The 120,342-nt window shown below is 48.7% G+C and overlaps 2 protein-coding genes across 10 annotated transcripts; one reads left to right on the top strand and one right to left on the bottom strand.

The window, feature by feature from the left end:
* Nucleotides 1-1,015: 1,015 nt before the first annotated feature.
* On the bottom strand, nt 1,016-13,418 carry CAV3 (caveolin 3). The gene is made up of 2 exons (XM_043441818.1): nt 13,174-13,418; nt 1,016-1,742 (listed from the first exon to the last, which is right to left on the bottom strand). The coding sequence occupies exons 1-2, from the start codon at nt 13,285-13,287 to the stop codon at nt 1,401-1,403; spliced, it is 456 nt and encodes a 151-aa protein (XP_043297753.1). The 5' UTR covers nt 13,288-13,418; the 3' UTR covers nt 1,016-1,400.
* On the top strand, nt 11,991-82,939 carry SSUH2 (ssu-2 homolog). 9 transcript variants are annotated; one of them, XM_043441807.1, is made up of 14 exons: nt 11,991-12,089; nt 18,695-18,854; nt 48,712-48,807; nt 65,748-65,846; nt 66,200-66,281; nt 67,792-67,924; nt 69,086-69,146; nt 70,251-70,375; nt 72,684-72,746; nt 74,375-74,460; nt 75,801-75,893; nt 76,274-76,379; nt 78,020-78,127; nt 81,237-82,939. In XM_043441807.1, the coding sequence occupies exons 1-14, from the start codon at nt 12,087-12,089 to the stop codon at nt 81,381-81,383; spliced, it is 1,362 nt and encodes a 453-aa protein (XP_043297742.1). In that variant the 5' UTR covers nt 11,991-12,086; the 3' UTR covers nt 81,384-82,939. The 9 variants fall into 9 exon arrangements, with proteins under 9 accessions (XP_043297742.1, XP_043297744.1, XP_043297743.1 ...); XM_043441809.1 differs by having other exon boundaries at nt 11,992-12,089; nt 18,695-18,796; XM_043441806.1 differs by lacking the exon at nt 11,991-12,089 and adding an exon at nt 12,569-12,618.
* Nucleotides 82,940-120,342: the final 37,403 nt, after the last annotated feature.

Below are 120,342 nucleotides of genomic sequence, written 5' to 3'. Positions count from 1 at the left end.
CTCTGTGTTTGAAATGTTCATACTATGATACTCGAAAAAACAAAAGCAGGTAAAAAGAGCTTAAATGGACTTTAGAGATCATTTCATGGATGATAAAGTTGAGGCCAACTAGGAGAGGCAAGGATAGAATGGAGGCTGCTTCTGCCCTGCCTCCTATGCAGGTGTGGTCCCCTCCACCACGTCACCCCCAGGACCCTTGGGCTCATGGCCAGGTGCCAGTGAGGTGATGCCTCTGAAAACATGAAAGTACTTTGGAACCTGAATTTCATCATACTTACAGGTGTTGCATGAAAAAAAAAGTGGGGGGGGGGTGGTTCAAATAGGATTGGAGGCTATTGGCCTAAATAGCTCTATTTACTGCAGGACTTGTCAGAGCCTTTAACATTCTAATGTCTACTGAAAATCTCAGAGAGAAATAGAATACATTTTCCAAACAAATTTAAGTGTAAAAGCTGCCCCCTGCATTTTCCGAGGACTTAGTTCTAGATAACACACTTGGGGAAAGCATCCCTAAAGAATGAAAGATTTCTGGTTTTCTGAGTTTTTTTTTTTTTTTTCTTGCTGAGGCTAGGTGGGCAGGAGGTGGACCATGCCTTTTCAATGCCTTTTATTTGGTCCACATGTGAAAAAATTGGACCACATGCCCTCATCACATCTCCAAGAGGCGATGCCAGGGGCTCAGTGTCTGAGCCAAAAGGGAGGTTTGAACCCAGGCCCTGGTTTCAGTGGTGCCCAGGGAGTGCCATCTGCCCCTTCCAGCCCAGGGGCCATTTCCTTCTGTTAGTAACCCCTGGCTGGCCCAGGGGCAACAGAAGTCATTGGGGAATAATCTCCCCAGCGCAGTGGAGGAGATACCCAGCAAACAGGAATCCCAGGAGAAACCAAACTGGTTCTTGCATTTGGCTGAGAGATGGGTTAGCCAGCTTGACCCTTCTGCTTCTCAGGGCAGTGAAATATATTTTTGGAGCTGATCAGAGCACGTACCCACATTGTGGACAGATGAAAAACAGCGTTCTCCAGATGCAACCGAAACCCTTTATTGGAACCACCCTTCTAATGCCAGCAGTCACTGGTGGTTTCCTGGGGCAGGGGTAGGGTGTCCCGGGTGGAAACTGTGGGCCGGTTTATGCTGTTACAGTACAAGTGAATGCAAAGATTTGCAGTAGCTGCCTCTGAGCACATGATCTTCCCTGGCGCCCAGTCACGGGGGCATCGTGGTTCGGCAGGGGGCAGAGGGAAGGCCACTGTGCTTCCGTGGTGGACTGTCTTTTCTCTCTGGCTTCCCTACTTTCTGTGCTCCCATCTTGGGGGGCAGCAGTGGTCCCCAAGGAGAAAGAGCCCATCAGCAGCCCCACGAGCAGTGGGCTCCCCTGCCCCGCCACCCCATCACCCACCCGGCCTCACACTTCCTTCCGCAGCATCACCTTGATGTTGCTGCAGACCTGGCCCAGGGCAGCGAAGAGTGGGTTGCAGAAGGTGCGGATGCAGAGCGAGTAGATGTGGCTGATACACTGGATCTCGATCAGGTAGCTCTTGATGCAGGGCACCACCGCCCAGATGTGGCAGAAGGAGATGCAGGCGAACAGGAAGCCCCAGAGCAGAGCCAGCGGGACGCCCAGCAGCGTGGACAGCAGGCGGTAGCACCAGTACTTGGAGACAGTGAAGGTGGTGTAGCTCACCTTCCACACACTGTCGAAGCTGTAGGTGCCCACGGGCTCCGCGATCACGTCTTCAAAATCCACCTGCAGGGGCAGGAGGGGGAAGCCTCAAGTCACAGTGTCACCTATTTCTTAAGGGCCAGAGCCGCCTGAGTGGGCTGTTAGAGCTGGTGCCTGGGCCACACCCACCGGGCTTCAGACCCCTGTGAGTCCAGGTGGGGCCTGAGACTCTGCATTTCTGGCCAGCTCCCAGGTGATGGCTGGTGTTGCCCTAGAGTGGTGAGGCATAAGAGCTGGTCTTCTCTCTCTTATGGGGGGGAGAAGAGGCTCCAAGGAGTTGATTGACTTAAACTCTAAGTTATAGGCTGGCCAGGAGACTCTGAAATTCTGTTATTTTTTGATCCTAGGGAATTGGAACGACAGTAATCCTGGAAAGATTTACCGGGTGCCTGCTGATAGGATGGCAAACAGGTAAGGGTTCCTGCCCTCCTGGACTTTATGGCCGCAGAGAGAACAAGGCCAGTTCTCTGGTAAGGGAAGAAGAACAGGGGCCATGTGCACCCACAGGGTGACGTTTGACTCAGCCTGGGGGTAAAGCTTCCTGGAGGAGGCGATATCTGGCGAAGCTGATTCCTGGTGGTAGCCAGGTGGTGGACGGAGGTGTGGCTGGAAAAGTGTTTGGGGCACCAAGTGCTGGGACCTAGTGGGATAGATAGTGTGATTTCTCGGGGAGTTCCAGGCCTTCTGGAAGACCAAGCGCAGGCCCACGACGGCCAGGGGGAGGCTGGAGAGGCCAGAGGGGGCAGGCATTGTGCAGAGAGCCGCCTCCGAGTGAGGGCTTTTGCACAGGGAGAGGCTTGGCTGGATTGTAGCTTTCTTTCAGTTGAGGTGTAATTGACATGTTACATTAGTTTTAGGTGTTCAACATAGTGATCTGATTTTTATATTTCAGGAAATGATCACCACACTGAGTACAGGTAACATCTTTGTGTACGTGTGATGAGAACTTTTATGGCTTACTCTCAGCAGCTTTTAAATATACAGTACAATATTATTCATTGTGGCCACCATGCTGTACCGTACATCCTTAGGACTCATTCATCTTATAACTGGAAGTTGGCACCTTTTGACCCCCTTCACCCATTTCACCTCCTCCCTCACCTTCCTCCCTCCCTTCTGGAAACCACCACTCTGCTCTCTGCATCTCTGGTCTGAGTTTTGAGTAGCTCATCCTGGTTGACATGACTGGGCGGTGGTTGGGATGGGGGTGAGGATGCCTGTGGGGAGAGGCCAGCTGGGAGGTGTCGCTGGATTCAGCCTTGTCCGGGGTGATGGAGGAGGCTAGAGGAGGTGCACTGGTCTGAGCTGTTTCAGGATTGACTGGTGGTGAGGTGAGGACTGTGTTGTCCTGGCTGGTGGAGGCGTCTGGTATCTGAGTGCTTCACCTGGGGAATGTAGCATTGTTCTCTCTGCCCTGGTCCGGCAGCAGCCTCAGGCTTTCCTCTCATGCTGCCTACTTGGTCCTTTCTTTTTCTTTTTTAAAATCTTTTTGGCTGTACCGCATGGCATTTGGGCTCTCACTTCCCTGACCAGGAATCAAACCTGCGCCCCCTGCATTGGAGGTGTGGAGTCTTAACCACTGGCTCACCAGGGAAGTCTCCTCCCTGTCCCTCCCTTGCAGTTGGGAAGAAGGTGGACACTCAAGAGAATCCTACTCACACATCCACTGAAATGGTGACTGAGGCCCCATTTGGGAAGTGGGAAAAAATAAAGATTGCTTTCAGCCAAGTCACTTCACTAACCTTTCGTGAGTCCCTACTATGCCTTAAGCATCATCATGCTGCTTCCTCATGTGTGATGTCATGTAGTAGCACTGAGCGTTAGGTGTCTCATCTGTAAAATGAGAGGCAGTGTGTTCCTGGGCTGCTTTAACAGCAGTTGGTTGAATAAATGCACAAATGAATCAGACTAACTGGAGGGTGGGGAATCGGGCCAGTGAGCTCAAACCTCAGTCTCCCATGCAGACCCTTTTCCCACTTTTGAGGGGGAAGGAGATCCTCTCTATGAATAAAGTTATTATTAAAATTACTTTTCCTTATAACATAGCCACCTTGCAGAAAATTAAGGGAGTAGGAAAAACAAAACACATGCATCTCCAGTTTGCATTTCTCTACTAGTAATAATGAAATTATTATTGCTTTGATGCTTTTCTTTGCAGTGTAAATCTTCTGAGGGGTGGGGAGTGGATATGACCATGTTGTATGTCCATTATTGAGTCCTGTTTTTCTCATGTGGCTGGATTCTGAGCTCCTGGGCCAGGCCTCGGATCCTTGGGTCCCCCTGGAGAGAGCTGAGGATACAGCCCGACACTTGGAGGGATATGTTGATGGGGAGCAAAATTCACAGGATGAGATTTCAGGCTGCAGGAGATGTGCACAAGTTTACTTGGGGAGTCAGAGGGCCTTTTCGAATCCACTTGTGAATCTCAGCCTCCAGCCTTCTCTTCTTGGGGCTTAGTGGAGATCACTTAACCTCTCGTAAAGCCAGTCAGCCCCCTGGATGGAAGGGAAGGGCTGGAAGGAAAACTGTGAATATGGTCCTCATCTCCTCCAAAAGAGAGCACTGATTCCTGGAGGGCTTCTAGGAGGTGGTAGCTGGTGGGAAATTTGGAGTTAGAGATACAGGAGTCTCCAGTCTCTAGATCTAGTGTTGGATCTTTGGAAAAGAAGGCCCAAGTTGGTTGGGGAATGTCCCATGGCTTTGGAGACTGAATGGAAATAACGGGTATCTTACCACATCTGGTTTATATGGGCAGAAATCCAGAGTTGCTGTTTCTTAGGGGAGTTGAGATCCAAGAAGCTAAGGAGTATAGGCCCCAGGGGACCATTCCAGCTTTGCCCTGGGTACACACACTAAAATTGTGGAGTTTCAGCCAAATCCCCAAGGCCTGGATCCTGCCAGCTGAGGGATTCTGACCTCTGCAGCCAGCCTCTTCCCTATTGTGGTCATGCCTGCCTGTGCCCGATGCCTCCTAGCGCCTGGGCTGGGCTCTGGACCCTGCTGCAGTCCTAGGAACATGGCCGCGGAGGCAGGCCTTTGGGCGGAGGTGTGCTCCCTGCCTGGCACCTCTGTCCCGTCCAGTGCCCGGGGCCTCCCCTTCCCTGCTGTGACTCTTCCTTGGGATCCTGTCCCACAACTCAAAGATGACCCCGCCCTGCCTCCTCCCCTTCAAGCTGAGCGCCAGGTGCATCTAGGCATCCTGATTCTGCTCTGAGCTCTTCACGCAGCCCCAGCCAGGGTCAGGCCTGAGGCAGACACTGGCTGCCAGGGAGGGAGACTCTTCCCTCTGAGATCTGGTCCTAGTCTGCCAGAGACACCTGCCCCAGGGCAGGGCCCCCGGCCCCTTCTTCGCAGCCACCCACTCTGCTCCAAGCAGTCAGCAATTCCCCTGCCCCTCTGTAGCCCAGCCTGCTTTGTTCATGTATGCATATTCCTCCATTCAACAACGTTTGATTATCTGTATCTTGGCCTCTAAGGGTGGAAGGGGCCCTGACCAACTCATACTGTTGAGATTTGCATCCAGTTGTGTCTCTTACTGGCTCTGTGACCTTCAGCAAGTGTCTCAGCTTTCCTATGCCTCGCTTTCTTAGATTGATCTCATTAGGTTTATCAGAGCATTGAGTAAGTTAAGACATGTAAATACTCAGCATATTGCCTGGTTCAGGATCCTGATCACGAACTGTTACCTGCTAATGGCTGTTAGAGTGCTTTCTTCAACAGAAGCTAGGGTCCCAAAGGTGGATATGCACAGTTGCTGATCTGATGAGTGACTTTGGCAATAATGTAACCTCTTTGAGCTTCATTTTCTGATCTGTAAAATGGGTTTGCTGTGTTTTACAACCTTGTTATGAAGAATAGACATAATTTCTTTTCTATCCATCTGCCTCCTACCATTTGTTCATCTACCCATGCATCTATCTTATCTGTTCTCCCAACCATCCTGCCATCCATGGATCCATCAGTCCATCCATATGCATCCATCCATTCATATCCATCTACCTGTCATCTATCTGTCCTCCCATTCATCTGTCCATCCTCATCCACCCATTCATACCTATCCATCCATTCAGCCAAACAAATACTTATTCAATACCCACTTTGTGCTAGGCGCAAAATGGGTCTGACCCTGGCTGGGGCTGTGTGAAGAGCTCAGAGTAGAATCAGGATGCCTAGATGTACCTGTCACTCAGCTTCAAGGGGAGGAGGCAGACGGATGGGTTCCTCTTTTCCCTCCTTTTCTGCTTATGGCAATACTCCTACTGCCAAGAACCTCTCTATGATGTCTTTTAATGATCATCCTTTTTTTTTTTTTTTGGCAGAAGGCAGAAGCTGTTGTTGCTGAAATTTGAATTCTTTTTAGTAATCACCTTCTGGCATTGTGCCCAGGGCAAATTCTCTGTTGTCTGTGAACGTGAAATCATGCTCCCAAAGAGAGGGGTCATCCTGGAAGGAGGCAGCCGTTCTCTTAACCAGGACTGAGACCGCTCTGGTCACCATACTACTTTGGGGAGATATTTATAAAGCTCAACTCAGGCAGCTCTAGGCAGACGTGCCAGTGTATCAGAAGCACACAGTGACTTCATTTCTTAATTCGTTTCCGGAAGTGGAGGGGAGATGGCTTTTTCTGGGAGGGTGGAGTGGGGCTAAGTCCATGGGCAGAGCTGGAGGGCTGGGTGTGCGGCTGGAGGAGGGGCTGGGAGGGATAGAAAGTGGCGGCTTATTTAGCTGGTGTCCCCTTCTCTGGCGTATTTATTTTTGAAACAGCAAGAGAGCTAGTTGGTTCATTGGAATCGGCCAGCAGGGCCCCTGCCATCTCCAGGAGGGCAGGGAAGGTGCAGGGGAGCTGGGCTGGGCGCTGCCCAAGGATGCGAGGGAGGCCAGCAGCCACCCCCCACACCCCCCCAATCAAAAATGCCTCCACACCCCCCCCAATCAAAAATGCCTCCCGACATTCCTGAGTGACTCAGTCTTTGCACATGCAGGGCCTTCCCGGATTCAGACAGGCTCTCCGTAGGTGGGGGAAATGGCTCTAGGCAGGGGGATGGACATCTGGGTCAGGTCTCTACTTGGCCACTGAGTTACTGTGTGATTTGGGGTCTGGGGCCTTCCCTCTCTGGGCCCCCTTTTTTTGTTTGATTTTTTGTTTGACACTACCAAGAGGATTGGGCCAACATCCTTAGTGACACAGAATTAGTTTTGAAGTCAAGACCCGAGGAGTGCCTTAGCTTCGTGGGGTCTTGGTTTTGTCACCTGTTATCTAGCTACTCAAAGGGTGGTCCACAATCAGTGTGCTCCTCCCAACAAGGTAAGTACTCAAGTTGAGAGCAGGCATTTTCGAAATAGTTATTTCAGCTAGTAATTTTATGTCTGTTGATTCTAATAATAATAAAAATTGGATTTTACATAGTCAATACCTATTTTTCACTGCATCTCTCTAGTAGTTAATTTTGATTGACTTTTGCAACCTATTGGTGTACAACAGATTGGAATAATAACAATAAAACTGGCCCTTCACCCAGACAGCCTGAGCAGCACTGACCTCTAAAGTAGGAAGCTAAGATGCGGCGATAGCTACAGAATAGCTGGAAAATGGCAAAGCTTTGCGTCCTGTGTTACAACTGATATCAACAGCAGTAGGATTCTGTGCCATCTGGGATGCCCAGAGTAAGGCCCTCAATTTGGCCCCTGTAGGTGTCAGTTTGGGCCATTTGTCTTATATCCAGTATTCCACCCAGCTTATAAGGGACAACCTTGAGCCTCAATTTCTCCTGCCATCTCCCTGACTAGGGTCATTGCAGGACCTGGTTCCTCAGCCAGAGGTGAGGCAAGGATGAAGCACAGGCCGGTTCTGGGAGTGGGAGGAGGGGGCCAAGTACTAGTGGGTGTTTGGGGTCCAGATCATCCTACGGGGAGCGGGGGAGGGCAGGAGGGCTGAGGCACCTGGCCTGAAGCTAAGGACACAGATGAAGGAGCTATGAAGAGACTCAGATAACAGAGGGCATCAGGGAGGAGAGAAGGGTCCCGTCAGAGGAGTCCCCATCAGATCTTAGTGAACCCTGCCCTTGACCATCTCTTCGTGTCCTCTCCGTGGCCCCCTTGGTTTCTGCCTTTGTGAAGGTTGCTGTGGTGGACTGGAGAGTAGCAGGAATTGCCTTGGGTTGACTTCTAGGCTTGGCTGTGCATCAGCTTCTCGAGGGACGTTAGCTAGTCTCCAAAGACGACCCCCAGTTCGTGATGCCTGTCAGGGCTTCTGGCTGAGCACAGCCTCAGTCTGGGCGCGCCTTGTGACTTGCTTCACCACCAGGATGTGGCAGAGGAGGTGCTGCCACTGAGACCTGCAGGGCTGCCCAGTCAAGTCCAGTCAGCCCACAGAACTGAGAGAGCCTCGCAGGGCTGTGGCTTTCAGCCATCAAGTTTTAGGGTGGTTTGTCACACAACTGATACTGTGCACCTTTAAAGAAAACTAGTGACGACTCTGGACTCTAGGTGTATCTTCTGTTGGACCAGGAGGACTTGCTAGCTCTTGAAAGTACAAAACATTGACTAGGTCTGCCACATAAGAATTTCTAGTGGTAGGGCCCAGAAATCTGCATTTTTAACAAGTGCCCCCAAGAGATGGACCACATTTTAAAAAATTCTAGTTCGTAACACAGGAGTCCCCATAACACCAAGTTACAGATACCTCCGTAACTTGTGAGTTAGTCCAGTGTAGCCCTTCTTAGAGGTACTTGCCAGGGGGCAAGCTGAAAAGTTTTCAAATGAAGGAGTTGCCAGTGTGGAATGCCTGGCAGATTATGACCTTTCCTAATTCAGCATCATCCTGCCCCTTCTGCCTTCTCTCCTGTAAATTCAGGTATTTCTAATCCTGTTGTTCTCCTGCAGACAGTGTAGCAAAGAGGTTTCACCTGTGTGCCAGCTTGGCCAAGCCTATGGTCCATGCCTTCCTGGAAATGTGCTGTGATCCATAGTGATGTCTGCCTTGGATATAGGCTGGGGAGTGGCAGGGCCCGGTCCTCCTCTTTGCTGATGCTGCCCAACATTCTGCTCCATGTTGTGACCTTTGCTTATTTCATTCCCTCTTCTTGGAAAGCCTGATGCCCCCTTTCCACATTGTACATTTTTCTCGTTATTTATGCAGCTTGGATAACACCTCCCCATGAAGCTGGCTCTTGATGTTCCAAGTGCCTTCCTCTCTTGACCTCCCATGAGCCTTCAACTGATGCTGAGTTATGGTGTTCACCACCTCCTCCTGTACATTCTCATTAATGTAGCCTCCTCTACTCTGTTGGGTTGGATTCTTCTCAAGAGGAAGCCCCAGGTCAGTCACATCTTCATGCAATAGGGTGTCCAGGTGGGTCCACACTGAGAGCAGAGTTTGGAGGACTGGGGGGAAGAGGGAGCTGTTGGGTTCTCGAGGTACTTATTAGCTTGAGCTCAGCAGCGGAAGGTGGTCTTTGTGCGTTTTCTGGAGGAGGAAGGCGTGTGTGGCAGATATGGGTTGGAGGTAGGTGGGAACTGGTATGATGGGCTGGGATCAGGTCTGTTTGAAGGGTTTTCAGAGAATGGCCGAAAACAGAAACCAAATGACCCGCCTGACACAGGGGTCAAATGTCCTGCTCCAGGGCCCGGCTCCTAAGTGTGAGTTGTCAGTGAGACAGTCCTGAGACCCCTCTCAGATAAGGAGCAGACTGTGGGGGTGGGGCTGGGGTCCTGCAGAAATGCATGGGGGAGGGGCTTTGCAGTTTGGGTCTGAAGGGAACAGTGTCCTAGCTGGCCGGTTAGGGGACCACTGGGGAGCACTGGCCCTCATTTCCTGCCCCAGAGCCTGGCACAGGGCTCAGACAGTGGGTCTGACTTGCTCATCACCATCTCCTCGGCAACAGCCCAGTGCCTGGCACAGAGCAGGCAGTGATTGGCGACACTGATGTTCTGTGAATGGTGGGGGTGGGGGAGGCAAAGGCAATGGGGCGGCCGCCCCTCTGCCCAGGCCCAGACCAGAGCATGGAGACCACAGCGAAGTCTGTTGGGTTGTGCAGGGCTCTCCCTCTGCCCTTGGCACTCATTTTCCATCCTGGGCTCAAGGGCAACACCAGACCTTGCTCAGTGAAGTTCAGTGAAGTTTCAACTCTGGAAATCCAAAGGGAGCACCTCCTTCTCCTGAGGGTCAAATCCATGGACCCAGTGAGTGAATCTCCTGTTCTCCACTGTTGGCTTTTCTTTGTGAAAACTCAGCAGCACCAGTAAGGGAATGGGTCTCCCTTCTTTCTACTCAGGGCTTCCCTGGTGGCTGAGACAGTAAAGAATTTGCCTGTAATGCAGGAGACCCAGGTTCGATCCCTGGGTCAGGAAGTGACCCTTGAGAAGGAAATGGCAACCCACTCCAGTACTGTGGCCTGGAGAATTCCATGGGCAGAGGAGTCTGTTGGGCTATATAGTCCATAGGGTCGCAAAGAGCTGGACTCGACTGAACAACTTTCACATTTTTCCACTTGGCCTCTGTCTACACGAGGGACTGAGGCCCAGAGAGGGAAAGGGATTTACCCAGAGCACATACCAAGTTAGTGTCAGGATGGGACCAGGCGTGGGCCTCTGTAGCCCATTTTACTCCAGTGTCTTACTGTGCCCTCCTTGCCCACGGGTAGCGCCAGCCTTCATCTTGGCTTCATCTTGTTTCTCTTTCTCTCCAAGTCTGTCCCCCTCACCCCTGTCCTTTGCTCGATTGATGAAAGACATCCGGGTGATCCAAAGGCCAGTCTGTCCAGGTAGACTCCTCTCTTCTAGCCACATTCTTCCCCGTTTCTTCCTTTCCTTTATTGTTTCACAGTCCATTACACCAACCTGAAGTCTTCTTCAATCTTTCTGTAGTATTTAGCTGATTCTGGTTTATAATCCCTGTTCTAAATTTCAAAACATTTTTATCTCTTACTCATTAAAAAGGAAAGAAAAAGTCAAATAAGTTTCCAGACCTCAGTATACTTCCCTTGTGGCTCAGCTGGTTAAGAATCCACCCGCAATGCGGGAGACCTGGGTTCAATCCCTGGGTTGGGAAGATAACCTGGAGAAGGGAAAGGCTACCCACTCCAGTATTTATGGCCTGGGGAATTCCGTGGACTGTATAGTCCATGGGGTTACGCAGAGTCGGACAAGACTGAGTGACTTTCATTTCACTCTCAGCAGGAATGTTTGTGGGCCTTTCGCTTCACCTTGGAGGGCTGGTTTTCTGTGGCTCAGTGCCTCTAGTGAGGGTAGCTTCTAGTCCCCAGGAGGTGACATAAGCAGCTGCACCAGTGTGGCCATTCCCATCCCTCCCTTGAGTTACAGTCTGTGCCTGGAGCCCACTCAGTCCTGGCTCACTGGGACCCTTGAGCCTCTCTCCACTTGTCACCTGCTGCAGGAATCCTTCAGAAACCACCTTCTCCCTTGGGATCCTCTTCTCCATCCTAGCAGATGGCAAGGGACCACCAGAGCAGAACCCGGGCATCCGAGCTGCCCCTGGCTTAGTTCTTTTGCACTACAAGCTCCTCTAGGCTCCTATCAGCTCACATTTGCACACCCTTGCTTTGTGCCAGGGACTCTGTTAGGCACTTTCAAATCCCTTATCTCATGTAATCCTCATGGTCTATTTCTATTACACAGTGCTGCTCTGAGATCCATTTACCCCGTAGGGATGGGGGTGGGTAAATTACGAACATTTTATAGAGGGTCTGGTGTCATTGTTTTTAGGTAGAAGAGTCTAGATTTGAAACCAGATCTGTTAGTGTCAAGTCTGGGATCATTCCCTCTAGATCACACTGCCCAAACTGTGACAAATACTACTTAACGTTTTTATAGTGCTTTTAAGTTTGGAAAACTCATTCCCTAATTTTGCCGAACTTTCCAAGCTGTGTTGTGATTGCACTATCTCCACCACAAATGATACTTATAAATACAATAATAGCATAATATGAACTGTTACAGAGAAATGTCCTGAGTGACATTTCTCTCAGGAGAAAAGTGGGGTCACAGAGGAAGGAGCTCCCGATTACCTGGGGGAGTTGGGGAGGGCTTCTTGGAGGAGGTGACGTTTAAATCGGTTCTCAATGGCTGAGTGTGTCCTACACCACATGGAGGAGAGGAAGCAGGCATTCATGCCAAAGACACAGGAGTATGTTCTGGTTCCTGTGACTGGCTCCTGATATGGGGGCGGGAGGTAGAAGAGGAAGGTGGAGGCCAGATTATGCTGGGGTTCAGAAGCCATGGGGAAAAAGTTAGACTCAGCCAGCGTGGGAGGTGTCCCGCTGAAGGTGACCATGCAGGGTGATGCTTAGAACAAGCCTTTAACCATGCTGTCTAACCAGTAGCCTTGAGCTATGTATGAGCATTTGACCTATGGTGAGTACAAATGAAGAATTTACTTAAAATGTAAAAACCTATAGTTAATCCTGTGACTGGGAAACTTGTAAGAATGTTTGGAAAAGTTTGGGCTTGTGAATCAATTTTCAACTATACAGTTTATGAAATCTAGATACATAGAGTTCAATGAAAAATATTGTGAAAATTAACTTCACCTGTTTGTTTTTCCATTTTAAACTCATGACTGTTAGAAAATCTAAAGTGACATAGACTAATTGTATAATGGGTCACATTATATTTTTACTGGATGGGGCTGGTCTGTGTTTCTGATGTATTCAGAGGACCCTAGAGACCCCTTCATGCGCCCTTTTAAAGGCCTTTCCAGTGACTCTGATGCTCGTGGCTGGGCACCCTGCTCCCAGGAATTCTGCTGTAGTAAGATGCCTGTGGCTATTGGGTGGAGGTTGGACTGAGGGGGGGCCTGGAGGCAGCCAGGTTGCTGGTGGCATGTGGGCAAGGAAAGAGGCCTGACTCAGGCACAGCCATGGGGAAACTCCCTGAAGGCAAGGTAACCCTCATCTGAGATCCCCTTTCAAGGCCCCTGGTGCCCTCTGAGGGCCTCTGCCCTGCCCAAGCCACTGGACACTGGCGTTGGGCTGGGAGCAGGCACGAGTGCTGACCACAGCCCCCCAGCCTGGGGCAGTGGGTGTTGGGTGGTGCCCTGGGGAAGCTGGGCCCCCTGTGAGGGGCCAGGAGCCCTGTTGGGAGCTGCCTTCTGGGGATTAATCCCAGGCCCACTGTGGAGACCGCAGAATGCCCCTGGCACACAAAGGGCCCGACTTGGCCACCGTGTCTGTCCCCGGCCGAGGGCCAGGAGCAGATGGGGAGAGCGGCAGGGTTGTAAGGAGCTTCCCCCTGTGGATGGTCCTGCATGTGTGGCTGATTCTTTGCTCTTGTTTACACTAAAGGTTCTTTGGGGGGTACAAGCTGGTTTCAGAGCGGGTATTTGGAGAAGCCAGGGAGGAACAGGGAAGCCGATGGTGCTGGAGCAGAGCCCACTCCCGTCTAGCACCCAAACCCACACCCTCGGGCAGGCAGCACCAGGGCAGGCCCGTAAGCCTACCTTCACTATGTCCTCGTTAATGTTCTTAGGGTCCCGGTTCACCAGATCAATCTCCTTGAAGTGAATGTCCTTGACGATCTGGGCTTCCAGGTCTGTGCGCTCCTCGGCCATCATCGTGGAGCCGGGGGACCCGCGGGAGGAGATGGGAGCCGTGTGGCCGGCGGGGCTGAAGAGACCTGGGGCCCAGACACCAGTGTCCCCAGACTTGTGCCCCTGCTGGCTAAATAGGCCCCACCCAGTGTGCCGGCTGACAGCTGTCCCGCATAACTTCAGCCTGCCGCTGGCTGAAGCCTCCAGTGGCAAGCCTCCAAGCTAAAATTAAGACTGGAGCCCTGCTGGAAGACCCAGCACTCCTTAAAGGGGGCTGCGTGGGAGCTGGGCCTCACGAGTGAGTCAAGGGCCTGGCATCCCCTGATGCCACTGCGGTCGGCGGCTGCTGTGCAGCCCTGGTACTTGTATTTCTGCCCCCAGCTTGGCTTCTTGCTGGCTGCATGAGCTTGGGCACAACTTGTGTCTCTGGGCACCCATCCCCACTTGTAACATGGGGCCATAATAGCACCAATCGGGGCTCTGCTTAACCTTGTGGAGAGGAGATGAGCTGTGGGGGAAGGGCTTTAGAATGAAATTCATCTCTGGTGGGGATTCTTGTTGGAGCAGTGGGCACCTGCCCTATGGTTTGGTGGCCCAAAGCAGGGCTGAGGTTTTCCCACCTCTGGGGTTTCCCCTGGATGGGGGTTGATGGACTGTGGTTTTGGTTGGGGCTGGGGGAGGGTGAGATGGGAAGGAGACCACTCATGGGGTTGTCCACCCTCCTTTGCCTTTTGATACCACGTGGAAGACGTGGAGTCCATATTTACCCTGCCCTTTGCCCTGTCCCCAGGGACAAGCTTCCAGGATATCCATGGACCCCAAGCACAGCACGGGCATCGGGCAAGCACCTCTTTTAGGTGTCTGGTCAGTTTCCCTGCATCCTTCGTCAGTCTGGCCATCACCCAAGGCCCCTGCCGCATGAAGGATGAAGACTCTGAGTCCTCAGGTGGCAGGGTCTGTGCATTCATTTATCACCCACCAACTCATCTCAAAATTTGCCAAGAGCTAGGATAAACAGACCGGTAAGGATCTGTCCCTGCCTTCTGGGGAGCCCACAGCCTAAGGTGATAGACTGGTCAGAAAAATAAGTAATTGTAATAATGTGTGGCAAGTACCTGCAGATTTATTTAGAAAGAACTTGTCTTAGAAGCCCATGGGAGGCAATGGCTTACTCTGTGGACCTCAGGGAAGACTTCCTGAAGTAAGTGGCTTTAGCCACTTAAGGTGTTTACCACACAGAACATTTCAGGTTGAGAAGTTGTAGCAGAGGACTATTATGAGCCAGAATGCTGAGAATTGTGTAGTGGCTTGAGCACATGTTGTCTGAGGGGTGAGGGAGGGGGTAAATCTTGATTCCGGCCTGGGTGTGAAGAATCTCAAATGTCATACTGAAGAGTACAAATTTGTCTAGAAGTGCTGGGAAGCCAGTGAAGACTTCATAGCAGCAGAAAGTCTTTAACAGATTCACATGTAAGGAAGATTTGATTGGAGCTGGGTGAGGTTTGAAGCAGGAAGACTAATCTAAAAGCTGGTGGTGATAAAAGACTCTTATCAATAACTGTACTTGGATACAAATAGTAAAGATACAAAATAATGCATCCAAGATAGGGGCTTTTTTTTTCTCTTTTGCTTAATACAAATAGATACTTTAGAACTACTGTGGTGGCTCCATGGTGTTATCAGGCACCAGCCCTCCATCTTTCTGTTCTATTCTCAAAGCTACCTTGTAGGCACAAGAAGGATGCTACCCTTCCAGTCATCATGTCTGAGTCTAGACAAGAGTGAGGCAAGGGCAGGGTAGGAAAATGCATCTGTCAGCCAAGTCAACTTCATTAGAAAACTTTCCAGGAGGTCCTTCATGACAACCGTTTATTTCTCACTAACCATCTGTCTTGGCAACCACCAGGAAGTGTCGATATTTAGCTGAGTACAGTTTCAGCCTACACAGTATCACTAGCGAAAATTGTTAGCAACTAGAAAATTCTGTCCTGAAATCTCTTAGGAATTCCTTTTTTTTTTCATCCCCCCTACCTGGGACCCAGGTCCTAGGGATATATATACCTCCTCCTGCAAAGAAATGAGGACAAAGGTTATTGCTGCTTGTGTTCGTATGGGCTGTGGCAGGAATCTGAGCCTGAGCTTGAGCTTTGCCCACTGCAGGACCAGATATATCTGGTAAAAAGCTGGGGCAGCTGTATGGTCAGAAGGGATGGAGAAGCCACCTGATGGAGACCCGTCCTAAGGAGAAGTGATGATAAAAGATAATAGTAAGGATTATAGAGATTGTTTTTTTCAAAGGCGGCCGCATCTGTGCTCTTGCAATGGTACTGACACTCCTTCCAGCAAGATTGACTCAGAGTCTAGCAGCACTGATTCTCCGTGACTTTGGGGCCAGGCTGTAAGAAGGATACAGCTTCTAGGGTCTCTCCTCCCCAGACTGTTGCCCTTGGAAGTTAGATGCCACACTGTGAGGAAGCCCAAGCTAGTTCATGGGGAGAGATCACAGGCAAAGGAACCAAGACTCCCAGCCATCAACCAGCATCAACTGTTAGATGTGTGAGTGAGGGAGACTTTGGACAACTCTAGTCCCTAGATTTCAAGTCACCCTTAAACCTTCATGCCTTCCAGCTGGAGCCCAGACTTCATGGAACAGACAGAAGCTGTTCTCTCTGTGCGCTGAATATCTAAAGCACAGAGTCCACGAGCAGACTTTTCCTGCATCACTAAATTTTGGGGTAGCTTGTCTGACAGTCATAGCAACTGGAACACAGTGGTAACAGTAGTAGTGAGAGCCACTGCTGTTTGCAGAGGTTCCCTGTGTGCTGGTGCCAGGCCAAGGCTCCCTAGGTTTGTGGAAGTTGGCTCGTTGGTCATGGAAAGGGGTCACTGCCCTGGGCCAGTGGTCAGTGCTAAGGGCCGAGGTAGTGGGGAGCTGAAGCACATTTCGGATTTCAGAGGAAGCAGGGGCTATGGGCTGAGGTGCCCAGGGAACACTTTCTGCAGGTGGTGGCTCTTCAGCTGGCGCTTCGACAGAGGGTGTTTGGAATCGGAGAGGCAGACTGGAAAGAGGCGGGTGTCAGGGAAGAGATCTGTCCCTCATTTCATGATGGCAATCCCGTTTCCAGGCACACGGTAGTGGAAAGGACACTTAGTCTCTTCTCAGCGCCAGCACCAACCAGCTCCTTGGTCTTGGCTCAGCTCCCTACCTCCTCTGTGCTGAGTTCTCACCTGTCGCATGTGGATGGTGACACCCACTGTGTTTCTTCCGTTGTGACTCTGTGCCTCTCACACCAGGAGAAAAACAGGTGGGACACCAGCGGGCGCATGTACCCAGGGAGAAGATGTCACTAAGGACGTAGTGAAGGATGAAGCTGTCGAGACAGCCCTGGGGCAGTGCTCCTGACGTGAGAACACAGGGCAGGAAGAGTGGCTTTCCGAAATCCATGTTGCACCTGGGGTTTATGGAGGACTCTGTGTTCTTGTTTTAAAGGTATTTTGGGAGAGTATTATTTGGCTTGCTAAGGGAGTGAGAGGAAAAAAAATTTTGAAAATGGGATGTGCAGTAAGACATACTCTTGTGGAATGTGAACAGGGAAGAAATAGAGATGGTGTGGGCTGACTTGCCAAGAATGTTGTAGTGCTGTGATCCAAAGACTCGATTAACTATCAAATTTAGAACTACCATTAACCAACGATGTTCATCACTTAGCCCCAAGTTTCCAAAGTAGGTAAGGCTAGGATGAGGAGTAGAAAAGGAAACTTTTTTTGTTTCTCTTGGGAGTTTTAGATCTAAGCGCAAGGCTTCTATGTTCTGTTCACCCTTTGGCTTTCAGACTCTGCATTTAGAAGACAAGTCAGAGCATGCCAGAGCTGGGAGAAATCCAGTTTCTGCATTTTGCAGATGAAGAAACTGAGAGACCAAAACATCTTGGTTAAAGGCGGAGAGAACTTGAGATTTGGAGGCAGGCGAACCAAGAGTAATTGGACAGATGCTCGTCAGCAGGTCACGCCCCTCCAAGCTTCAATTCACTCCGCTGTAGCACGAGGATTAGGACGTCATCTCTTTTTAGCAGCTTATGGTACCTGATTCCTACCAGAAACCTTGGAGATTTTTGGAATGGATTCCAAAAATGGCACTGTATCTTAGGATGCTTTAAAAGAGATATATCATCTAGAACAATAGAGGTAGCTGATCTACCTAACTCCTCACTGGTCAGACTACACTTGGAACATTGTTTAGGGCCTTAGAAAACTGGATTATATCTGGAGAGGGTGAGTAAGATGGGGCAAGAGCTTGAAACATGTCTTAATGAGAAAGAACAGTTTTGGATTGGAGAAGAGGAGTCTCAGTAGGGAAAAACAGAAGAACTTCACTTAAATCCCTGAAGGCTTAAGGATGAGATTGATTCTGGGTGGTCTCAACGATGGATGAGTAAGTGGCTGATTCTGGCTTCATTCAGCCCAGTGCCTGGATTGTTGTAAGCCCTCTTGCTAATGATAGCTGGTAGGCTCCCTGGTAGCTCAGATGGTAAAGAATCTGCCTGCAATGCAGGAGACCTGGGTTGGATTCCTAGGTCAGGACGATCCCCTGGAGGAGGGAATGGCTACCCACTCTAGTATTCTTGCCTGGAGAATTCCATGAACAGAGGGGCCTGGTGGGCCATAGCCCATTGGGTCGCAGAGTCGGACACGACTAAATGACTAACCCTTTCACTTTCAGTGTTACTCTTAGGGAAGAACTTCGCTGTAAGATTGGGTCTCAGCCTCAAAAGAATCCACTCCGATTCAATTTTCTTTTTATTTATTTATTTATTGTTGGTTGTGCTGGGTCTGCGTTGCTGTGTGCAGGCTTTCTCTGGTTGCAGCAAGCCAGGGCTGTTCTTCTTTGCCGTGTGCAGGCTTCTCATTGTGGTGGCTTCTCTTGCTGCGAAGCTCTAGGTTCGTGAGCTTCAGTAGTTGCTTATGGGCTCTAGAGCATGGGCTTAGTAATTCTGGTGCATGGGACTAGTTGCCCCGCAGCTTGTGAAATCTTCCTGGACCAGGGATCAAACCCATGTCTTCTGCATTGGCAGGCAGATTCTTAACCACTGGACCACCAGGGAAGTCCCAGTTTAATTTTCACTTGAGCTTAGGAGGCCAGCTGCACCCCGAGAGCCCTGATCATTCAGAGAATGCCCCCACCTCACAAACAGTGTTTAAAACCAGGCTAGGGACTTCCCTGGTGGTCCAGTGGTTAAGACTCTGCACTTCCAATACAGAGGGCATAGATTGGATCCCTGGTAGGGGAACTAAGATCCCACATGCTGCATGGTGTGGCCTAAACAAACAAGCCGGAAAACCGGGCAAGCTCAGCGCCTCTGTATGTAGGGAAGCTTCCCTGGGACCATTTCTTCAGTCACCGCAGAGTGACTTGGTGCTGGTGTGTCTGCAGGACTCAGCGGATGGACGGGAACCACAGATAAGGAATGCATCATCTCAGCAAATGCTTACCGGGGTGTGGCTCATCACTGGTGCTGAGGATGCAGCGGAGAAGGTTAGGAGCAGAGCTGGCCAGCTGTATGGTTCCCCTGGGAGGCGGATGAGAAAAACCAGTGACCAATGCAGGGCCTAGCCCCAGGTGACATGAGACAGGCAGCGGGGAGGGACTGGAGGGTGTGGGAAGAGGGGCTACATGGTCCTCACCTGGAGGCATAGGGGATGTGGGGGGACCGCAGCACCCCACGCCTCATGGACTGTGATGAGCTATAGGGAGCTGTGGGTGGACACTGTCCCCGAGCATCTGGTCTTTGCTCCTGGACAGTTTCAATGGGCTCAGCAGCACGGTGAGTATTTAGAGGGCAGATTTTAGGAGTAATATTGTGTATAGGTTGAACTGTGTGCCCCTAAGAGATATAGAAGTCATCACCCTCAGTATCTGGGAATGTGACCTTATTTAGAAATAGAGTCTTTGCAGATGACCGGGTTAAAATAAGCTCAGTAGGGCGGGCCCCCATCCTGAATGACTGTGTCCTTGTCAAAAGGAAATGTGGACCCAAGGACAGATGTGCACACAGGGATGATGTGATGTGAAGACAGGAGTCATGCTACTACAAGGCAGGAACCTACCAGATGCTAGGAGCAGGGCCTGGAGCAGATCTTTCCCTGTGCCCTCGGAGGGATGTGAGCCTGCAGGCATCTCGATCTCAGACTTGTTTCCTCCTGAACTGTAGGACAATACACTTCTGTCGTGTAAGCCAATCTGTTTGTGGTACTTTGTTACTGCAGCCATAGGCAGCTTCTACGGTGGAAGGGCCCAAACCTTAAACTGTCTTAGTTTCCTTTTGCCGCTATAACAGATGAACACAACTTATTTTAATATAACACAGAAATTTCTCTCTTACATTTCTCGAGGTCAGAAGTCGTACAATCAAGTGGTTCAACTGTCCAGTGCTCCTTTTGGAGGATCTAGGGGAGAATTTCCGTTTTTGCCTCTTCTAGCTTCTAGAAGCCACATGTGTTCTTTGATTTGAAACCCCTTCTCCTGTCTTCAAAGTGCACCCCTTCAACTTCAGCTCCAAATCAGAGCCTGTGTTCCAAGCTCTCGTCTCTACTCTGTCCTCTGACTGCCATCTCCAACCCTATATGTCTGGTTCTTGCCTGTTGGCGAATAAGCACCTAGGTTCCTCTTGAGCCCTCAGCATTGACTCTGTGGGCATTCTGGGGCCCCATAACCCAGGGTGGTCTCTCCAGACAGCAGAAACACTGCTGGTCCCTAGCTGAACAGAACCTACTGGTCAGTCAAAATGCATCTGGCCCCCAGGCTCTCCTTCCTTCCCTTGCTTTTTATATGAACATTATATTTGAGATGAAAAGCAATTTGGGACTCCATAGAAGGAGGGACTTTCCAACACACAGAGCTCTCGGAATGGCACAGGGTACCAACACAGCTCCTCTGGAGACGGCAGAATCCTGTAGATCTTAAGAGCCTGGGCTTCTGAGTTAAATTGACCTGAGAGGATCTAACAGTTGTATGACCTTGAGCCTTAGTTTTCTCCTCTATGACAGGAATAATAGTAGGATGAAATGAAGACAATGTCAGGGTCACAGATTTAAATGCTCTCAAGAGAAGTGAGCAAACCAGACCAGGTGGAAGAAACACAGGGCTTTGCTGGTCATCTCTCTTTGGGTAGACCTGGGGACAAGAAACATACCCTTTATTTATTTAATTTTTAGTTATTGGGAAACCGATGGGGAAAACATTAGTGACTAACCAAGGGAAACTCAGCTTCAATATGGGGTTGGATAAAGAGTGGTAGGAACTGTGGAAAACTGACCACAGGCCCTACTGACCCACAGAGGAGAGGGGTGCTCAAGCTTGAGCATGGAGCTAAACAGCTTAACCGAAGTGAAGACGGACTGAGCCAGCTAAGCTGGTCTAGGGCTGGCGTCCTCCTGGACTGTGAAGAGTCAGTGTGCTGGCCACACACAGACCAGTTATGTCGGCATCTCTGGTTTAGAACCTGGCATCAGTCATTTTTAGAGCTCTACTCTCAGTGAGTCCCAGTTTTACTTTCTTTTACATATTTTAATACATATATATTTGTTATTTTAATACAGCTTTAAAGGTTACTTTCCATTTACATTTATTACAAAATGTTTGCTATACTCCCCATGTCATACAGTATACCCTTAAGCTTGATCCTATCTTATACCCAATAGTTTGCACCTCTTAGTCCCCTACCCCCATGTCGCCTGCTCCACTGGTAACCATTAGTTTGTTCTCTGTATCTATGACTCTCTTTCCTTTTTGTTATACCCACTAGTTTGTTATACTTTTTAGGTTCCACAAATAAGTGTTATCATACAGTGTTTATCTTTGACTTCTTTCACTTAGCATAATACCCTCCAAGTCCACCCATGTTGTTGTAAATGGCAAAATTTTATTATTTTTAATGGCTGAGTAGTATTCCATTATGTGTGTGTATAATATATATATATATATATATATTTGTTTTTAATCATGTTTCTTCTTCATCTCTTTATCCATTGTTGGACACTTAGATTGCTTTCATAACTTGGCAGTTGTAAGCAGTGCTGCCGTGAACTTGGGGGTCAGTGGTTCCCAGTTCCAGAACCAGTAGTCTGGCAGTGGGGAGGGAGAAGGCACAGCCATAGGCCCCCTGGTGATTAGGGCTGGGGAGAGAGACCCAGGGAGAAAAGGAGGCCATGATAGGGGTTTGAGGGTGATTGCTATCAGCTGTGTCTTCTCCCTGTGAACCCCCTCACTGTCTTCATAAAGCTTCATATATCCTAACGTGCCTATTGTCATGAGCTTTGGAGGAAAGGGCCAAGTTCAGTGTTAAACTGATGTGGGCTAAAATGGCTCTTGTGAATAAGAAGGGTACTGACTGACTGTGGATGAAAGATCAGAGAGTCCTTGTGAAATTGTTTAGCGGTGGCTGCTCTTTTATGGGAAACAGTATACCTCTTTTCAGAACTCAGACAAAAAGAGTGACAAAATGTAAATTTACAATGAGAAATGATCTTTTAAAAAATATTTATTTACATATTTAGCTGTGCTAGGTCTTAGTCACGGCACACGGGATCTTTGATCTTCATTGAGGCATGCAAGATGTTTAGTTGCGGCATGCCAATGCTTAGTTATGGCATATGGGATCTAATTCCCCAACCGGGGATCAAACCCAGACCCCCTGCTTCGGGAGCATGGAGTCTCAGCCACTGGACCACCAGGGAAGTCCCGAGAAAGGATCTTGACAGATTGGAAAATAGGAAGATGTCCTTTGGGAGTTACAGAGCAAGTGGCTGGTGAGGCTCCAACAGGAAATAAAAATTTCCCAACCAGCCTCCATGAACTTGGTAAACTCCAGCTTAAAATTTAACTTAAACTGGCTCAAGGGACACAAGGACAATAGGCTGTATGGGAAATGACTGTCAAAAGTTAAATGGAGTGTTTAAAGAAAAAGAGTCCTTGATCACCCCTGGGGTGGGGGGAAAAAAACATTTGGGAACATTTAATAAGATCATTAAATTGAGGCAGCCGAGCAGACGGATTCATTAGGTTGCATTTATCTGATGAACTTGGCACTTCTTGCAGGTAAATAAAAGTCATTCTTACTGGAATAGAACTTTTGTAGTTGGGGACTGGCCTGACTTTGTTCAGGTTCAGATAGACAAGGCCTTTGTTTTGCTCAGTCGTGTGAGGTTCGCCGTATAGCATTTGATTTTCATGTGCTGTAGTGCTGGCATGGGCTTGTAAAGAGAAGTTTTAGTCAACGTGCATATTTCCATCCATATTTTGTGTACCGTAGTGTAGGAGGAGTTAATTTTATTGGGTGAAATGAGATGTCCTATTGGCAGACTTTAATTTCTCCCCATTTAGTGGACAAAGCAAAGAGTGGTCCATTTGGTTGGTTCCCAGGAGCCAAGAGAGTTGAGGAAGCAGGCAGTGGCTAGAATGAGGGAAAGGGGCAATGTGATTTAAAGTAATATGTATTTGGTCTTTGTCCCTGTTCCTGTCACACTCCCATACCCCTGACCTCCCTAGAGGGGAGGGGGCTAGATATTGAACTGTCATCCATGGCCAGTGATGATCAGTCATGCCTATGTCATGAAGCCTCTGCAGAAACTCTTGAAAAGGATGCATTTGGGAGAGCATCTGGGTTAGTGAACAAATGGAGGTCCTGGGAGAGAGATGTGCCCAGAGAGGGCCTGGAAGCACTGTGGCCCTCCCCCATACCCTCACCCTATGCATGCCTTCCATCTGGCTGTCCCTGAGTTATATCTCTTTATAATAAACAAAAAAAAAGTGGTCATCTCATCAGTCAAATACTTCTCTGAGTTCTGTGAACCACTCTAGCAAGTTAACTGAACCCAAGGAGGGTGTCATGGGGACCTCTGAACTATAGCCAGTTGGTCCGAACTATAGCCAGAAGCCCAGGTGGCAATCTGGATTTGTGATTTGCATCTGAAATGTGTGTTTTTGGAGGAGTGCGGGGGGAGAGTGTACAGTCTTGTGGAACTGAGCTCTTAAGCTGTGGTATCTCATGCGATCTCCAGATAGTGTCAGAATTGAATTGAGTTGTCCGACACTCAGCTGTTGTCAGAGAATTGCTGTGGTGGTGGGAGGGGCAAAACCCACACTGGAGCAGGGACTGGGCCCCTCACCCTCGAAAGGTGCTGAGGGGAAATGGCTTTGGGCTTGTGGCAAGATGACCCAGGGAGTTGGAGGAAAGCTTGCAAACTGAGAGGGGAGGGTTGCAACAGAGAATGAGAAAGCATGGAGGAGAAGCAGGGGCCTTGTAGGCACCCTGCCCCAGGCTGGCCTGGTAGAAGAAGGTGGATTTATTTAACAGGGTTGGAACAGGACACTCTTTCTTTGAATAAAATCAGGTTACCTGTAGTTATGGAGTCTGCAGGACTTTCAAGCTTTCTGACCTCAATTCTGAGAAATTAACTGAGCAGTTGGTTCATGGAAAATGAGTAGCAACTAGGAACAAGTTCTTTTGAATTTAACTTTTTGGAACACAGTGCCTGGCCCCCAGCAGGAGATCTGTAGATATTTGTTGAGTGAGTGAATGAAAATCATTCCACGTGGATTCTCTCTGAGAAGACAAGAAGAGCAGAAATGCTCAGCTGGCAAATTCTATGAATGAATTTTCACAGGTGATAGAGAAAAACTTTGCTTTTCTGTATAAAACTCTTTTTCTGAGCTATAGAGACGTAGGATTAACGGCATCTCTGGGCCGGCTTCGCACTGACAGAAGGGGAGGATTATGAACGAGCGTCCGGCTCCAGTCATGCTGAATGCCTGCTCCACTAGGCGGGAAGCAGCTGGCTGCCCATCAAGGCTGTGCCTGGTTCTGGAAGCTGCTGGGAGTGGCTCTTGTTATACGCACAGAATGACTCATGTCACAGCTGAGTCAAGAAATCCGAGCAGCTTTCGGCTGAATTCCGCATACTTTTGAATTGACGGTTAATATTAAACACAGAAAATCTTGAGATGTGTGTTTTGAGAAGCTGAGATATAAATTGGCTGTATAAATTCAGATTCACCCTGATTCTAGAGCTACACACCCAGTGTGACTTCAGGCGAGTTACCTGATGGAGGGAGGGGTAACGTGTGTTAGTTCTCATGGGACCGCCCTCATAACTCAGAAGGTGGGAGCTACTGAGGTTCAGAGAGGAGCAGTAATGTGCCTAAGCTCCCACAGCTGCTAAGTGGTGGTGCTGAGATTTGACCTCAGCGATGCCCAAAGCTCTCCCTCGGGTTACAGGGTGCTTCAGAAAGGGAACAAGAGGACCCGTGGTTGGCAACTGAAGATGACCTTTTTGTGGAGAGTGGGGGCCGGCCTGTGCAGAGATGCTGCTGCACATGGATTCTGGGACAATTTTTGTAGGGGGGTTAGAGGGTCCTGACTGGGAGTATAAGGTAGGAGATCCTGGGTCTGATTGTATAAGTTGTTTCTAGACCTTCAGTCTTAATGAATCTGGGGTTCCCTTGGGGTACAGCCAGGAGGAGATGTGCTGGGGAGAGGTCCTGGTGGGTAGAGCTGATACCAACAGGGTCAGCAGCACGGGAAGGTACACATGGGGTCTGAGCCTCATGTGCCTCCAGTCCTGGGGAGGGAACTCTGGCCGGTGAGCCCGGGGCCAGGGAAACATGGCGTGGAGCAGCAGCAGCAGCCAGTGGGTGTCTGGAGTTGAACTTTAGACAACTGAAATGAGAGCCAGCCCTACAGAGCCCAGGAATTGGTTGATGGTAACAATTTTGTGGACACAGGTCAGATTTCCCCTGGGGAGTCCCAGAGATTTGGGGTTGGAGGTACACGGTGCAGCAAGACCAGGCGATAGCAGAGACAGAGGTGTGAGTGTCTCCTTTCAAGAGGGGAGCTCCAGTGGTGCCCATGCCCCGTCCAGTGCTGTCTGTGCCTATCCCTCCGGGCGCACAGGTGGCCGATCCCTAACCTGCTCTCCCTGCGGAATGCCTGGTGGGGGTCTGTCCTGACCTCCCCAGCTGCACCCCGGCCTGCTCTTTGGTCCCGCCCTGGTGCACACCCTGGGGGCTCCTGCACTTTGGGGGTAGTCACAGGACTCCAGAGCCCTGTGGGTGCCTGGGCGCTTGCAGGCATCCTGGGTGCCTTCACTTGGGCTGCCATAACACAGTGCCAGAGACAGAGGGTTTAACACAGACATTTATTTCTCAGAGTTGTGGAGGCTGGAAGTAAGTTCCCAGATCAAGGTGCAGGATGTTTGGGTTTCAGATGGGGGTGCTCTTCATGGCTTGCAGACAGCTGCCTTCTCACGGTGTCCTCACATAGCTCTCTGGTGTCTCCTCTTGAAAGGACACTGGTCCTCTCAGAGCAGGGCCCCACCCTTATGGCCTCATCTAACCTTTATTGCCTCCTTACTCCAGATAATCCCACTGGGGATTAGGACTTCAATAATACGAATTTACGAGTGGGGGACGAAACTCAGGTCAGAGCACCGGGCCCACCAAGCATGCAGGCTGTTCTCCTTGCTATTCTGTTGCAGGCTGCCTCTGCCTCCTTAGGCTTCTCTGTGGGGCCAGCACTAGGCCTGTCCTTGCTAGGACCCCCAGCCTCCTAGGACCTCCTGTCTGGCGCCGCCAGAACTCTTTAATGCTCAGGGTGGCCTTCGAGGTTCTGCAGCTCAGCAGAGATCAGTCAGGAGGGGATGCCTGTGTTGCCTGCGCTCATCCTGCCAGCAGCCCCCAGCCTACCCACATGGTTCTCCGGGGCTCCCCCGACTTGGCTTAGAAAGGACCCCCTGGTACCTGCACCTGCAGCAAATTCCCTTCAGAAATCCCCTCCCTTCCCATCCATAGGTGGTGGCAGGTCATGGGTTTGGCAATTCAATATCTTGTTCAGTCATTTTTGAAATAAACACTTATATACCACAATGAAGTACCGTTACACGCCAGTCAGAATGGCTGCTATCCAAAAGTCTACAAGCAATAAATGCTGGAGAGGGTGTGGAGAAAAGGGAACCCTCTTACACTGTTGGTGGGAATGCAAACTAGTACAGCCGCTGTGGAGAACAGTGTGGAGATTCCTTAAAAAACTGGAAATAGAGCTGCCATATGACCCAGCAATCCTACTGCTGGGCATACACACCGAGGAAACCAGATTTGAAAGAGACATGTGCACCCCAATGTTCATCGCAGCACTGTTTATAATAGCCAGGACATGGAAGCAACCTAGATGCCCATCAGCAGACGAATGGATAAGGAAGCAGTGGTACATATACACCATGGAATATTACTCAGCCATTAAAAAGAATACATTTGAATCAGTTCTAATGAGATGGATGAAACTGGAGCCTATTATACAGAGTGAAGTAAGCCAGAAAGAAAAACACTGATACAGTATACTAACGCATGTATATGAAATTTAGAAAGACGGTAATGATAACCCTGTATGTGAGACAGCAAGAGAGACACAGATGTATTGAAGAGTCTTTTAGACTCTGTGGGAGAGGGCGAGGGCTGGATGAAATGGGAGAATGGCATTGAAACATGCATATTATCATATGTGAGATGAATTGCCAGTCCAGGTTCGATGCAAGATACAGGATGCTTGGGGCTGGTGCACTGGGATGACCCAGAGGGATGGGATGGGGAGAGAGATGGGAGGGGGGTTCAGGATGGGGAACACATGTACACCCATGGCAGATTCAAGTCCAAGTATGGCAAAACCAATAGAATGTTGTAGAGTAAAATTAATAAGTTAATTTAAAAAAACACTTATATAGCATTTTCTAGATGCCAGAAGTTGTTGTAGATGCTTTACGCATATTATCTTCTTTAATTCTTACATGGAATCTTGTGGGAAATGATAATTAGCCTCATTTTACAAATGAATTGATAGAGGCACAGAGAAGTTAGATAACCGGCCTAAAGTCACATGGCTTGTACGTGACAGAGCTAGGATTTGAATCACAGCAGTGGAGCTCTGGAGTCAGGGCCTCTAACCACTGTTCTTGTGGCCTCTGAGAGGCTAGGATTGCATGAGTGAGGAAATTGAGGCTCAAAAGAGGAAGTGACTGAACTGAGTTTTCCCGGCCCATAGATGGACAGCCCAGAGTCTTAAGTTGAGGTTCATGACTCCAAGTCTAGTGCTCTTCCCTCAGTTCCCTCGGCTGGCTTTTGAATACTTTCAAGCACAATGAAACTTACAGGGCTGCTCTCACAGTGACTGCAAACAACTTTTCTCCACAGTGGAGGCCTCTGGGATATTGTGGGTGGGTTTCTAGAAGAACCAACCCCAATTCCCCACCACTCCCCTGGAGTTCATCCTACACGTGTGTCTTTGGAGCTCTTGTCAAACTGAGGTCGGGAGCACCCAGCTACCCGTGTCTCCATCTTTGCTGTACCCCTGCTGCCTGCCCTTCCCACTCCCTACCCTCCACTGTATTCACACCACTGGTTACTCACGCTCCTCCATCATCAGGCTTGACACTTGGCATGAATCAGGAGCTCTGGGCCACGCTGGCTGCTCTGACAGGAGCCACCATCAGAATAATGGCACCAGCCTGCTGACTCCTAGAATGTAAATCCCAAGTCACAGATTGCTCCTCAGCCCTCTACTCCTTCACTCTGCTGACCATTTTACATGAAGATGAGATGGACTGATTGCCGATTAACACCCACTAAAGCATTAGCTCATGACTGTCTGAAGGTTTTATATTGCCTAGCATCTGCCTGATACTTTCGTAAAATTTGTTGAGCTAACGGGTGAGTCAGCCTCCCAGGGACATTTTAACAGAGGATCCTGGAAAATGCCAGAGCCTTCCCTGAAAGCATTAATCTCTGGCAGTGGGATCTTGGACGTCACACCAGCCACTGTGATTCATGGTGTTCAGCTGGGTTCGGCATCCTCACCTCCCTGTGCCCCGATTCCTCCCTGACCTTAGAGGGGGTGCAGCACTGAATGAGGTCGGCTCATTCATGCTGCGTTCATAAGTGTGTGACAGTGATCTCACGCAGCACATGGCAGAGTCTGCCGAAGGCCACTCCCATCTTCGGTTCATCTGATTTGTGTGTCAGCTGACTGCCCACAGGCGCTTTGTCCCCCAAGACCATGGCCTTGGATGTTGATAGCCCCACACGAATCTCCAGGTGGCTGGAATCCAGACAGCCAGCCTGTCCATCTGGCCATCACTGGCCGTGTGTCTCACCCCTATCCCCACACAACACTCAGCCACTTAGGCCCTCAGTTCCCATACTCTCCAGCCCACTGCGCCGCTGACACCAGGCCCGCACAGTCCTAGGGGCTCTAACGGGAGAGCGCACTTTTCTCCTTGGTTCCCTGGAGGTCAGTTCTCCCCTGCTGCCCCTAGTGCACCTCTAAGCGGAAGGCCTTATCAAGACTTGCAGACCAGCAGTTCTCAAAGTGTGGCCTGTGGACGAGCAGCAGGAGCATCACTGGAAAGCTGGTCAGACATGCAGGTTATTTGGCTTCATCCTAGACCAGGGTAGGTCCTGGTGACCCACGTTTAGATCCCCTCCAGGTGATTCTGACACAAGTTCAAGTTCAGAAACCTCTGGACAATCAGTGTTCCTTCCTTTGGAAGATTTCTGGTGAATCCAAATTTCTTCTTGTTATGAAGGTTTCAAGGGCAGTTAAGCTTCTGCCAGTAACCTCCCTGTTGAGCCAACAGAACATGGGCTTTGGAGTCAGCAGGCCTGGGTTCTGCCATCTGTGCTGCCTATGTGCTAGGCAGCCCTGGGGAGGGTGGTTCACCTCTCTGAGCCTCAGTTTCTAACCAAACAGTATTCTCTGATTGTACCCTCTCCTGTGATTCTCATGAGTCTTAAGGGAGATCACATCTTTGGGGCTGCTTTATAAAGTAGAAATTTAGGGAATAGGGGTCACCTTATGACTCCCAGGCTTCTTCCCTGAGCGGGGCTCAGGTGGTTTCTCTTCTCTCTCCTGAACAGACCTCTGGGTGCTGAAAGCCTGAGTCCCTGATTGACCAGTGTGGGGAGAGGGATGCAGGCATGTTGGAAAACTGGGCTTGAAGACAGAAGCACGTGGGGTGTGAGCAGTGCTGGCTAGGAGCACCCTCTGTATTTAACTTCCCATAAGGTGGTTTTCAGGCTTCCCTGGTGGCTCAGATGGTAAAGAATCTGACTTCAATGTGGGAGACCCAGGTTCGATCCCTGTGTTGGGAAGTTCCCCCGGAGAAGGGTATGGCTACCCACTCCAGTATTCTTCCCTGGAAAATCCCATGGACAGAGGAACCTGGCAGGCTACAGTCAATGGGGTCACAAAGAGTTGGACACAACTGTGCAACTAACACTTAAGACAGTTTTCATTCTGAAAAATCAGCTAATCCCAACCACGCTACTGAGTTAACAGCACTTTTCATTATTCTGAACTTCTTTTATTTTTGTACGCCTAGAAATAGAAATTTTCCATAATGGTAACCCAACCTCTATACAGTTTACCCTTGAAAAACACAGGAATCAGGGTGCTGACCCTCCGCATAGTTAAAAATCCGACTATAATTTATAGTTGACCCTCAGTATATGCAAATTTATCTGTGTTAGATTCAACCAACCTCAGACTGTAGAACTGTTCAAACTGTTCAAACCATGTTGTTTCAGGGTCAACTGTACATTTTCATTTTGCACACTAGGTATATTAAAAACATTTTCTAAGTTGTTACATAATTCTCACAATTGTCACCTTAAATGGCTCCAGAATATTCCATTAGGTGCACATGTTATAACTTGCTGAACTGTTTCCATACCATGTATGTTTTTAAATTTTTCTTTGTTGTTCTAGCATCTTTGGACATTGCACTTTTGGATTCTTTTAGAAAAAATTCCATGGAGTGTGACCATTGGGCCATAGGGTACCAATAATTTTATGGCTCAAGAAATGTTTCCAAATTAACTTTCCAAAATATTCTGCTACTAGTAATGTTTGAATTTACCAGTTTTCTTACAGCCTTGCCATCATCAGGCATTATTGTTATTTTTTCTTTTTGATTACTTAATCGATGTCATGTGACACACCATAGTTTCTACTTACATGTCTTTGGTAACTGGTGATGCCAAACAGTTTTTCCTATGGAATTTTATTATTTCTATTCTCTCCTGGGGAAATTTCCTTCCCATCCCCTTTTCACATTCATCTTCACATTTTAATGATTTGTGCCAGCTGTTAATATTGATACTAACTCTCTGATAAGTCTGTCTGCTTATTGATGAGTAATAGTTTCTCCCCACCTTAACCTGTAATCATATAACTCTGTGTACCTCTAACTTAGGATGCTTGGTAAATTCACCGTGTTGCCAGAGACTGAGCATTTGGAATACTGCATGTTTAATTTGCAGTTAAATGAATTGGCGCACTTCAGTCTGCAGTCTAGGCAGGAGCAGGTTTCTCAGCACCTGACGTCACAGGGCTGGTGCCAGCTCTGCGGCTGGACCTTCTCTCTCCCTTGCCCTGCTCTCCCCTTTGCCTCTCAGTTCTTCTAACTCTTTAGCTGAGAAGGAGCCAAACAAGCGTATCCTCAAGTTGACAGTGAGCTTTGCTGCCACCGTCAGTCACAGTGAAAGAAATGAGCGTGGGGACTGGATCCCCTTCCCGACCTGTTGGGACACTCCTGTCCCTCCCCAGAGTGTCCTTCCTGGTTCCCTGGGCCCCAGGCAGGGCTGGTTGTGTCTGCTCACCATTGCCTGTTGGGTCGTGGGACACCGAGAGTCAGGCGGAAGTTCTGACTCCCAGGCCGCAGGGCTGTCTGGTTGGGGTGTCATCTCTCTATCCCACATGCTTTTCCCTCTGGGGCTGCCCCAGGCCATCTGCACCTCCCATGGTATCCTGAGTGTGGGGGGAGGGTCGGGGGCTTAGGGATCCGTCTGTCCTGCTGGTTGTGTGTCCGTTCTCAGGCCACGAGCAGTGAGAGCCTGCTCAGCCCTGTGCTCATTGAAGCTGTGCTCTGCGTCCGTGGCCTCCAGCCCTTTCCACATTCCTTTCTGCCCTGCCCTCCTTGACATGATGCTTCTCATATCACTGGACCCCAGATTGCTGTGGTGTTTGAAGCTTTTGGCTGCATTTAACGACCTCTCCATTTCTTCCCTCACTTTCAACTGCCACTCCTTGTTATTGTCGGCTGCCTCTAATTTCTGCCCCCTCTGAAGTCACTGTTTCTAATCCTCTGTAATCTGGGCTATCGGATAACTAACCTGGTTACAATTCTGTCCCAACTGTGAGTCATGGCTGCGAGCGTGGCTTTGGTGCACACACTTGGTCCTGACAGTAACTTTGACTTTGCCAAAGGACCTTTTGGCTCTCTCTTCTATATTCTGGGTCATGTTCTGAAAGGTGAAAGTCCCAGATTAAGTGACACTTCACCATAGCAGGGTAAGTGTATAAGCGTGGCTCCAAGGGGGAAAGGAACGGCAGCTGAGATAGGCCCTGGCAGGGTTGCCTGTGTCTGCAAAGTGTGGTGAGTGGGGGCGGGTGGCCCGGGAGGCCCACGTTGGCTCCCCGCAGTGCTGGGCCCGGGTGAGTCCTCCTTTCACATCCACAGACAAGTAAATACTCTGACTCCATGAACAATCGCCTCAGGCCCTGAACTGGAGTCCCAGCACTTGGTGATGGGTTATCAAGGAACAGTAGCCAGTCACCAAGGTCATAGGCCACGAATGGCATTGAAAGGGGACCAGCATGATCAATCCCAGGATTGCCGCAGGTGTGCCCTGAGGGCAGCCTAGCCTCACCTGCCGTTTTCTGTAGCCACTGCTTAGCATCTCTGGAAGCTTCGAGATACAGTTCAAACAGTGTCTGCTTGTTTTTCTAGTAAAATTGGATTGGTAAGCACTTTCATATACATGAGCTTGTCAGATTGCCAAAATATCTCTAAATGCCAAATATATATGTATACATCTATTGATCTGTCCATCCATTCACCCATTTAATTTCAATAAGTAGTTTGTGTTGTTTATCCTTTTAAGATGGAGGCTTTTTAAATGCCATGCTCAGGTGTAGGTACTTTACCTACATTAGCTCTTTAACCCTCACAACAACCATGTTGCGTGGATAATAGTATTATCTTTTTACATGTGAGGGCGGTAGGCTCTACAGAGAGGGAAAGTAATTATCCCAGGATCACACAGCAAATAAGTAGAAAGATTGAGATTCAGTGCCAAGACAAGCTGGTGTCAAAGATTAAAATTTTTTTCTGGCGGTTGCTATAATAGAGTATCAAAATCAATTATTTCAATGACATCCTCTCAGGAGTTAGACTCTTCCCTATTTCTACCCCCAAAGAAATCAGAATAAAGATGCAAGGATCTGCTTTTAAATTCCATTAAGTACCTAATGCTGGGAAAGATTGGGGGCAGGAGGAGAATGGGTCAACAGGAGATGAGATTGCTGGATGGCATCACCGACTCAATGGACATGAGTTTGAGTAAACTCCGGGAGTTGGTGATGGACAGGGAGGCCTGAAGTGCTGCGATTCATGGGGTCGCAAGGAGTCAGACACAACTGAGCGACTGAACTGAACTGACCTGAAATAGTGAGATGGGATCAGTCTGCTGCAGCCCTCTATGTATAGGGAGAGTAACAGAAATTGGTCCAAGGATAGCTGGATTTCTGGGACCGCTCTGCCCCCCACAGGTCATCGCTGACACCACTCATCACCCACCAGGTGCAGCCCGCCCTCTTCTCCTCATTGTTATATCCTTCCCTTCTTCTCTTGGGGTGCTGCCTGCTGACTACAACAACAAACACCCCTCCCCCCTAAATTTCTAAGGCTTGTATCAAGTGTGGATCCATGTTTATTGCAAGGGATAGAATATAACTTCTTCAGGATGGATTATATCTAAAAATACTGGGTAATGCTACCATATAGCCCACTTGACTTGAAAAGCGTTTCAGTCAAACATTGTGTGGTGGGAGCCAAGATACTGATAAAGTCACAGCTTCCCTGCCATCTCAAAGGATCCTTTGCTGCTTGCTTTGGAGTCTGGTGATGGAGCTCATGCTACCGAGTGAACTGGGGCATTTGCAGGAGCCAGGAAGTTTAACTTGCTTCCTTTTAAAGGGGAAGTAGCCATGGAAGAGGGGCATAAACAGAGAATTACTGGGCTGAGGCGGTGGGTTGAGGTGAGTAGGCCAGGAAGGAAATCATTGTGCGTCAGAAACTTGGATATAAGGGTGCAGTGAAGAGACAGACAGAAGGTTTGTTTTTGGTTTTGATGTTTAGATTTTATTGAAGTATAGTTGACTTACAGTGTGTTAATTTCTGCTGTACAGTAAAGTGATTCAGTTATATATGTGTACGTGCATGTGTGTGTATATTCTTTTCCATTTTGGTTTATCACAGGGTGTTGAATATAGTTCCCTGTGCTGTACAGTATAATCTTGTTTGTTATTCGGTATGATAGTTTGCATCTGGTAATCCTAGATTCCCGCTCCCCACCACCCCGGCCACCTTTCCTCTCCTTTGGCAAACACAGGTCTGTTTTCTATGCTGGTGAGTCTGTTCCTGTTTCATAGATATGTTCATTTGTGTTGTATTTTAAATTCCACAATGTAAGTGATATCATATGGTATTTGTATTTCTCTTTTTGACTTACTTCACTTAGTATGATCATTTCTAGATCCATACAAGTTGATGCAAATGGCATTATTTCATTCTTTCTGTGCCTGAGTGATAGTTCATCTTCTTTATCCATTCATCTGTCTGTGGATATTTAGGTGGTTTCTATGTCTTGGCTATTATAAACAGTGCTGCTGTAAACATAGGAGCAATGCATCTTTTCAACTTATTGTCTGGGTAGGAGGGAAGATTTCTGAACTGGAACTGTAAGAGCTTCAGAAATAAATCAGGGTGAAGAAGGGTTCCCCCATGTTTTGATGGGCATCATACAACAGAATGTCCCTCTGGAGGTGTTTAAAGAAATTTCTGTAAAGGTTAAATCAGTAAATATTCACCTTTTCACAACAATCCACTATTTTAACACAATCAAATAAAAAACAAAGGGAAGACCTTAATAAATGTATATCTATATCTATATTTATATATATATATTTTATGAGTAAAAGGAACCATAAAGTCTGTACCAAATAGGTTACTTCAAGGGGTGAACTGGGTTTAGGGGACGGGTGAAGTTTTTATTTCAACCTCCTATTTGGTTTGACTTTTTACGATACCATGTTCTACTTTTTTCTTCTAGCTGTAGACTTACAGGAGAGTTGCAAAGAGTTCTCATACACCCACCACTCAGCCTCCTATGATGTTAGCATGGTACATTTATCAAAACTAAGAATTAATCCTGCAGCAAGGCTACTAAGGAGAACACAGGGACTCAGATTTCCCCCGTTTTCCTGCTAGCATCCTTTTTCTGATCCAGGACCCCATCTGGATCATGCACTGCCTCTGGTTCTCAGGCCTCCTTGGTCCCCAGTTCCTGACTGGTCCTCAGCCTCTACTAGTCTCCTGTGACTTGACCATGTTGGAAAGTGCTGGTCAGGTCCCTCAATTCAGGTTTGATGTTTCCTCAGTTAGACAGATGGTGGTGATGGATGTGGGGAGAGAATGCCACAGAGCTGATCTGCCCTGCTGGGGTACATGATACGGGTGTGTCTGTTCCCACTGAAGTTCTCCTTGATACGTGCTATCTGCCACTTCTCCGCTGCAAGGTTGCTGTTTCTCCCTTAATAAATAGTAAATAGTTGGAGGGGGGATTCTCTGAGGTTACTGAATATTCTGTTTCTCCTTCATCTTACCTCACTAGTGTTAATATTTCAGGACCTCTTGTGTCCTCTTGACATGATGTACTATTTTTATAAGTTAAACAGTACAGCAAAGTACAGATAATTAAAATTGCTTTTCAACTGCTTTCTATTATGTTGACCCAGTGTTCTATTTGAATGGGAGAGGATGCTGAGACCAGCCATTAGCAGCTCAGCTTTATTAGGGTTACTCAAGCAAACCTGTAACAGGTCTGGATGGAATTTTTTCTTCCTTTTTTTTTTTTTTTTTAATAGGGCACAGTTCTCTTCTGCTATTGTGCTAGAATATAGAATCAGGAATTTACCTAGTTTATAAATAACTGAAATAGTTTTTTAAAAATGTAAACAGAGAATGACAAGAACTTAATGTTGTTGAAGAGAATCATGAAAACCATGAATCCTGAGTGTTGCCAGAGTGTTTCTTAATTTGGAGAAAAAAATTACAAATAAATTCCAGGGTATTGTTTTGTCTGATTTTAATGGTTAAAGGCTGAAAAGAGGACTTCATAGAGGAAATAGCAGTTCAGGTTAATTCATAACCAGTAAAGGGAAATTGTTCTTGTTGCTTGTTTATGCATGCTGTGCTATGGTCCTTAGCGCTGGAGACACCCCTTACGTTGGCAGTCTCTCTGAAGCATTGCCAGAATTCTTTGAGGTAATGAGCTTAGCTAGAAAAAATAAATAAGATTTGGTGTCTGTTGATGCCATTTCAGCAGTGCTAGTTTCAAGATCAGCATTTGGGACAAAAATCCAAGGGAAGTTTGTATTTTAGGATGTTTAAACACTGCCCAGTATGTGAGTGGAAAATTCTGTGAGGGCAGCTTCAGTCTGGCTGTCCAGGTAGCCAGTTGGTGAAAAAGAGTTTGTTAAAACATCAGGTTATCTCTTACCTTTTTGTGTGAAGATTTGAGCCCTAATCCCAGAACATCAAGATTCATTTTTTGCCAAAGGGATTAAGATTAACCTCGATGAAATTAATGAAAGTCACAGCCAGCCTATTTTTGGAATACCTAGGGAAAGACTTTTTCAAACTTGAATTTCAGTTTATACATTTGTGACTCAATACCTCCAAGGGGCTCATTCCAGGATCCCTGACCGATACCAAAATGCACAGATGCTCAAGTCCCTTATATAAAATGGCATAATATTTGCATATAACATATGCACATCCTCCTGTAAGTCATCTTTTTAATCATCTCTAGCTTAGTTACAGTATCTAATACAATGTCAAAGCTATGAGAAGAGTTGCTAGTGTGTGACAAATTCAAGTTTTTCTTTTTGGAACTTTCTAGAATTGAAAATTTTCTTTCGATCTTTGGTTGGTTGAATCTGTGGATACAAAACTTGCAGATATGAAGGGCCAGCTGAGCACATTTTTTCTGATATTGTGGCTGAAGAGCACATTTGAAGCTCTGTAAGGAACCCCGTTCTCAGCAGCACTCATTCTTTGTCAGGTCTCCCAGAGGCATTGCTGGGACTCAGGCTCGCCTTAGTAGCAAAGACAACATCTATCCACCTCAAATGACTTCGGGTGGTAAGGTAAATATTCTCTCTCATTTTCTGCAAACAAGTCAGCATTTGTTGTGCATTATTTCCCCTTTTTTTGTCAACATAAAAAAGTGGCATGCAACAGCCTTGATGTTGAAATGAATCTTGGTGATGTTTTAGCTGCCACTATTGACCTAAGAGAGGAAAGCTGGGGCAAGAAAGCAGATTGGTAGCATGTGAATAAGATTAAGGTTCAATTTACCTTTTAGGGAAAAATAATTTTGATCTAAACTTGCCATAGCCTTGGTTTATTTTTAGTAATAATATATAGTCTGTTTAGAGATTTTAAGTAAAGAAAGCAGGTGTTTGGGGGTTTTGGGGGGAGGTATTTAATGGAAAGATGTGCATGGGTTGGAATCTGAGATTCCCATAGAGATCTCTGTGGTCTTGCCCTTTTTCTGACATTCTTTGAGAGTAAGATTCTTTTTTTGTTTTTGCTTCTTAGCTAAAATTTATCTCTAAGTCAGAATGGCTTTCCTTTTAATTGGGGGATGTTGTACAAGTTGCATTAAACTTCAATTTCAGGCCAAGTCTTGAGGGATGGAAACTGCAGAGTGAAAAGCCTCCTATTTGAATGGACATTGCTGGACATGGTCATATCTAGCTGTTCTGGATCCTTAGGATGGGAGATTGAGAGATGACTGTGGTCTTTATTAGCAGGACATCCTTTCTCTCCACTCCCTCTTGCTTCTCTTGCTCCTCTTCCTGTGTTGCCCCTCTTCCTTCACCTCCTCCTTTCCTTCATCTTCATCATCTTCCCTCCCCTCCAGTGCCTTTTTCTCATTCATCTTTCTTCCTCTTCCTTTTTTCCTCTTCCTGTTGTAGCAACTGAAATGCACTCAAACTGAAGTGCTTGCAGTTAGTGTCTCACCCTTTTGACAATAAATGGTCCAGGGCATTGACACAGAAGGATTTTCTCAGTTGAATGTGGAGCAGAAAATCTGTCAGAGAAGGAGTGGGGAGAGGAGACGTCTGGGTGGCAGGGATCTGCATGTGTGGGGCGCTTCTTAGGGGAGGCATTTGTAAAGGTGGATCTGCAGGTGCTAGATGCCAGGGAGAATCCAAATTCAGTGTTTTTATGTTTCACATCCAGAAAAGACCTCTAGGAACTGGAAGATGTCTTTCTTGAGAAATGTTGCGGAGTTGGATGGATGCTGATCTTGATAACCTGTCCCGGTTGTCTACTGAGTGCCTTAATTTGCTTTTCTGTGAGGTGGGAGCATTGATCTTGGCTTTTTCCAGCAGGTTAGAGACATTGTGGGTCAGGGGAGGGCAGCCTGGGTCAGAGGCCACAGCATAGGGAGGAGCCAGGGTGCTTGGGCAATAACCAGGCTCTGCTGTTTTCTGGGTGTGTCATTGTCACTGTGCAAATTGCTTCTGAAGATCTCAGTTTCCTTATCTGTGAAATGGGAAAGTTTGGTTTCTCAAAATGGGATGCATTAACTCAATTCAAAATTGTGCCCCCTCTTTCCCCCATGCTCTCACCCCTGACACTTAGCACTTTTGGCTCTATGTTTTTTAAAGCAGGGCCAACCATAGCATCTGACAAAAAGCAGGTTCTCAGAAATACTGTTTAATGAATGAATGTATGGATGAATGAATGCTTATAATCAGGGCCACCAAGTATGGCTGGGCTTTACACAATTCCAGGGCAAAGGGACACCTCAGTTCATGAAGACTGTGATGGGAAATTGTGACCCAGGAGTTGTGTGACATGGTGGCCTGCTCTCAAGGGACAAGCAGTTCATGACCTGAAATTGCCAAGAACAATGTGCAGCTCTTGGAAGATGTGTTTTCGTTCATGCCTCTCTGCCTAGTTTCATTTTCTAGAAGCTGCAGAGCACCCACGTGGGCTCTCCATCCCTCTCACCTTGCAGAGTCGCTGGTCTTGAGTACTTTCTGGCTGGCAGCAGCCATGGGGCTCCGTGACCTGCTAAGAACCTCCAGCTGGACATCCCGATCAGCAGCAGACACTTAGCATTAACAGAAGCAGAAGAACTTATGACATAATCTGATTCTTCACTTTCTTCTTTTAGAAGCTGTATTTTGGAAGCTAAAGAACCTCTCACTTTCTAATCTAAGAAAATATCGATGCTTCAGACAGAAAGCAAATTCTTCCTTTGTCAAGTGTATTTAAGAGAGAGCAAAATTTTCTTAGAAGATGCATAATTATTAAATTTTTTTAACGAGTTCATCTGTGTGCCTTTTATAGTTACCTCATCTGTCCCAGTGGTACTCACAGGGACCCCATCCTTGGGAAACACTTGTTAAGTTGTGGACATCCCTATAACTTTGGAGGGAGGCTCTTATCACTGAACAGGTTCATACCGCCCCCTGGCGGACATCCCTGCTCAGATCGATCGTGAAATTCTTGGACTTGACTGAATTGGAAATCGCCTTTCCAGCCACACTACTGTGGTTCCTGCTCCACCTGACCTTCATTTTCTCTGCCTTTTATGTTGTTTTCTGTTTATTTCTCACAACTTAACCGATGAAGCTATCAGAGGACAAAGAATGAAGGGAGGGTGGTGGACAGAAGCCTGGACCCAGAGTTAAGAGTTTTGGTTGCAGGCACTTCTCCAGCTCAGCAGGTGGCCTTGCCAATCTGCGCGACGTCTGCTGTTCTGTAGGTCAGAAGCGCGGGGAGAGGTGATCCCCAAGGCTCCTTGTAGCAGCATAATGCAGTGTGGTGGTGTCTGGACAGCCTGGCTTCCCATCTGAGCTTAGAACTTGAGTTCAAGTTACTTCACCTCCATGAGCTTTAGCTTTGTGATCTGTCACCTGGGGATAATGATGATTTGGCCGTCCTGGGCATTATGGTGAGTATCAGACAGGAAATGTATGCAAAGCCCCAGCTCTGGGCCCGGTTAGCTTGTTAGTATGCTCAGTTTGTGGCAATGGATGTTTTCCTTCATGCCATTATAATCTTCCAATGATTTGGTCCTGAAAGGTTGGCTGCTGAAGAGAGCAAGTCAATTTCTAAATGAGAATAGTAATAGTAGCACAGTGCTTATTTAGCATTTGAAAAGATTCTAACAGGATTTATTCATTTCTGTTTTCCGGTGGGTAGTAATTTGTTTTAAGAAATGGAGCCGGGGCCATCCACCATCCACCACATTGATGTCATCACATCCCATCTATGAATGAAGATGCGGTCAGAGACCAGGGTCAGTGATGTAAGAAGTTACATTCACCTGAGCCCCGATCAGGGGAAGGAGATTGGTGGATAATAGTGTTCTCTGCCTTTCACGTCACAGCTAAGACTCTGCTTCCTGTTCCAGAGCAGAGCCAGGCAGTCTGGCCCCTGTGCCCAGCCTCCTCCTCCAGCTGCATTTCTGTTGTCTTTTCTGTTTCACTAACACACATAGTACTTACTATTTATGTGTTGGCCTGAGTACTTCATAGGAATAAAGTAATTTCATCCTTCTGACCACCATGTGAACTAGTTCCTGTTATACCCCTTTTACGGACTGGGAAAATGAGGCTCAGGAGAGAATTCTGTGCCTTGCCATAGCCACCAGCTAGTAAGAGGCAGGACTGGATCCAGCCTGCTCTCTTCCTTCTCCTTGATCCTGCCTCCCTTTCTCACGCCCATGCATGGCTAAGGGTCCATGGGCTTGGGGGAACCAATAAGTTTCTTTATTACCCATCAGCTCCTTCACAGTTTCTTTTAGTAATATCACTGTGGGTCCTGCTATCCCCTGGAAGGCATCCTTCAAGGAGGGACCACGTCAGGGCTCTGATGACGCTCAGTCCTGGTGTTTGCCATCAGGAAGGCAGAGTGGCACCAGGGTCGGGCATATCACAGTCAGGGCATGCCTCTTAGGTTCTGTTGGGGGATGGTTCTCCTTGGGCCTCTGGTGTTTCCCTGTGGCCAGCGCTTCCCCATCTGTCTTGTTTTCTGGACTATCTTTACCGGGATGTTTGTAGAGCAGACATCCTCGCTAGAAGAGAGAGTCTTCCTCTGGAACAGAGAGCTTACTGCCCACTATAAAATATTCCGTAGCTCAGTGTTGTTCTCCTGTGATGCAACCCACTGTGTGTACAGGTGTTCACACGGCTGTCTTTATGTGGTCCTGTGGGGACTGGAGCTTCCCTGGGGGCTCAGATGGTAAAGAATCTGCCTGCAATGTGGGAGATTCAGGTTCGATCCCTGGATCAGGAAGATCCCCTGAAGGAAGAAATGGCAACCCACTTGAGTATTCTTGCCTGGAGAATCCTCATGGACAGAGGAGCCTGATGAATTAAAGTCCATGGGGTCACAAAGAGTCAGACACGGTTGAAGTGACTTGGCATGGCATGACACGTGGGGACTGGGGCTTAGGAAACTGGGGCAAAAATGCTACACTGTTGCTGTGAGTGATGAAGTTCTGTGTCTGATGCAGGAGTCTCCTGTCTTCTGGCAGCATCCATGAAATGTCAGGCTCACTAGTGAGTTGGTAAGTAGGCACGTCTCAGACCTTTCACAGGTTTTGAGGTATTCTAGGCTATGACTTAGAGGAGGCAAAAGTTCGGAGTTTTAAAGACAGAATCATCCTCAGCTCTTGCCCTTGACAGGGGTGGAGGGAAAAAGACCCCTGAGAGTATAACACAAGCATTAAAAAGGTGGATGCTTTCTGAATAGGAAAAGAAAAGACTTTCAGAGGATACAGCCTGTGGGTGTGGCTTAAAGGAGGCAGAGGATCTTGATGGGCTCAGAAGCTGGGCAAGGGAGTTCCGGGCAGAGGGAACAGAGTGAGCAAAGGAATCGGGTATGAAAGCCGAGGTGAGTTCAGGGGACCCAGTGTGGCCATCAGGAATGCCTGGATGGCTGGACTGGACAGCTTCCTCTGCCATTCTGGAGTCACCTTTCTCCGTCCTGCTGTCTGCCTGGGAGGCCGGCCGGTTCCCTCACCCTGGCAGAGTTGCTGACGGGAGGTACCAGTGGGAGGTCAGACAGTGAAAGGAGAGTGAGGTCTAGGGTATGGATCTTCCTGGCACGAAGTCACTGTTCCTTCCTGAGGCTTCTACCCAACTCCGTGCTTGTGGTTTCCTCTAAACCCTGTCTGTCCTCACCCTTTCTAACCTCGTGGGTGGTTCCAGCTCCACGGCAACTAGCCAGGTGACCACACTGACCGTGTGGTTCCCCCCCCGCCCCCTGTGAATAGTCATCTCCATGGGCACACACACTTCTTCCTAATCTGATTTGAGTGAGCCAGTCTCCCTCTTGGAACATGACTGATAGAACGGCTAATGGGGCCAAGGATGTTAGGTCCCGTCACGGAGGGAGTGTCATGAGACCTGACCCAGAATGGTCTCCTAGTTTTACCTAATCAACCTCCATTCTTCCTGTAAAGTCCACTCAGGTGACCCCATCCCTGGAAAGACTCCCAGGACCCCTCTACTCCCCCAGTCCATGGCCTTGATCGGCTGCACCTCATCTGCCACCTCCCCTACCACCCCCAGCTGTAGGTGTTTAGTTGATTTCCATTTCTCTCACAGTGCATGCAATGGATGTTTGCTGAGTGAATGAAGAAATGTATAGATAGATGATGTGTGGACAGAAGGGTGAATATGATCCTATGTCATTGAAGGTTTGGGGACAGGGGAGTGATAGGAACAGAAGCACAGATGCAGCCTCTGCCTTCTCCCTGGGAAGACAGCATATGGGCACGTGATATCTCTAACTGTCAAAGACCACCTCTGCAGAGGTGCCTGGCACACACACAGTGGCTCTGACAGGTGTCAGACAGGAGATGCTCACCCTGCTCTGGGCTGGGAGAAATCCAGGAAGGCTGCCTGGAGGAGGTGGAGCTGGAGCTGGGCAGCGTAGGATGGTGTCTTAACTCAGGCTGCTAGGACAGAATGCTGGAGACTGGGTGGCTTAAACAACCAACATTTATTTCTCTCAGTTCTGGAAGCTGGGAAGTCTAAGATCAAGGCACTGGCCCATCTGGTGCCTGGTGAGGCCCTCTTCCTGGCTGTGTCCTCACGAGGAAGCAGAGGTTCTTCGGTGGTCCCTGTTAGGGGACTGACCCCATCAGGGGCTCCGTCTTCATGACCTAACTGCTTTGCAGTCATTATCGCATTGGGGTTTCAGATTTCAACATGTGAATTTGGGGGAAACATGGAGACTGCAAGGTAGGAGGAGTCAGACTTCCTACGGCCTTGAACTAAGGAATTTGGAATTTATCTCAGAGGCACTAGAAAGCCATTGAAAATGTCCCAGTGCAGTTTCTTACTTAAAGAACACCGATGAAAGTCAGGCTGGAGGAAGGAGTATCAATTTCAAAGTCAGGCAGACCTGAATCCAGCCTTGCCGATTATTCACTGCGTGACCTTGCCACAAGTTCCTTCTCCTCTCCAAGCCTCAGTTTCCTTTTCTAGAAAAATGGGGCTTGTAATAGTTACCCCCTAGGGCTGCTGTGAAAGAATGATAGAATGAGAGCAACATGGCCGTCACAGTGCTTTGTCTGTGGAAATTGATGGAAGGTGATGAAGATGATGATTCCTGCTGCAGCCTTCCTTCCTGTGCTTTGCTTTGTTTGGGGAACTAGCTTTGTCATACGCATTGTCTGCAGTAGTTTTGGCTGTTACGATTGTGGATAACAGAAGGAGGAATCATGCAGCCATAGAACTCTTTTTTTTTTTTTTTTTTTCTGGCCCGAAAGAATTAGCTAGTGGACTATTATTACCACTATCTGGGGGCTTGACCCTGGGACCTGGCAGGGGCTTGTTTTTACAGCCTGAAATAGTCTGGCATTTGCCTTTCTAGCGGGCAGGCTGCCAGGCCAAAGAGTGTGTAACCACCCAGCCTAGAAAAACAAAACTATTTTTACCTTGGGGGGCCCAAGAATGCATCACGCAGTTCACAGGCCAGCCCCACCCAGTCCGACGGCTCGAGCCAGTCGCCAGCGCAGGCTGGCTGGTCTCCTGCAGGCGTCAGTGGGCCCCTTGGGGACCAGTTTCCCTGGCAGGGAGGCAGGTGTCCTAGAAAGTCCCAGAGTGGCCCACCCCCACCTTCTCTCAGCCGGGAATTAGGAGACCAGGATTCTCACTTGGAGAGATTCTGAAGACATCAGGCAAAAGGCAATAGAAATAGACTAGATATCACCTAATCTAATATGAATCAGGGCAGTACTACTGCAGATAGTAATGCCTTCCAGTTATCGAAGTTCTGCTGGTCTCAGGCTTTCCAAGCACCATCTCTTATCTTATAATATCATAGGGGTATGCTGTAATATCTCTATGGGCTATAGCCCCCATTTTTCTGATGTGGAAACCAAAGCTCAGGGAGGTTCAATGTCACTTGCCCAGGGTTAACCGGATAGGAAGCGGTGTGACCCCAGGCTGCTGGCTGGGCGGCATGGTGAATGCCCCTCTCAGCTCCCTGGTTGCCAGCCCTTGCTGCCGGGGGTGAGAACAGGGAGGAGCTGGGGAGCTAGTCCTCGTCCTGGTCTGCCCCTAACCCAGACCTCACGTCAGTGGCTCCTTCGTGCCTTGAAGTTTTTATGGAGAAAATAATGCTTGTGCTCCTGGCCGTGTAGGGCTGTGAGAACACGGAAGATGGAAAGCTGTAGCAAGTGATGGCAACATGTTGATAGCAGCCAAGAATGCCCCACACTGAGGGTGTGCAAGTCACCATGGCTGAATCTCCAGTGAACTGGGGTTGGGGGACCTGGGTCAGAAACCGACAGAGCTGAATCTTCAGGTTACCCCAGAAAAGTCTAGAGAAGGCTTGTCTTTCTCCCTCCCTCTTCTCTTATTTACTTCCTCATAACCTTTTTTTCTCTTCCTCTTTCTTTCCTCATTTTCCTTTCCTTCCTCCCCCACCCTTCCCTTCTTTCTGTATCCACTTCCTGGTAGGATGTAGCAGAACATTCTGCCCGCAGACAGACACCTGGAGTAGATGTAGCAGCAAGGTCTTTGGCGTCTGCCTTTGTTCCCCCTTCCCATCCATCTACTTCTTCTCACCCTTCAGTATACAGCTCCAGTCTCCCCTCTTCCAGGCAGCCTTTTCTGACTTCGTTCACATGGGTTCCCTTCCATCCGACCTCCTGTCATATCCACTCTCTGTAACTATGGGCCACATCAGTGGGAGTGACTTCTTAGTGGTAAGAGACATTTCAAGTGTCCATACCGTGTCTCTCCAACTGGATTGAAGTCTCCTTGAGGGTAGGGGCTAAATCTTATGTTTCTTTATGTCACTTTACATTACTCCTCTGCCCTCAAACCTTCAATGACTTCTTACTGTATCAGGGTCAAGTATTCATCTATTTATCCATCCATCTGTCCATCCATCCTTCCATCTACCCGTGCATTGTTCATCCATTCACTCATCTGTCTATCTAACCATCCATCTATCCATTCATCCATCCATCTATATACCTATCCATCCATCCATCTACCCATCCATTCTTCCATCTACCCTCCCATCTGTCTCTCTGCTCATCCATCTGTTCATCTATTCACCAACCTGTCCATCTACTCAGCTACCCACTGTCCACCCACCTATCCATTCATCTATCCATCCATCTACCCACCCAATCATCCATCTACCTATCCATCCATCCACCCATCCTTCTACCCATCTGTCCATCTACCCATCCGTCTACCCACCCATCCATGTACCCATTCATCCATTTACCCACCCATCCAGTCATTGACCCATCTGTCCATGCACCGATTCAATGAATACTTACTGAGTCCAGGGTTAGAGATGTGGAGATCCATTACCCTGTACCAAGGAGTCTTGATAAGGGGGGAAGGAATTACAGTGTTAATTGTATTGGATGTAAGGATGATAAATTTTATGAATAAGGTTATGAGAGTCAGAGAAACCCATACTCTGCCACTTCTCACCTGTAGGACTTGGCCAAGTCAGTTCCTTCCCTGGGCCTCAGTTTCCTCATCTCTACAATGGGGATAGCGGTAGTTCCCACTTCACTAGGTTGCAGCGAGGACTCACTGTGCTCATGCCTGTGAGGTGCCTGGCCCTCGCTCTTTTTTTGCCACATTAGTTCCTCACAGGCAGGGGCATGTGGGGGTGTGATCACTGTGGAGAAGCACTGGCTGCCTGTTGCTGGTCCAGGGGAGCTGAGAATTTGGGAATTCAAATGATCCGTCATCAAGCAGGCTTTGTGCACTGTGGTTCCAGAGATGCTCTGAATCAGACTTCAACTTGATCAGTCTTTTTTATTTCTCTCCTGCCTCTGATCTGTAAAATACATTTTTAGGGAGAGAGAGGGATGTTTCACCTTTCCCTGGACGAGCCCCAAGCCTCACCTCACAAGCAGAGAAACTAAAGCCCATAGCAGGATAGCAGAACCTGCTGGGGTCACGTTTAAAGTTCAGATCCAGATTTTGGTTCATCTATTAATACTTGCTTTTGCTCTTGCGAGGAGGCAGAGGATGGCAAAATCACCAGGGGCCGGCTCTTTGCATCCCCCGATTCCCCTCATTTTCCGAAGGACACTCCTTTACACCTTGGTCTGCATGCACCATTTCACAGCTCCTGGAACTGCTTCATTTTCCTTGGAAGCTTTGGAATTGTGTCTTCCCAGTGAATGGGAGGAAAATTGAGCAGCAGCCCAGCTACCTGAACAGAGGAACCCTGGATTCTGGACAGGAATGGTGGCAATGAGTTCCAAGAGGTTTCCCAGGTGCTGTTGGAATAAACGCTAACATTTGTCCTGGGCCAGACCTTTTGTTCCCTTTCCTGTTAGACTTGTTGATGGGAAATGAGCCTTTGGAGATGAGAAAGGGGGAGGGTGTGTATTGCCAGAGATGTGAGTTTCTCAATTCTGAGCCTGAATATGAAAGCCTTTTGAGTTGTGATCAAGGTTTGATATTTGTACTTATTCAGGCTTTCCCTCTCTTAAAATTTTATTCTTTTTACCATTGCTGAAATGGGGCACAAATTATTATTTAAAAAAAAAAGAAACAAAACCAACAACCCTGTTTTTTGTAATGGCACAGGTTTATGTTTAGTTAGAAAAACAGCCTTTGAAAATTCAATTTCCCGTGTTCCATGATAGTACCAGGGGAAGGAAAAAAGTGGAGAAATCTGAAAAATCCCCCAATGTCCTGAACTTGAAAAAAAACAAGAGTGTACTTTCAGAATCTCTGTCTGTGTCTGTTTGCCTCTCCCACCTCCACCATTAATCAGGGATCCAAGTCTTGTGCTTTAGAAACTCTCAAGCATTAAGTTGAACAAATGCTGGATGGTTATGAGGCTGTATCATCAGGCTGCCCAATTTTCTCTGAACAAAAGAACAGCAGTGTTTTCTGTCTGCACCGTCAGCTCCAAATGTCAATCAGAAAACTGGCCTGAGGCATGATTTGGGATTCCACGAAGTTTGTGTGCATAACCAAGTCCAAGTGAATATTTTCAGTGAAATGAAGTAAAGATAGTGTGGACTCTCGGGGCAGGTATGGGAGGTCAGGGAGGCATACTGTTGGCACTGCCTCTGCCAGGCCCTCCCTGTAACCTTGGGGAAACCACTCACTGTGACCTTGGAGAGGTCACCCACTGAAACACTGAGGTGTTCACATTTCCCCCCTGAGCCCCAGCACCTCATTTCCCTGTCTGAGAAATGGAATAGTTAGAGTAATTCTATTTCTAATCAGTTTACTCTGTGGAAATATGTTCATCCAGGCACATGTACAAGGAGTTTTTAAAAATTACATTTTTTTTTTGTAATTTCAAAAAATAGGAAAGAATTTTAGAGTCCATGAAGAGGAGAATGGTTGAACACATCACAGTACATTCCTACAGTGGAATGCCGGGAAGTGTTAAAGATGGATAAAGTTGAGATGCCAGGGATAATTCTTACAAATGTAATATTAAATAGAAGAAGCCAGACACAAATGAGGTCCAAATCATGAAAGCCCCAGCCATGCTAATGTGATGATATTTGGAGGTGGGACCTTGAGGAGGTGATTAGTATTCAGTGAGGTCATGAGGTTAGAGCTCCTGATGGGGTTACTGTCCTGGCAAGACAAGACCAGAGAGCTTGCTCTCTTTCTCTACCATGTAAATATCTCTCTACCATGTGAATATATAGCAGAAAAGGTGGCCGCCTGCGTGTCATGGAAAGAGTCCTCACCAGAGCCCACCATGCTGGCACCTGCATCTTAGACTCCCAGGCTCTGGAAATGTGGGAAATAGATTTCTATTGTGTGAGCCTCCAGGCTAGTTTTATGGCAGCCTGAGATGACTAATGTACCTCCCTGTTGTATGAATTCAAGTGCGTGAAGTTCAGTAACAGGTACACTGAGCTTTGGTGTTACAAGTCAGGGGAGTGGTTACTGAAAAGAGACACGAGAGGGCTTTGGGATCTGGTCCTGTTCTGTCCTTCATCTGATTGGTGGTCACATGGGTGCCTTTACTTTGTGAAAATTCACTGAGCCTTGTGTTTTAAATTTTTGCATTATTATGGTGTGTGTTATATTTAAATAAAATTCACAAAAAGAAAAAAAACCCGCTGAAATAAAAATGATTATCAATAAGAGCAAAAGGCTCATGAACAATATTTCAGTCATTTCTCCATTACTGGTATTGAGTCCAGAGCCTGGACTTAACCAGGGGGTGTGGGAGGGTCAGGGGAAAGTGAGAGGGGTGCAGCTAGAAAAGCTTTGGGGAGCTAGATTGAAAATTTAGACTCTGTACCATGGGTGACAGGAAGTCACAGATTTGAAATAAGAAGCTTGTGAAGTGTGGCAGAGAGGAGCTTTCAGTCCTTCCCCGTTTTTCCCTTTCTTCTATCTTGCCTCCCGGGAAGAGGGACTCTGATCAGTATGAGTAAAAGGCAGGGCCTTGGTAGACCTTACAAGCAGGAGGTTTTGCTGTGGGGCATGGCCACTATTAGTGACACAAAGGTTTGTTGGCCTTGTGGCTCTTTTATTTGGAGAAGTCTAGAGCCAGTGAAGCCCTTTACATCCCAGATCCAGAAGGTCGCCGAGCCTTTCCCAGAGCACCTGAGACCATGGGGTGTCAGGGAGGTAGCGGTGCAGAGGGCGGGGATCAGGGAGAAGAGGCTGAGGTGGGTGGGGTGGGGAACTCAACTAGAGAAGGGCAGAGTATTTTGCAGCCTTCTCCAGGACCTGAGCTGCTCAGGATCATCTGCTCCCTTGGTTCCCCTTCTAGGATCTGGTGGTGGACCGGTCACCTCACCCCTGGGGTCATCGAAGAGCATGCACTTGGTGTGTAGACCCACGGCCACTGGCAAGTGCTGCAGAGCAGGTGAGAGGGGCCCCGGTCCCAGGATGGAGGGTAGTGGGGGCCGGGACGAGGAAGGTGTCCGGAGATGGGGGGAGGAGAGATGGGCAGGGGGTGTTGGGGGCGAGGAGAGGCAAAGTTGAGGCCAGCTAGAGGTTTCCAGTTTGTGTGGCTGGGGGTGGGTAGGTGTGGGGATGGTGAAGCCATTGGGCCAGAAGAAGCTGAGGAGGAGGGAAGGGCTGGCCTGGGGAGGAAGGTGATTCGATTGGGGTCGTGGCCACACGTCCGTCCTTGCTCAGGGTAGTGTCTCCAGCTGACATAAGATGGGGAGCCTGACATCGAGGTGGAGGAGAAATCATTTCTGCCACTTTTGGCTTTGAGGGAGGCACCTTGGTGTGTCTGCTGTTACTTATGGCTCTGGCACCTGCAGAGGTCTCTGCCAGGGTCAGAGCTTATCACTAATGATGAGTGAAAAGTACCTGATTCCTGTGCCCCACTCTGCTCCCAACTCCCCCAATTCCTATGCCCCATACTACTCCCAGCTCCCTGCCTGGCCCGAAGAAGCCACTTTATGTCTGGGGACCTCAGGGCAAAATGTGAGGGCGTATCTGTCATGGAAGAGATCCTGGGTGCCAGCTTGCCTCTTCCTGCCATGTGACCCTGGGCAAGACCCTTCCCTTCCCTTGGCCTCAATTTCCCCATGTGTATGGTGGGGAGGTAGGACCAGAGGATTTCTGAGATGCCAGCAGGTGTTCACCCCCAGCAATGATGACCCCTACCAGCTGTCCGCCACCCCCACCCCCCACACTGGGGCTGTGGAAGGAGGGACAGATCGGACCCCGGAGCCTTGATGATGGAAGCCCCCTCTGTGGTCACAGGGGCTAGGGCAGGGCTGTCCCTCAGCCTCACAAAGCAAATTGAATTTGTGTTTGAAAATGTAAGTGATTGAATAGAATTTTAAAATCCCAAATTGGTTGTGGAGACAAATGGATGGCATAGGTAGAAGAGAAGAGGAAGGGAGGAAATTGCTGGCGGCAGCAGCCTTAAGCACTAGGAGACTAGCCTCTAGGACTTCTACTGGGAACAGATTGCTCTGTCCTCACTGTGTGCCAGGAACTGGGGAAGAAAACCTCCCCCAGGATTTCACCCAGAGGGGCTGGCAGCCAGGCCACAGAAACCGGTTCTAGCTGCTGGGATGGGAAGCATGCAGACAGCATATCTGCTTGGACCTACCAAAGAGCCCCAGGAGAAATGTGCTTTGCAGCCGTGGGATGGATCTTGAGCTGTCACCGTCAGTGTTACGACGCTGTGGGGACAGGGCTTTCCTTATTCCCAGCTCCTGAGGAAGCATCCTTAGCTGAGCATTTACCCCTTAGGGCACAGTGAATTTCCTCCTGCTGTCCTTGTAAAGAGACATTCTGAGACTGGGTTCCTGCTTTTCAAAGTGTGAAAGTCTACAATCTGATACTTAAAAAATTACTAGTCGTCTCATCTCTTTCTTTTCTTTCTGTTTCTCTTCTCTTTTCTTTCTTTTGTTCCATAGATGAAAAAAATTCATCTGAATAATATCAGAAGTCCAGAACAATGGGCTGATGAAATCATGGCACGATAATGTTGACTGTGCATTCATTCATTCATCACATATTTATGGAGCACCTGCTACTTGCCAGGCCCTGTTCAGGGTGCTCAGCATGCATCAGGGAACGAAACAGACAAAAATATGCCCTGAGGGGTCTTATATCCTGACTATAGGGTGGTGAGATATTCAATAAAACAGTAAGATAGTTAAAGTGTTGGGCTGTGATAAGTGCTGTGAAGAAAGACAAGAGCAGGAAATAGGACTGTATAGCTGGAGAGCTGGTGGAGTTGGTATGGGGGTGTCCAGTTTTAGGGAGTGGGTCAGGGATGGCCTCATTGTGAAGATGACATTTGAGCAAAGGCCTAAAAGAGGGGAGGGAATGAGTTGTGGGGTCTGGAATTCCAGGCAGAGGGCACAGCCAGTGCAAAGGTCCTGAGGTAGGAGTATGCTTGGTGTGGCTTTGGAGTAATGAGGGTACTGGAATGGGGGATAGCGGGGACCAGGGCAGGAGGATAGGAGGAGTGCAGGGTGCTCCTCACAGGCTGTGCAGAGGCTTGACTTTCAGGACCTGTGAGATGGCAGCCAGGGGGTTGTTGAACAGAGGAGGGCCACTGTGGGACGTGCATTTATAGAAGGATCAGTCTGAGGGTTCTGTGGAACACAGGCTCTTGGGGAGTGAGGGGAGCAGCGGGAAGACCAGGGGATGACCCAGGGGAAAGAGGGTGGGGGCTCAGATACAGTGGGAGCAAGGGGTCAGACTGTGACGTGACCCAGACAGTGGATGTGATGTGCTGACCTGCACGCAGATATGGAGACAAGAGGGGAGTCGGAGGTCAGGGGCACAGAAGTCAAGGGATCAGTTTGAGAGTCTGTTAGAGCCGAGTAGAGATCTTGGAGAGGAGCCTGGAGCTCAGAGGAAGGGAGCACTTTTGGAGATGGTTAGTGGTCAGGAAGCGGTGTGAAGTCACCCAGGAGTGAGCACGGATGGACACAAGGTGAGTCCAGGCCTCTAGGTTTAGAGTCGGGAGTGGGGAGGCCCCATTCCCACCCCGGCGCCCCCAGGAAGTGAGAGTGAGGAGAGGGGTGCGGCCTGCCATCTCCAGGGACCGCAGGGGCTGGGGCCCTGATGGGCAGGACGTGGTGTGGAGCCCACTTCGGGCCGGCTTCCCGGGATGAAGACTGAGGAGGAATCTACAGGCGGGAAGGCAATGGGGTGGGGGTGTCTTGGACCCTGTCCTGTGAGGGAGCAGAGGTGCAGGCCCGCAGGGAGGGAACTTGAGCTGCGGGGCGGTCACAGCAAAGGCCTCAGCAGATTCCATGGGGAGCCAGGTGGCCCTTCAGAGTTGACCCAAGTTCAGGCAAGGAGACCTTGCATGGACTGGTTCCTGGACGTGGGCCTCTCTGGAGGGTGAGGCATGCTCTGGGGCTGGGCAGCTCCCTTCTGCCCAGGGCCTTTCCATAAGGGACCCCCTCTGGGCCTTGAGCAGGGCTGCTCCCGGGCCAGGGAGTGAGTCCCGAGGGAGCTGAGGATGCAGCCCAGTGCCTGCCCACTGAAGCCCCCGACTGGGGGATGTGGCCAGGCCCTTGTAAGACAGTGGGAGGCCAGGGTCTATTACAGGAGTTGGTGAGTTTGGGGTTCCCTGGAGAGTCAGGACTGAGGGAACCCAGCAGCTGTGATGTGACCGGTTTCCAGGTTAAGTTTTCCATTGTGTTCCATAGTTTTTGCAGCTGAATTTTGTAAAGTGAGATAGCCTGGTTCTCTTAAAGGAGGGGCCTCGCTGAAGTCAAGGGGACAGGGAGGGATGGGGAGCAGAGACCCAGAGGAGATTAAAGGGAGGAGCCAAGGGCATCCGGCCAGAGTGCCAAGTGGCTGCACACCCTGCGTGGACTAGTGCGATGAGGGTGATCCTTGGGAACTTCCAGGAAGACCTGGGAAGGACATCTGTTGAAGTGTGGCTTTTCTATTGTCAAGGAGACAGAGGTTCAGATTATCATCACTCCGGGAGAATAGGGAAGGTTGAAGAGTGACCTTCCAAAGACCAGGGAATTGCCAGCATCAGAGTTTCACAACTTTGTTCATGATTTTCCTGTTTGGTTGATTGGATAGCCAGGTTTATGAGGATGGAGACATTTTTTAGCCAGGTCAGAAAATCACATCACTCTCTCTTCCCCCAGAGTCTTATAATGACACATAGTAATGCATAGGATTGTTGGTGGTCTACATTAGGACTTTGGTGCCAACCGGTCTTGTTCAAATCCTGCCTCTGCTATATTTGAGCTTGTGTGACTTTGGGTAAGTCACTTACCCTCTCTGAAGCCCCTACTTCTCCGCCTGTAAAGAGAACAATATCTACCTTATGGGGTTGCTGAAGGATTTAGGTGGGAAAGCACCTGTAAAAGCATCTCTCTTCATCCTTGGCATTTAGGAGGCTTTGAAAGACCCCAGTCCCTTTTCTGTCACTGCAGTTAGGAGCCCATGATTTGGGCCTGAAGGGATGTGCCGGTTTCCCTGGCTCCCAGGGAGAGGAAGGTGCTTGGATGCAGTGTTCCAGGAACCTCCCACTTGGGCCAGTTTCTTATTTGTGTCAAGACCGTTCTCTTCCACTCCATCCTCAATTCCTGTCATGGGCACCGCTGGTCTCCATGTACCAGCCTGCTGATAAGCCAGGAACAATGTTATCGCAGCTGCCAGGCCCTGTGGGGTAGAATTCCTTTGTTGGGCAGTCTTGGCTCCTGAGGGGGTTTTGTGGGTGGATCCAGGTTTATTTATATGGGCTGTTGAGGGGGCCTGGGGCAGGACCTGGCTCCTAGTAGATGCTCAGTGAATGTTCACTGAATGGACAAATGAGTTGAGTGGTGAGAGCTCTGTAGATCGGGGGGCAGAACCCCCATCTGGAAAGAGTAAGGTTGAGTTTAGAACCAGTGCTTATGTGCTGCCATGTGGCAAGGGGACAGTATGGCACCAGGAGTTAGGAGGCTCCAGCCTGGCTTCTTGCTGTGTGATCCTGGGCAAGTTATTTCACCTCCCTGAGCCTTTAGAAAACATCTGTCACGTGGAGCTAGTAACAATTTGTAAGCTGTAAAGTACTGTGTAAACGGAAAACAAATGCTGGCAAGAATGTGGAGACATTGGAACGCTGTGCACTGTTGGTGGGAATGTGCAGTTGCCGTGGAAAATCATATGGCAGTTCCTTAAAGCATCAGGCATAGAATTACTGTATGATCCAGCAAGTCCACTGCTGGGTATATACCCTAAAGAATTGAAAGTGGGATCTTGAGGAGGTATTTGTCCACCCATGTTCACCAGAGCATGACTCACTATAGCCAGAAGGTGGAAGCAGCCTGAGTGTCCATGATGTAAACATACAAAGGAATACTGTTCAGCCTTAAAAAGGAAGGTAATTCTATCAGATGCTATAATACAGGTGAGCCTTGAAGACCCTACAATGTAAGTGAAATAAGCCAGTCACAAAATGACAGATACTGTATGATTCTACTTACATGAGATCTCTAGAGCAGTCAGATTCATAGAGACCAAAAGCTGAATGGTGGTTCCCAGGTTCTGTGGGGGACAGGGACTGGGAAGTTATTGCCTAACAGGTACAAAGTTTCTGCTGAGGAAGAAGAAAAAATCCACTATCATCTGTGGATGATAGTCATGGTTATACAGTGTGGAATGTAGTTAATACCACTCAACTGTGCACTTAAAAATGGTTAAGATGGTAAATTTTATGTGCACAATCAAAGCTTTTTAGGTGCTGTATAACCACCACCATCTTCATGAAAACAGTTCACTTTGACCGGAATTGAGCTTTTCTGCTTGGCTTTGTGTAGCAATGGCTGAATCCTGAATCATTAAAATTCTGGGTGAATTCTTTAGTTTTTATTTTAAAAGATTAAAATTTTATTTTTAAAAGTTTTATTTATGTATTTTTGGTTGTGCCGGGTCTTTGTTGCTGCACGTGGATTTTCTGTAGTTGTGGTAAGCAGGGTTACTCTTCCTTGCGGTGTGCAGGCTTCTCACTGCAGTGGCTTCTCTTGTGAAACACAGGCTCTAGGTGTGCGGGCTTCAGTAGTTGTGGCTTAGTTACTCTACGGCATGTGGAACCTTCCCAGAGCAGGGGCTGAACCTGGGTCCCCTGCATTGGCAGGCGGATTCCCATCAACTGTGCCACCAGGGAAGTCCCTTAGGTGAATTCTTGATGCCATCTGCTCATCAGCTGGTTTTAGTGGCTCTTTGGGATCAGAAGAGGGGAGGAGACATGAAAGAGATGACTTCTGTATTTGAATGTCCTAGGATGGCTCAGGCTGGAACTGCCACCAAATGAGATGACTTCTTAGAAAATGCTCTATGAATCTAAAAAGCTTCCTCAGTTCTTACTGTGGAGATTGCTGTTACCCCTATAAGATCTGTGCCCTTGAGGGAGGAAAATGAAAATCTGTGGGTCGATAGAATGATCTTACTAAAGACCTTAATCCAGTATTAATCTTCATCTTGACCTTAGGTAGGGGGTAACCTCATTTTCTGCTGTGGATTTTACCCTGAAATGACTCTTAAAAGAAAGAAGTTAGAATGCTGAGTTGGGCTGATCCTTAAGTCAGTGTTTTGTTTTTAAAAGTGTAGAACACCTGAGTTGAAATCTCCCAGTTGTTTTGTGAAAAGAGACATGATCCATGGTTCCACTAGAGGCATAATTAATCAGGATTTGGGGAGGTGGAAACTGAGGATTTGTAATATTGGTAAGCCCCTTGGTAAGTTGATTGAGAAGCAAGAGCCTGCAACCAGACACATTGGCCTTGTTGAGTGACCACCATTTTGATGGGAGAAAAACCAGCAACAGCCTCCAGGGGTCTGAGGTGTGGTCACAGGGAGGAGGCAAGCAGGGGCTGATGCTCCTCCAGAGCTGCCTTATAAGAACTGAGTAGAAAAAAAAAAAGAAACAAAACAAAACAAAAAAGAACTGAGTAGAAGCTGCCTCCTCTGATACAAAGAGGTCATCAGCCTGGACTGGCTTAGAGGTCTCCCACAAGGAAGTCTGATGTCTAAGGAACCAGGGAGTTCCACAAGTACTCATTCAACAGTTCAGGTGTCACCAGCCAGTGAGTGGTGCATTTTCTGCCACAACCACACCAGTGTGTATATCCCCCGTAGTGCCTGATCCCCGACATTCCAGAACATCTTGTCTGCTCCTCCTCTGCAGCCTCTGGGCCTCTGATTTTTAAGTACTGGGTTATGAACTTGTCTCTCACTTAAGACCGGGAGTTCCTCCAGTGCAGGAATTACCTGGTTTTCTTCTCAGGGCTGGGCACACAGTGGGCACTTTCTGAACCATTGAAGGAAGGAGCATCTGGTGAACTTTGTGGTAGCTTATATATGAGACCTACTTGCCAGAAGTCTCTGTTTCTTGTCCAGCCTGGTCTGATGATTTCTTTCATCTTGGAGGGTGCAGCCTCTGTTCCTTCTTTGCTAGAGCCCAGGAAAGGTAGAAGTGTTGTGAGTAACCAGTGTTTCAGAAGCACAGAGCACTGCCTCTTCCAGATGGAAGCTGTTCAGGGGGTCTTGTTGGTCTCCACACTGGGACCCCTTGTTGGCCTCTGCTCCTGGCAGACCGGGCTGTCAGCAGTAGCCAGACCAGCCATGGTGAACCATTTTCCTGAGCCCATGCACACCCTCCGTCCCTACCACTATGACCCACTAGGAAGTGGCAGAGTAACTGCAGAAAGGGCCTGAAGCCCAGGATGGATCACGCCTCAGCTTTAAAGGATGATTGAAATCTGCTGAAGTCACCTCTGCTGAAGTCACCCTTTGGTGAACATTAACATGAGATGCAAAGGTCTTCGTATTCTTTGCCCATTCAGAGAAATCTATCAATATTCCTCATTTCCAGGCCTCCTTGTCACCAGTATTCCAGTGACGTTCCTTCTAGGGTTCTGACCATCTAGCAGAAGCATTTTGCCCATGAATTGGTAGACTCTTGTTAGTCGTTTGGTCGTGTCTGACTCTTTGCGACCCCATGGACTATAGCCTGCTTCTCTGTCCAAGAAATTCTCCAGGCAAGAATACTGGAGAGTGTATCCAGTTCCTTCTTCAGGGGATCTTCCCGACCAGGGATTGAACTCAGGTCTCCTGCATTGCAGGCAGATTCTTTACCATCTGAGCCACCAGGGAAACCTGGTAGAGACTCGTACCTGTGGCCATTTCTTCTTTCTGGCCACATGCACGACCAGGTGCACTGTTCAGAATTCTCCCCACAGGAGGATTTCCTTTCACTGTCTTCCGGGTATGCACTCAAAGGAGGCTGTAGTGTTGCAGCATCCACTTTTGAATTTTGAACCCAGTTTACACTGACTCTGAAGCCATAAACTGTTAGTTTCTAGTACTGTCCACTTTGTATAGTCATCAAGCTTCTGCTATAATATTCTTTGGAGAGGCCCAACTCAGTGGAAAGATATGTCACTAGACAGATCTTCTGTCTGGTAAGCTGAAATGGTCCCCGCATTCTGGATTGGCTCTCAGCGTGTCTACTTGTAGCATGAGTGTCCTGAGACTCAGTTCCTCATGACAGCCTTTTAGATACCTGCAGTTATTGGCTGAGCCCTCCCTTTAGGCGTTTTGCTCAGCATCATGTTCAGCTGCAGCCATACGCCATGACTTCTGGATTCCCTTCTAAAGCCCTGCGCTGCCTAACACAGTTCCCACGGCCACGACTACTTTAAGTAGTCCCACAGCCACAGCACTCTCACAACTCAGAGAGCAAACTGAGATCAGACAGACTTTCTTTCCAAGAACAAACAAGATTCTCAGCAGTAAATAGATAGAGTTAACTCTTAAACACTTATGGTCATTCAACCAATGTTTCATGAGTACTTACCATGTGCAAGATGTGAAGAGTGTGATGATGGATCATATCCATGGACCACTGTGGACAGGTTCAGGAAGAAGAGCTATAGGCAAGCCTTTTGTTGATAGCAGCAGCAGTGATACAGGATGAATGTAAAATGTCGGGAACTTAGTTGATGCCTCTCTCAGCCCACCCGAAGCCCCCTCTGATACCAGTAAGAGGTGGGAACCAGTATTAACTTCGTACTGGCCTGGATTCTAGAATTAACAATGCTTGTTTCTCCTGACACCTGAATACTACGTGGTGATGGATATCGTTTGGCCTCAGTCACTCAAGCATGCCATTGTAGTTGCAGACAGCATTCCTGTCTTGATGCTTAAGCCAGATTAGAAAGTTCTAGCAGTTGGTTTGTTCATTCCTCCATGTATTTTAAGAGAGATTTATTAATCCACTACTGTGATCTAACCTAGTGTTCAGCAAGGGACTTTCACCGCCTTTGATCAATGCTCCCTGGTTCCTAAGATACAGGTAATGGTTGTCTGCATTTTTGCAGCCTCAAGATTTCTGGAACCCTTAGTACTCAGCTGTATTTAAAATTCTGTTCTTCTGTTTGCCATTTAATAATTTCCTATGATTGTTTCAAATGCTGAGAAGGGTTTTTGGCAAGCATACATTGTTGCTTGAAAAGTACTGAACAACAACAGCAAAATACTCAACCTGTAATGGCGGTTTACATATTATTGTTTTAGTTAAGCCACAAATTGTCTCTCTCTGTCTATCATCTGTCATGTTTAGGTTCAAATACACACACACACATACAGACAAAGACATAGACACACATGCGTATTACATTTAGAGTAAGACACCCACACCAGGCACATACGTCTATGGTAATCCTGTTACCATGGGGACAGATCTACAGTGGCTTAAAATCATTGTTCAATGTACAAAACTATCAAAAAGCTAAATGAATTCTTGAGGGCCTTGGCCTTTCTCATGAATATGCAGTAATGAAATTAACTCTCAAGTTAAAGGAAAGCAGTGCTCCAGTCAACCATAAAAAACCTACTTGTGAGCATTGAGTCATCTGAGCATATTCAAGAAGCATTTGTCAAATTATTGCTACTGCGTTCATGACTGTCGCCAGCATTCTGTTGAGGGTGGGCAGTGGATGACGAGGGTGGATGTGGGGGAGTGAGGCTGAGGGCACTCTGGAAGCATCTCTGTGCCTGGTGTGGCTGTCGAGGCCAGGCCTGTGCGCCTCAGTCAGTGCCTCCCAGGTGGGCACGACAGTCTGTTGTGGGCATCGTGACACGTCCTACAGGCACTGCTGGGCTGGGCAGGCAGGCACAGGGGATGTGCTTTGCCCCACCAAGCCAGGCTGTCCTGGCTAGAGAACCCCAGGTCCAGATGAGAGGGGTCACTGCCAGGGATCCGGGGCAGGTGGTGCCAGCTCCTGAACTCTCTGCTTCCAGCAGCAGCTGACCAGGTCCGGGTGTTCATTGCTCAGACTCCTCCAGAGGAGAGGGGTATCCTTGCAAGGGTTGGGGTTGCAGGCGTTTCCAGTCCTGATGCAGAAGGCTTAGGAAGAGACCTTTAAAAACCCACAGATGTTTCACAGAGAGCTGGGCCCATGCAGCCTGGGTCAGGAGCTGGCTCTGCCCACAATGTTCCGTGTGGTTTTGGAGCATCACCTCATAATCCCAGCCTCAACAATTCCCCTGTGAGCCCAGGAGGTTGACACTGAAGTCTTGAGAGATCCCACGTGCTTCTCCTCTGCCCCGTGGGGAGGTAACCTCCTCATGGTTATTGCAGTTTACATTTTTCGGTGTCTCCTCCTCCCTCATCCTGCCCACACAGCACTCGGGAACCTGCCTCCTTCAGATGAGCCATGTGGCACAGGGGTCAAGAGCTCTGACTTAAGAGTCTAGACAGGTGAATATTTGAATTCTTGCTCAGAAAAATGGGCTCCATAGAAGTGCCTGTCTCACAGGACTGTGTGTGGAGGCAGGAGATTGGTAGCACAAGCCTGGCAAGTAGAGGGTCTTGTGAGGAGGAGCCCCAGGAGCAGCACTTAGACCCGAGCAGCGCTCTGATGGGCTCCGTGCTTCCCCGCAGATGTTTCCCTCTGTTGTATTTAAATCGGGCAACAATGGGCCCGCTGTTCTGGGAGGGGCCAAGGGTGGTCCCTCAGATCCCAGCGGCCTGGGCCCACTGGGAGGGCAGGCACTTCCTTGACTGGACATCTGGACCATGGACAGGGATCTGAGTGACGATGACAGTAAGTACAGCTGGTCAGGGCAAAGGGTGCTGCTTCCAGGGGACGCTGAGTTGAAATCTCTCTGCTGCCCTCAGCACTGTCTTGGTTCTGCGTCTGTGTTGCTAGAGCATCCCTTCCTTCCTCCCTTCCTTCTTCTTGCCTGAAAAGCCCACTTGCGCCCTGTGGGCTGTTCTTCCATTAGGTACCCCTGGGCAGTTGAAAAGGATGGCAGAAACCAAGGTGAGACCTTTCTTCCCTAACTCTGTAACGCTCTCTGAATCTTAAGATTCTTTATCCTTCCTTTTTCTGATTGACAGTCCGTCCCCACCCCCATTCTCCAGAGCCAAATGCTAGCCTGAATATCAGGCTTCCCATTTCAGTCACAATGGCAGCAGTTCTTAGATGAAGTTAATTTTAAAGAAATGTCAGTGAAAGGTTTTTATGTGTGATCTCCCTCTAGCAAGAAGGTGGCTTGTTCATTGCCGCTCATCAAACATAGCCCAGGTAACCCCATCTTGTCATTAGTCATGGTGTTAGTCGCTCAGTCATGTCTGACCCTCTGCGACCCCATGGATCAGAGCCCTCCAGGCTGCTTGTTCCATGGGATTCTCCAGGCAGGAACACTGGAGTGGGTAGCCATTCCTTTCTCCAGGGGATCCTCCTGACCCAGGGATTGAACCTGGGTCCTCCAGCATTGCAGGCAGATTCTTTATCATCTAAACCACCAGGGAAGTCCATCTTGTCCTCCCTGGGACAGAAATACAATGGAATCTGGTAACTATTTAAAGAAATAAAAAAGGAAGTGGTATTTTCAGAAGAGATGTGATGTGTTTTAAGACAGAAATGTTTGATCCTAAATTTGGGACAGGCAACCAAGTAGAGTACCGGATTTAAAGTTGGGAGGCTAGGACTCAAGTGCTGGCCCTGCTGTCAGCTGGCTGTGTGATCTTGGGCAAGTCACTTAACCTCTCTGAGCCTCAGTTTCCCAACTGTAGAAGGAGATTGGTCAGGAGTTGTTAATTTGAGGACCATGAAGTCAAGGGCAAAATATTACGTATACGTGCTCTGTGTGTGTTAGGTGGGGGTAGGGTATGCTCAGGTCTCATTTGGATCCCAGAGATGCCTGTGACATTAGTGCATTTTCAGAGTTACTGAACGTGGTGACTCTGAAGGTCCTCTGCAAGCCCATCACTTTTTACGGCCTTTAATGTTGGTTTCTCAGAGCTTCAAGCCTCAGAACTCCAGTGGGATATAAAATGAATGCATGCTCATCTTAGAGAGCTCAGTTTATGTTTTCTTGGAGTCCTTTTTCATACTGAAGTGAGAGAATGTACATAGATAATTTAGCATGTATTTGAGGAGGACTTACTCTGACCTCTGATGTGTTGGAATTGTGTATCCATAGTATTATTGTAATAACTTTCTGCTAATAGTTGATTGAAATCTTTCATCTTGGAAACACTGCTCATTAGCTTTCCATTTATATTTGGATTTTGTTGTAGTAGATATGGGCTATGTCAGAGTTGAATTCAAATCCAAGTGCTGCCTAATTGCTGGGTGACTTTACTTAAGTCACTAAACCTCTCTGAGCATTATTTCCCCCAAGGAAAAAAATAGAGATGGTGTCATCTTGTATAATTTATAAAAGATTAATTTTAATGTAAAGTGCCCAGAGTAGGCATGGAGTAAATGATCAGAAAATGATCAGATTATGTCCCCTAGAACATTAAACTGCTCTTAACGGAAAATACTGTTATTGTGCTCTTTCTCTTTTGGCATCAGGCTTTTTGGTAAGCAAGGTAAGAGGAAGGTGAACTCTTTTTAGTTCCCTTAAAGTTCTAAAACCCCTTATTCTGCTGTAGGGTCACTCTATATGCTGGTTTCCAACACAATTGAACTTCAAGCTGGCACTTTGGGTCTCCTGACAGGTGTGAGATGGTTCAGAAATTTTTTAGAAACTAAGTTGATGAAATCTGAAACTAGGTAAAATTTTTTCCTCATTTCAGAAAGGAAGGCTGCTGTGGGACTTCCATAATTTAAATGTCCTTTCTTAGGTGAAAGATGGTATCCACTTTAGCCAATTGAGTTACCCTTCCTGGTCACTAAAGTTTTGTCTCCTTAGTTTTTGTGTCTATAATGTGGAGCAACTTCAGAGAAAATACATTCCTCCAGTGATATACTTTGGTACCAAAGGAGGCATGGATAGGGACATTCTGGGATGTGGCATCCACATGGAAGTCACTTTTAGCATCACCTCCATCAAATTTCAGTGCTTTGAGAATGATTAATCAGAAGCAGGAGACATGGACTCCTTTGATCCTCTGACATCAAAGGAATGACGTTTTAAAAACAGAAACTTGAGGGGTTATCCATGAATTGTGCCTGTCTCCACAAGAAAAATTCTTTTCTATACAAAAGAAAAACAGCTGGTGCCTGGTGAATAGAAACACGACCTGGGTAGCCCTTTGTGAAGCTCTCTGGGCAACCACTTGACCTGTGTGCCTGGAGCAGTGGGATGTCCCCCCGAGTGGAAAGGCCGTAGGGCTTGGAGTCAGGCTCTGAGTTCTAAGTAGTGTTTCTGTCTCTGCTGTGAGCTCACTGTCTCAATCACATCTCTGAACCCCATCTTGTCCTTCTAAAAAATGGGGTCCTTCTACAAAAGTGGTTTTCATGAGGTGCAAGAGAGACCATGGCACACCCCCAAACTAGGCCCAGCATTGTTAGGGGACTGTGATCCAGCTAGACGACCGCCTTGGAACACAGCCCAACATCGCGGGAATGGTGACGTGGCTGGTGGCCCCCATCAGAGCTCCCCATACTAGGCGCCACACAATGTCCTGTGATGTCCGCATTCTTGTTGTGCCTGATGCGATCTGCCCAGGAAATGACGCTCAGGCTGTGCTTCAGCCTGGAGGTTTTTATTCTTGTCTACACATAATGGGGAGGTTAATTTAGCTCTGACACATTGCCAGAGGTCAGAGTGACTCCCAGTTGATGGATGGAGCTCTGAGTTTCCCACCTCTTATTCTTCCCCTCTTCCTGCCTCTGTTTGGTTTTTAGCAGGACAGAGCGGCCACGTGGCATTTCCTTGTCTCCTTTGTCTGGGAGAGTATTGATGCCCCATCAGAGTCAAGACTTCCGGATGGGTGGTGACCCTCCCAGGGAATGGGGCTGTGATAACCTTGCCTTTCTTTTCATGTTTGACATTCTCACTCTGGTCCCCTGGCTTAAAGGAGCACAAAGAAAGAAGAAGACCTGCCCTCCTCAGGTCCAAGGCATTGACCAAACATGTTTTACATGCCAGGCTTGGGGCTGAGAGCTGTATACACATTGTCTCTTTAGATGGGCCCTAAGATCACCTGCTCTCTTTCACAGCTGGGGAGGTTGAGTGTTGGGAGGATGGGTGTCTGACAGTGTCATGTATTACCTGGCTCAGATGCTGGCGTATTAGATCCCAGATTCCTAGCCACTGTGCCTAGGGATTCTGAGTCTAGTCACTTTGGGCTGCAGTCCAACCCTGCCCCTCATCTTTAATTCTTTTTTTTTTTTTCATCTTTAATTCTTTTGACTGGATTCATAGATACTGCAATGAGTGAGCATGGACCCCACGCCAAAAAGTTTCAAATTCCAGCCGCCACCTTCCTGATCCCCTTCAAACCCAGCCACACAAGTGTGTGGCAGGTCAGGGTGGGCATAATATGGCTCACAAATCAAAGCTTACCCACTGCCAGTTTTGTAAAGTTTAATTGGAACCAAACCACACTTATTCAATTGTCTATTGTCAATAGCTACTTTCAGGGCACAATGGCTGAGGCAGACTGTACAGCCCATAGTCTGAAATACTTACCACCTGGTTATTTGTAGGACACAGCGACAGGTGTTCAAAGCTTTGGGATGATGTTTTTCTAGTAGTCATGTATGAATGTGAGAGTTGGACCATAAAGAAAGCTGAGCATCAAAGAATTGATGCTTTTGAAATGAGGTGTTGGAGGACTGTTGAGAGTCCCTTGGACTGCAAGGAGATCAAAGCAGTCTGTCCTAAAGGAAATCAGTCCTGAATATTCATTGGAAGGACTGATGCTGAAGTTAAAGCTCCAATACTTTGGCCACCTGATGCGAAGAACTGACTCATTGGAAAAGACCCTGATGCTGGGAAAGATTGAAGGCGGGAGGAGAAGGGGATGACAGAGAATGAGATGGTTGGATGGCATCACCAACTCGATGGACATGAGTTTGAGCAAGCTCCAGGAGTTGGTGATGGACAGGGAAGCCTGGTGTGCTGCAGTCCATGGGGCTGCAAAGAGTTGGACATGTGTGAGTGGCTGAACTGAACTGAACTGATTGGTAGAAAATGTTTGCTGATCCCTGGGTGCCTGGTGGCTCGAGTCGCTGAGAATGCTAATAAACTCATTAGAAGCAAAATAATATTGAGAACCAAGGTTCAACAAATAATTCCAGGTGAATTCTCATCCTGGGATTTCAGGACACAGCAACAGGTGTTCAAAGGTTTAGGATGATGTCACGTTACATCATACCCACATCTGTCCCAGGGCTTTTCCCAGGGTCTCAGCAGAATCATTCACTTACAGATACAGGTTTTCTGGCTAAGAAAGGTACTCTACAACTACAAATGTCCTTCTATTTCTGCTTCCTTTGAAAGTTTCCTCCCAGGAGGCAGAACTTTAATAGATCCATGATTATTTGTTACTGTTAGAGGACAAGTACACCCTAATGAGGGAGGTGGTTGAGCCAGGGTTTTTTGTTTTAATTACACCTCCTCTTTCCCTCACTGTTCTTGACCTGAATTCCAAAATTTCAGGCTTCCTCACTACCTGCCATCTGTCTCTACTTCCAGATAACCTAGGCTGTTCTACTTCTGAACAAGATCTTCTTATTCCTCTTGCCTTTGTTTTTATTACTCTCTAAAGGACAGAACATATTCTTTTTATTTCTATAGTGATTAAGAGCAACAGGCTTTAAAGAACTGCAAAAGAAAAAAGAGAAGGATCCAGGAGATGAGGTGGATCCACTGAAAGCTTGAATTGAGTGGGCTTCAGTGACTTAATGCAGAGAACCCCTTTCCACGAACTGCTTATCAGCTCACCCTTTAAAGTCAACTTCCTGTGGTCAATTGACCACTAGAAAGACAGAGCTGAGGGATCCTTGTCCCCCAGCATGGGGGCTTTGGGGGACGGATTTGATGGATGGCGCAGTGGGCTAGAACTGGATCAAGGAGCCTCTGTCCTTCTCTAACTCCAGCAATGCGCATCCTCAGGATACTGGAATAACTCCTCTGAGCCTCACACTGCTCAGGTCAAGCCGAGATAGAAGTTCTGCCTTCTGCACCTGCAGGAGGGGTGGTGAGGGAGGCACCATGTGTGGGAGGCACTTCATGAGTTGTCCTGAGTTTCCAGTTCGCAGACCCAGCATCTGGCTGGTAGACAGCTGCCTTCTCACCAGTTGCTCGCATAGCAGAGAGCAATCTTCTTAGGACTTTGATCCCATCACAGAACTCCATCCTTAAGAACTTATGCCAACCTTATCACCTCCAAAAGGCCCCAGCTCCATTGAGGGTGTGGGTTTCAACATATGAATTTTGGGAGGATGCAGACATGCAGTCCATTAAAAGGTTAGTGATCTGGCAGGCAGTTGCTCTGGACTACAGGGCCCAAAATAGCTCTGCTCATATTCCTGGTGGCTTGGCAGGGTGCTTGGAGAAGGCGGGATACCACTGGGCCCCTGTCCACGTAGTCTGTGGGTGTTTCCACTTGGCCTCTCCAGTGGAGTGGTCTGATTTCTTACCTGGCAGCTCAGGCATCAAGAGGGATGGCTTCAGGAGGCCAGAAGTAGGAGCTGCAGTTCTATTCTCAGCTCCCTGCGTTCCCTTGGTGAAGCAGTCACAAGCCTGCCCAGGCTCCAGGAGCGAACAGGGACCTGTCTTGTGATGAGAGGAGCATCATAGAAGTGTGCCCGCCTGTTACTCAGTGACTGTCCCCCGGGGCCGTGGAAGAGGCTACTGCTTATGAAGCCCCTGTCCTGATGACTGGCTCAGAGAAGGAGCTAACAGGCAGGAGCTGCCCTTCCTCACGTTCCTCTCCTCGTTACTATTACTGCCGCTACTCTCATCACCCCACCCCATCGCTGCCCGCCCTGCAGATGTGTGTGTGTCCCAAGGGGACCAGAAGGGGCCAGAGTGAGGCTGAGTTAAACCTCAAGGCTCTTCACCATGTACTGGCCCTCACTTGTTCCTCCCCGAGGCTCAGCACTGCCTGCTCTCCCTCAGGTGTGGTAGACCTCAGCTTTGAAGCCGAGAGTCCTCTGGCGCCCCCGGCAGAACTCCTGGAGACGCTGCCCAGCTGTGACTGGGTCCTTCAAGGGGACAGTAAGTGTGTGGTCTGTAGGGTCTTGGGTCTTCCAGCCTCTTCTGGGGTGACGCTGTTGTGGGTGTGTATGTGGAATAGGCTGGCTTGGGAGAACTCCCCTGTCCCCTGGGGACCTTGGGAAGCCCCTTGTCACTGTTGGGAGGGAACTGGAGGACAGGGGCATAGGTCCTGTGTCCGTGGACATTCCATGACCATGTCCATCTCCATCTAAGACCAGGATGATGCTGGTCTTGGAACTCTCCTTCTTCATCTGTTCTTTCTCACATTCGGCTCATTTTTCCTTCTTTCATCCCACAAATGCCTGTGCCTTGAAGCCAGACTGTAGAACCCTGACTCCTCCCCTCTTCTCCAGGACACCAGATATTTTTCCCACCTTCAGAGACTGCAGGGAGACCCCAGGAACAAAGATGCTGGTCCTCATTTCTGGAACACAGGTGAGATCTGGTGGCCCTCGGGGAGCCATCACACGGGGTCATGCATGACGATCCCTCAGTCACCTTTGTCCCCTGAGAGCCCTTCTCAGAAATCTTAGGGGCCACAGATTTCAACCTAGACTGTGCCTCAGAGTTCAGTCCCGCTCGATTAGATTCTCCAGGGATGGAACTTGGGAATGTGTACTTGCCCAAGCTTTCCAAGCTGTCTGGCTACCATGCCAGGCTTGAAAACTCTAGTCTAGATCAGGGGTTGCAAATGACAGCCCCTGGGTCAGATCCAGTCCACTGCCTATTGGTATACGGTCACGCATTTTTTTTCCCCCCTAGTGTCTGTGGCTGCCTTTACACTGTGACAGAGGAGCTGAGTGGTGACACAGAGGCCATATGACCCACAAAGCCTAAAACCTTTGCGCTCTAGGCCTTTAGCAAAAGCCCGCCGCCCTTGCTCTGCTCCCTGGAGCGGGCCCTCCTTGTGTGGAGGACTCGGGGCGGAGCTCCGGCTATCCAGCTAGGTGTGTGTGGACACAAGCAGCCACGCCTGTTCTAAGTCTAGAGTGGCTATGTCCTGCCTTCGAGGGTGTCCTCCTGGTTCCTGGCCCCACTGCTGCCTGGACCACTTCCCTTCTCGTTGTTGGCTACCGCCCTGTGTGCCCACGGACCCACTTCCTCCGTGGACTCATCTCGGCCGCCCCAGTCCCCACATTCTCCATCTGCTCTGCGCCATCTGTGGGCGCACAGACCTCTCTGTGCCCTGGGCCAGGGGTGCTGGGGACACAGCGTGTATGAATGCAGGGCTTGCATTTGGAGTTGGGCGGCCATGGAGAAGAATATGAAGATGAGAGGGGAAGAAGGAGGAAGGAGCCCTGCTTGTGGCGGTGGTAGGGCAGGAGGGCTTTTGCTGAGGAGGGTCAGCTGGGCCTCAGGAGAGTCTTCCAGAGAGGAGGCCGAGGAAGGGTCACCTGTCATCTGCCTTCCAACCCCGTGCTGCTTTCCTGCTGCGGGCTCACAGGAGGTCTCCCTGGACACCACTGTCAGAAGGTTCTCGACTGGGGTCTCCTCCTGAGCACTGCTTACAGCTCCCGAGAGCAGGAGCCTTGTCTGCCTAACTCTGCCTCTGTCTAGCTGTGTGACATCTTCTCTGGACCTCAGTCTTCCATATCTATAAAATGACATCATTCATCTTTTTTGTTTTGATTTTTATGTTATTCAAGTTCTAAGATTCTATTAGCCTTTCTCTCCAGCTCCACACTCCAGCTAAAGTACATTTCTGTCCTCTAGATGGTGCCACTTTCCCACCAGCAATCCGTTCACACAGTTCCTGATGCTGGTGACACCCTGCCCAGGTGGATGCCCGAGGGCTCTACCCCTGCTGGGGACCATGGTGCCCCCCCAACTCCCTGCCCCCCGCAGCGTCCAGTCCTCAGTTAATATCTGCACAGGGAGGGGGCTGGCTGGCCTGGTGAGCCCGCAGGGTGTCCCCAGGCCCACTGCCCCCCTGCTCGGTCCCCAGCAGAGTCCCCGTGGTGACAGAAGAGGCGGCCCGGGAAGCCCTCCTCAGCTTCGTGGACTCCAAGTGCTGTTACGGCAGGGCAGCCGCTGGCGACCTCGTCATCCTGGAGCTGAAGCAGCAGAACCTGTGTCGGGTGAGGGGCGGCCGGCGGGGGCCTGGAGAGGCCGGGGGAAAGGAATCATGGGGGGCCGTGTGTGTGTGACTGGTGGTGACGCTGGTTCTGCCACTTCCCGGGTTTGCAGTGAGTGACAATACAAGGAATCATGAGTATCAGTCACCGTGAAGCAGCTTGAATGCCCTGGGCATTACGGAAAGCACATTCCATATATGTCTTATCAAATCCTCATAGCTGCCTTGCACTGTAGATAACCGTCATCACCAGTTAAGAGGAGGAACTGGATGTTTACAGAAGTGGAGTTACTTACCCCCAAACACGAAACTAGAAGTGACCAAGCTGGGATTCAAACTGGATTTGCTGGCTTCAAAGTCTTGTTTTTTAAGACACAACTCATCTGTTTGCCAGAGGGATAACAGGACCACCTCCTGCCCTGATCCCAGCGCCCTCTGCCTCCCCCAAGTTTCGTCTGTGCCAAGGCTCATTTACTCACCATCCCCGGGCCTGAGGCTCCAGGGGGGCCTGTGTCTGGTCCCAAGACCGCAGACGCACCTGTCGCCCTCTGCCCCGACAGGTCAGGTCTCAGTCCTCACGTCCTGTGTCACTGGAGCAGCTTCCCCAGAGGGCACACAGCCACATGGAAATTGGCCTCGCAGGGATCTGGGGTAAAGGTCTCTGTGTGGCTGTGTGACCTCAGGCAAGTCAGCGACCTCTCTGAGCATCCCTTTCCTCCCATGGGGAAGGAGGAGCTGGGTGATGTCCAAGATCCCTTCCGTTTTGTGATCCTGTGGATGAGGCTCAAGAAGGAAAGAAGGTCTGGACATCAGGCAGATAAATTCCTCCAAGGGGATGCTCAGAGTGGCTGATTCCGGCAGCCTCCATCTGTCAAAAGGCGGTTTTTGCTCTAAAACTTAACTGGTAGGCCATTTCTATGTGTAAAGACATGCGGAGCTGAAGCTGCCCAGTTGTGTGCCGGTCAGGGGACATTTCCCCGGACTGAGTGAGCCCTGCAGGAGCGTCCCGGGCCATCCATGAGAGGTCACTACAGCCCGCCTGTTCTGAGCAGCCCTTGGGTGCTGTGCATGGCGTGATGAGCCCAGGGGCGGGAAACCTCATTTTCTGCATAAGGCTCTGTCTTCCTAAGGGCATGAGTGTGAACACGTTGTTTTTCCTTTGCAGTATCGATTGGAGACCTTCAGTGAATCCAGGATAAGTGAATGGACTTTTCAGCCCTTTACCAGTAAGTGAGTTGTCTGATATCGGTGTAACTGGGAGCAGATATGGACGGGGCTGGTGGTGAATGTCAGGACTTGTCTTAGCTACTAACCCTGAGGAAGATGCTCTGCCGCCCCAAGCCTGATTTCCCATAAAACGAGAGCATAGCCTTTCTTCCCAGAGCCTCCCCAGAGCTGAGCTTAGCAAACGCTTCCTTGTTCAAGAAGCGGTTTGCGGGAGATCCTGAAAAAGTCCAGTGTTCGTCTTCGGCCACAGGCTGGTGCTGCCACCTGGGGCCAGGTGGCAAAGGGAGCAAGTGTGCTCGGGCGTCTGCCGGCCTCCCAGGCCGCCCCCAGCACCTCCCCGAGGCTCTAGACCCCCCTTGTTCACTGTGCCACCCCGCCCGCTGCTGGAGCACCCAGAGGCTTAAGGCTGTCTGTCTGGGAAGCTCGGTGCTCTGCCTGCTGTCCATGCTGGCCACTGTGGCCTGTCCTTCCAGGCTCAGCTCACGGGTCCTCTCTTCTAGGAAGCCTTTGAAGATTTCCTCTCCTGCTGCCTCCTGCCCAGCAGAGGGAGTTCGTCTTCTGAGTTTTCAGAACCCTTCACTCAGCTCTTGTCCAAAGCAGTCACAGTGCCACATTCCATTGTATTGTGGTTGTTGCTGAATCTGTCTCCTTGAACGGAGGAGGATGAGAAAGAATGAGATGGTGGGAGTGGAGAGGGTAGCAATTCTAGTCCTTGTTTATTGATCCCTCAGCATGTACTAGCCCTGGGCTAATAAGCATTGGTGTGCCTTCTGCCACTCAGTTTTACTACCATCTGCCATGGTAGGTGGCACCATCATCCCCAGTTTAGAGAGGGGAGAACTGCAGGGCAGAGAGGTAGAGGGGCTGGTGTGGGCTTCCGCAGCCAGGAAGTTCAAAGAGGCAGGAGTCAGCCAGGTCTGTTCCACTTCAGAGCTTGGGCTCTTAACCACAGACCCTAAGGGGACCTGTATCTACCGGTCCCTTGGCCCCAGCGTTGAGCTTAACATCTGGTACCAGGTGCAGGTCTGGTCTATTTGATGAATAAATGAAAGCTGATACTCCCAGCTGTCTGCTGGGCTTAAAATGACCCCTTTCTCTGTCAGATCACTCCGTGGATGGGCCACAAAGAGGAACCTCCCCCAGGCTCTGGGACATCAAGGTCCAGGTTCCCCCAATGTTTCAGGAAGACACGAGGAGGTTCCAAGTCCCTCACTCATCATTGGTCAAGGTAACTTGTTTATTGGAGACGTCACTCCTCTCTGAGCTGGTTTTCTGGCAGCATGGTTTCTTAAAACTTTATCCTTTTAAAAAGGAAACTCGAAGTTCAGGCTGGTGGTTCATTCCTTGCCCATCAAATGCACAGAATTCTAAGGAAACCCAGTCTATGGGATGTAGACTCATACAAAATTCCACACAGAGTAGGGAGCATTCACATAGCAACAGGATGGTATGAAATTGTCACCAGCTTTAAATAGTGAGTATTCATATTCTTAGGCCATCTGAGTGTTTTTACCCTTTTTATTTTTATTTTTTTCCCATCAGTAAATAGCTGAATGAAACAAATATAAAATAAAATTAAAGCATCATGGGATTTTTTTTTTTTTTTAATGGAAGTCATTAGGGCAGCAGAATTTGATATCCGTGCTGTTTCACAGAAATGTAATCAGGACAGGCAGTGAGGGTAGCCTAGTGTGTTGTAAAAACACAGCCAAGATGTTTTATGTTATGTTCTCATCTAATTACCTACCTTGTTTTCACTTTAGAACTTGATTCAAGCATGTCATTTTACCCTCTGAGTTTTCACAGCGTCATCAGACGAAAACGACTTTGAGAGATCAAGAAAGTGTTTCATTCTGTTCTCCAGGGCGGAAAAGCTATTTTGATTCAGTTATTGAATTCCAGTAGCTAGCTCACTGCCTTTTGCAAAAATACCCTGTTTTTTTTTTTGTTTGTTTGTTTTTGTTTTTTTTTTTTAATTTTTTTATTAGTTGGAGGCTAATTACTTCACAACATTTCAGTGGGTTTTGTCATACATTGATATGAATCAGCCATAGATTTACACTTATTCCCCATCCCGATCCCCCCTCCCATCTCCCTCTCCACCCAATTCCTCTGGGTCTTCCCAGTGCACCAGGCCGGAGCACTTGTCTCATGCATCCCACCTGGGCTGGTGATCTGTTTCACCATAGATAGTATACATGCTGTTCTTTTGAAACATCCCACCCTCACCTTCTCCCACAGAGTTCAAAAGTCTGTTCTGTATTTCTGTGTCTCTTTTTCTGTTTTGCATATAGGGTTATCGTTACCATCTTTCTAAATTCCATATATATGTGTTAGTATGCTGTAATGTTCTTTATCTTTCTGGCTTACTTCACTCTGTATAAGGGGCTCCAGTTTCATCCATCTCATTAGGACTGGTTCAAATGAATTCTTTTTGACGGCTGAGTAAAATTCCATGGTGTATATGTACCACAGCTTCCTTATCCATTCATCTGCTGATGGGCATCTAGGTTGCTTCCATGTCCTGGCTATTATAAACAGTGCTGCGATGAACATTGGGGTGCACGTGTCTCTTTCAGATCTGGTTTCCTCAGTGTGTATGCCCAGAAGTGGTATTGCTGGGTCATATGGCAGTTCTATTTCCAGTTTTTTAAGAAATCTCCACACTGTTTTCCATAGTGGCTGTACTAGTTTGCATTCCCACCAACAGTGTAAGAGGGTTCCCTTTTCTCCACAGCCTCTCCAGCATTTATTGCTTGTAGACTTTTGGATAGCAGCCATCCTGACTGGTGTGTAATGGTACCTCATTGTGGTTTTGATTTGCATTTCTCTAATAATGAGTGATGTTGAGCACCTTTTCATGTGTTTGTTAGCCATCTGTATGTCTTCTTTGGAGAAATGTCTGTTTAGTTCTCTGGCCCATTTTTTGATTGGGTCATTTATTTTTCTGGAATTGAGCTGCAGGAGTTGCTTGTATATTTTTGAGATTAATCCTTTGTCTGTTTCTTCATTTGCTATTATTTTCTCCCAATCTCCTAGAAGGAACATACCTCAACATAATAAAAGCTATATATGACAAACCCACAGCAAGCATCACCCTCAATGGTGAAAAATTGAAAGCATTTCCCCTGAAATCAGGAACAAGACAAGGGTGCCCACTCTCACCACTACTGTTTGTTTTTTTTTTAATGGCTTCTGTTCCCAAAGACTCCTTTAGCCACCTGTTAGGCAAAGGATAATGGCTTTTGTGGTTTAGCCTGGGAGTATGAGTAAAGACATGGGAGTCAGAGACCATGTCTCCCCGTCTTAGCATCCAGGATAGACTCTCTGGAGCTCCAAGGAGATGGTAATGTGACCTCCTTGGCTTGGCGTTCAAGGCTCTTTGGAATCCTAGTCATGAGCGAATGGCCGTCTTCCCACTGTGGCCTGAACTGCTGTACATTTATTTGGGATACTGACATCCTGGGGGTGCGGGTGGTGCAATCAGGAACTGCTGGTTCCTGGGAAACTGGATCAAGGCGAGCATTTACTCTCAGGAATGCCACAAATGCCACGGGCGTGGACGCTACAAGTGCAGTGGCTGCCACGGGGCTGGCACGGTGAGTCACACGCGGCTGTTGGTGAGTAGGTGATGTGTGGGAGCAGGGCCCTGTGGGGGTGGAGTGCTGGGCTGGGGCCTGGGGCTCCCTGCACTAACAGTGCGATCTCACTCAAGTCATCCTCCCTTTCCGGGCCTCCATTTTCCTGCCTGTAAAATGGGGACGTTGGATTGGGTGGTCTCTACTGACTTTATTTCACTTTGATGCTTCATGACTTTTATTCCCCTCTTTTTCCCTCCTCCACCTACAAACATCTGAGTACCTGCTCAGTGTGGCTGCAGGAGGACAGAGACCTGGGGTGCTCCTTGCAGGGCCCCTCTGTCTGTGGGACAGAGTGACAGGTGCCCAGCACTTAGGGGGCAGGCGCAGGTGCCGACGAGTGGCACTCAGGGCCTTGGAGGGACAAGACTCGGGCCTTGGGTTAGTTTTCCGGGGCAGCTGTAATCAAGGACCGCAGGCTGGGTGGCTTAAAGCAACAGATCTATTCTCTCAGAGTTCTGGAGGCTGGAAGTCCAAAATCAAGGTGTCGGCAGGGTTAGTTCTGGGAGGCCCTGAGGGAGGTGCCACCTTATCCTTCCTCTAGACTTCTGGCGGCAGCTGGCAAACCTTGGCTTGGAGCTGCCTCACCCCACCTCTGCCTCCATCGTGCCCTGGCTTCCCCGTGTGTGGGTCTCTGCCTTCCCACAGGGACACGGGTCATTGGATGCAGGGCCCAGCCTTCTGCAGTGTGGCCTCACCGTACTAATTACATCTGCAAAGATGATTGCCAAATAAGGCCACATGCTGAGGTTCTGCTTGATGTGAATCTGGGGGTGAGGGGATAACGTGTACTGTTCAGCCCATCGTGGGCCCTTCAGCACCGTCCAGGCCCTTGTGGCCTCAGTGTTCTTTGCAGAGTCCTGCAGGCCACGGGCTGTCCCAGCGGGAAGTCCATGCCCCTCTGTGTTCTCAGGCCTCCCCACCTCCCCATTTGTGCCCCAACCTTTTGGGTACACACTGACCACCTGCCGCTCTAAGCTGAGCATTCTTCGTTTACCTGCCCGCCTCCCTTGCGCCCGCCTTCCACCTGCTGCACGCTCATCGCTCTTCCAGCCCTGTGCCCCTGCGAGGCCGGCTGTGGCTGCACCAGCTCACTCTCCTGTGGCCTCACTCCTGCCCTCGCCTCCTCCCCAGGGCCCCCTCCCCGCGGCCTTTGCTCTTCCCTCCCCTCTCCCCTCCTCCTGCATTGTCCCTCAGGCTTTCCCTGGAATGGCTCCAGAGCCCACCCGGAGCCTACTATAGGGGTGTAACCTGGCCCATCTCTGGGGGCTTTTCTAAGACTGAACTGTTACCCCCAACACCAGAGGGGCCAGCCTGCCTATCTCTCCGCCTCTTCTGGCCATGGCTGCTTGGTCTGGGATGGTCCCTGGGGGTCGTGGGGATCAGAGAAGAGCAGCAGAGGCGAATGTCTCAGAAAAAATAGGGATGTGAGGATGCAGGGTCTCTTACAGACAAGGGGCGGAGGCCCAGGGAGAGGGAGTGGGGAAGTGGCTTGGGGAAGGTCACAGTCTGGACTGGAGCCGGGTCTCAGGACGCCCTCTGCCTGCTCCCGGGAGGCGGGTAGGGGCTGAGGCTGCGTGTGTCCGCAGGTTCGGTGCTCCTCCTGCAGTGGCGCCAAGCGCAAAGCCAAGTCCGCCCGGCGGTGTCAGATGTGCTCGGGGTCCGGCAGGCGGAGGTAAGACGGGGCTCCCCAGCCAGAGCTGAGGAGCTGAGTGTGCTCTCACGGGTGTTCTTGCTGTCACCGCCTGCCCTCGGGAAGGCAGGTGGGTGCGCGATCCATCTTTCCACCTTCTGTCCCCTGAGCTCTGGGCATTGTAGGTGCCTGGCACATCGAGAATGTTTCTCCAGACCAGATGGAGCCCGTTGGGCAATCTGTGGGTGGGTCGGGGGGAGGCATGAGGCACTTCTGGGAGGAAGGGAGGCAGTGGGTAAAGAGAGGAGACCTCTTCCTGCTCATGTGGTGGGGAAGTGAATATAGAAAAGCACCCAAGGTGATACTCTTAACTCTGAGGATCCAGGCCTGGGCACACCCTGTTCATAACCCACTGCAGGGACTAAATGGAGGAGGAATCAAGGAAGGTCAGCTGACTGGCTAAATCAACAAAGTGCCTGTTTGCAGGACTCTGCAGTCCATGGGCTGTTGCCCATTTTGGAAATGATGGCCTTTCATGTATTTGTAAAATTTTTAAAAGGGAACAAGAAACCCCGAGGAGTGAAACTCTTCAACAGGTACATTGGTTAATGACACTTTGGGCTCACCAAGGCCCAGGCCATCCTTCTAACAAGCCGGATGGTGAGCCTTGGAGGATCTGCCACCTGTGACTGGTAAAGGAGGTCTTAGATTCGGAAGGAAACTGAGGTTTCTTTCACTTCAAAAGTAAAACAACTCCAATTCAAACTGGCTTTAGCAAAATAATAAACTTGTAGGCCCGTGCAGTGGAAAAGTCTAGGAATAGATTTCCAGAATGATTTCAGGTACAGCTGGATCCAGGTGCTAAAGCGATATCACCAGGAATCTGTCTCCGTCCCGCACTCTGCTTTCCTTTGTTTTTGCCTCATCCTCAGGCAGGTTATCTCCTGTGGTGGCAGAGGGGGCCACCAGCAGCTCCAAGCTCGGCCACCTCAGTAGGAAAGCATGACCCTTTCCTGATAGTCCCAGCAAAAGTTCTGGGGTAGATCTCAACACACCCACCTGGCTCATGTGTCAGTCTTTGTATCAGCTCTGTGGCGAGAGAGATAGAATGAACTGGTTGGCCAGGCTGAGGTCCCAGGCTGGTCACAGGAGGGATGGGGCATGCCCTGGAACTGTGTAGGCTCTGGGCAGTGGGGGAGAAGGGTGGTCTCCAGTAGGAGGTTGGAGCACTGCTATGAGGTGCTATGAGGAGGTCTAGATGGTGGGCACGTGGAAGCAGACCTTGCCCACCAGAGCCCACCTCTCAGAGGAAGGATGTTGGGGGAGGGCCCTGGAGCCACTGGGATGCCACGACTGTCTGTTACCATCGGGGCCCCTCTCAGATGCAGCACGTGCTCGGGGAGGGGGAACAAGACCTGTGCCACCTGTAAGGGCGAGAAGAAGCTGCTGCACTTCATCCAGCTGGTCATCGCGTGGTACGTGCGCCTGTCCGAGCCGTGGCCTGGTGGGTGGTGGCTGGGGTGGCGCATGGCCTGCAGCGGTGTCTGCAGAGCAGGTCCGCTTGGTTGGGGCTTTCACAGCGCAGGCGCCTGCTGGGAGAGCGGAATCCCAGGTCCTGCGTTCCCACGTCAGGAAAGCTCGCACACATTCAGGGTTTTCCCCATCAGGCACCTTGCTAGATCAGCACCTGACTGGTTTCCCACCTTACAGGTGAGGCTGCTGGGGCCCAGAGAGGCTAAAGCGTGTTCCCGAGGTCCCACGGGTGACCTGGCAAGCCCTCCTGCCCTGGGCTGCCTGAGCCAAGGCCATGTTCTTCACCCGACCCCCCTCTGTCTCTCATCCTCCTCACTTCCAGGAAGAACAGCCTGTTTGAGTTTGTCTCTGAGCCCCAGCTGGACTGCCCTGGGGAGCTGCTTGCTAAAGCCAGAGGAGAGACCCTCTTTAAGGACGAAAACACAACGGTGAGGAGGCCTTTGCAACTGCCCCAAAGGGAGCTGGGTCCCTCCCCCGCCCCGTGAGCCCGGGTCTCCTGGTTCTGCAGGCATTGCCTTCATCCAGAAAGAGGCTGGGCGGGAGCAGAGCTTCCCAGGCAGATCGCAAGCTGCTGGGACCCTTCAGGGCTGCTTCTGTTTGAGTTTTACATCATCACCTTCCATCCTTCCCCTGTTCCTTATCTCACCCTCTTTTCCTCCTTCCCCTGCACAAATCTTGAGACCTTCCTTATATACCAGGAACTATGCTAGACCTGGGGATACTGGAAAACAGAATCTCTGCCCTTGGATCTCACAGTTGTTGAGGGAGAAGATGATAATGGCATTTTCTTCACAGTGTTGAATGGTAGAGAGACAGGAAGGGGCAGAGGTGTTGGGGTGGGAAGTGGTTTTGGGGGTAAATGCACGGTGTGACAACAGGAGTCAAGGTGTCCAGCAGAGGAAGCAGCAGGACAGAGGCCGTAAGGAGCAGCAGAGAGCAGGGGGACTTGGGGGCAGTGACCTGACCAGAGCAAGGGGCTGAGACCCAGCAGGTGCCAGCAGCCAGATTAGGGAGCGTCTGTACACTGGGGGTTGGCAAACTCTGGCCCTCACCCTGTTTTTTATAAATAGAGTTTTATTGGAGCACAGCTCATTTGTTTGTGTACTGTCTGTGGCTGCTTTTAGACTTCAAGGGGAGAGTTGAGCAGTTGAGATAGAGAGACCCTATGGCCTTCAAAGCCTGAGTGGTTACTCTGACACTTTACAGAAAAGATTTGCTGCCCCCTGCTGTCCACCTGTGGCTTTTATAGGACATCTGTGGAGGTTTATTGGGAGGGTCAGTGTTTCCTTATTTCTCTTTTCTTCTCTTCCTTCCTTTCTCTTTGTACAGTATGTGGCTGTTTCAGATTGGCTGGTAAATATATCTAGTTTGACATCCATCACCATATAGTTAAAAATTTTTTTTCCTTGTGATGAGAACTTTTATGAACTACTCTCAGCAGCTTTCAAATATACAATCCAGTATTATCATCTGTAGTCTGGGCTCTGTAATTTACATCCCCGAGACTTATTTATAGCTGGAAGTTTGTACTAATTTACCCCCTTCACCCACTCCCCCCCCCACCCTTACCATCTCTGGTAACCATCATTATGCTCTCCACGTCTAGAAGTTTGGTTTTTTGTTTTTGTTTTAATTCCACATATAAGTATCATAGGATATTTATCTTTCTCTAACCTAGCTCACCTAACATAATGCTCTTTTCCATCCATGTTGTTAAAAATGGCAGGGGCTCCTTCTTTATGGCTGCACTATAGTTCTTAGCCTGCTTTCTTTGCCCCGATCACCCTGTTTGCTAAAGGCTCACTTCAGGCATCACCGCTCTAGGAAGCCCTGCAGCCATCCTCAATCTGAGCTGGGCAGCAGCAAAGGTGGGTGGGTGGGTGCTGGGTGGGGGAGTACTCTGTCAACAACCCTCCTCTTTGGTTGGATGGAGGGTCCCTGGAGGTTTAAACCTCCCCCCCCCCCACCCCTCTTGCCCCTGGCCCGGGCCCTCCTGTCTCTGGGCTCATCCTCCCATCAGCCCCTAAGGTGCTGAGGCCCCGGGTCAGGCGGTCTGTGTCTCCCCCAGGTGTACCCCATCGTGGACTTCCCCCTGCGGGAGATCTCTCTGGCCTCCAGGCGCGGCATCTCAGAACACAGCGCAGCCCTGGCCTCCCGGGCCCGCGTCCTGCAGCAGGTGAGCTGAGGGGGTCCCGGTTGGTGGGAGGTGAGGGGCCGGCTGGGCTGGGGCTCCAGGGCACTGCCCTGTGGACAAAAAGGAGGGAGTGGGCCCTTCGCTCTGCGAGGGAGGCTCCTTGCCCAGAGTGGCTGGGCGGAAGGATGGGGGCAGGGGGGGAGGGAAGGAGCCCCCGTGGGAGGAGCACGGAGGTACTGGGGACTGACCTGGGGCCAGAGTGGCCGGAGGGCAGAGGGCAGGGCGGGCCAGACCGAAGGCCACAGGGAGAGGTTTGGGTTAATTTATCCAGAGAGCGACAGGAAGCTTGCAGGGTTTCACACAGAAATGTGACTCAGTGTGATTTTGATTCTCACCCCCTGGTATTCAGAGAGGGGACGGGAAAGCTCGAGATCTAGGGTGGAAGGCAGGGTTGGAACCCACCCAGCGTGCGGCCTGACAGGCGGCCAGGGCCCGGGCAGTTGTGCGGCTGTCTCCTCCCGGCCACTAGGTGGCGGTGCTGCCCATCGCGCTGCCAGAAGCAGCGTGGTGTGTGGGAAGGGACGCGGGGCGGGGGTAAAAGAAATGGGGCGGGAAGACGAGGGCTCGAGCCGTGAAGCCCCGCGCCTGAACTTGGCGAGAAGTCTTTCCGGGGTCCGAGTCTTACACTTTGGGAGCAGATCCTGGTTCTCCCGTATCCCAAAGTGGGCCGACGCCAGCTGCGAACTCCTTGCAGTTAAGTTTCTTACCTTGAGAAAGAGATGCTACCGTCACATCAGAGGGTTTTGAAGGGATGAGATCATTTGCTTTAACCGCCCGGAACCGGTACTTAAAATGTCAGTATTCCTTCCTTTCCTTTAAAAAAAAATTTTTTTTTTTTTTTTTTAAATTTGCTTGTGTCAGATCTTAGTTGCATCATGCGGGATCTTTTGTTGTGGCCTGTGGAGAAGGAAATGGCAACCCACTCCAGTATTCTTGCCTGGAGAATTCCATGGACAGGGGAGCCTGGTGGGCTATGGTCCGTGGGATCGCAAAGAGTTGGATACGACTGAGCACACAGCACACACGTGGACTACCTCGTTGTGGCGATGGGCTTAGTTGCTCTGCCTCATGTGGGATCTTAGTTCCTCAAACAGGGCTCATCAAACAGGCACCCCCCGCCCCCACCTCCCCTGCATTGCAAGGTGGATTCTTAACCACAGGACCACCAGGGAAGTGTCCTTCTATTCCCTTTGCAATGGGAATTCCTTCTCTCTGCACAACTACCCTATCTGCAGGAGAGAAAAGGATGCATTTAACTTAATAGTGACCCTCGTGGAGCTGGAATGAACCTCAGCAAGATATGGGGGCATGGCAAACTCAAAGGCCTGCAGAGTGGGTGGTACTGTGAGTGGGAGGACCCCTTACCCAGAAGGCTGGGCATCCCTTCAACTCTGTGGGGCAGAGATTTCAGACCTTCTGAAGTTCACATTTTTATATGAAACCTTCCAGCTTGTCAATATTGAGAACAAAATTCTTAAAAATGCTGAGAACACTGTATGGGCTGCCAGACTGATATACCCCTGGTCTACTTCAAACCATGACTTTTCCAATAAATCAGAGGCGGCCCAGAGAGTGGAAGTAATTTAGGCAAGGACACACAGCTTCTTAGTGAAGAGACTTGGAGTAGAACTCAAAATTTTCAACTCTAAGGAATATGTTATTATCCACCTCATTCAAGGCACACAAGTGACTCTCTGAAAACCAGGGAAGGTTTGCAGGGCTATCCGTTGAGGGATTCAGAGTGCTTTTCACACGGCAACCACTGCAGGGGCAGTTCGCTTCCCAGGTCAGGCTCTGCTTCCTGGTTCTGGCATGTGGTCACGGCTCTTGGACCCTCTCTTCTGTCCAGGGGCCTCCATGTCGTCATCTGTAAATGGGTGTGGCTGGACCTTGCATTAGGTTGGGCTCTGCAGAAGCAGCTCTTGAGACAAGGATCTGTGTGCTCGTCACTTGTTAAGCAAGGGCTCCCAGGGAAAATGGGTGAAGGGGTTGGGGAGCCAGAGCAGGATGGTTAGGTAAGGGGGCGATGCAGGTGGTGGTCCTCTGAGTGTCAGCCCTACCTCAGTGGCTCTTCACCTGGAGGTGATGCCTGGCCTGCAGCCCCATCCAGAGAGGACCCCAGATTGGTACCTAAGGACCCTTGCTCCTGCAGCCCTGGTATATTCTGGGGGCACTACAGTGAAGACCCCCACATATTGAGGTGTCTGTTCTGGGACTGGGCAAGAGCATCAAGGCATGATTTTAGCAGTTTGTGGATACAGACGGTTCTCCTGGGATGTTTTTACTGCTGAGGCTGGCAATTGGAGTCCTTTTGAACCCTTCATTTGGCGAAGGGGCACTGGCTACCCAAGATCACACAGTATGTGGCGGCAGGCCTCCGTCTACACCCCGCATCTCCTGGGCTTTCTATGATGGCATAACCCCATCTCAGGTGACACAGGCCATCTGTGTGGTGGTCCTGGAGCAGGGAGGGTGAACTAGGGCCAGACATGCATTTTTTTTAAAAAAGAGATGTAATGGGGGAACACTTCTGTGAATCTTTGCCCCAGATTGTCGTTTGGGTCGGCATCTATAGACCAAGATTCATGCTGATATTTTGCTCAGGGTTAAGATATTAGCAAGTAGAATCCAGTTAGGGGACAGCTGTCACATGTGGGGCCCTAATGTCTCCTTTCCTAATATCTCCATGGTTGTTTTAATGTAAAAATGTTTACAATAACTTTTCCCTCCAATTTTTTCCACCTCACTCTCTCCCTGCCCCCATCTAAAAATTAATGTCCTGTTAGATGCCCTGTTTTGGGCTGGAGACTTTCCCTACATCCTGAAACTCCCCTGGAGATGCCTGTGCCCTCACTTGATGAAACTTAGAATCAGGTGATGGTTAAAGATGAGAAGTCAGTTTGGGGCAGAGCTTTGGGTGAGTGAAGGAGCCTAGTAGGAGATACATCTAGAAGGCAGGTCTGGGCCAAAATGACAACTCCAGACCATGAACTTCCTCCTGCAGGTAGTAGGGAGCTACTGAGGGTTCCTGAGGAGGTGAGTGACTTGAACAGAACACTGAGATTTGCTTTTTGGCTGATTGTTTCCTCAGCGCCAGACCCTGGAGCTGATCCCCCTCACAGAAGTTCGTTACTGGTACCAAGGAAAGACTGACGTCTACTACATCTATGGCACTGACCAGCAAGTGTACGTGGTAGATTACCCCGAGAGGTACTGCTGTGGCTGCACCATCCTCTGACCCCACACAGCTGCCCCCAGAGCCCGCCACTCACATGTCCTAAGGAAGACAGCCGAGGTCTCTGAGTTCACTCACTATTGGCTCCTCTGGACAATCACAACCCCTGCATATCTTTCCAGAGTATTCAGCTCCTCTATCTAGCCACAAGTCCCTCCGGAGCCCCTTTGGCAGAATCCATCGTTGTATTTAACCCTCAAGAATTCATCTACACACATTCGTTTAGGAGAAGTAACTTAAACCAGGGGCTTTGCCTCTGGCATCTGAACTGAAGTGCTGATCGAGTGTGGGATTGGTTTTGCTCTCTGCTGGGTCAGTCTCAGTTCTGCTGTGTCTCTGCTATCATGGGCCTTTTGTGGAGCTGAGTGATCTTGAATTTTTGAAAGATACACAGAAATTTGCTGCCATTTAATGCCACTTAGGCAAAAGCATACAAAATTTTACTCCTCATTCTGTGGGTCAGAAATTCAGATGCGGCTATTGCGTGATGACCTATCTCTGTTCCATGATGTCTGGGGCCTCACCTGGAAGATTCAAAGGCTGGGGTGGCTCAAGGCCAAGGGTGCTGACATCATCTGAAGGCTGGCTCACGCAGATATCCAGTGGTTGATGGCGACTGTCAGCTGGAACACCTACACGTGGCTTCCCCAAACAGTGTGAGCTTCCTCACAACGTGGCGGCTCTCAGGGTAAGCACCCCTCATGTGCACCCCAATTAAAGACAGAGATCTACTCCAAAACTGGAGAACAAGTCTGCTTGTTGGGTAGGCTAAGGGTCTGTAGGCTCAGTTCTACCCTGGAGCCTGTGCATGGGTAAATTTTAAGAGAGTTTTAGAGGATACATGCAGGTTGCTATATCACATGCTGAGTTTACAACCTGCCCACTGAGAATAAGGTGGATTGGGTGCCTTGTGTGCCCTTTCCTGTGCAGGGACGCTGGGAGGGGGAGGGCACACCCTGCACACCGAATGCCCAGTTGGTTGCCTTCGGGGTGCTGGTTCAGGGGCTGGGTGGGCCACTGTGTACCTGGCTATGAGTAATCAGATGCCCCTGTCAGTCTTCCAATGCCTGCCCCCACCTGGAAGAGGATTGCTCCCCCCAGGCTTGAGGTGGAGGCGGGAGTCTGGGGCCATTCCCCCAGGGCATTGTACAAATGGAGGGATGGTTTTTGGTTGTTGCTCTCATTGGTGGATGGAGTCCAGGAAAGCTGGGTGTCCAGCAGTGCTCAGGGATGTTCACACAGTGGAGCATCATTCCACATGTTGCAAGGCTGGCAGATACCCCGCCGACACTCACAGAGAACTTCTACAAGGTCTCATCAATCATTGATGCAACGCTGATTTTTATTTAGTGTTCACCTCTGTTCTTTGATTTTTATGGTATGTCTTGTTTGAAATGGCCTCTGATCCTCTCCCTTAAGTCCACACTTGTAACTGTTGCCTTCAGTGGAGTTCCTCGGGCCACATGCTTGAGCATCACAGATCAAAATACATGTATTAAACTACTGTTTTCTTCTCATTTCTCCTTTATATTTCAGTTTGGGCATTAAATTGCTTTAAAAATGAGATGTAAGTGGGTTGTGTATAAATGTCATTGTCGGGTGAAAAGGGAACCTTGAGTATGTTAGAGTTGAGGCCATGTGGCTCATATGTGCTATTGGCATGTGAACCAGACCCAGTGAGAAAATCTAGCTGGAATAAAGTGGGTCATGGGGATACTGTTCTAAATGAGCGCCTGTGAGCCAGCAGCCACAGGGATCCTTGCTTCTGGTGGTTCTGGCAAAATCCCAGATGGTCACTGGGTCCTCTGGCTGTTTGATAACTGGTGTGTATTTTTCCCTGCAGTGTAATCTGTTTTCATGACCTTAGCTGCGGCCAGGATCTGACTTAATTTGCTCTTTCTGCCTGTTACCCTAGGGCTGAGTTGGCTGTCACTGGAGGGTAGAGTGCGGAATTTGAGGGCAGCCCTAACCCCTGCACTGGCCACTGCACACCGTGGCTCTGGTCCCGATTCACTTCAGCTGTAGAAGCACAGCAGACGCAAGTGGCTGGCTTTCTCTTTGTGGCCCTGCCAAAGGAGAGCACCAGCCCTGCTCTTTACCAGTCCCTGACCGACGCTGGGCCTCTGCCAGGCGGCCAGGGCCACGCAGCGCTTAGTGAGGGTTTCCCAGACATCGGATATCTCTGCCCTCCGACTGCAGGATGGAAGGAGAGGCCGTCTGCAGGTGGAGGAAAATGAAAGAATCCATGTGAGAGTCAGCTGGCCTTACAAGATGAGGATGCCTAAGGGCCAAGGTGGCGGTGGCGGTGGTGGGTACAAGTGTGTGTGTGCATGTGCATGTGTGTATATATGTGTGCATGTGACATGCACGCCTGGATTTGTGTATGTGTGCACGAGTATGTTCATGTGTACATGTGTGTATGCATGGTGCATGCATGTTGTGTGTGCATGCATGATATATGTATTTGTGTGTATTGCTTGTGTGTCTTTGCCAGGCTGGGAGGATCACTCCTTAGAAGGCAGGAGGGACTTTCTCCCCCACCTACTTTTCCTCTCTCCCTCCTGGTCCCTGTCATTCCTTATAGCTCCCTGACCCCAGCCTTCAACACCTGTCAGCTTGTTGTACCTCAGCCAACTTCAATTTCAAATTCATGGGCATCCCTTGATACAGACAGCCATGAGAGAACTGGGTTTTCTCAGTTAGGACTGCGGCCTTATGTTTCTCAGCAGAAAGGACCCATCTAGATTCAGTGGCTGGGACGTTCAGCTTGAACTCCAGTCTCTGCTTACACTTCATAGGCAGAGATTGTGGAAAGAACATATACATTTTGGTTCAAATTCTGGTCCCGCCTGTTACCAGCCTCGTGACACCGGGCAGTTCTTCTAACCTCGTTTTTCTCCTCTGTGAGATGGGGTGGTCCAGCTTGCTTTGCAGGGCAGACTGGAAACAGACCAGTCGTGCAGACCTCTGTGTAGGTAGGTGCTCAGTACCTGGAAGGGCCGTCTCTTCCTTTGCGGGGGCAGACAGTGCTTGAATGCTTGTCACAGAGCCTCTCCGGGTGACTAGTGAGCGGGAGCTCGTGCACCAAAGTGACTGTGAGTGACATCTGTCCCACCAGCTCCCCTGTGCAGCTCAGCCCCCACACACTGCTCCTGCGGGTCATTTTACCCTCACCCTCAGCTCAGGCTGCTTCCCGCAGCATTGCCTCTTCACCGTCTCCCAGGGCGCATGCGCAAGTGCTGGTCCCTGATTTGCCTGGTCTCTGCCTCCGCTGGGTCCTGGGTCTTGCCCATCACCGCATCCGTGAGTGTGACCTGTATCAAGGAAAACCGCCAAGCGTAACCCACGGGCTAGATGGAGGTGCCACACATTGATTTAACACAGAATATCGGGTTTTAATTCCAGTCTGGCCTCTACCAGCTGTGTGGCCCTGGATGAGTCCATTTACCTCCCTCTGGGCCTTCAGTTTTATACTCCGGGGAGAAGGTTGGATCCCATTTTTCCTTTTCTTATTTTTCCTCTTAAAATTTCACCATCTTCTCCCTCAAATAAAATCTTTGGGACGCAGACACATACACCAGGCTCACAGGTCAAGAGGGGCTGCTGTGGAAGGCCCAAAGGCCTTCCGTACACGTGCCCCCTCCTCACCTCCTTCCTCCAGCTTCTGGGAACACAGAGCACAGAGCCAGGCGAGCCTCTCACTCCTGTTCTGGGAGGAGGGCTGCACCTCTGACAGGCCACGGGACAGTCCTGGGAGCTTTCTGTGCCTTTTTTTCCTTCGGAGAATTACACCTTTGACCTGAGCTTATTTTCTGAATGAGTACTTCTCGCAGTGAAACATGCATAGAGATAAGTGCCAGGGGATGTTCTGTCTAGTGGTTCTCTAAGCAGTTGATATTTTTCCTGTACTTTGGAGCATCCTAAGGACATCCAGATTTGGGGTCCCTTTCCTCTAGCTGGGTCCCCATGCTATAGGAGTACATGGGATTTGCCGTGGGATTTCCATCTCAAAGGAAGATGTGACCTGGATGTGGGCAGCTTATCTTTTAGACCAAAATAAGTCAGTGTCATTTTAGTGTCAGTTTGTTTTTGTCTCATGATCAGAAAAGCAGGCAGGGCTTTAAGGGGGCTGGAACACAGGATGGAGTTCTGTCGGGGAGACAGGGTAGCGTGGCACAGAGCCACGCCGTGTGGTCTCCACAGTCACAGTCCAGGGTTCAGACCCTGCAGCTCGCCTGTACTGGCCCAGACGCCTCCAACTGTCAGATGGGAACACTGACCCTTCGGATTATGGGTGTGGGGCATCAATGAATAGTGTGCATGTGCATGGCCAATAAGTTTTCAGATGATTTGGGCTGAAGTTGGGAGGAAGAGATTAGACCCTTAGCACTGGGGTCTGGGCAGAGGGAGGGTGCTATAAACTGTATGTCTCCTCAGAATTCATATGTTGAAATCCTAACCCTCTAATGTGATGGTGTTTGGAAGTGGGGCCTTTGGGAGGTGTTTAGGTCATGAGGGCAGAGCTGTCATGAATGGGATCAGTGTCCTTTTAAAAGAGACCCCAGGGAGCTCCCTTATCATGTGAAGTTAAAGCCAAAAGTGACTATCTGTGAACTAAAAAGGAGAGCCTCCCTGCACAGCACACCTATGCTGGCACCTTGACCTTGGACTTCTGGTCTTTAGAGCTGTGAGGCATACATTTCTTTGGTTCACCAGTTACCCAGTCTATGATATTCTGTTAGCAGCCCATGCGGACTTAGAAAGGTGTCTAAGCACAGAATCCGAGGCTGTGTGATAACCAGGCAGTGATTTTCAAAAGCCAGTTGGAGTATCTGGACCTGACTCTACCTACCATCACCTAGAAAGTTTGTCCAAATGCAGATTCTCACTCACAGCCCTAGGTATTTGGCGTATTGGTGGCTAAATTTCTGTAGCTTTAACCAGTGCCCAAGATGATTCTTATGAATGGTCAGAACAGGACACTGACATTTGAAGTCAAAAGAATAGCTTTGGAATCAGATTTTTGAGCCTGAAATTTCATTCCTCAGCTCGCCGTGGGCTTACCTTCTCTACCCCTGTCTGTCTGTCTGTGAAGTGGGGGAGAATTCCTGCTCTCCCTCTCTGCGGGTTGTTTGAAGGCTCAGATGGAGGAGCCTGGCGGGCCGCAGTCCATGGGGTCAACACAAACACAACAACCAACAATAAGACACTGAACAGAAAAGCGCTTTGCAAACTAAAGAAGTGAAAAAAGTGAAGTCGCTCAGTCGTGTCCGACTCTTCGCGACCCCATAGGCTGCAGCCCACCAGGCTCCTCCGTCCATAGAATTTTCCAGGCAAGAGTACTGGAGTGGGTTACCATTGCCTTGCAAACTGAAATTGCATACGTTTTCCTCCTGTTAGGAGTGGCGAGGACAGCCTTCATTGTTTCCAAGCCTTCCTGCTCACTTTGACTCTGTCCACCAGGGGGCAGCAGGTGCCCACACGCGAAACCTCGCAGGGTTTCTCCTGCACCAGTGAGCGCCTTATCAGAACCCTGTGAGGGTCTCACTCTCAGCAGCCCTTGCGCTGTTGGGGAACTCGATGTGGCTCCAGAAATTTTCTTCAGAGGTGTAGAATATCTTCCATTATTCGTTGACTCCAGTTAAAACTGCTTTCTCCTTTCAAAAAGAGACCATGGAAATCAGTAGGGACATTTAGGAAAGCAGACTTGAGATGCCAGGCTGGAAGTTAGGACTGTAGGTCAACACATTAGCTGTTGGATCTAAGGGACCAGGGAAGCAAAGGTGGATCAGACCCCGACATTGCCTTGAGGACTCTCTGTCTTCAAAATAATGGTGAACATTTCGGGAGTACCACCCATGTGTCAGATGCTGTTCCTGACTCCCGATGTGTCCTCTGATGAGAGTCCTGCAGGGGCATCTGAACCCGAACTCCACTTGACATAGGAGGGACTGAGGCCCGCAGAAGGTCAATCCAAGTTCCATGTTCAGGGGAAAAGCAGGTATTTGGACACATGGACATGGGCTGTCTGGCTCCAGAGCCCACACTTTGTCTGGTTTGGTGGGGAGGTGGACGTGATCATGACAGCGATAAATGCAACAGGAGACTCATGCCTCTGTTACTCCTTGTCCCCAGGCCTGCTAGTGACGCCTCCTGAGCTGGGCAGTGGGCTCCCATCTTGGGACGGCAGGTAGTCCAGTCACTCACTGCTCTTCCTCACCCCCCTCCCGGGGTGCTGGACAGCCCTTTGGTGTGACCCTTGCCCTCCTTGGTGGGGCCCTGGGTTCCTGGAAGAAATCAGAGGGAGAGAGACTGTACTTCCTGCCTGCTTTTTTCAGATGTCCCCAGGGACCTGGTAGAAATCTAAGCATCTACCTTGGGAGCTCATGGCCAAACATGCAGGAGACCCAGCCCAGGGTCGGAACTTTGTTACGTTAACAGAACTGTTCTCTCTTCCCTCCTCAGTCATATTACAGAGCCCAGTGGGATTCATTCATCTCATCTGGCCTTGGCAGGTGCTGTGACTCCGCCCAACCCTGTTTTGCCTTTTCACTGATTGCCACTGGGAATAATTATGACAAATCTGTGTTAAGCTTTTACTAAGTTTATCATGTGCTTTTGTATGTACTCGACCCTAAATCTCAGCAATCTTAGGAAGAAGGGGCTTTTTTTCTTTAACATTATTAATTTAATCTTCCAACACTTATTATTGATTATTTAAGGTATTCCTAAACGGTGCTGTGTTGTTTAGCAAAAGTAGTCTCCTTGTTTAAAGTCTTCACTCTAGCGTTATTATTATTATTTTTTTGGAGTATAGCTGATTTACAATGTCATGTTAGTTTCAGGCATACAGCAAAGTGATTCGGTCACACATCTATCCTTTCTAATGTTCTTTTCCATTACAGGTTATTACAAGATACGCAGCAGAGCTCCCTGTGCTACACAGTCGTGTGTGTATGTTATTTACATCATCGTTCGTCCCTCCCCTGCTTTTTCTCCTTTGGTAAACCTTAAGCTTGTTTTCCACGTCTGCGTCTATTTCTGCTTTATAAGTAAGTTCATTTGTATCATTTTTTAAGATTCCAAGTATGAGTGATATCTTGTGATATTTTTTTGTGTGATATTTTTCCTGTCTGACTTACTTTGCTTAGTATGCTCATCTCTAGGTCCATCCATGTTGCCGCAAATGGTGTTATTTCCTTCTTTATGTGGCTCAGTAATATTCCATATATACACACACCACATCTTCTGTATCCATTCATCTATCAGTGGACATTTCTGTGTCTTAGCTATTGTAAATAGTGCTGCTATGAACATCGGGGTGCATGTGTCTTTTTAAATTAGAATGTTTGTCTTCTGGATATACGCCTAGGAGTGGGATTGCTGGATCATATGGTAGCTCTATTTTTAGTCTCTCGAGGAAGCTCCATACTGTTCTCCATAGTGGCGGCACCAATTTACATTCTTACCAACTGTGTAGGAAGGTTCCCTTTTCTCTATAAGGAGGGACAGTTTTTATCCCTGTCTTACAGGTGAGCAGGTTGAGGCACAGAGAATCACTCACCCACAGTCACATAGCAGGAAAGTTAGAATCAGGCTGTCTGTCTTTCAGTCCTGGGTGCACCTGCAGTGTGCCCGTATGGATGGTGTGTTCCTCAGTGTGTGTGACACGGGGCGAGGCCCCGGCCCTCCTGGGCGTGAGCAGAGCAGCTGGCGGATAAAATGAGCTGATTGGTGAGGCCTGGATCCAGGGCTTGGGACCTGCCCTGTGGAAACCTCCTGGATCCAGGACTCAGAACGGCTGGTTCCCTTAGCAAAATCTGGGTGCCATTCCCAGAAGGGGTTGGGGAATCTACACAGCCAAACAGCCAACAACCAGGGCAGGATTTGTGCACCCCTTGGACATGAGGCATTCCCCCAGCCAGCCGCTTTCCCCAGAGACAGTAAGCTTGTGCCTGTTCAATGTCACCCATGAACTTGGTGAAGACCCGGGTGCAGAGTGCCCTCTGAGGATGCAGGGGTTGGGCTGGAGGCTCTCCATCTACACTGGCCTCAGCTCAGTCAGTAACTGGGAGGAAAATCAGGCTCCCAACTTTCCTTCTTTCCTGCCCCTGATGGTCGATCTGCTTCCATGGGGGTGGGGGGTGCTTAGGAAGACAAAGGGCCAGCCTCCTCTAAGTGATAACATGCTGTCCTCAGGTGGGGCAGAAAGCGTCCTCCTCACTTAGAGTGACTGCAGACACGCCAGGCTGTGGGGCCAGTGTGGTGTAGTGATGGGCAGGCGGGGGCCGGGGGCTCCAGGGCAGTCACTCCTGGTGGAGACGAGGGCATCTGGACTCTTGCAGGGGAGCAGACCAGAGCTGATCATGCCAATTTGAAAACCCTCCTGGCTTGAAGCATCTGCTTATTTTTTCCCTTCTTCCAGCTTGGCTCAGAGAGAGCTTTCTCAAAGATGGATCCAGCCTCCTTAGCATTGCCCTGGGGCAGATAGCTGGAGACGCAGCAAATGATCCGTGAAGGGATGGGGTCTGTATTGACAGACACATGTTTATCCAGATCAATTAGGGGAAATTATTTTTTTGTAACACTCGCCAAACAAGGCTTTGCCGCTGATAATGAGTTTGAACTGCACAGCGCGAATGACAGAAACGTAAAATGAGACAAGAAGATGATTTGCCAGATTGCCTCTCAGCGAGGGCCCTGTACGGTTGGGAAGTCAGGCGTGGATGACCCCTTGGACCAGAGGGCATGATGCTCTGTAAATTGCTCTGCATAATGAAGGAGGGAGAGGTGTGAAGGTAGGGTTTGAAGTTGGGGAGGGAGTGACCGGCTTTGAAAGCTGACCCTCAGGCAGAGGAAGGGCAGGAGAGAGGGAGAGAAAGCACTGCTGTGAGGGGAGGGCCCTGAGGATTCAGGTAGTCAGGTGGGGAGCTTGTCCAGGGAAGTTCAGGGTGCTGGGTGATGTGGGCCTTCCTTCCCTGTGAACACATGAGTCCCAGTAACGATTATTAAGAAATCCCCCAGTGCTTGGTGGGCGGCGTCTCTTCTCTTTACTTCCCTCGCCCTGTGAGGCCATCCCGCGTGGGCTCCTTGCCCTCTGGCTTTCTTTGGGTTTGGGCAACAGGGAGCTTTGGGTTCGGCCAGTGGGGTGCCCCCGTTTATGTCTGGGCGAGGCATCAGGGAGGAGGAGGAGAACAGTGGTCTTGGGGAGGCTGTTTGTTTTCCTGCATCCCCATCACCTTGTGCTGGGTGGCGGGGGGCGGCGGGGGGGTTGTGCCGATGGCAGGGAGCACGTGATCTCCTGGGGTGTCTCTGCACCCTGCCCACACGTTTGCAAAATGTCCCTCTATTAAACATTGCCTAAATGAAGCTCGTGGCTTCATTTTGATCATTGTGGCTGTTTCCTGCCAGATTCTGACCAATCCACCTGGGGTCAGTGCATTTCTCTTGAAAGTCTATAAAGGGCTGAGTTTTGCATCGCGTTCACTCAGACGAGCGAAGAGCTGGCTTCGGTTACAGCAGACACGGGCTGGAGCTCTCCAGGGGTGTAGCCCTGCTGCCCCTCGTGGCCGCGGTCACTTGGACATGTGAATCTCAGGATACCAGAGTGGCTCTGAAACGTCATCGGGGCTGGGACCCCTTCGGCCTTCATGGAATGGTCCTCCTTCCATAGAGGCTGGGAACAGCCAGAGTCGTAAGACACACAGAGTGGGCAATTGAGGTTTACTGGATGGAGTCATTTCATTGGTGTGGAAACCGAGGCTCCAAGTGGTTAAAGTTTACACGTCAAGGAGAAGGCAGCATTGAAGGAGCTGGAGTGAAAAGAGGGCCTGGCCTTAGGATCACACACCAGAGATGTCAGATGTAAATGCAGAAACACAAAATTGTGAGTACAGGGTTTGTGTGCAACATTACATACATTTTTAAAAGATTCCTGCTATAAACTGAGGCCCTGCAGAGAATCATTACTAGCCCTGTTTCTCCTGCCAGTCACCCAGGAGGGTGCAAATCTCAATGTAGCTTTGCCTGTGGGGAGTTTGGTAGGGCCTCTCTTCAGGGCCTGTTCTCCCTACCCCCCTGCTCCTAGCCTGGCCCTCCCCCAGATCCTGGCCCCTCCCCCAGGTTCTGCGTCTGTTGGTATTGGTCTTGAAGGTGAACTTGGCGCCTGTTGTGTGGTGGGTGAAAGCTGCTTTGGTTCCAAAAGTAATATGTATCCATTTTCTACTTTCCAGATGTTCCTTCTCTCTGGGTCCAATTCCATGGCTCCCTGGAAAGTGATATGATGACCTTGGGCTTGAGCCCAAAGAACACAGGAGATTTTTGGCAGGTTGAGAGTGGGCTGGTGCCAATCCACTTAGAACAAAAAACACTGTATGTTGTGCTGACGTGTAGGAGCGTGTCTGCACCTGCCTCCTGTGGACTCAGGGGCACCGACAGCCGCCACCAGCAGACCGAGGGGGCAGCCAGTCCCCGTGGAGGAGAAGCAGCAGATGTGCTGTAGAAAGGATTCATGGGTGGGGGTTTGACGGGAGAGCAGGCACATCCTGGCTGTGGAATCAGGACGCCTGGGCTGTAGCGACCACTGATGCAAAATCAGTGATCCCGTAAGAAGCAGATACTGGACCCCTCAGAGTCTCAGCTTCCTCCACACTTCCTCTGTGTGAGTTACTGCTGGAAAGTTTGCTAGGGCCTTTTCCATTGAGTGTACACACACTCATGTGTTCATGTCTCTGCACACACACGTCCAAAATATATGTTCTCCTGTACAGTCTACTTGCTGGATGGTGGGTAGGTCCCAGCTCATTCATCTTAAATTGTCAACTTCCTCCTGCTGCCCTGATGCTGTAAATGCACTTAGCTATAATAATAGCAGCAGCTTTGGAAACCCAGGAATGTCTTTCCCTCGAACAAAGCCCTCTTCCTGTGGCTGCCATCATGGCCCCGGTATTTCCCATGGCTGGATAGAGTTTATTTTAATACTAATTCCAAAATGTGATTGAGAATGTTGATTTGCAGAGCTTGTGTTTGGACTGACTCAGGGTTCATGCAATGACACTCCATCACTTTCCCCTCTGAGCACATGAAACTTAGAGTTGTTAGACATGACCATCTTACAAACATGGAAACTGAGGCTGAGAAAGGAGACGTGTTGGGCCGAAGAACACCACCCAGTGACTGGTGGAGCCAGGACTAATGTGTAAATCTCTAGGTTCTAGGCTGGTGCTTTACTTATTTTACCTGTGATTTTATGAAGGTTTTCTGGGAATCCTTCCAACTCAGAAACAGATGGCAGTTGTGGGGAGGGGTATGTGTAGCCCAGAGCCTCATCTGCTAGGGGCTTTTAAAGCAATTCCAAATCGGATTACAAACAAATGATGTTCACCAGGCAACTTGCCCTATTTGGTCACTATTCTCTCATTCATTTTCCACCCAGCAAACTTGGGATGAGTGCTTACTATATCTTTGGCTCCATGCTTAGCATAAGTGAGCTGTTTAGTGTCTTTCCAATATATTCCCTGCCCTTGCCTTTCTTCCTTTCTTGAAGTACCTAGAATCTTTGTATTGTTTTCTATCAGTGAGCCCTAATAGGTGCAGGGAGTTTTTATGATCCAGTGATGAAGCCCATTTGGGAGATTTTAGGCAGGTGAGTCTGGGGCAGAATGAGAGTTACACAGAGCAAGCTGGTGACTGAACAGTAAATAACCTGGTTTCTGTGGGCCTACGAGTGGTCGATAGGAAGCAGGAAGATTGATCAGGTATCAATAGTATTGATGATGAGGAAAGAAATGCTGAAGGTCTAAGCTAGGTCAATGGTTAATTGCATTAAAGGCAGGAAAATTTAGTGATTAAGAGCTTGGTCTCTGATGGCAGAGCTGGGTTCGAATCCTGGCCCACCACTGAGTTAGTGTGTAAACATGAGCAAGTCACTTAACCTTTCCCAGTCTGTTTCATTATGTGCAGGACAGGCTGGGTGAGAGTATCTCTGCTTGAGTGTTGGGAGGATTCGCTGATGAACGCCTGGCTCTTAGGGAGCATTCTGTAAATGTCGTTTGTCTATTGCTGCTGCTGCTGATAGTGAAGACAGTGATGGTGATGCTAATGATGGTGATAGTGGGTGGGGTTAACAGGTGGGGACGATAAGTGGGATTTGACGGTAAAGTTGGGGTGACTTCTGGATTTCTAGGCCTGGTAACTGAGAAAACACTGCACACACACAAACAAACAGAATATTTTCAGATGGTTCTGTGCTTTTGTAGACTTTGAAAAGTTGGCTGTGGTGTATCTTAACCCCACTCAGCTGAGATGGCCTTCCCTGTCTTCTGTGATCTCTTCACACGGTCCCTTGTGTGTGTGTGTGGGGGGGGGGGTCCCTTGGGGCAGATGCAAGAAGGGCCCATGCAGACTTCTTTAGCTCCCTGTTAAATCTGTCTGTGTCATCACACTCTGCAGAACTCCTGAATTGTATCTACTTAATGTTTCTTTGCCTTGTGCATGGGAATCCAGTAAACTTCCATACACGGGCAGTGGCTGCAGAATTAGACATGATGGAAATCAAAGTCACTCAGTCTTAGCTGGATCTTGTTTCTTGCAAGGACCCTAAACCTGAGGTTTGTTCTTGGTTTGGGGCTTCTCTTGTGGCTCAGCTGATAAAGAATCATCTTGCAATGCGGGAGACCTGGGTTTGATCCCTGGGTTGGGAGGATTCCCTGGAGAAGGGAAAGGCTATCCACTCCAGTATTCTGGCCTGGAGAATTCCGTGAACTGTATAGTCCATGGGGTCGCAAAGAGTTGGAGATGAATGAGCGACTTTCACTTTCACTTGGTGAAAAAATAATTGCAGTTTCAGACCAGGAGTTTTAAATCATTGTAACTAGGCCAACATATCTTTATTCATCAAAATAGGAATCATTACACTCAATACATTTCTGCCAATGAGAAATAAGTTTGCTTATTCCTGTGGCATAAAAATCTGTGCTCCAGGATTCGACAAATTCTTGGAGAGCATTTTCTGCCTCCTGCTGGTTGTAGAAGCTTATTTCCTGTAAAAGGTTGTCGAGAGGCTTGAAAAAGTGATAGTTGGCAAGAGGTCAGGTGAATATGGAGGATGAGGCAGACCTTTGTAGCCCAGTTCTTTCAACTTTTGAAACGTTGGTTGTGTGACATGCAGTCGGGCATTGTCCTGGAGAATTGGGCCCTTTCTCTTGACCAATGCCAGCTGTAGTCATCGCAGTTTTCAGTGCATCTCATCAATTTGCTGAGCATACTTCTCAGAGGTAATGGTTTTGCCGGGATTCAGAAAGCTGTAGTGGATCAGACAGGCAACAGGCCACCAAACAGTGACCATCACCTTTTTTGGGTGCAAGTTTGGCTTTGGGACGTGCCTTGGAGCTTCTTCTTGGTCCAACCACTGAGCTGGTCATCAGTGATTGTTATATAAAATACACTTTTTGTCGCATGTCACAATCCAGTTCGTTGTTGCGTAGAATAAGAGAAAGTGACACTTCAAAAGACAATTTTTTTGAATTTTGGTCAGCTTCATTGAGGCATCCACTTATCGAGCTTTTTCACCTTTCCAGTTTGCTTCAAATGCCAAACACTGTAAAATGGTTGACGATGAGTTCTTCAGCAGTTTCTCGTGTAGTTGTAAGAGGATCAGCTTTGATGATCCTCTCAGCTGGTCACTGTCAGCTTCCGATGGCCGGCCACTGTGCTCCTCATCTTCAAGGCTCTCATCTCCTTTGCAAAACTTCTTGAACCACTGTTACACTATGTGTTCATTAGCAGGTCCTAGGCCAAATGCACTGTTGATGTTGCAAGTTGTCTCCACTGCTTTACAACCCATTTTGAACTTGAATAAGAAAATCATTTGAATTTGCTTTTTGTTTAACATCATTTCACTAGTGTAAAATAAACAGCAAGTGATAAGTCATTATCAAAAAAAGTGAGAAATGTACATTAAAATGATATATAACATAACCACATTTATTTAAGTATGTATTCTGATACCAAACAGCAAAGTTCAACAATGCAAAAACCGCAATTACTTTTGCCCCAATCTAATAGAAAGATGTTAAAGACTCAATGGCAGCAACGTGAATGGCAGTAGTTACTTTCTCCTGCAATAGCCAGTGTGATATAGAGAGAATCGAGAGTAGCACATGGTAAATCTCTTGTGTGTGGGCCTGGATCTTTTCATGCGGGGTCTGTGGACCACCAGAGCCATCCCTGAACTGCCAGTGGAACTCACCCCAGACCATGGACAGTCCTGTCCCCAAGTCAGGTTGTCCCATCAGCACACCACGTGGCTGCATTATTCAGGACCTGTGGAAATTGACATTGACAGGTGGACGCAGGTAAAAATTAGCTCAGGATTAATTGGTGTGGCCTGGTGGCTTCCTCAAGCAGGCAGATGGGAGGCATCATCACACAAGCCTTCTATTTAGAGAAGGCATCTGAGCAACTGGGTTTGGATGGGCCAGGCTCTGTGGAGGGGTTGCTGGAATCTCCAAAGCAGGCTCAAACTGGTGACATCACTGGAGTCAGGGCACAATAGCCCAGCTCCGAAATCACCAGGAAGCAATTAAAGGGGTGAGAAACCCCCCACATCTTCTAGGAGCTTCCGCAGATACAATTCCTTCCCCTGAAGGAGGCTGAAACCAGCATATTGGCTTCCTGGAAAAAAAAAAGTGAGGATGAATAGCTCTTTGGTCGTGTCTTTAACGAGCATGTTTTTCTCAGTCACTGCCCTGCTTAGTAGGAATGTGCTCACATGCCTTCCAGAAAGACTAATAAGCACAAACATAATCATGGACACCAGAATTGACCTTGGTGAAAATATTTGCATCCTTTACAGATTCTCTTTCTAGGCCCTGACATTAGCAGGGATACTCAAAATATTGGCAACGTCTCCTTAAATCTTAGAGTAAATTTCAATCATGTACAAGAGTAGAGAGAATGTTAAGTATATTGAGCCCCTGGTATCTAGCGCCTGGACTCAGCAATTACTAACTCAGGGCTGGTCTCATTTCATCTCTTATCACCTCCTCTGCCTCTGTTAATCCCACTAGGTTATTTGGAAGGAAACCCTAGAGTTGTGTTAATTTCGTCCACAGATACCTCCTAATGTATGAGATGGAACTATATGCAATTGCTCCTGGATGCACATATTTCTGTAAAGGTGGTTTGTTTGGGTGAGGCTTCGTGCCATTTGGCAGTGTCTTCATGTTGCTTCTTCTGCCTTTACCTGTCTCCGTCTCTTGTCTCAATGTTCCCGAGATTGACAGTCATCCCGAGATGGAAATTTGAGAAGGAGCTAAATTTGTCTTTGGAAGCCCCAAGCTCTTCAGGGGATCGTCAGCCCTTCAGATCCCACCCACCTCCTGTAGGCACTCAGAGATTTTACATTTCCTATGTATTTAGGAATTTCGATTCCCAACACATTCTGATTCCTTGAAAAAAGAGGGTCCAGAGGTGAGAAAGCCAGTGGATTGGATGGTGGAAGGGCCTCCTTGGCGCTTCTGGGCCTCGTGGACCTGACGTTTCTGTCTGAGAGTTGAGCTGAGGCCTTGTCACTGCTCTGCGACACTGGCCAAGCCACTGACCCTCTCTGGACTCCAGTTGCCTCCAGTGCGACGCGAGAGAGTATCTGTTGGCTTGTCAGTCCTTTCCTTTCCCACTGGTAGAATGGATGGCTGTAGCAGGATGGCTACCACGTTGAGAGTGCTCGCTCTTCTGCTGGACGAGCTGATCAGAGGCCCAGGACTCGCCAGTCCTGCCCCCCTCAAGGCGTCTCCTGTCCCCCTCCTATTGGCGGGGAGGAGCGTCTCCCATCCCTGACTTTGCTTGGCTGATTGAGAAGGAAACAACTGCAGACAGCAGTGGAGGGAGAAGTGGGCAGGGATGTTAGAAGCACCTCCCTCGTGTCCTTGAATGGATGTCCCCTTCCTGGGTGCCAGCCCGTGTCCCGGCACTCAGCTCTATTTCGGGCGCTGTTTGGCATGTGTCGCCTTGCAGAGGCCTGAGCCCATGGGGACAAAAGGCCAAAATCTGCTACAAGAATGGTAATTTGAGGAACCTTGGCCCTCTGCCCCTGGGGCTTCGGTGTTCTTGGGACAAGTCACTGATGATATCATGGACTTAGTTACTTTCTGGAGCACGTAGGGTCCTTGTCTCTGGGCTCCAGCCGGTGCGAGGCCCCAGGGAGCCTAATTTAGGAAAAAGAATCAGTGGGATGGCAGCTGTTGAAAGTGCTTGGCTCCTGCCTTTAGCCAGAGAATTTAAGGAAAAGGCCCTTAGAGACACCCCACTAGAGAGCTAGGTCTTTCCTCCTAAGGTCTCCCAGGAAAGGCTTAACTTGGAGGTGAAAGGGCCCACAGGGGTCATCTTAGCTGGCTGATACCCTTCCCAACACCCCTAAGAGGTATTCATTCTGCTGGTACTTGGTTACTTCCAATGGTGGGGGCTCATTCTTTTGGAGACACCTCAAACAGCTAGACTGCCCCTGACTTCTGCACAGCCCAGTCTGCCTTGATGCCACTTCCATCGCCCAGTTTCACCCTGTGGAGCTACACGGAACCTGCTGAAATCTCTCTCCCTTGTGACAGCCCTTAGGTATTGGAAAGCCTCTCAGATATTGGAAAGTCGCTCTCCTGTCCCCCTTGAGCTTCTTCTCTAGGCTAAACGTAGCTCTTTCCACCATTGCTTATGTGACATGGCTTCCGTCTGTTGTCACCATTTCCACTGGAAAATGCTCTTTGCCGTCCTTCTGAAAGTGGAGGGGCCTCGGAGGCGCTGCTTGGAGCAGAGAGGAGCCGGGCACTGTGTTTATTCTAGCTCTCGCACAGCCGCCGTCACAGCCCTGCCTGGCAGACAGCCCTGCTCCTGACACAGGGCCCAACCCCACGACTTGCTCACACCCGCCGCTATCAAGTGCCGAGCCCCCTCTGGGATTTGGGCAGCTGCGTCTCGGGGCCCAAGTGCGGGGCTCTCAAGCATCTGTCCCGTTAAAGTTTCGCCTTGTTGGATTCATGCTATTGCTCCTGGCTGTCTGGATATTTTTGGGTCTTAATTCTCTTAAAAGTTGGCAGCCCGTCTCAGCTCTGTGCTGCCCACACTGTGCTCACCTGTCGCTGAGAAGCATGACCTGCGGGATTGGACACGTGCATCCCCATCAGGCTCCAGCGAAGCCATCAGTCAGTGCCCTTGTAGGGGGTGGTCATTCAACATCTACGGGCTCCGTCATCTGGCTCCTATTTCTTCATCCACTCACAGGGTGCTTGGGGGAGCTGGATTGTGATCCAGATAGTCTGTGTCTACGCATGATCCCTGTGGAAGTGACTTGTCATAGTGTTAGAGCAGGGATGGGGATTGTCCTGAGCCTGATCACCCGTCCTGCTCCTGGTGGTCCTCATCATCTTTGTGGAGGACCGGGTCTCCAGGTGGCCCTGGAAACCGGAGGGAGGCGATCCCCAGGCAGCACTGCCTGTGTGGTCCTGGGGGCTGATCAGCAGGTTCTGGAGTCTCTAGGCTGCTGGCTGAGGTCACCGGGAATGGCTGCATCAGGAGTGACAGATGCAGGAAAGGGGGAGCCTCCTACCTACAGGTCTGTTTACCCATGGAACCTTTTCCAGGGACTGGACTCAGTGGTTTTATAACTAGAGTGACTGTAGGCCTCACATTTTCTGGTTTGTTTTTCTTATCTTTCCTTCCTTTCCCACCTTCTCTGACTTCCTTTCCTTTTTCTCCTTTCTTTCAGTATCCTCACTGAACTCAACGTTGCCCCAGGTGCCTCTGTCCTCCAGGTTGCAAGCCATTGGACAAGACACATGTCAATCACCAGCATCTGGTGAGAGGCGGGCCCAGGGTGCACACAGGATGCTGTGGGAACATGGGGTTTCTGGGTAATCCCAGTGCCTGAATTTCTCCCCTATGGTCTTCAGAAACCATTGAACTGTCCTTGGAATCATCATACTTTGGTGTCCAAATGACACCTTTCCACATCCACATTGACTTCACACTTGAAGGAGACTATAATTCATCTGTTAGACTCTGGGCTTGTTTTTTGGTCTGGAAAATGTGTCCCTGTAATAGGTGAGTTTAAAGTCAGTCCAGGTCATTTTGGGATTCAAGATGTTGCTGAATTTGGCAACAAAGCCTGATAAATTACAGCTCATTGTGATCAACTGGAACCAGGACTGCCACTGATCTGAGAGAGCCAGGAACTCTTAGGACCTTCTGGGAAGAGTACAGATTCTCACATCAGCCTTGGGTTTGTATCATGACTTTTCCTTTCACTGTCTGTGTGATGTTGAGCCTCTTAACTTCTCTGAACCTCAGTTTTCCACATCTGTAAAATGGGGGTATTACTTTGCAATTATTAATTGTGAGGATTAATTGAGTTAGTGTGGTAACTGGTGTGTAGCAGACATTGTATTTATAACCTAATTGTTATGCCTCTAATAGCACTGTGAACTCTTTCAAAGAATCCTACTCTTCTAAAAAGGGGGAAAAAAAAGTTGGAGAACATGAATCATATAGATTCCATAGGGTGCTTGAATTACACTTTCAAAATGATTTTCATTTATGTTTCTCATGCATGTAACTCTGTGGAACTGGCCTTTCTTTGCTGCTAGGTTTTGTTAGGAAGTCTTTTCAGAAGGGAAAATGCAACAGCCTTTTAAAAGAAAACCACAGGCCTTGCCTTTGCTTGGGACAGCTGGGCCCCACAAAGCAGGGGTCTGGGAGCTTATCCTGAAGATGACCAGGACATGTGGGTCAGGGCCTGTCCTGACCTGTGCTGTGAGGATGGGTGAAATCAGGGAGCTTCTGGGGTGTTGAGCTGGAAGAGTTTTTGTGTGGCTGGGAGAGGAGGACAGATTGGTGCCATGGGGTGCCACACAGGAGGGTCTCAGGGCTTTGCCATTGACTCCTCCTGGGTTCCTGGGTCAGATTTGGGGTGGAGGACCATCAAGGTGGGGATGATTGCTCCTGCTCCTCTGACCTTTACCTCTCTCACCCATTTTCAAGGCCAAGATCTGAATTCCATGTTCACCATCCCAACCACTGTCCCCACCCACACCCCTTATCTCCTCCCAGGGCTCAGCCCAGCCTGGCTGCCAGCTTGCTGCACATTAAGTGGGCTTTTGTCCGAGGGTCATTTCTCTCGTGGATTCATCTCCCTCCTTCCCCTTCCTCCTGGGTCCCAGCTGTGCGCCATTTCATTAGGATTTCCCAACTCCGAACTCTGTGACACAGTCAGCCCAGGCCATTCCACACCAGGTCAAGTCAGCAGATTTCATCCTATTTATAGGATGAGGAGGCAGTTCAGACCTGATGCCTTAGACTGCCAGCCTGGCGGCCACAATAGACTATGTTTTCTTTTCTCTTTTCTCTGAAGTTTTAAAGGTAATTAGTCTCACAAGTACTATGTGAATATATTCTCACCAGAAAAGAGTTTAAAAAAATAGAGAAATATAGAAAAAAAAAACAGTGAAACATTTAGGTTACACTTCATTCTATTCTGACATTCCCAGTGTGTAAGTTTCCTTCTAGTCTTTCTTCTAGGCATTTATATACTTATCTGTGTAAGTACAAGCAAATATATGTGTGTATATGTAGTACAGAGTTTAGCCTTGCCCCAAAGGAGGTCTGGGCTTTGCCCTTGGCTCCTGAAAGGTGATCTTTGTTTGCCTGGGTCAGACGGATATAACAGGGTGATTGAGGGTGGGGCTGGCCACGCCAGAAAGACCAACTGGGTGATGCAGAGTGGGGGCTTTGGGTCATGCAGTTACTAGTTGACCTGCAGATGAGCCAACCGTGGGGGGCAGTCAATCAGTGAATCAATAAATCAGTCAGTCCGTTGTGCCTGTGTAATGGCATGACAGTGAACATTCTGAACCCTGAGGCTTGGATGAATGTCTCTTGTTAGAGACACTCTGTGGTAGTGTCGCATGTGAATGTCAGGGGAGTAAACTGTCAGTGACCCCGTGCAAAGTGGGCAGTGGAAACTCCACCTTTGACCTTTCTCATGGACTCCGCCTTATGCACGTCTTCTCTTGGCTGATTGCAGTCTGTGTCTTTTCCCTGTGATAAACCATAACTGTGAGTCTAAGAGTTTTCATGAGTTCTGTGGGTTCTTCTGGCAAGCGTGAGGATTTGGGGAACCACCCTGAGTTTGCAGTTGGTGTCAGAAGTGAAGGTGCTCTTGGGGACACTGCCCTCTAACTTTATAGTTGACTTAAACTCATCTCAGTGTGTGAATTTACATGTGTGTGTGTGTGTGTTTCAAATTATATAATTGGGAATTCTATTCATGCTTCTGGGACTTGAATTATTTAATCTTTCATATGCTTGGAGGCCTTCTTTAAGGCTTCTTACTTCCTGGGTAAAGGGGTTAACAGCAGTGCCTCTGTCACAGCAGTGGTTGTGAAAGTTGCTTTGTCGCTCATCGTATCACTGGACTGTTGAGAACAACTCTGATGTAGGCAAGCATTATGATCCCCATTTATGGATGAGAAGACTGAGGCCTGAAGGACTAAGCACCTTGCAGCTGAAACCGTTTTTAAAAATAACTTGCAGTTAAGATTGCACACTGGGTTGTGTGAGTGTCATAATATTGTGAGTAACTGTCTCTGTGACCAGGAGAGTCATGCTCCTGCGGGCAAGGGGCTCTTCTTCAACCCCAGGACCTCTGCCCCCATCCCTGGAAGGCAGCCTGCATCGTCTTTGGCTCTCAGCTCTTTTCTTTTCCAGTCTAGTTGCTCAAGTCCTTAGGACTCTGAAAGCAGATTCCTTTGGGCTCTTGGTAATGGAGTGTTTCAAAATTGAACCTAAATGAAAAATAAAAGCCTTAATTAGGTTCTTTTGCAGCTTTATCTGCAAACAAATAAATGGCTGCCTCTGGAGGGTTTTCTTCATTTTTCTAGGCACGACTCATTGTCAGATACATGCATCCTCCAGGATATAGTAGAAAACTAAATGAGACTTTAATCTCTGCTGAGAGGAGTAGAAAAACCCAAGTTTAATGCAGGATGGGCATAGAGCAGCCAGTGAGTGACTTAGGATGCTTTTCTACATGACCTGAGCGTGGACTTTGAAAGGGTGACTGAGCTCTGAACTGCCAAAATAAGGTCGTGAATGAAACTGGCACTTACTTTCAATGTGAACTTCAGTTTGTGAGGCATCCAGAGACTCTCCCCTCCCCGTGGAGGGGGCCTTGTGAGCATGCAGGGCCCAGCGCCCAGGGCCTTGGCAAGGACAGCAACCCTTCCTCCCTCTGCCGCAACTGCTGCTGACAGAAAGGTGTCTCCACCCCCACGCCCCACCTCCGGAACTCAGGATCAGTTTTTCCTCTTTGGAATCACAGCTCGACCTGGGACAGACATGGTAATTGATCATCCTCCCAGGCTCTTGTTTGGAGGACCACAGGATCACTGGGATTTGGAGAATTAGCAGGAATCTCATGCTCGAAGCAAAACAGTTTATTTGTCCACTCATCCAGCTTCTTTAAATTGGGTACCTATTGTGTCCCACTCAAAGTACTAGGAACTGGGAGTATTGCCTGTAATAGAACAGATGTGGGCCTCCCAGGAAGCTTGAAGTACTCTTTTATCGTGACTCCGGGTGTCACAGCTTACAGTCTCAGATGGTACACTCAGCAAGGACTTAGAGGAGGAAGGGATCAGTTTTTCCCATTTTCCAGGTGAGGAAACAGAGGTTGGAGAAGGTCCAGTGACAATCACAAACTAGTGTTGAAATTGGGTCTTCAAAGCCACAGTATTTCCTTAACCCTGAATGTCTAAACCAATAAGCTGTGCAAACTTTGGGAAAGGTACTTAATGTTTCAAAACCTCAGTTTCCCCTGTAATACAACAGGGCTGAGAAAATCAGATCTGCAGAATTGCTGAGATGATTGAGTTAGATGAGATAGATGGGTGCTAATAGATAGATGTCTATCTGTAGAAAGAGAGGAAAGAGATAGCAATATGCTTATGGCCCTTGATATACTGCTGAGAACATAAGAATAACTACCTTTATAATAATAATACTAGCTAATAGTTATCAAGTGCTTCCCAAGTTCCAGTCAAATTCTAATATTTTCTCCCATTTTACAGTTGAGAAAAACTAAGTGTAAGAAAATGAGGTAACTTGCCTAAAGTGACATGGTTTATAAGGTGAAAGCAAATATTTAAGGTTTACAATACATACAGATATATTATATATATCTCCTTCACCTCTTATTTCTCCAGTGGAAAGAAAGGCAATTATTTTGGAACCATCAGAGGAAAGGCTACAACTTTTCGGCAAATAGTTTATAATATACATTGATTTTCCAGTGCTATGTGTAGGCTCCTGAAGGAAAACCAAGGCCTATTTTCTGATCTGTTCAGTGAGGATTGCTATAATTCTCTCAAGGTGGTTTTGAATATTAAGTGAAAATGCCTTGCACCAGATATGCCAAACTCCCAGGACCACGACATTTTGTGTTTTAAATGGGTAACGATGACATTTGACACAGAGAGAAATCATTCTTCTGAGTCTGCAGTCCAAATGATGGAATCTTACTGGGGTGAAAGGACACCCAGCTGACCACCCTGGGAGAGTTCAAGTAACTATTGAAATTAAATAAATTATTTCACCCTGGGCTATTGATGACCCACTGTTCACATGGAACATCTAACTTTTAACTTCATTTTAAAAAGACTTGTTCAGAAACTGTTTTCTCTTTCTAACGTTGCTTTTAACAACCTCTCTCTTGTCTTAAGGGCTTCCTTGAAAGGTCAGTTGGTAAAGAATTCACCTGCAATGCAGGAGACCCTGGTTCGATTCCTAGGTCTGGAAGATCTGCTGGAGAAGGGATAGGCTACCCACTCCAGTATTCTTGGGCTTTCTTTGTGGCTCAGTTGGTAAAGAATCCACCTGCAATGCGGGAGACCTGGGTTCGATCCCTGGGTTGAGCAGGTCCCCTGGAGAAGGGAAAAGCTACCCACTCCAGTATTCTGGCCTGGAGAATTCCATGGACTGTATAGTCTGCAGGGTTGCAAAGAGTTGGACATGACTGACTGACTTTCACTTTTTACTCTTGTCTTAAAATAATGGTGTCACTTGGTGTCAGTGTAGTGAGGTACAAAGGGGAAAAAATAGAAAATTAAAATTTTTTTTCAGGAAACAAACAAAATAGAAATGCTGTCTACTACTCTATCAATTTTCAGATGTGAAAGAAACATAGGGTAATAATTTCTTCCTATAGACTTTTTATAGAAGTATTCTTTTTTATTATGGTAAAACATGCATAACAAAATTGCCATTTTAGTCGTATAATCCAGTGACATTAAGTACATTCACAATATTGTACAGCCATCATAGCTATCCATTTCCAGAACTTTTCATCATCCCAAAGACAATCTGTGTAACCTTTCCACACTAACTCCCCATTTACTCTCCCCTCAGCCCCTGTTAGCCTCTATTCTACTTTCTGTCTCTATGAATTTGACTGTTTGGGGTACCTCATATAAGTGGAATTACATGATACTTGTCTTTTTGTGTCTGGCTTATTTAACATTTTCAAGTTTTGTCCATGTTGTTCTATATTAGAGCTGAGTTTTGTGTTCATCCTCCCTCCAACTGTGAAAATTTATTTGTTGAAGTCCTGACCGTCAGTGCCTTAGAATGGAACCATATTTGTGGAGTGGTTTTTATAGAGGCAATTCAGCTGAAATCAGGTCATATGGATGGGACCTGATCCAGTGTCACCAGTGTCCCTAACAGAAAAGGAAATTTGGACACAGATTTATACAGAGGGAAGACCATGTGAAGATTCAAGGAGAAGGCCATCTAAAAGCCAAGGAGATCCTTTCCTCACAGCTCTCAGAAAGAATCAACTCTACTGACACCTTGATCTTGGGCTTGTAGCCTCCAGAACTGAAGAAAATAAATTTTTGTTGTTTAAGTCACCCAGTCTGTGGTACTTTGTTATGACAGCTCTGGTAAACGGCATGTACCAGAAATTCCTTCCTTCTTATGGCTGAAAATTACTCCATTGTATCTAGACCACATTTTGTTTATTCGTTTATCTGTTGATGGACACTGGGTTATTTCCATCTATTGGCTGTTGTGAATAACGTCACTTTCACTATTGGTACACGAGTGAATCCTTGAGTCTCAGCTTTTGATTCTCTTGGGTATATGCCCAGGAGGAGAATTGCTAGATTGTATGATAGTTCTATGCTTAACTTTTTGAGGAACTGCCAAACTTTTCAGTGGTGGCTGTGCCGTTTTACATTCCTACCAGCAAAACACAAGGGTTCCAATTTCTCCACATCCTTGCCAACACATGTTATTTTCTTTTTTTTTTTTCATATGTTTCTTTTTAAATTTTTTTGTTCTATCAGAGGTGTTAAAATCAATAAGGAGTTGCACTTATGGGATGGTAGACTAGGCTCTTAGGCTGATCCTCCTCCAGAGAATAACTATAAGCTCTGAATAAGATAGAAAATCAGGACCTGAAGACTCTGTAAATTGCGGAGTGAGTAGGTTTTGGAGAGGGTCAAAACTTGGAAGAAGTGACCCAGAATTGAGTAGTTTCCAGCATTTTGGCTTTAGCTTGAAGGTAGGGTGCAGTCATGGTACAATAAACCATACCTAAAACTCCAATAGAAATCCTGCCATATCTTTAGCCAGGGAATCAGAGCTTGGTTCTGGGGGCTACTGAAGAGTGACGGGGAAGTCCTGGGCAGGAGAGAGAGCTGGAGGGGAAACCCCTCCATTCTCCATTTTCTCCACATGTCTCTGGCTCAACACTGAAAATGCATGTTCAAGGTAGATGTATGTGGCTTCCGGTTAAGGTTAATCAAAGTCAATTGTGTTTTTATGTATTGGCAGTAAACAATTAGAAAATGAAATTTTTGGAAATTATATTACCACTAACAATTTAGGAATACATTTCATCAAAATAGCCAGGACTTTTACAATGGAAGTCATCTGCAATAAGAGAATGAAAATAGAGTGGTATACCATACTCATGGTTTGAGATACTCATTTTTGTTGAGATGACAGTGTTTCCCAAATTGATCAACATAGTCCCAATCAAAATCGCAGCAGGCACTTTTGTAGGAGTTGACGAACTGATTCTAAAGTTTTTGTGAAAATGCAAATGATCTGATAACTGATTTTCACAAAAGATGCCCAAGCATTTGGATCAGGAAAGAATGGTCTTTGCATTCTATTGGCCAAAGTAGGTCCCAAGGCTAGTCCGAATTCAAGGAATAGCAAAATAGACTTTGTTTCTTGGTTGGAGGGTAGCAAAGTTGCCTTGCTAGGAATATGGAGACAGGGATACATGAAAGACTGAAATCCTTCATAATGAAGGATGGATGAAGATCCATCTTTAAGATTCATTGGTACCAACTCTATTCATGGGAGTTTCAGTTCAAAGTCCACCTCCTCTGAGAAGCCTTCCTAGATTGTTCTACCTCTAGGTGACCCAGTTATCGTTTATCACACTGCCCTGTTCAGCTCTTTCATATCCCTACAGTCTCATTCATCTGTTTCTTTGTTCATTGTCTGTCTTCCCTGTTAGGATATGATTATAGTTTAGGATGGCTCTGAAGAAAGTAGAAAGAAATGAAGTTGGAAGAGTATCCAGAGGCTGGGCCAGAGAGGCTTGGAATGTCCCAGTAAGGAGTGTAGACATGAAGTTGTAGAGAAGCAAAGAATCAGAAAGTTAGAGCAAGGTCATGACCAGGGTTATTGGATAACCCTGATATCTTCTAAAAGGTTCTTGTGACAAGGGCAGTGGGGTAAAATTCTTTTTTGGGGGGTGTCCGAAGGGAGAATTAGAGAGGGTGAAAACAGGGGCCTTTGAGGGTGTGACAGTCTGAGTGAACGTGAACAATGGGTCAGTGGAGTTGAAGAGGTGGGTCTCTGAACTCTGATAAGCCCAGCCCCCCCCCCCTTTTTTTTTTTCAGCAGAATGTGGACATTTAGATGTTCTCTGTGGAATCTCACAATTTTTCATCGTTGGCAACTAATAAAAATGCTTCAACTCTTGCTGGTGTGGAGGGGGGTGCTATGGCCTGAGTCCCACTGGACAGCTCTCTGCCAAGCATAATATAGTCCTGATTTCAAAGGCGTAATTGTAGCTTAACTTGAATGCCTGGAACCCGGGTTATTGCGCCGAATGACTTGTGTGTGCAGCCCGAGCTGGGGCACCCAGGAGACCAGGTCAGGAGGTTGGGGCGGGCGGGGGGGGCGGCGGGCAAGAGCCAGAGTGGGCTGTGGGCCCCACGGTGGGAGGAGGCCCAGCTCTCCATCCTGCCTGGAGGAAGCCTGGATTCTAACACACGAGTGGTCAAGGTACAGTTCTGCCACTTCTTCACTTCAGTCTCTTCCTTCCAACATAGAAACAGTAATCCGTCCTTCTTAGAGCTGGTTGGTGGAGAAAACAAGGGCAGGTAATTACATCTGTGGTGATGACCGTCTGCCACATGCAGCTGTCTGTTCTCTGCCTAAATGAATGCATTTAACACTCACAGCGATTCTCTGAGGGCCTTATTATGTACTACTTTTTATGTGGGTAAACTGAGGTGCAGAGAAGTTAAGTAACTTGTCCAAGTCTGCACAGCCGGGACGTGGCAGAACAGGGTTTCCCCAGGCTTCGGTGCTTGCACCCACTGTGCTATCCTCTGAGATGTGGACGATCCTGACACTTCCTAGGCCCTCAGCCAAGTTATTCATTTATTCAGTTGATATTTATTATGCTCCTGCTGTGTGCTGGGCAGTGTGCTAGGCTCTGGAGGTAGGGCAGTGGGCTGGGCAGGTGGGGCTCCTGCCCCCGTGTGATCTTCGCATGGGGTTTATGAGTGCCAGGCTCTGGCGGCTCAGTGATAAAGAATCCACCTGCAATGCGGGAGACCTGGGTTCAATCCCTGGATTGGGAAGATCCTCTGAAGGAGGGCATGGCAACCCACTCCAGTATTCTTGCCTGGAGAATCCCATGGACAGAGGAGCCTGGTGGGCTACAGTCCACGGGATCGCAGAGTTAGACACGACTGAGCGACTAACACAGGCCCTGTGTTTGCCGGTAGGAGACTGTATTCAAATGTAGGTCTTAATACTGTTTATGTGTCACGAGGCCAACAGATCAGGACAGGGCAGCCCTTGAAAAGAGAGTCTGTTGCTCATTCCCAAAAGGAGGGACTCATAATGCCACGGAGGGCTATGCAGGGAAACGGCGGGGTCCTCAGGAGGCAGGAAGAGAGAGGAGGAAGAGTGGGCAGGGCCTTTATTGTGGTTTGCACAGGAAGGCATGGGAGAGGCAAGGTGAATAAGCTGAGCTGTCTAGGGCTGGGTAGTTTGGAGAATTTTATGTGAGCTCTGGACTTACAGGAGGGTCGGTCCCTTCTTGTCCAGTATGCAGCTTGGGGGTGACTTGGGGCAGGGGAATAGTGTCTCAAATTGCAGGAGTCTGATCAAAAGTGATGGATGAAGGGCAGGATCAGATTGGTTTCCATATCAAAGGCCTGTTGTTTAAGATCTCTAAGGAGTGACCAGCCCTGGGAGAGATAGTCAAGAATACAGAAAGTTAAGAAAATGCAGTTAATATAAAGACATCTTCTCTGCATGAAACAGACATGGTTCTGCCCTGGAGAAGCTTTCAGGCCAGGATGGGAGGACAGAACAATAGCAAACTCAAATATAGGCTGTTCATTCCTCTGTCGAGCATTTATTCATTCGTTTAGCCCGATTTATTGCGTGCCTACTCTGTGCTGGACACTGTTGACAATCCTGAGGGATAAAACATGAACAAGGCCCCTGTTTCATGAAGCTTACATTCAGGTGGAAAAATAAGAAGAAACTAAGAAAATAAACACGATCCACCCCTATATGTTGCACATAAGAAAATAGAGTTTTAAGTCATGTAAGAAATATATGTGTCTTGGTCTCTGCTCCTGCTTCCTGACACAAAATTCCTAACACTCTTGTAATTGCCTATGTGAGAGGAGATCTTTGGTTCTATTGAGGCCTCCCTGGTTGGGCTCCTGAATGGGGCCAGTCACCAGAAAGACCAAATCCTGATTGGGGCTTTCAGCTCCCTCCCCCAATCTAGAAAGAAGGGAGAAGGACTGGAAATTGAGTTAATAAAGGATCAGGTCCAAGTGATGAAGCCTCCATAACAATCTGTAAATCATGGGGTTTGGAGAGCTCGCAGAGTGGTAAACACATCCATGTGTCGGGCGGGGTGGGAGTGATGTTCTCCAGCTCTGTACTTGGGACCCTTCCAGACCTCACCCTGTGTCCCTCTGCCTGACTATTCATCCGTATCCTTTATCGTGTCCTACAGTAAACATGTAAACATTACTGAGTTCTCTAGCCAGGTATCAAACCCGTGGAGGCGGTCGTGAGAACCCTGATTCATGTCTGGTTGGTCAGAAGTACAGGTGACGACTGGGGACCCGCGGTGGGTGCCTGGAATGGGCGCAGTGTTGTGGGGCTGAGCCTTTAGCCTGTCGGATCAGTGTCAGAACTGAATGGCTGGACACTCAGCTGGTGTCAGAGAATGGGTGAGTCTGGGAAAGACCCCCGCCTCTGGTCCCAGAAGTGCGCTATGAATTGCGAGCATACTGAGTTGGACAGAGGAGGGTCTTTCCTTAGTCGGTGTAGAGAAGTTCTTGTGCCCCAGGCAGGGATGTGACATAGAGTGACTGGGGATGGGCCTTACGGATCAGATGGTGGGGCAGCGTCTCTGGAGAGCTGGCATCCGAGTGATGCTGGGTGGCAACGTGGAGCTGGTGTGTGACGACCTGGGGAAGAGGAAGCATCCCTGTACCCAGCAAGTGCAAAGGTCCTGGGGCTGCTATAGCTCAGCATCGTGGAGAGGCCTGTGTGGCTGGAACCTAATGAGTGAAGGCGGGGGTGAGGGACGGTGAGATTCGGGAGGTTGGCAGGCGCTGAATTATTCCCAGCCACAGGAAAGAGACTGGCCTGGGTGCTATGGGGGACACCATCAGGCTGTGAGCAGGATGGGACTTGGGCATGTCAGCACCAGCTGTGAAGAATGGGTCATGTGTGGACAGTTGGGAGGCAAGTGCCAGGTGCTAACCTGGACAATGAGAGCGCCCTGGGACGGATCCTCAGGGACTCCCAGTGTCGAGAGCAGAGAGCACTAGAGACCAGACCTCATAAACCTGGGACAGAGCCCCCCACCCGCAACACGCCAGCCTCTTCATGGGGTTTCTGACCTGCTCTACTTTCCCTTCGACATTTCTCTTCTGCTGTGAAACCAGCAAAGCTTCTTGTCAAGTGGCCCCTTGTGGAGCCTTGTTGAGGCCTGGCAGAGTCAGGCTTCGCCCCGAGTGCCGGGGAAGAGCCCATGATGGATTGTTCTGGACCCTGAGTTTCCCTGTCTGGGAACAGAGCGCCAGGACCCTGGCCCCTGCCTTGAGCCAGGGAGCGCTTCTAGGGCCGTGAGCTGTCTGTCCAACCTCCTGTTATACTTCTCGAGTGTTTCCCAGGCCAGCTACTATTTTAACATGGATTCTGTGAGAATGGAGGTCATATTTGCCTCTCAGTTCATTGAACTACAGTTAAACCCTGGTTCACGCAGGGTTTTTCTGAGCCGGCAGGAACCAGGCCATTGTGGATGAAACTAATTGGGGTGGCGGGATTCTGTTTGCCTTTAAACTGCCTGCCCTGCAGGCAAAATATATGGGCAGAGTTACAATAAAACAAAAATTCGAGTCTTTGTTCAATATCAGTTCCTCCTTTGCTTGCCAACCTCAATTAACTTCTCTGACCTTAGGCAAAAAATGTCAAGGAAAACAACAAAAATAGTGGCAAAAACAGCCTTAGTGATTGCCGCCTGCTTCACTGGTTACTAGCACTGCTTTTACAGTGGAGGTGAAAGGTCTCAGGACAAGGAACCAGGAAATCGGGTGTCCAGTCCCAGTTCTGTCCCTTCCCAGCTGTGTGGCCCTCAGGCCTGTTTCCTCACAAGTAAAATCCCTTCCACCCAGGTCATCATCAGTCCTGGTTTGTCAGCTGTCGGCCAAGTGACCCGAGGCTTGTTCCATAACCTTCCTGAGCCAGTTTCATCATTTGCAAAAAGGAGATGAGTAACCTGCAGTGGGAGGGTCCCCAGAAACACTGTTTCTCAGCTGTATTATTGATAAAATATAGTAACGTCCGCTTACTTGAACGGTCTTGACATTTCGCCCAGAATAATCTTCCTTGGCTCCACGCTGGATATCTGGCAATCTTCAGTGACAGTCAAGGAAATAAACACAGTGGTTTTGAGCTTGCTTTCCTAACAGCCACAGAGTCAGTCAGTTTAGGGGGAAAAGCAGGACAGAGCTAGTCCTTGTAGTGATGTAAGACCGAGAGCCACAACCGCATTTTATGTTTAGGATCTGTTGTCTCCTGACAGAGGCCGAGGTAGGTCAGACAGAAGAGGGGACCCCCAGAGCAGCTCCAGGTCCTCCTCAAGGCTGGGTGGCTGGCGTCAGCATCTCGGGTGGGCTGGGCCCCCGTCCTTTACCTGCAGGACCCTGAAGCTGGCCTGGAAATCAGCTGCCCTGGGGCCACGATGCAGCTCCAACTGCTTGGCTAGTTAAGCAAATCGAACGTGTGAAAACTCCCCTCAGTTTGCCTCCTATCCATCACCGTGTGGGTTGTTTGGACAAGAGCTGGGGTGGTGGTTTCCACTTGCAGCATGTAGTGAGAGGCTAAGCTTTACAGGAGTTGAAGGAGAGCCATGAACATGACCTGTCCATCTTGGGCCCAAAGACCACTGGCCTTGTCAGAGTCCCCTGCCCTCAGACCTGAACTGTGTAGTCAAATAAATGGTCTGTTTTGCTTTCTCTTTCCTCCTAATGCCCTTCCTTAAGGAACTTCCAGAAGGAGGGGGTGGGTCTGGCTTCTGCTCCTGCCTCAAGGATGAGCCTTAATGTCAAGAGCCCCACCCCACCTCGCCCCCGTGGTTCCTGGGAGCCCTGGGGTCTGTATGGAGGCCTCGTCAGTTTAGTGCATATGTGAATTGGGTGGGTCTCTGGCTGCCTTCCCCCTGCTCGTGCTTATAGCCCTGCTTTCATTTATTTCATGTATGAGGAAACTGTATAAATTTTACTGACATAGAGCATTTGGACAGTGCTTGCACATGCCTGAGTTAGGCCATCAGGGGCTGCCGAGAGAATGTCCTTCTCAAACCGGATTAACAAAAAGCCGATGTTTCTTCTGAGAATGTCAGAGAAGCAGGCAGCGCATGACTAGGACTCTTTACAATATACACAGACCATTCCCATCCCATCTCTCGTTTGGTCCGCAGCAGTGCTGAGGGGTGTGTGGGAGGGATGCTCTCGGCCCGGTTTTGCAGGTGATACTGAGGTGAGAAAGCTCTCGGGGAGCAGGAAAGCCCAGGGCTGAGCTCCAGCTTCCTGCCTTCTGGGCCAGTTTCCTGTCATCCTCTTTCTAGAACCACCCCCCAAAGAAAGAAGGCCCTGACTAGAAAAAGTCTAAGTTAATGATGTTTGTGGGAATACACCACCCCCAAATGAACTGAAGTTTATGGAGAAGCAGCAAATGTAGGAAAACCTGTAAAAACAGGGCACAGGAGGAAATTTAGGTTCACAAGAAATTTCTATTCATAAAGATGACTTCCTGTCTCTATATTATCAGCAGGGGACTGTTTATCACTCTTATTCACAGAGAAAGCTTAGACTTAAACCTGCCTAACAAACCCTCCTAAACAACCCTTGTTTACTGCACTTTTCCTGGTTACCTTCCTGTAACTTGACCAGCTCCCGTATCTCGAAGCCCAAACCCCCTTTCCTTTGTTTAGCCTGAAATGTGCACTATAAATCTCATTCATCTAGCTGAATCTTTGAGCCATAGTTTCCTTTGTCAACTTCTGGGCACAGGTATGCAATTAAAAGATTTTTTCCTTTTGTTAATCTTTCTTTCAGTAGTTTGATTGGTGGGCCCCAGCCAACGAAAAAGAAGTTTTTCCTCCCTGTGCTAGCCTGCCAGCCATACCCAGATCCCAGGTCACAGAGAGATGGGTGCAAAATGGTGTCCTCGTCATCAGGAACCTTGGAAAGTTCCTCTGTCTATGTAACAACTGGGACTGACTCCTCTGATGGGTCTTTCCGTGCTGGAGTGTCATGTACTTCCTCTTCCTAAACTTTTCCTTACAACTCTGCAGCGTCTGGCCTCAAGTTGTTACTTTTGAAAGCCAGTTCATGTGCCCGGCGGGCAGTGAGGCATCAGAGTGTGAGGTAGAGAAAGGTTTTTGCAGGCCCATGCTAGGAGATGAGTGGCTTGTGCCCTCCAAGCCTCAAGCTGCAGGGTTTCAGCAAAGCTCTTTTTATCTCTCTAGATATCTATGTTTGGTTGTACTGGGTCTTCATTGCTGCCTGTGGGCTTTCTCTATAGTTGTGACAAGGGGTGACTACTCTCTAGTTGCGGCGCATGGGCTTCTCATTGTGGCAGCTTCTCTTGCTGCCCAGCACACGCTCTATGTATGTGAGTTTCTGTAGTTGCAGCACTTGAGTTCAGTAGTTCTGGCTTCTGGGCTTAGTTGCTCCGAGGCCCGTGGAATCTTCCTGGACCAGGGATTGGACCTGTGTCCCCTGCAGTGACAGATGGATTCTTATCCACTGTCCCACCAGGGAAGTCCAGCAAAGTTCTTTTTTAAGGGGGAATGAGGGAGGGCTATGGTTGGTTGTTGCAAGTTTCTTGATGTTGGAATCCTTTGTTCTTGTAGCTGTTTACCTAAATCATGTCATGATGTTCCTGTAACTCTCCAACAAGACAAATGTTTTTCTCTGTTCTGCAGCTTTTTGCCTCTATATGGATGGAAAAGTGTTATACCCTTTAGAATGGGTTATCCTTTATATTTCAGGCTATAGGTAGCATTCTTAACTGAAGCAAAAGTATTAGAATGCAAATGTTAAAGTAGAAGAAACAGATTCAACATGGAGTCAGATTTGTTCTTCCCTATTACAAAGTTGCTTCCCAGGTAGCACAGTCATAAAGAATATGTCTACCAGTGCAGGAGATGTAGGACACGTGGGTTTGATCCCTGGGTTGGAAAGAGCCCCTGGAGTAGGAAGTGGCAAAACTACTCCAGTATTCTTGCCTATAGAATCCCGTGGACAGAGGAGCTACAGCCCATGGGGTTGCAAGGAGTCGGACATAACCAAGCAACTGAGCATGCACACGCACATTACACAGTTACCTGGGGTGGGTGGGGACAGGCTGACAAACCTTCTTCTTCTTCCCCACTGACAGGAAGACCAGCGGGGCCTGCATCTCTAATGTAGTCATTTAGACTGCTGCCCAGGTGCCTGCAGATGACTTAGCCTTTTACATAAGAGCCATCTAATTTTAAAGAATGATAGAAAAAAAAAAAAAGAATGATAGAAAATTTCTCTGGTTCTTCATTATAAATGGAACAGACAAAATTCACCTATTCTAAATACTATTCCTTTCCTCTTGGTAAGTTTCCTAGCTTGGAGGATACCACATGGTGTCCTAATGGTTGGAACTGGGTTTGCCTTCAGAACAGAAGGAAGTTTCTTAGAGTGAACAGTGCCCCAGCCCCAGTGTGAGATGGATCCCCATGTCACTCTCTGTATGAAGCCAGTGGCTGGATTTTGGGGCCATGTGTGCGTTCTCCTGTGGGATTCTCTCGCCAGGCAACAGATGGCAGTTTCAATTTGGGCAGAATCTGGAAGATCTCACTCTGACTGACAGATGGACAGCCTGACAACAACCAAACTGAAATAGACGCGTGTACCCATCAGAAGGCACTTGAAACTCTGAATATGGAAGAAGAAATAAGAGTTAGAAGAAAAGCCAGCTTCCGAGGCCATGGCAGGCTGCCAGGTATTTTCTGACTTCACAGCAGTTCAGAGGATGTGTCTCTGGAGCCACGTAAACTTGTTCATCCTTCTAGCATGAGGTGTTTTCATTTTAGGCTGTGGGTGTTTCATCTAGAATGCTTGGTATTTTCTTCCAGGCCTCTATTTTAATAATCTTTTGATTTTAAAAAAAATGTTTTCTTTAAAAAACGATGAATACATAGGTATAATCACAGCTCATTCCCTCAGACCCACATGCTCATGTGGAATTTGTGATCATTCAGCTTCTACAGAATTGATTCCTTTTAGGGAAGTTGCATGCGTGCTCAGTCACGTCCAACTCTTTGCGATCCCATGGGCTACAGCGTGTCAGGCTTCTCTGTCCATGGGATTCTCCAGGCAAGAATACTGGAGTGGGCTGTCATTTCCTCCTCCAGTTAGGAAAGTTATATCAGTCATATATGGTAGGGAAACCACTTTGGGGATAGTAGCGGGATTTTGGGTAGTTGGTGGCAGGGATACATAAAACTTCTGAAAGTAAATTATAATTTTCTTTTTTATAATTTCCTTTTTTTAATTGAAGTGTAGTTGATTTACAATGTTGTGCCCATGTCTGCTGTATAGCAAAGTGACTTAGTTATACACGTAAAGATATTCTTTTCCTCATGGCTTATCATAGAATACTGAATGTAGTTCCCTGTGGTATACAGGACGTTGTTGTTTATCCATCCTATATATAGTAATTTATATCTGCCAATCCCAAACCCCAGTCCTTCCCTCCTCAACCAGCCTCCCCCTTGGCAACCACAAGTCCATTCTCTGTGTCTGTGAGTCTGTTTTTATTTTGTGGATAGGTTCGTTTGTGCCATATTTTAGATTCCACGTGAGTGACGTCATATGATGTTTGTCTTTCTGTGACTTCCTTCGCTTGGTGTGGCCATCTCTAGTTGCATCCATGTCGCTACAGTTGGCATCGTTTCATTCTTTCTCATGGCTAAGCTGTATTCCATTGCATGTAAAATTTTCAGTCTCTGGTTCCACCCGATTCCCATCCGTTTACCAAAGTTTGGTAACCATAGTTTCTCCTAGATGGAAAAGCGCTGGTTGCCCTGACCTAGAGCTCTGGCTCGTCACACCCTGTTGTGCTGTGATGGGAGCCAAAGAACACCATGTCTTAGAGTGGACCCTCGGAGGAGGGTTTCCTCCATGAGTTGTTGCCAGTTGATCTGTGGTATCCTCCATGGGTTTTTGTTCACCACTTGTACCATTCATTCAACTGACAACTTTGCTGCAGGGTGAAACTTGACCACTTGTCACTCAGAGATAAGCCCCCATCCTAGGAATGTCGTGTTTTCATTTCATGTGTACTTTAGAACCAGGAAAACAAGATAGTTTACCTCCACTGTCTGTCCCTGCACACTCCCAGAGGACAGCACTTTACCAACTAGAAAGATGCATGTGGCATTTAAAAAACCCTCATTTAGAAGGGATAGTTGTTCATGGTGCAAAGAGTCAGACACGACTGAGTGACTTCACTTTCACTTTCATGTGGTATATACACAAAAATCAATGGTATAGAAGGGGTAGTTGGTGAAAATAGAGAGCATCCCCCCCCGCCTCCGCCCCCTGACCCTGCTTGTGGAATTAGCTAAGTGAATGCTGGCTCACTGGCCACACCCATCCCACCTCCAGTCATTTACCGGCACATGGAGTGCCTGTTTGTTTCCGCGTGGTCTGTGGCTGCTCACCCGACACTGTGGCAGCGTTGAGTAGTTGCAACAGAGGCCGTGTGGCCCACAAAGCCTAGAGTATTTACTGTCTGGCCCCTACAGAGACGTGTTGCTGACTCCTGGCCTTGGGTTGGGGCGATGCAAACGGGCTGCCTTCAGAGCAGTTGTAGCAACAGGTATGTTTTGTGGGTGTGTTAGAAAGCAAAGTGACCAGCAGCCACACAAGCTGCTTGGCCCCTGCTGTTGGCACATGGCCTGCTTCACGGATGTCTCCCATCACCTGGTCCCTGTAGGCACTAGAGTCCCATCCCTGGTTAGCAGGTTCAGGAAGGTTGTGGGCTTTGAAGCCAGGAGGCCTGGGTGGTGGTCTTGGCCCTGCTTTGAGCTCACAGTGTGACCCTGATAAAGCTCTCTTACTCTATGGTCTGAGTTTGCTCACTTCTCAGGCAAGGGGTCAGGTTGCCTGGCCTCAGATCAGCCTTTGCAAGTCTAACATGCTCCAGCCTGGCTACACTGAGGGTGATCCTTAGGCCAACTGCATCGCCACCTGGACCTTGTTAGAGAGGCAGAGTCTCAGGCCCCACCCCAGACCTACTGAATCGGTTGTTCAGTCACTAAGTCGTGTCTGATTCTTTGCGACCCCGTGGACTGCAGCACGCCAGACTTCCCTATCCTTCACTGTCTCTGAAACTTTCTCAAACTCATGTCCACTGAGTCAGTGATGCCATCCGATCAGAATTGAATCGGAACCCACATTTAACAATCTCCCCAGGCAATTCTTCCAAACACTACATCTGAGAGGCCTTCCTCAAGAATGTCACCTTCCTCAAGATTGTCACCTTCCTGGTGTCAGCAGTGAATGCGTGCTTAGTCACTTTAGTTGTGTCCGATTCTCTGTGACCCCATGGACCATAGTCTGCCAGGGTCCTCTATCCATGGGCTTCTCCAGGCAAGAATACCAGAGTGGGTTGCCATTTCCTTCTCCAAGCAGTGAATACTGGGCTCCATGTTTTAAATCAGAGGCCTTTGGGGATTTCAATTCCTGAGCAGTTGAGCTCAGTCTTTGACTGAATTAAGTGAGACATAAAATGTATAACATTTTCAGAGGAATGTTTCCCCTACCTTTCCCCAGGTATTCCCTTAAGACTTCGTGGAACTCATTGTTATGAGTCTGGGGGGTCAGCAGGGCCACTCACTATTCTTGTTTTTGTTTTTAATGTTTAACTGAAGTATAGTTGATTTACAAAGTTGTGTTAATTTCTGCTGTACAGTGAAATGACTCAGTTATACCCATATATGCATTTTTTAAAATATTCTATTCCATTATGGTTTATCCTAGGATATTGAATATAGTTCACTATGCTCTACATTCTACATCTTTTAATGTGCACACTCCCATTTAATTTTCAGAACAGTCTTATAAAGGAAATGCTATTACTATCCCCATTTTATAAAGGAGAGACTTGGGAACAAAGTGAAGTGACTTATCTAAGCAACGCAGTGGAGGTGGTTTTAACATTGAGGCATCTAGCTGCCATGCCCATGCTGTCAGTAGCCAGGCTGTGCTGCCAGACATGAAGGATCTATTTGGTGACTGAGTGAGAAGGGTCAGGCCTGCTACTGACCTGTTTTCAAGGAGGCTGGGGAGACCTTGGCAAGGAGCTCAAGCAGGAATTCTGCTAGGCTGCAGGCCCGAGGGAATACTGGTGGCTCTCCTCTGATCGATTTTGACTCTGTTAGTGCAGAAAACACGCCTCTTTTGCCCACTGTTGTATTTCTAAGGCCTAGCACAGGGCCCATGGCCTAGTGGACATGGTAAGTGAATGAATCAAAGAATGAACTAATGAATGAGGAGGTTGCCTTTTCTGAAGACAAACGTGGAGTCTGACACGTGTAATCTGGTCAAAGGCCACGTCAGTCACACAGTTATCTGAGACTCTGAACATCTGGAGGAGCCAGCAAGGGCTTCCTAGAGGAGGGAGCATTCCCACTGAGCCTTGATGTGGAGGTGGCAGAAGGGTGGCATTTGGGGTGGGAACACGTGCTGAAAGCCTCGTGTTGCAAGCCCTGGCCCAGATGTCACGGACACCTCTCCTGCAGAGGGGACCACACAGGCACTGTATTGAATAAACATCTTCTTCTTTGGCCTGGGACTCTGGCGGGAGCATATTCCTCTGTCTAGCTTTGGCACACATGGTCCCATTGCATTGGCCAAGGATGCCCGCCCACCCGTCGCCTCCTGCTCCCTCTCCCCTTATCAGCTGAGGATGAACTCCACGGAGCTCTCCTGTCAAACGATGCACAAACTATTCCCTTGTAGGGCAAAGACTTGTGGTTCTTTGCAACAATATTTCATAATTTATATATTTGATTAAAAACCGGAACCTGTGCCAGCAGTCTGCATAATCTAGCATATTGGGATCATTAGCTGCTGTGTCACTCTTCTATTTTAAAACTTTCCATATTTGAACTCGTGGATGTACATCCTTCACATTTATTAAACTTTTCCCATAAAAACAGCTTAGTAAGTCTCCATCATCTTTCATGGAATAAAAGAAAAAAAAAAAGGCCCCAATAAAACCCTGCAGACATTTCCTTTAGGGAATACCATTTTATTTGGACCTTTAAAAACATTTGTCTTTTCTTGCCAGTAATTAAAAAAAAATACCAAGACAAATGAGAGTTTTAGTAGCACGATAATTGCTTCAAGATGAGCTCTGTGACTTGGCTTCCTCCATGGCTCTTTGCTATTCTGCTCCCAGGAGTCTGTATTCCCCAGTCCCAGGATGGCCTCGTCCTCAGATTCCTTAGCTTGGTTCTCTTCTAACTTCCCGAAGTGCTCCTTCCCTGTGCTGTGCTCCTGTAGTTTTATCCACCCTCCCTCTCTTTGCCCAGAAGGATTTCCTTTGTCACCTCCAGTCCTAACGGGACCTGTCTTTTCTACAAGGGCCTGACTTATGTGATTTAGGAGTGGCTGATCCCTTCTCTTCCCCTCAGGGATTGGCTGGTTAATCAAGGCACTGCTCATCAAGGTAGCCTGCCTGTCTGGGCATAGTCATTGTTCAAAGGATTGGCCACATGACCCACGTTGGGCCATTCCCAGAAAGCCCAGAAAAGGGAACCCTTTCATTAGGCTCACTGTCTCCAAGGACGAATAAGAGCTTTGTTGCTTCTGGGGGCTGCGTCTGCTACCATCTGGGTGAATCTGCTTGAGCATGAAGTCGATGCTGAGAAAAACAGTGGTGAGAGATGGAAAAAGGAAGCAGATTCTCAGCTAGAAAGTAGATTCTAGAATGTGGATTCCCTCCAGTTTTTTCGTTTCGTTATTGTTGTTTAAACTGGTTTGCATTGGACTTCCCTCACTTGCGAGAGAGGCCT

The sequence above is a fragment of the Cervus canadensis genome, chromosome 22 (assembly GCF_019320065.1).
Source record: "Cervus canadensis isolate Bull #8, Minnesota chromosome 22, ASM1932006v1, whole genome shotgun sequence".
Classification (NCBI taxonomy): Eukaryota; Metazoa; Chordata; class Mammalia; order Artiodactyla; family Cervidae; genus Cervus; species Cervus canadensis.
This window is presented reverse-complemented; position numbering and strand designations above follow the sequence as displayed.

Bases quoted from the DNA above. Each gene is read 5' to 3' on its own strand.
- CAV3 (XM_043441818.1), bottom strand. From the start codon at position 13,287: ATGATGGCCGAGGAGCGCACAGACCTGGAAGCCCAGATCGTCAAGGAC. The intron at 1,743-13,173 runs GTAGGCTTACGG...CTGCCCCTGCAG, and splicing joins TTAACGAGGACATAGTGAAG to GTGGATTTTGAAGACGTGAT.
- SSUH2 (XM_043441806.1), top strand. From the start codon at position 12,595: ATGGGGAAACTCCCTGAAGGCAAG. The intron at 18,855-48,711 runs GTGACCAATGCA...TTCCCCTTCTAG, and splicing joins GAGGCGGATGAGAAAAACCA to GATCTGGTGGTGGACCGGTC. The intron at 70,376-72,683 runs GTAACTTGTTTA...ATTTACTCTCAG, and splicing joins CTCACTCATCATTGGTCAAG to GAATGCCACAAATGCCACGG.